The following is a 144,179-nucleotide window of genomic DNA, read 5'->3' on the forward strand; positions in this document are numbered from 1 at the left end:
TAAACACAAAGATGTAGAGGGCAATTTGACCGCATAGTCACTTAGTATCACTAAGTGATCCTTTGGGGCCCTGTGGCTTCTGGAACCATGGACTTTGGAAGTGTTTTCAGTACCAATAAAAAATTTGCTCATGTTAAGTAGGCTCACGATCCAGCCATGAGAATATTTGGTTATGCCCACAAACACTCCTGCCACGGCTGCAGCAATGGTCATATCTTATCCAATAGTTCAGTATTGTAGCATACAGGGTTAACCCTTGGCAGACAGTATGCCTGCCTTTCTACTTTTCGTTTTGCCTGTCCTGTCCTCTAACTTCAAAGTCTTGGATTTTTGTTCAGATTCTGGAAGGCTTTACTATACCTAATTGAGAGAACTAAATTTTAATGCGATATCATTTTGGGTTGCCTCTGTTTTTTTCTTTTATGGACATGTCATAATTTCACATGGTAAGTAACTTTTGTTGATTTGATTTTTCCTTTTTCGGGGGATATGTTTTATAAACTTACTATATTTTTATTTTACAGTATAGTTTTGAATAACTAATTGTGCAGAGATGTTAGAGAACATTATGAGAAAGATTAAGATTTTTCTGACTGGTTTAAAATTATAAAAACTTTCAGTCCTAATGCAAAATTCACAAAGTTACAGGTTCTTATACTGTTATCTTGTAACTGACTTTCCTCTAATTAATTTGTTTATTTATTTATTTTTTTTTCTCAACAAATACCTGGCACACTATCTTTGGTACTAAAATTGTAACAGTGAACTAGTCAGGCCCAGGCCTCACTCCTGCCAAATCTTAGATTTCGGTTAGGCAAAAAGACTATAATTCATAATGGATGTGACAGGGAATAAAGAGCCACAGTAAGAGCGGCAAAATGGCACAGACTGAAGCAGAGACCTCAGCACGCAATTCCTGAGGGCTGCTTCCTGCACTCCAACACTGAACACACAGCTCCAGACCTCCTGAGCAGTAGCAGAAGTTGAGATGTGGAGAGAGAGAGAACTAGAGAAAGAGGTGGGGGAAAGAAGAGGGAGAGGGAAAGGGAGAGAGACAGGAAGGGGGAGAGGGAGAGGGGAGGGGGAGGGGGAGGGAGGTGTTCTCTATCACAGGGAACAGTATAGTTAGGAGTAAATATAGCTGGAGATGAGGCTGGTGAAATATGGCTTTTTGCCAGCTTCAGGGCATGCAGAAGCTGAAGAGAGCCCTTAACCAGAGGAAATGATATATGAAGGAAAACAATCTAATTGACAGCTAAGAAAATAGGATTCGTATGCATTAAGCATTTACAGGAAAGGTTTGCTAAATACCTTACAGTTTTGTTTATCTAAAGCATTTTTAATTATAATTTAAAAATACCTTCTTTTTTTTTTTTTCTCCTGGGAGTCTGTATAATATGCCTAATAAGGTGACAGCTCAAATCCCTGAGGAGAAGGGGGAAGACAGGACAAATGCTCTTCATGTATGGTATTCCCGTGTCTCCATGGGTTTCTAAGCGACCTTACACTTGTGCCCACAATTTGCTTGTAGCTTAGGTTAGAAAGAAGTTTCAATTATTATCAGCAGCCAGCTGCTGATGCATCTGAAGTTAACAGACTTTCAGACCAGCTCCCAGAACAGGTGACCACATGGTGAAGCAGAGTCTTGAGTGCCACCAATAGGTTTCCCAAAATCAGTTCATTCTTCAGCAAAGTCTCTAAAAAGGCCAAAGATCATGCTGTTTAATCACATTAGTAAGAAATGGAGAGGGCTGCTTGTGTCACTCTTCCTCTTCCCCGGGGAACACAGAAAACCCACTTCCTGTCCTTTCTCCTTCAGTTTCTGTCATTCTGACTTAGAGTTAATTAAACAATATGAATTCTCTGCTTCCTTCACGAAATCTCTAAATAAAATAAAATAAAAAAACAACAACCCATATTTGTTGTTTCTGCAGTTATTCCCCTCTGTTTCCCTCATAAACATGTTGAGAAATCCCTGCCCTGATCTGTATTCCCAGAACTCACGCAGTAATCTGAGTTGTTCAGAGAACTCTGGAAGAAAGAATGGGATGGGAAACTGAATGTCTAACTACCTCAGTGGGTGGTCTGAATATGAGGATAAAAATTTTAAAATTTACCACAGGGGAAACGGTAATCACTATGGGCTATGCACACACAGCACTGTAACGGAGACTTAATGTGTATTTGATATAAAGTTAAACTGTAAACGACAAACAAAATGCACTATGATTGGAGAGGAAAATGGAGGCATGATCCGGAACTTTCCATTTGTTGCATATTTTGCAGGAAAATAGATTGTGCATAACTAACAAATAGATGCTTTTGACCATCATGTCTTAAAGTGTGATGGCTGGCCAGCAAGCTTGAAAGTGCTTATTACAAGTTTGGAGCTCAGAAAAAAGCACTTCTGTTGGAGAACACAGGTTCTTTCACTTATTTTTTAAATGTAATTTTCAAAGGTGTTCATGAGACCTTGTAGGATTTCTTATTTCAGATGGAAACTGACATTCGGGGCCATAGTAAGAAGTACACAGAGAGCTGGAATCCAGAGGTGTACTCTTTCAAATAATCCTTACTTTACTGTCAGTTTAGTTCCTCCTCTTAAAGTACGATTTTCGTTATGCAGGGAGAATGTAACAGAATGCTCTGAGCTAGGACAAAGAAGCCTTAGAGTGATGAGGACTGTGGCCAGGAGGGATAGATCCGCAATGTGTTTTAATAGTTTAGTATTTCACACATGGAAAAGCTGCTTGGGGCCATCTCACACCTGTTTCTCTAGAGCCTCATATATCTGGCTTATATAAACTGCTTTATTTTTCTTCTGATGTGAAGAATTTCACTGTTAAAAACTATGACCACCTATTAACAGATTGACTAATAACAGAAGTTTAAAAAAAAAAGAAAAAGAAGCCATGAGGTTTAATCCCCAATTTCCCGCTTCAAAGTTACTTGGGGAACTTTATCAGTAATTCCAAATCGATACTAGTGATAAATCTCCCAGAAGGGAGAGGAAAGTGAGAAAATTAAGATTCTTTTCCCCTGTCAAGAGAATCATGGTCAAGTTTTACTTCAAAGTGCTTAACTATTTCATCTCATTATTTATTTATTTTAATTGAAAAATTGAAATCATAGAAGCAGAGAGAAGTTCAGTTTCTAGGGCTCAGGGGATAATGTTGATCCAGGGCTGTAGGCCTACAGCTGAAGGGACAGTAAGTTTCAGAAACATATAGTGTAGTTACTGTAGTCAGTAATACATTCTACATTTGAAATCTTACAGAGATTGACTTTAGATCCTCTTACCATAGAAGAAAATAACTGTTCAAATGACAGATATATTCATTAGACTCTAATAGTTGGGGGGGAGGGATCTTGGTTATCCCTTTAGAACACATACTTTTCCAAACATCCTGTTGTACATCTGAATATGTACATTTTATAGTTGTTCACTACAGTTTTATAAGGTCAAAAATAAGGAATAAGTTTAAAATGTATTTTCCCTACAGGAAATGTTTATAGCCCCTGGTGTTTGTTCAGTTGTTAGAATAGGAAAGTTCAAAGTTTAACAATGGCAGAATATGGGAATTCTATCATATTCTTATTGTGGTTTTATTTCATCAGCATGGTCCTAATAAAATTGTCCTTCATAGGTGATTTGGTATAAAATGGTTTCATTATCTTTCATGTAGAGGGAAATAGCAGAAAAAAAACAGTCTTTCAATTAAGTAATAGAAGATCACCAAAGTCTAAAGGTAGCTAAAAAGGACAACAAAAGTAACGGTTATTGAAGTGGTTTGATTTTTTATGACTCTTGTATTTCTGGGAGCATTTCAACTTTCATTCATTATGGTAATCTTGAGACTTGCTTTCTAGACCATGCTAGCTTCAAACTCAGACATCGACCTGCCTCTGAGGTTTGAATGCTATTATTAAAGGTAGACTGGGGGAGGGAAATGGGCCAGGGGAAAAGAGAGATGGTGGGATGGGAAGGAGATGAGAGAGGGGGCTACAGCTGGAATATAAAGTAAATAAATAATAATTATAAAGAAAAAAATTAAGAAGGTGTGCACCACCATGTCTGGCTAATTATTTGTGGGTTTTTTTGTTTGTTTGTTTTTAATTTTTGTAGTTATAATGAGTGATTCTTTTTTTTTTTAATTCTGTAGTTCTAATTGGCACATTTAGTTCAGTACTCTAACACTAAGGTCCATCCTCAGATCTGTTTTTTTTCTGCCCTGTTTTGTTTTGTTCAAACAGGGTTTCACTACGTAGCCATGACTGGCCTGGACATGACAGAGGTCCTGCCTTCTTCTGTCACATGAGTACTGGGATTAACAATGTGTGCCACCATACATGACAGTTCACACGAGTTTTTAACAATGATAAATAGCAAGGATTCACACATTAAGGGAATATAAAGACATACTTTATTGCTTTGTGACAATTTCTTAAATAATTACTGTGAACCGAAGCAGTGTGCTAAATATTAGATCAAAATATTTGCTTTTTAAAAGAATTTGTTGAGTATTTACATCACTTATAAAATTACATCAAATTCCCACTGAATGTGGAAAGGAGAGGGATTCGCTTATGATGTAATATTGTGTCTCTTCATATAGTCTAATTCTGAGTTTAATTAAGAGATGAAATAATACCATAATTTGTATGGGAAAATTCAATATGAAGATACGTTAACTCTAGTAGGAGATTAGGGTAATAAAATATCTGCAAGTAAGCATGGGAGAAAATGCTAATGTACCTAAAGAATACACATGGAAGAGTTGTTATGACACGGCTGATAAAAGTATCCATGAACTAGTGCTGTTTTTCTGGGCTATGGGAGAAGACATCACTTTGACTCAATAAAAGCTAGAGAGCTGCTGTGAATTCTACCAATGCAACTTACAGAAAATTGGTCTATCAGAACTTTCCAGAAATTTACCTCTTGGTAGCTATGGAAAACTCATCACGGATAACACTATGAAACTACTCACAGAAACTCCTTGGGGAGGCTACTGGTCTTGCGTGCTACTGCAAGAGAAGCTGGTTGTGGTATGGAAGCCTTATGCCTCAAGTACAGTGTATACCAGGGGACAGTAAGTATTGTAAAGGTAGTTTACTATATACCAGATCCCAAAAGGTGGTGAGCATTGTGTCATAGAAAACCATGGAGGAAGAGAGGGTAAGATGGAATTACGGACAAAACATGCATTGTCATTCTCAAAGGAAGAAACTGGCAAGAGACTGGGTTAGCAGATTTGTGAGTAGCTAGTATGAATATTTTGAAGAGATAAGATTTAATAAGAATGTGGTGGGCTCTATTAAAACCTCTATAACCAACAACAGCAGGGTTCTTTTTATTATTATTAAAATTTATTTTTTAATTTATTCAGTTTATGTCTCTATCATAGCCTCCTCCAAAGTCTTGACTATAGTAGGACAATCAACACTTGAAATCCCACCAACATTTTCCTTCTGTTTTGTTTATTTTTGTCTTGTAGAGTTTCTGCTAAGGGTTATAACTAAGGATGCAGCCAAGGACATAAAGTGTCTTTATGTACAGATTCACAAGTGTACATATTTGTAACCCTCAAGTTTCCTCAAGTTCTTGTCACATTTTCCAGCCATTTCCAACCCTAAACATTGATTTCTCATGCTCTACCCAATAACACAACACATATTTCATCTCTAGAGTTTTTCCTGTGTTCTATCAACTAGGCGAAATACAAGAAAAAAATTATATAAACATAGCTCCCACAAGAGAGGTTCGTTTCCCTCAAATTCCTGCTTGATGTGTGTGAGTCTCTATGGTTTATTAAAGCATTAACTCCTCATGGTTGTTATAATATGCTTTGACCTTTTGTTTCTTGCAAGTGAGTTAGTTTGGTTTCAGCTACCAAGCACATTTCAGGAATTGGCAGGTGATCTTTTTAACCAGGATTCCTTGAGGATCTGTTGGGCCACAGATATAGTCCATAGTGAGCTACAAAGAGTGATAGATGAGTGACAGTGTGGAGGTGACCCTACAGCATTCTCACTGTTGCTTCAGAAAGACATGGTTTAATTGATTCTTCAGTGTTGTTTACTGTAAAACTTCATTGACAAAATAACTCGTAGTTAGAATAAATTGGAAAAAAAATCACTGCAGAAGACCATTTTTTTAATTTTTTATTTAACTTTTATTAATTACACTTTATTCATTTTGTATCCCCCCATAAGCCCTTCCCTCCTCCCCTCCCGGTCCCACCCTCGCCCCCTTTCTGCACGCATGCCCCTCCCTAAGTCCACTGATAGGGGAGGTCCTCCTCTCCCTCTTTCTGATCTTAGTCTATCGGTTCTCATCAGAAGTGGCTGCATTGTCAGGGTTCTAGGTTATCTCCATGAATAGTCCTTGGTTGGAGTATGAGTCTCTGGAAAGTTCCCTGTGTTCAAATTTTCTTGTTCTGTTGCTCTCCTTGTGGAGTATCCAACAGATTTTCAATAATACCATAACATATGCTACAGCAGACTTCGGGTTTAATTTCAGTCAATGAGTAATGCTAGGATTCAAGGTAAAAGTTTTAGTATTTTAGTATTTCTGTAAGTGTATGCTTCTTAATTTATCTTTCCATGATACTGAAATGGATGTTAAATAAATATTTTGTCATATATTACATACATATGTTTTATATATTTATATATATAACTGATGTTATATAATATAGAAATAAAAATTATTTAAATATTGTGGTTTTGATTATTTATTTGCTACTCTTTCCCAAATTTTTTACTGTCTAGTATAATGTTCAGTTTTGACATTTAATGTTCAAATATATTTTATCAGACTAGTATTTCTGTGAATTAATTTTATATTCAACTAAAAAAGATCCAAATTCTCCAGTTATTACAAAAATGCTGAAATGGATGATGCATTGCTACTTATAGGTGTGTGAATCTATTTATGAATTTTTTTACAACTATAAACACAAACAACTTTAGAAAAATAAAACTGGACATGTGGCTTAAAATAGAAATTTTGTAAAATTGAAGTTTTAGGTATAAGTTATGAAAAGAGTATTGTATAGCTAAAATGAAGATGAAAAGGGCACACAGCAGAAGACTGACAAAGAAAGACCATTGGAAACATAGAAAGCTAATGGGACAAAGAAGGTGACCTCATTATGACCTTAGTAGTAACGCTATGCTTATATCAAAATTTAAGGACATCTCTTCTCACTTGTAGATAATTGAAGCCAAAACACATAAATGGATTCCTCTAACTCATAATATTTGTAGTCAGTGGGAACAAAGATTAACTCAAAAAGAGAGCACTACTACTCTAACTATTTCTGTTTATGTTACTACGTAGGAAAAGAAAAAAGTGAACCAACTGGATTTTCTTAATTAAGACTTCAGCTTTGATAGACTGCTAGGTAGAGTCTTTCAGGGGCCCTCTCCGGTAGGCTCCTATCCTGTTACTTGTTTTCTTCTACTTCCAATGTTTATCCCATTTGTTTTTCTAAGTGAGGACTGATCATCTTACTCCGGGTCCTCTTTCTTGTTTATCTTCTTTAGGTGTACAGATTTCAGTATGTTTACCCTATCCTATAGGTCTAGTACCCACATATAAGTGAGTATATACCATGTGTGTCTTTCTGCTTCTGGGATACCTCACTCAGGATGATCTTTTCTAGATCCCAATATTTACCTGCAAATTTCATGATTTTCTTGTTTTTAATTGTTGAGTAGTATTCCATTGTGTAAAAGTACCACAATTTCTGTACCCATTCCTCTGTTGAGGGACATCTAGGTTGTTTCCAGATTCTGGCTATTCTGCATAAAGCTGCTATGAACATGGTTGTGCAAATGTCCTTGTTGTGTACCTAACAGTGTATCAAAGCAGATGCTGAGACTCATAACCAAACTTTATGCAGAGTGCAAGGAATCATATGAAAGAAGGGGGGTTAGTATGACCTGGAGAGGACAGGATCTCCACAAAGACTAAATACATCTGGGCACAGGGGTCGTTTATGAGACTGTTTCTCGAACCAAGGTCCATGCATGGATATAACATAAAACCCCGGCTTGGATGTAGTCCATGGCAGCTCAGTATCTAAGTGGGTAACCCTAGTAAGTGGAACAGAGAATGTCTCTGACATAAGCTCAGTGGCTGGCTCTTTGACCTCTCCTCTTCCCCCCAGGGAGGAGCAGCCTTGCTAGGCCACAGAGGAGGACATTGCAGACAGTCCTGAGGAGACCTGATAAGCTAGGGTCAGATGGAAGGGGAGGAGGACCTCTCCTATCAGTGGACTTAGAGAGGGGCAGGTAGGAGATGAAGGAGGAAGGGTGGAATTGGGTGGAACTGAGGGAGGAAACTACAGCTGGTATAAAAAGTAAATAAACTATAACTAATATAAAAACTAAAAATTTTAATTAAAAAAAGACTTCAGCTTTCTTAGAACTTGAGTTGTCTTGGCTCATCCCTTCTCTCCCCCACCCTCTTCTTTTCTCCTCCTTCTTCTTTTCCCTCTTCTTCCTCTTCTTTTTCTCCTTCTTCTTCTCTTCTTCTTCCTCTTCCCCCTCATTCCCTCCTCCCCCCTCCCCGTGCCTCCCCCACACTTTTAGTGCATTTAGTGTTGGGAAAGCTTGCACACGTGTGCTGAGGTACACATGCAGAGATCAGAAGATGACTTCAGGAGTCAGTTCTCTCCTTCCACTGTGTGTACTCTGGCAATATACTCAAGGCATTTGGCTTTGTGAAAGGTACCTTTACCCATGAACCATTTCACTGGCTCTCCATTTTTTCTATTAGTAATAATTAACATTTTGCCCTGTGACTGATGGTTAAACCCTCACACATGCCAGGTAAGAGTCTTACCATTGAGCCATAGTTCCAGTCATTTTTTTGCTTTACATTTCATTTTGAGACAGGGTTTCATTAAGTTATTCATTCTGGCTTGGGTCTCACTCTGTAACCTATCTAGCCTTGAAATTTGGTTCCTTCTCTCAGCCTTCCAAGTGTTAGGATTACAGGTCTAAGCCACCTGTTTAGTCAGTGTTTTCAAAACAGTCTTCTTTATTATGATATTCAGTAGATACTCAAATATTTTTGTAATGCATAGCCACACATAGGTGGTTTCAATCTTTTAATTCTTCTATTGTTTGCCTTCTGAGGATTCAAAGTGATGGTGCAGCATTACCCAAAGAACACGTCTAGCTTTAAAGATAAATCGTATTTCCATTAGACTCTAAGCAGAAGAACATCTCCTAGATAGAACTCCTGAATATTGCTTTAGACATTTCTGCCAGACGTCAGGTCTGGAACATGTTACATACACAAGCACAACAAGCAGGGAATAAAATAAAACAACAACAACAACAACAAAAAAACCAGAACTTATTTTTTTTTAACCAAGGAGAGGAAAACTGCTAACAAAGTCTCCAAGTGAATGTACTAAAGCGCCTCTCTGTCTAACTGCTATTTAGAGGAAGGCAGGCAGAGGTGGAGAAGGAACAAATGGGTCTTTGGGTTCGTCTCAAACATGAACTTTTGGACAGGTTAACTTTGGTGGTGATGTGACCAGGGAAAACAGAGTGACTCCAAGTTCTGTAAACACACAGTCTTTTCTTTTAGAACACAGTGCTTATTCTACAGGGCACTTCTTGGTTTATCTTTTATTTGAACCAATTTTTATTTTATAAACATCAGTGGGGAATAGTGATGTTTACATGGGAGCAGAGAAAAGCAGATTGTTAGTATAAGACTTCAAGGAAGAAGACTTCCCGGAATATAATGTCTGTGAGTCTTGCTTAATTAGGAAAAGACAGACTTTAGGCAGGCTACAATGTTAAAATATATGAAGACAGAATAATGAGAAATCCCTCTCCTCATTAGGCTAGGATTAGTTGAGTTGTTTCTTAAAGTTGTTCATAAAGGGAATGCCATTGGCTGAGGAAATGAAGCCAAAGAGGCAATGGGAACCCCATATACGGAGTAGGCACAGCACCACAATAGTGATGTTCTTACGTGAAGCTGCTCAAATCAAATTTAGAAAGCAAATACAGAGGATGTAAGGATAGTGTTGTCCTCTGAGCACCGGAAAGAAATTGCTTCACGCCACCATAGGCTTCTGTCTCTGATCCTGATGTTTCTTTTTGTAAAATGTTTCTATACAAATAAAGACAAAAAGTCAACAGTACTTGTTTACATTTAATAATTTGCTAAAAGGGTTGATCTCACGTTGTGACCTTACCACATATTCAAACATCTTTATGAAAATATGATTTGAGAAATATATTTAAAATATTATTTCATGATTGGATACACATAGCATTAAAAAATAGAGAAGACTTCTAAGACTATTTCAGGCAAAAGCAAGGTGTGAGGGCAAACCATGACTAGAAGTATGATAAAAAAAAAAAAACAATATGGATTTAGGACCACATTATTGGTAAGATATTTTGATTCTTTTCTTAAAATAAGTGATGGCAAACCAACTTTAAAAAATGAAAAGACCTCTTCTCCTTCTTTCTGATCTTAGTCTATCAGATCACATCAGGAATGGCTGCATTGTCCTCTTCTGTGGCCTGGTAAGGCTGTTCCCCCTCAGGGGGAGGTGATCAAAGAGCAGGCCAATCAGATTATGTCAGAGAGAGTCCCTCTTCCCATTACTATGGAACCCACTTGGACACTACACTGCCATGGACTACATCTGTGCAGGGGTTCTAGGTTATCTCCATGCATGGTACTTGGTTGGAGTATGAGTCTCTGGGAAGACCCCTGTGTTCAAATTTTCTGGTTCTGTTGCTCTCGTTGTGGGGTTCCTGTCCTCTCCAGATCTTACTATTTCCCACTTCTTACATAAGATTCCCTGCACTTTGCCCAACAGTTGGCCATAAGTCTCAGTGTCTGCTTTGATAGTCTGTAGGGCAGCGCCTTTCAGAGGCCCTCTGTGGCAGGTTCCTAGGTTGTTTCCTGTTTTCTTCTTCTTTGGGGAGTGGCAAGCGCGAAGAAGGGGGAGGGAGGGTGGGACCGGGACGAGAGGAGGGAGGGGTTTATGGAGGGATACAAAGTGAATAAACTGTAATTAATAAAAGAAAAAGACATCAGTTTAATGAATTAATAGGCAAGTGTTCATCAAAAAAAAAAAAAGTGAAAGGACTTAGAGGCAGTAAAAAAATTACATTTGTTCATACTTCTTTAAATATCATAATTTCTGTTAGAATATCGTTATCCTAAACTCCAAATGTAATGTTTGACTTAATGTCATATCCTTAAAACACCACAGACAGAATGCTAAATTCCAAGGAAGATTATGTACTTTTCAACACATGAAATATCATAACTAAACTTAGTGATTGTACAGTTGTTTTTCCCAATTGCTTTTTCCCTTGAAATTTCTTAGTAAGTCATAATTTAAGATTTCACCTCCAGCCTTGTTCCATATCTGTTTATAAGTGTGGGGTGCTCACATGAGAGACAACTTTATCCTTTGCCAAGGGGATCATTGATTCTGACATTTAGCATATATCAAGTTTTTTGTTTTTTGTTTTTTGTTTTTTTTTCTTTTTTCTCAACCCCCTGACTTCACGGTGTTTAGCATGGCCAGAATCAGTGCAATCAACTTGAGATGGTTTTCTGTACCCTGGAGAATCCTGACTTTCTTACTCCCTATCACTCAGTGTCCCTGGCTCTTCCGTATCACTCAGCTCACCAGGGGACCCACATGGTGGTTGGTGTGCTAGGGCTACCTTCCTTTCCCAACATTGTATTTCTGAGGTCCATTCACAGGAAGACCTCATATTCTATTTTTAAGTGCACTGATGCTTTGCTTGCATGTGTGTCTGTATGAGAGTGTCAGATTCCCTGGAACTAGAGTTACAGGAATTTGGAGCTGCTGTGTGGGTGCTGGGAATTGAACCAGGCTCCTCTGGAAAAGCAGCAAGTGCCCCTAAGCTCTGAGCCATCTCTCTAACCCTGAGCATAGATCAGTTTTAAAAATTTATATGTTAGTTCATATCACTTACTTTATAAATGGCATCATATATTTAGTTAGTTATGTTAAGCTATTTTAATGTGAACATGACTTTATTGCTTTATCTGTCTTATTCATTTTTTGAGAGAGGTGAAAATGAACTTCAACTTCTGACACCCTTCCTCTACTTCTCAAGTGAAGCTGTTGAACCCAGAGCAATTTACTCAAGTAGTCTACCAAGTAAGCCACATCCCAATCTCACGAACACATTAAAAACAAACAAACAAACAAACAACCTGGTCTAAAATCACAACATTTATTATCTACTTCTTACCAAAGAAGTATACAGAAATGCATTTGTCAGGGAAAGTTCTACAAGGAAGGGATAGCAACTATATATTTATGAAGAACTAGTGTAAAGGCTTTGCCTTTTTAGAGTGCTCTGGAAAATCACTTGTTCTTATCATCCAAATTTAATTCCAATGCTTCAGGTGATAAATATGCCATCTTTGTCTTTATAAAATGCACACGCACACACGTGCGTGTGGATTATAAATATATGTAAATATATTACATATATTTATTCTTACAATACTATGCTAACAAACCCTTTCTAAACATGTTCTTTATATAGCATTTAATTTGCATCTTCATTTTTCCCAATGAAAAAGGATTGTAAATTATACATTATAAAGGGCTTCAAAGAGTCAACCATTCATATTTTGAGAGAACTCATATAAATTGCATTGAGGTTGGTAGTTATTGGTTGTAAAGATCAAACTAGGGAGTTTCTTTGAAGTTATTTGGCCAGGAAAATTTTGCCAATCTGTATCCAACCCTCTTTTTGGAGAGTTATAGGCCTTGACTCAAAAAATAAAAAAAAAGAAAAGAAAATATGAGTCATAAGAAAAGTAAATGGGGCCAACATACCTTATTGTGATATATATTTTGGTGAAAATCCCAATATCTCATTTAGTATGACTTAGAAAAAATGCCATAGTAGTTGCTTTATTTAAAAATAGGTAACAAAAGGTTCCATTTATTGATTGTTGATCTTAGAGCCTGTGCTGTTGGTGTTCAGGTAGTAGTCTCTTGTGCCAATGAGTTCAAGGCTCTTCCTCAATTTTTCTTCTAACAGGTTAAGAGTTTCTGGTTTTATGTTGAGGTCTTTGATCCACTTGAGCTTTACTTTTGTGAAGGGTAATAAATATGGATCTATTTGTATTTTTCTACATGTAGACATCCAATTAGACCAGTACCATTTGTTGAAGATGCTGTCTTTTTTCCATTGTATTGTTTTGGCTTCTTTGTCAAAAATCAAGTATTATTTCTGGGTTTTCTATTCAATTTTATTGATCCACTATTCTGTTTCTTCGCCAGTACCATGCAATTTTTATTATTGTTGCTTTATAGTACAGCTTGAGATAGGGGTAGATACCTTCAGAAGATATGTTATTTATTGTTCAGGACTGTTTTAGCAATTTTGGGTTTTTTGTTTTTCCATATGAAATTGAGAATTGTTCTTTCAAGTTCTATGAAAAATTGTGTTGGTATTTTTTATGAGAATTGCATTAATCTGTAGATTGCTTTTGGCAGGATGGCCATTTTCACTATGTTAATCCTACCCGTCCATGAGCATGGGATATCTTTCCATCTTCTGATATCTTCAATTTCTTTCTTTATAGACATGATTTTTTTTTTTCATACAGGTCTTTCACTTGCTTGGGTAGATTTACACCAAGGGACTTTAAATTATTTGTGGCTATTGTTACAGGTGTTGTTTTCTTAATTTCTTTTTCGGCCCTTTTGTCTTTTGAACACAGTAGGGCTACTGATTTTTTGAGTTAATTTTGTATCCAGCCACTTTGCTGATGGTGTTTATAAGCTGAAGGAGTTCTCTTGTTGAATTTTTGGGGTCACTATATATACTACCATATCATTTGCGAATAATGATACTTTGACTTCTTCCTTTCAAATTTGTAGTCCCTTGATCTTCTTTAGTTGTCTTATTGCTCTGGCTAGGACTTCAAGTACTATGTTGAAGAGATATGGAGAGAGTGGGCAGCCTTGCCTTCTCCCTGATTTCAGTGGAATTGATTTAAGTTATTCTCCATTTAGTTCAATATTGGCCAAAGGTTTGCTGTATATTGTCTTTACTATGTTTAGGTATGTTCCTTGTATTCCTGATCTCTCCAAGACTTTAAACATGAATGAATGTTGGATTTTGTCAAATGCTTTTTTGGCATCCAAGGAGATGATCATGTGTTTTTTTTTTTTTTTTATTTCCTTCTGTTTGTTTATGTGGTGGATTACATTGATGATTCTCCATATATTGAACCACCCTTGCTTGAATAAATTGTAATAATAAAGATTGGTAAAAAAAAAATAGGTAAGTTTAAAAAAATTAGTTTATTCTTTAAAGTACACATTATTGTTTTATCAATACGTACAGACGATGTATATATACTGGCTACATTTGTTTTTGTTTTATGAAACCATTTGAGATACACCTGTCAGACTAATCTAGTACCCCTTCAAAAAGATACCTTCATATCAAATCTATTTACCCAAAAAACACTGAATTTCTTCTGAAGACATTCATTATGATTTTTTAAATTTTCTTTATTATTCTTATTTATTATAATTTATTCCCTTTTTATTCTTGCTGTAACCCCCTCCCTCATCACCTCTTTCCCACCCTCTCTCTCTCTCTTCCCTCTTTATGCCCCTCTCCTAGTCCACTGATAGGGGAGGTACTTCCCTACTATCTGACCATAGCCTATCAGGTCTCATCAGGACTGTGTGGATCCTCTTTCTCTGTAGTCTAGTTAGGCTACCTCACATGGGGAAGGTTATCAGAGAGCTTGCCACTGAGTTCATGCCAGAGATAGCCCTTGCTCCCCTTAGTAAGGAACTCACATGGAGACTGAGATGCCCTATGGGTTACATCTGAACACGGAATCTAGGTCCTGTCCAAGCATGGTCCTTAGTTGACTCATTGTCTCTGCAGGACCCCCTGAACCCAGACTTTTTGGCTCTGTTGGTCTTGTGTAGCTACAAATTCTGGAAACAACCTAGATGTCCCTCAATTGAAGAATGGATACATAAATTTACACAATAGAATATTACTCATCAATTAAAAACATGGAAATCATGAAATTTGCATGAAAATGGGTGAAACTAGAAAAGAGCATCCTGAGTGAGGTAACCCAGAAGCAGAGACACACATGGTACATACTCACTTATAAGTGGATATTAGTCGTGTAATACAGGATAAACATGCTACAATCTATCGTCCTAAAGAAGCTAAGCAACAAGGAGGACCCTAGGAAAAGGCTTAATCCTCATTTAGAAGGGCAAACAGGATAGACATTGGAAGTAGGAGAAGACAGGGAACAGGACAGGAGCCTTCCACAGGGGGTCTCTGAAAGGCTCTACCCAGCAAGGTATCGAAGCAGATGTTGAGACTCACAGCCAAAATTTGGGCAGAATACAGGGAATCTTAAGGAGAAGGAGGAGAAAGAAAGACCTGGAGGGTTCATTGTGATTCTAAACACATTTTTTCCTATTTCTGTTTGCTTAATGCATTGCTAACCATAGCTAAACTTGTAGGTTTGTAATGTATCACTGATGAAACCTGAATCAAAAACTTGGTTTTAATGTGTGTGTATGTGTGTGTGTGTGTGTGTGTGTGTGTGCACAAAACATTTCTGCTAAATCTTGCCAACTATTTAATAATTTTAATGTTATAAAAATAAATTTTAAAATACCACATATTAACAAGAAATGCATTCAAATAATTTAGCATAAAGTATGTATTTAGTTGTAGTTAGCTGTTTGCTTAAGTAGATAACAGAAATGCACGCCTAAAGTTAATTATAATTATATTTATTGGTAAGATGAATGTCTTTTGCTCTCAACATAATAGTGTTATTATGAGGCAGGCACTTAGCAGAAGTCAAAATTTAAAAAATCTCAGTTTTGAAAAACTAAATCGAAAAAGATAATTCGGTGACACTATTCTTGGGGAGAGATGAACAAAGATCAACTTACTTCAGATAGGGAATCAGTGTCAGACCAAAGAAAGGATACTACTACCTATCTTATGGTTTCTATTGCTTTGAGAAGACACTGTCATCCTGGCAACTCTCATAAGAAAAACATTTAATTGGGGCTGGCTTATAGTTTCAGAGATTCAGTCTGTTGTCATCATAGGGAAGAAAGCACGGCAGTATGTGGACAGATATGGTGCTGGAGAAGGAGCGGAGAGTTCTCCATCTTGATCTGAAGGTGCAGGAAATATACTGATTCAGTGTCTGAGACCCAAAGCCCACCCCCAAGTCATGCACCTTCTCCAACAAAGCCACGTCTATTCCAAGCTCCTCATACTTGTCACTCCTTATGGAGGAGGGACATTCTCCTTCAATCACCACAATACCAAAGTCCAGCCTGGTAAAACAATGAGTTTTATTAGGGTTACATACAGGACTATGTATGCGAGGTTACTTACAGAGGCAGAAATAACTCAATGACAACTGCATCATCAAAAGCTGACCTAGGAATGGTGAAAGCACATGGAAGTTGAAAACCTGGAGGTTACTGCACAACCTAACTCTAACCCTAACTTGAACCTGAACTTAAACCCTTACCCTAACACTAACTCTAATCCTAACCTGAACCCGAATCCTAACCTGAACCCAGTGTTAGGCATATCTTGAAGGCACAACTTTGAGGCACAATTTTGAACTCTGCAAGTTGGGAGGCATCATTTCTGGCAGCCAAGTTTGCCTAAGACTCTTCAAGGTAGCCAGAATTGTCTGAGCATGTCTCCCAAGAGTCCCTTACTATTCACATAAAATTGGAGATGAAAAAGCCCAGTCAAATTCCAAAGTTTCCAGGACTTCTGAAAGCTAACTGAGTTATTTACTTCCTGAGTTTTAATAAGCTTCTCACTAGGTTTGAATGATTCACCTGTCTTTCATCTTGAGTATTAAGAAGCTTCCCTCCAAGATAAAATCTTTTCCTTCAGAGAAAATTACTAAACAATGATAAAAAACAATTTTAAATGAACAACAGTGTTAATGATAAATAATAAAAAAAATAAAATGGAAGGTAAATGTCATTCTGTGAACGGGATAATTTTTTAGATTGAGTGGACAAAAATGCCTAATTGAGCATCTCACATTTAAATTGAGACAAATTATGACCATGAGATGCCAGATGAAGGTATAGAAAGGTAGATGTGGGGCAAGAGGGGAAAGTTCTAAGTAAGAAATCTGCAAATATGGCCAGAATAGAACGGGACTGGAAGACTGAGAATATAGAAGAGGAAGGAGAGAAATAGCTAGAATATGGAAGAGCATGGCTCTGTCACAGTGGGTTAGAATGTGGAAGAGGACATGTAGATAACTGTTAGTTATGATATCAAAAGAAGGGTAGATTATAGTGAATTAGATTATGGAAGAGGGTGGATATATTTTAATTTGTTAGAATATGAAAGAGTATGAATACATGACACCTGGCTGGAATATGAAAGAGGATGGCTGTATCTCAGCTGGTTACAATATGGAAGAGGATCTGGCTGGGTTGTATTCACCAGGTTAGAATATTTCACACACACACACACACACACACACACACACACACACACACACACATACACACCACACTTGGAGAAGGAACAAAAATCAAACCAAGTGGGGCTTTACTGAGCTAATCACCAGCTGTGGTCATGAAGCAGGTCTTATTTATACCCTCATGGTTGACAGAAGACAATTTGTCAGTCTTGGAATTCTGCTGCTTAGTGACCCAAGTTTGTCATAGAGTTTTCTCCCCCCCCCCCTTTTTTTTTGTTTTTCTGCTCTCTTTAGGTACCAGGGACTTTTTGTGCCAGGCTGTGTGATCAGTGCTAACGCTAGTAGCACTCACATGGTTGTAGATGATAGTGGATTCACAGTCATCGTGCCGCATTACAGTTTTATAGTTGTTTGTTTCAACTGTACTGTTTGAGAAAGATAAATCATAATTTTCTCAACAGAAACTCTTCATGACTTCTGGGTGAGTCATCAAAGAAAAGAGAGAACAGAACTGTGTCCTGAATGAATTATATACAAAACAGAAGGCTACAAAGTGAGGGCAAAGAAAAGGTGATACTATGTTACTAGGGGAGTATCTGAAGTTAGGTTTTTTCCAAGGCAGGAGTTGAGTCTTTACTGGACAGTTGTAAAATGTGTACTGAAAATGATCTAATTATGTTACATAAATTGATGAATTGAGGAAAGGTTCAGATGTTTGCAGAACAGCATTCCAGAGTAAGGTGAGGGCTGTCTTAGGACAGATAGGTTAAACTAAAGAACAATGAAGACCCTCTAATTTAATGTTTACAAGCTCATTGTTTGGCCAGTCCAGAGCTTTGGCCAAGATGGATCCACCATGTTGGACCTAGCCCCTCCTCTGAAATGCAAACTTATTGTTCTGCTCTTCTCAGATGTCTTTGAAACTCATTTCAGCAGAAGAGTTTGACAGTGGTCTTCTGCTCTCCTACCAGGCACAGACACCGCTCCTCCCACAAAATGTTGCTTACAGCAGTCCCCAAACCTGCAACAGTTTCCGTTTTCCTTATTGATCTCTCTCTGCTCTCCTTAAATCACCCTGTTAAAACAATTTCCTTTTGGTGGGGCTGTTCTCCTTTCTGTTGCATAGCCCAGCATTTCATACCATGAATAAAGATTTATCTTTTAGTCTCAATGTTGCTTTGATCTCATTATCTCATTAAGCCTCCCACTAATCATAAGTCATTTTTAAGCTACTAAGTATTTCCATATGACTATGAAAGAGAAGCAAAATTTTTAAGAGTTTCATATAAGAAATGATAACTATCTGGCATTTATTATAATTAAACATATAAAAATACTAGTGTATTATGTAAAAAAAAAGTGACTTAAGAAATGGACACATGTCTACAATGACAGCACAGCCTCACTGTCACTTAGCTATCATATGTTCTGTGATTTTGAAGGGACTTTAATAAAAACATGTATCCATTGGCCTTTAGTTTCCCTAAAGCCCCTGGATTCTTTTAGCTGAAGTACAGCTGAAAGTCTTGGCGTCAAACAAAAGACAAGCTTACAGATTCCATGTGGATTTCATCTGTGCCTTAATGAACTCATATCAATGAATCCAAACAAGAGTGATTTTTTCTATCGATGACTAAGGATTTTTCTTGAGTATTATATGTTTCTTGGTCACAGATAATGGGCACAAACCTTATGGCTTTCCCACCTCTCTGATTAAATTTCTTACAATGGGATTTCTACTTAAACTTAAAACAAAACAAAACAAAACTTCTGTAGTAACTCTGGAATCCTACCATGAAGATCAATAAAAGGAACAAGATTGGACCATCCCAGAAACTGTAGTCACTCAATAGACACCCAATCTCTTTTTCAAGTGATCATTAACATTTAAACATCAAGCATTCAGACCAATAAAAACAAACAAACAAATAAACAAAAAAATCCCAAATCAAGCAAAGAAATAGACACAGGGAGAAGTCCCTTCATGGTCAATTATATTCAGAGGTCACTGTTTCACATTTGAGGTTTTATTTAGAGGCCAAGTTAGTAGAAAATAGTGAAGCCATTTGTTTTACAGCTGACACAGTCAAAATGGAATATTCACTTATTTCCTGAATTATTTCTCTTTTGCTCTATTTAGTGTCTAATTTCTCCATCTATGAAGAAAGAAGTCTTCGTCTATAAAGTCTCCATCTATAAAGACATCAAAGCAATTGGATATTTTTATTGCATGCATGTAGTTATTTGAGTGCTAGTTTCTTTACAATGTATTTCACTTACCATCATTAAGAATTCATTTCAAGTAACCACACAGGATCTTATATGAATTGCAAAGTTTTGTTCTAGTGAGTTTTTGAAGATGAAGGAGAAAAGAGTAATTGATGCAGCAGACACATTTTTTAGTGGATGCTGGGCATCTATGTTTATTCATTATCCTTTATGGCTCCTTAAAGCTCTTCAGGAGAATAACATCTCAAGTATTACATGTCAGCAATACAAAGTGATGACAAAGGCAGGCACTAGGCATTTTCAAGCCCTCATATTAAAAATTCCTTTACTGGGTGAGGTGGAGGTCATGGGCCTGCTTTGCTTTCCAGATCCTCCAGAGCTCTAGAAGCCAATGTAAATGGAAAAATCCAGAAACCGAACTATCCAGGGTGTTTATTTTACTGTACTTATTTTCTAGTGTTAACATGAATATAGTTTACAGCCCAAGGAATCTTTTTCTACACATCATTGATTAGTTGGCAGTTTTTATAAATTAAATTTTATTTATTTTTATTATTAGTTACATTTCATTAACTCTGTATCCCAGCTGTATCCCACTCCCTCATTCCCTCCCAACCCTACCTTTTCTCCCTCATCTCCTCCCTGCCCCTTTCCAAGTGCACTGTTTGGGGAGGACCTCCTCCCCTTCCATCTGACCCAGTTTTATCAGTATTTGGCAGTTTTTAAACTTCCTTTTCACTGTTAGCTTCCTGGTTGGTTTAAGAAATGAGTGAAGATTAATTTTTTTCTATATAGAAACATTCTCTACTAACATACATTATTACTGATGACCTTTTAAAAAACACATTTTAAATGTGCAAGATTTAATGCCATAAAAATAATGAAAAGAAGAATCTTCCCAAGGACAATCAGTTCCTAGAAAATCTCGGGGTTGGTATAATAGCCAGTCATAATAGCCAGATATAATAACTTGTCTTGCACTGTGAGAACTTAGTTTTGGTCCTCAGCACTCTCTATAAAAAGGCACACAACAGTGTGTGTTTGCAATCTCAGAGGACGGGCCAGAAGTAGGAGTGTGTACGGATCAGACTACAGGTAGGTGCCCTAATTAAGTAGCTTCCAGGGTCAACTACAGACTTTGTCTCAACAGGAAAAGGAGATGATAAATGGAGACACCCGGAGCCATTTATAGCCTTCAAGTACATACATACATAAATACATACATACATACATACACACATACATAAACATGTACATGCACAAACATACAAACAAACATGTAGGCGTGCATACAACATACACATATACACAGAGAAAATGCCATCAAATGCTCCCTGGTCTATTACCAGGCATTACCATCTATTCTTTAAAGAAATATTGCCCTAAAAAAAAAAAAAAAAGTCTAAACTCTAGTCTGTGCTTTTGACTACATAATTTGCATATTCAGATGAATTGCATCATACTAATTTATAGTGTTAAGACATATTTTTAAGAGATGCTGTTATTTTGATATGTTCTGGGGGGAACAAGATTGGCAAGCCCCACACTGTTCTGTGCAAGGTGACAGGCCTCTGTGGCTGTTTTGGTGCTTCTCATCCCTGCTCTCAGAGGCACTGGCATAGGTAGCCTCTGCTCATGTGCCCAAGAAGCTACTGATGATGGCTAGTATTGATGACTGCTACACTGCCAGGGGCTGCCCTGCCACTCTGGACAGCTTTACCAAGGCCACCACTGTCTTGATGCCATCTCCAAAACCTATAGCTACCTGACCCCTGACCCCTGGAAAAAGACTGTGTTCATCAAGTCTCTTTATCAGGAATTCACTGATCAGCTTGTGAAAACTGACACCAGAGTCTCTGTTCAGAGGACTAGGCTCCAACTCAAGGTTTTTGTTTGTTTGTTTGTTTGTTTGTTTGTTTGTTTTTATACCAGAAAAATAAAGAGAATTAAATCTGCTTTAAAAAATAGGATACACGTACATTTTTTTGTTTGTTTTTTGAGACAAGGTTTCCTCTCTGTAGCCTTGGCTCTCCTGGACTCGCTTTGTAGACCAGGCTGGCCTCGAACTCACAGAAATCTGTTTACCTCTGCCTTTGCTAGTGCCAGGATTACAGGTGTGTACCACCACACCCAGCTGGCCACACATACTTTTAAGTGACTACAAATTATTAATTCAGAGATAAAATTATTATTTCAGTTTGAGGCAATTATGATAGTGAAGCATTTTATTTAAAATACATTTCAGGATGGTTGAGGAAATTAAATGCTGTTCTTATCAGTCTTTGTTAAACTGACATAAACTAGAGTCATCTGGAAACAAGGAACCTCAGTTGATGAATTGGCTTTATCAAATTGGACTGGGGACACATCTGTGGCACATTTTCTTTTTTTACTTCAATTGTTTAAAGTCTTATTTTTTAAAGATTATAGTTACATCATTTTCCCTTTCATTTCCTGCTCATATATTACTAAATATTGAAATAGAATCTGGTCAGCTCATATAATGCTACTTGTAGGTATTGTTTTTCAGGCTGACCAGTTGGCACTAGATTGGTGTGCCCTTTCCTGGAGAAGACCTGCTCTGTTCTTTCTCCTGCTTTTTTGTCTCAGCAACCTCAGTTATCTGAGGCCCCTTGTCTAGGTGTGAGACCTGGAGAGCTTCCCCACTAAAACATTAGTTTCTCCCTTAGTGTTGCCCTTGTTCAGGTCAGGTTTTGGGGGCCCTGTTGGTGAGACCTTGTGTGTGTAGCTCCTGACCTTTCTAGGAGAAGCAATCTCATAGCAAACTTCTCCTTTTACGGGTCTTCGAATCTTTCTGTCCCTTCTGGCTAGTATGAACAGCATCATTCTTACTTAGCCTAGGTGGGCCTGGGCCATATAAGAAAGGTTAGTGAATAATTCTGAGAGAACAAGCCGGCCATTCTCTATGCTTTCTGCTTCAGTTTCTTTCTCCAGGATTTGGTTTGAGTTCCAGCTGGACTACATAGCCTAAGGGGTACAAATAAATCCTTTCTTCCCCATGTTGCTTTTGGTCATGATATTTGTCCCTGTGACAGAATCACACTACTATCAATGCCTTTGCACAGTCAGGATTTGAAACTTTAGATAAGGCATCCACCTCTTCAAGTTCTTCCACAGTTCACAAGGAAAACTTTACCTCAGAATGTGATTTAGAGGAACTCAGCACCAAGAACAGGAATATTATGGATTCTTTATTATTATTATTATTATTATTATTATTATTAATTACAATTTATTCAATTTGTATCTTGCCTATGGCCCCCTCCCTTGTCTCCTTCCAATCCCACCCACCCTCCCTCCCTCTTCTTCCCCTATGCCCCTCCCCTAGTTCACTGATAGGAGAGGTCCTCCTCCCCTTCTATCTGACCCTAGCCTATCAGGTCTCATCAGGACTGGTTGCATTGTCTTCCTATGTGGCCTGGAAAGGCTGTCCTCTACTCAGGGGGAGGGTATCAGAGAGCCTGCCACTGAGTTCATGCCAGAGTCTCCCAATGAGTTCCCTAATATGAATTCTTCTTAAGCAAACTTCAATATGAATAAAGAGGTTATAAAGACCAAATATATCTGGGCACAGGGGTCTTTTTTGAGACTCTATATCCAACCAAGGACCATGTATGGATATAACCTAGAACGCTGCACAGATGTAGCCCATGGTAGCTCAGTATACAGGTGGGTACCCTAGTAAGGGGAACAGGGACTATTTCTGACATGAACTCAATGGCAAGCTCTTTGACCCCCCCTCCCAAGGGAAGAGCAGCCTTGCTAGGCCACAGAGGAGGACATTGTAGCCAGTCCTGAAGATACTTGATAATCAAGGGTCAGATGGAAGGGGAGGAGGTCCTCCCCTATCAGTGGACTTGGAAAGAGGTAAGGAGAGGATGAGGGAGGGAGGGTGGGGTTGGAAGGGAATGAGGGAGCTGGATACAGCTGAACTACAAAGTTAATAAACTGTAACTAATATTAAAAAAAAAGGTTATAAGCATTATATAGCTTATTGTAAGAGTAATACCTCTAACATTTGTGATTTTGTTCACTGAGGGACATTTGGGAAAACCCAAGGACATACTTTTTTATATTTATTTATTTTTAATATTAACCACAGGTCACTTCTTTGTATCCCAGCCATAGCCCCCCTCCCTCACTCCCTCCAAATCCCACCCTCCCTCCCTCATCTTCTCCCTGCCCCTTTCCAAGTCCACTGCTAAGGGAGGTCCTCCTCCCCTTCCATCTGACCCTAGCTTATCAGGTGTCTTCAGGACTGACTGCAAAATCCTCCTCTGTGGCCAAGCAAGGCTGTTCCTCCCGGGGGGAGGGCGGGAGGAGGTAAAGGAGCCAGTCATTGAATTCATGTCAGAAATAGTTCCTATTTCCCTTAATAGGGTACCCACTTGATACTCAGCTACCATGGGCTACATATGAGCAGGGGTTCTAGGTTATATCCATACATGGTCCTTGGTTCGAGAAACAGTCTCATATAGGACCCCTGTGCCCTGATATATTTTGTCCTTGTGGAGCTCCTGCAAGGACATACTTTGAATTGTGACAATGGAGACATGCTTCTGGCTTTACTGATGTTTGTGAGGAACCCATAGTCCTGATGTTATAAAGTAATGCAGTGGTGACTTCTGTGGTCATGTCTAAATATATTGTTAGTGTTTTGATTGTTCAATATCATATTTCATCTAAATAAGAGGAAAATTTACATATATGATATGTAAAATTTCTTTAAATTCCACATACAAAGTGGCTTTGAATATGGGGTTTAATTTTGTTTAGCCATTAGCCTTTATTATTTAGTCCTTCAACCATATTTATTCTTAACCATATGAAACATAAGTCCTTAACCATATTTATTAAAATTAAGATCAGGAACTCAGGGTTAGTTTGCTAATTCTGGTTTGACGTTTATTAATATAATGTATTACTGAGAAGTAAATAATTTTCACTGTAGAATGAAAGATGGTATATTTTATAATGCAAACAATTAAGAATTTATCAACTCCCTTTAGAATATATGTCCTTGTAGTACTTTACAACTTATATTGATTAATCTAAAATAATAGTCAATAGCCAAATTCACAAAAGGAAGATAAATTAGTAGGAGAAGATATGAATTTGGGGTGTGTGATCTAAGTTAAAGAAAAAAGTGATCTAAAACAAAAAATTAAAAATATTTTTCTTTCTATATATTCTTTTTGATTTTCTTGAGACAGAGTTTTCTCCCAATCCCGCCCTTCCTCCCTCATCTCCTCCCTGCCCCTCTACAAGTCCACTTATAGGGGAGGTCCTCCTGTTTCAGGGTTTCATTATACAGCTCTGGCTGTCCTCTGCCTCTGCCTCCCAAGTGCTGGGAGTTTTAATAACTATAGTTTTTATAACTATACCTGGTTGAAAATATTTTTAGTTTTCAAGAGATTTTAAAGCAAACATATATTCCATAAGAATATATGAATGAGTAGTAAACTCATTTGTGTTCCCTCCTATAGGAAAGGTAGAAAAAAATGTTAATAAACTCTGCCTGTGAATTTTCAGCAGCCAAAATTCTTCAGAAAACCTTAGGAAGTCAGTGACAACAGTGACTTTGGAATAGCAAGCATGGCATCATTTTTTTAAATAATTAACTACAGTTATATCACTTCTCTCCTTCAATTTCTTCCCTCCAATCCCTTCCATGAACTGACATCCTCAAACTGTTGACTGCTTTTACATTGATTATCATAGTTACATATAAATGTACAAACATCTAAAAACCCTGCTGAGTCTGTTGTATGTGTATGTGAATTCAGGGCTGACTGCTTGTATTGGAAAACCAGTTTAGGGGCTGATGCATGGGAAAGACCAATTATCCTTTCTCAGCAATTACTAATTGCCTATAAAGTTTATCTAGGGGTAGAGCTCTGTGAGATTTCCCCCTTCTGAGTTAGCATGTGTATTGGTATTTCTCATAATTCAGGTCTTGTAGAGGTGTCATGGATGTAGCTTCCCCTGTTGTTTCTAGGAAATACAATCTTACAGCAAACTTTCTGTTCCTCTGGCTCTTACAGATTTTCCTCCACTTCTTTCTCTGTCTTACCTTAACCATGGGTAGATGGGGCAGATGGGTTGTGTTGTAGATGTATACACTGGGAATAAGAAGCCTATGATCGGTTTATCTGTCTGTTATGACCAGTTGTGGTTTCCTGTCGTGGTCTCCTCTAGTATAGAGAAGCTCCTTTGATGTGGCGTAAGAGCTATACTTACTTGTGGCCACAAGGTTATGTTTTAGAATGCAGTTAGGAATTATGCTGGTCTAGTAAAGTTGTAGTGGTGTGTTCCACTCGAACATCAGTAACCTCACAAGTCAAGTCTAGTTGGCTAGGTTTCCAGTATCAGACATGTCCCTTTCCTGTTAAGTGGCTCTTAAGTCCACAAGATAGGAGTGACACCTTAAAATCTTCAGAGTATCGTTCAATGCTGGCCTTTAATGTGATTGGTAGACTCCTCAACTGGATAGAACTACGGATTTCTTCTTCCCTCGACAGTTGACAGAGCAGCACCTCGTCATGCTATGAAAGCTAGACCATAGGAAGGAGGCTTTTGGCTCCCATCTAGCCTGTGTTTTCCAAGATCTGTTCCAAAAGTGTGTGGTGCCTTAACCAACAGGCACGCACCTTCAACTGCTAAGAAGAAGCCAAGGGGATAGCAATATCCCATATTGTCTTGGGAGTCGCATGTACTACTATGACCAGCAACTCAAAAGGAGGTTTCTCATGTCTGGTACTAGATTAGTCTAGATAATCTAAGAGTCATGGGGGCATTTTCAGTGCAAGTGGCATAATTTTATTTAAGCTGTATATATATAAATTAATAATATACAATATGCTCATATGTATTACATATAACTTTGGTTGATATAAAGTAACATGATTCCTTAGGTTTTTTCAAACATTTTTTCTGTTATTTTTCTCTTTTCCCTCCCTTTTATTTTGTACTGAAACCTTTTCCTAAGTCCTCCCATTTTTTTTTCAGTTTCTCCCTTCATTTCTCCTGATTACACTGCTATTCGCTTCTATTCGCTCTTTTTCCACCATGGTCCCCCTTTACACTCCCGGTTTCTGAGGTTACTCCAGACTATATATCTGCATGTCAAGATTTGGAGCTGTGAAAGGAAGAATAGCGAGAGCTTGTATAGCTTTGCATATTCTCCTGGAAGTGACGCTGTTATGTATACCTAATGACGGACATGAGAGTGACACTGGCAGATGCAGACCCTCAGATTACACCGAGAGACTGATAAAAGAATCATCACAACTGTGATGAGATCAACATCATGGGAAAAGGTTGACACCTTAACAGAAAATGGCTTCCACTCAACACATAGAGTTGCAATCCACTGGTATTAAGCAGGCCATTCATTAGTTAAAGCGTGACAAATAGGAAAATATCAAAGAACTAAAGAATCATTTTTTTTTTTCAGCAGTTGAAAATGCTCATTATTCAACCTTCTGTTGGTCATCTCAGGTGAGTTTTTCTGAGCTTGAAATACAGTCTACACCCTGCATAGGTCTCATTTCTGTACGTGGGAAAGATGTGTACTAGCAGAAAAGGATGGAGGTTATCAAATCTGATGATTAAGATAAAGCAGAACTTTGTGGGGATTCATCAAAGGGAGGGAATTACTTTTTGACACTGTGGTACTGCCAAGGAATTCTATTTCATAAAATCAGCAAGATGACTGAAGGGAAGCACCAAGAAATTCTTTGCTTCTCCAGAGGAATAATCGTAGAAATATGTGAACAAGTACAAAAAATGCCTAGGAAGATCACAAGAGTTCAACCATAAATAAAATAGAAAATACAATCCAGAGACCAGGAATTGCAGAGCACTAAGCACCTGCTGTTTTGGGGCTCTAGCTCACTGGTGTGTGTGTGTGTGTGTGTGTGTGTGTGTGTGTGTGTGTGTGTGTGAGAGAGAGAGAGAGAGAGAGAGAGAGAGAGAGAAAGAGAAGAGAGAAAGGAAGGGAAATCCCAGAGTAAAGGTGACTTTGGATAAGGAGTTTATTTTGTCACTCAAAAAATTCCCCTGTGGTCCAGGAGCCAATTGAAGGGACCTGTTTGAGTTTGGAGTTCTTCAGAATAGTTCGTGTCTGTTCGTCATAATCTTACACTGCACTGGGCTGAAGGATAGCTCTACTCCAAGGTTCCCCTGGCTTGGAGTGGCTCTCCTATAAATGTACTGACAGTGCAGCACCGTAGGGAACGGGAAATGCGCCATGAGAAGGAGCAGGGGAAGCACACATGACCTGCACTACTATGAAGTCTGGCGTTTGAGAACGGTGTCTACCCGTCCCACGTGGTTTCACAGGACTTCAGGCAGCTAGCCCCTACCGCAGCCCTTGCTCACTCAGTGCTTCACACACCACTCATTAATAAAGTGGGAATGAACCCCAAAGCTCTGTCACAGCGCGCCGCTCAAGGAGTCTCCAGCAAAGCTACTGCGCCTTCACCCAGAGGGCACAGCCCCAAAAGGTCTGAACAGAAATCATTCCCGGTACCAGCCGCTGTGGAATCTTGCTTGCCCCTACAAGTACCTCAGCTGAAAGGAATTATACCTGGCTCCGGATGGCAACCACTCCCACTTGATGATCCCTGGCAAGCATCGAAATGGAAAGATTGGGAAACCTCAGACTTCATTCCTTCCCCAATTGCTAAAGCTGTCTGAGGCCCTGCCCATGGGTCAGCACCTCCACAGGAACAGAAACCCCCAAAGTAATAGATACACTATCAAGATGCCTAAGAAACCCACTATCACATGATCGAGGCCTCCCTCCCTTTCTTTGTAGAAGTGGCCTCTCTGGTTATACAGTTGGCACTCTTTTCTCTGTACTACACGTGGCTGAACTACTAACGTGTACCCACTCTTTCTGATCTGTAGGGAGGGTGGGGCTCTATGATTCTGACTTTACACACGATTATCTAAACACACTACACACAGCCATAATATATTTTCTGGAAAAAGTAACTTATTAAGGAGGCTAATAGATGAGAAATATGAAGAAATCTGCTTCACCAAGTTTGCAATCTCTATCCCGTAGATATCACGTGTACATAATGCCTGATAAAAAGCTGAAAAGAGGGCAGGCTACATGGTTCAGTAGGTAAAAGGGTTTGCTGATAAGCTTGGGGACCTAAGTTTAGTGATCCCTGGGACTGACAAAGTGGAAGAAGAAAACTGAGTCTCACAAGTTGTCCACTGATCTCCTCTTGCATGGGAAGCATATTCCCTCCCCCCCCCCTCAAATCAAACAAAAAAATGTAATAAAATCCAAAAGAATTAAAATCTAAAGGTTCAGTGAAACACATCATAATACAAAAAATAGTTTAATGGAATTTAAAAGACTATGAATTGGACATTCAGCAAAAAGGCAAATATTGAAAAGGGACTGCTCAGAAATTCTAGAAGTAAAGGGCTGAATGAGTCATATCTGAAACTTACTTAATGTCTCAACAACCAGTAAGAAGGAATGTAAGTAATGTAAAGCAGGTCTTTCAGTAGAGCAGAACAGAACAGAAAAAGACAACGGACTACTGACAAAGGCGCAAAGACATGGATGGGAGAAAGTACTAAAGAACTAGACATCACTAGGAAAATTACATCCACATATAGAAGACTGAATCTTGAGCCTTGTCTCTCACACTGTACAAAAATTAGATCAAAATGGAGCCAAGACCTTAAAGAAGACCTAAAACCCTGAAGTTCTAAAGCCTAACACACAGGGAACTCTCAAAGACATCATCAGCACAGCCAGTGACTGCCTGGATATGACACAAATAGATCAGGAAACAAATCTGAGAACTGAAAAAATAGGATGATTCAAATTGAAAAGTTTCTGCACAATCAATAAAATAAATAGAGAGAATGAATGGAATGAGAGGAAGATTTTATTTTTCAGTGTGTACTTCACTAGGTAATCCAGTCTGTCCTTAAATACAGGGTCCTTCTCTGTCAGTCTCCTGAGAACTGCAATTACACGTGTGTTCCAAAACAGCTGGCTTAAAAGACTTTATTTTTCTTTTGGAAGTACTAAGGCTTGAACCCAAAACCTGTATATAGTGGGAAACTTAGGTACATCTTGTGCTCTGCAGAAAATCCCTGCCAGCTATTCGTGTCATAAAATAAGCATTACTATCTAAAATATTTTTAAAATTTAAGACCCAAAGAATAATTCATTAGTAATCTAATCAAAACAGGCAAAAGATTTAATTAGACACTTATGCAAAGAAGAAACATAAAAGGCCAAAAAAAATTACATGAACAAAAGCTGAATAATGTCAGCTATGCTATAATACTACCAATACTGCAATGAATTTCCAATTATATCCAATTATAAATAAAAATAATGTTAAATATGTGGAGGAATGGAAGCTTTACTTACCAAATTGGGAATGGAAATTAGTGAAAGCACACGGAGTCAAAAATATTACAATTGTCACTCAAATGAAAAACAAAACTACCATACGATCCTGTTAATTTACTCCTGGCATATCCAAAAGAGTGATGCCAGATCTTATGTTTATTGTTCAACTTTTCACAATAGCTGAGATTTGGGGTCAGCTTTAAGGGAGTGAGGAGGTAGTTCGTGGGTGAGGTGCTGGCTGTACAAGCATAAAGAACTGAGTTTTAACACCAAAATGGAAGCCCAGATATGGCTCCAATAGTCTGTGAACCCAGTACAGGAGCTGTGGCACTGCACAGAGATAGCAGGATTCCCAGAGCTTGCTGGCCAAGCTCCAAAAAGAAAGTCTCAGGTTCAATGAAGAGACTGTCCTAACAAGGCCAGAATGAGGGTGACACTCTGATAACGGCACATACATGTATGGGAACACAGTACTGTACAAACAAGCACACACATGTGCACATAAAATTGCACACACACACACACACACACCGTACAAACACATACATGCATACACACATACACACACAAAATACAAAGACAATAAAAATTCTAAATATATAGAGGAAACAAACATACGTCACTAGATTCTACACCAAGCCAATCTATTGTAAAGGTTTGGTATTATAAAATCTAAGAATATGTATATATTTCTATGAAAAGGTAAAGTAGAGAGGTTCAAGAAAAACAAGCAATGGTTAGAATATAGGGGAAGGAGAAAAAAAAAAACATTGAACAGGGGCATTTTTAAGCCATACTGTATCTGGCTACAGTGTTCAACGTATATCACATACTTATTTACAAGCATAGAATATACAGCTCCAGTCATGAAGCATAAGCTTTGGGTATACATTGTTGAATTTTTAAGTACATTTAATTTGGGGTTGCTATGCATGCCTGGGTTGAAGCAATTCTATAGAGGGGATTTCTGTAAGATTTACTCAACTTTGTAGTGAACTTAAAACTATTTTAAAAGGAGACTTTAAAAAGAATCTCATTTCATGATGTCTCAATATTAAAGCAAGTTCTACTCTTGCAAAAGGCCAGAGTTCACTTCTTAGAACCCAGGCTAGGTCCCTCACAGATTCCTGTAACTCTAGCACCAGCAGATCCAGGGTCCTTTTCTGATTTATGGTGGGATCACTACGCATCCTGCTCATTTCTTTCTTTCTCATCTGCATATGTATATGTCATTTAAAAATAATTAAATATTCATCATTACAAGAATTCACATCATTTTATGTTATGTCTACGTTTCTGTATTATATGAAGCACACAATACTTCATAGGGTAGCCTTATAGTTGAAGCATATTTAGAACTCTAAGTACTAAATCCCTGTTGATCATTGACACCCAGGCTTAAGCCATGCAAGAAAATACAGTGGAGCACGGAACTGCAAGCAGCAGAAGGGATACCTAGGGACACGTTTCCCAAGGTGGCCATTTGCCTACCACTCACGAGCTCAGCAGATGGCTTAAAGGCAGAGATGGTGGGACTGGCTGGCACCTCACAGGCTGCCAAGCTCCGTCTGGGCTTCTGATAAATATTAATTAAATGAACTGAATCCATTGAAGAGTAGCAGCCAGGCTGCCAACAATGACAGCCAGTCCTTGTTTTATGTATTATTCTCAAATCAGCAGACAAAGAAGCTGATCTGTCATTATCAACACTGACTAAGACACAGACACGGCCAAGGTAGAACTCAAACATATAGAATCTATTTTATTAACATGTTATTGAAATCATATCTGAAGAATGTGATACTTAGTGAGTCATTTGGGAAAAAATGTTATAATACTTGAGCAAAAGCAATTTGTGTGCGATAGACAGAAAGCCTGGGTTATCATAGCTTTGCCTGGGGCCATAGTAGACAAGGAGGAAAAGCAGCAGTCCAGATTCATTCACAAACAAAGGCTTGTGTTTTGGGGGTTCCTGAAGTGTTGTGAAAGGGTTTCTTGATCTACTGAAATAAAACCATTCTGAGGGACTTACCTGTGTATCTTCAGGAATGTGAAGTCTGTAGCATGCAGCTTAGATAACTGTGATCAAGATGAGTGATAGCTTGAGGAATGTGTGTTGAAACTTATAATAAACCTAGATACTCCAAAGCACCTCTAAGTTAAGGTATACTACATGTATACTGTGATTGCGTGTCCTGAGTTAAACAGACATAGCAATACATCCTCTTTGTCACAGGAAGGCAGCAATGGTATCTGCCAGTCTCATCAGCTTGTGGGTTCAGATGAGGATTCATTAATATTAATGTGTAAATTCCACTGTCTCACTCCTAATGGCAGGGCTCTCTCCCTAATGTGCAGTGTCTGAAAATGTCAGCCAGTTATCTGGGAGTCCGCATGTGTTTCTCAGTTTCTTTCCCCTAGCTTTCTTGTTAATGGACACTGCCAGGCAGCCTCATAAGAGAAAGCACCTGGACACTGGCCATTTTCCAAGACTTTTTCCATGATCTTTGTAGGCACCAAATTACCCTGAGGGAATTATGTCTCTTCACCCAGCATGTGCTTCGTCACCATTGTTTTAGAGCAGTTCCGTCAGCAGGGACTCTATTTTAAGGAGCTGTTATGAGAGCTAGTGTGTCAGGCCTGTTCCTGGGCATACAGGCAGAAAACTCTGTCTCCTCTATATTCTTTCAGAAAGGAGAATAAACGTTGGTTTCATGGAGAAACATTTTCTTGCAGTTGGAGTGTTAGTATCACCTACTGCATGTTCTAACAGTTCTCTTTATTTTTACTAGATAATTGTATTCATTTTGGGTGGGTAAGATCTTTCATGCATTGTTTGAACTATACTATAGTATCTTGAAGTCCAAACAAGAATCCTCTACACTCTACTCACTTTCAAGGGTATACACCATAATAACATCCCTTTCATGTTGAGGAAACTGATGATGTAGCAAGTACTATTTCAAACTGGATAGGATCTCCATCAACCTAGTTTAATTACAAGATAAAAAGCATAAAACAGAGAAAATACAGGAGATGGGGTGAGGACATTGCCAAAAGACAAGGCTGTGCATTCATCAAATTACCCTTCTCTCACACCCATAAAAAAAGAGTTTTGTAAGGTTTTTTTTTCCCCCGTACTCAGAACATATTGATGGAGATGAAGGAAAAGACAATAAAATAGACAATAAATAATGAGGTTATTTTTCAGACAAAATATAAAAAAGTCATCACCTAAAACACAGAAAATGCACATGACTAACTAGTACATTGTGGTTAGGGACTTATCTCTTTAAAGAATCAGTCATGAAAAATAAAGTTGTTGGGCAAAGCATTGTAGGAATGGAAAGAGTCTGCTTCGACAAACCAGGTAATGCTATTGAAGTAAATACCGCGCTAGTTACTTTATAAAGTTGCCAGTGCCTACTTATTTCATACACACACGTCGATATCAAGAGACAGAGGATGACAGTGATGTGTGCAATCTACTAAGCACTTTACATTGAACCTTTTGCTTAATGTCCAATACACACTTATGTGAATGTAAAAATGAAATAAACAAAAAAGAGCCTATGATCTAAAGAAGCCCATATCTCCTAATCGCATACAACCAACAAATCCAAGTACTTTCATACAAATAAGAGAAATATCATTGAAAGATTTGTGATTTAATTTAATAGGGACTCTGGCAGGCACAATTTTAATATTATTTGGAGATACAACAATGCATGGGAATATAGATATCTTTATTTAAATTGTTCAAGCAACTACTGTTTTTATATTTAGAAGTAATTTGTTTTATTCCTCATGGAAAAAATATTACTATAAAATTTTCACTTTCATTTTACTGTATTTTATGAAACTGCAACAAGCATCTCAGAGAAAGACTCAAAGAACGTAGTCAATGGAATGGATTTTCACAGTTCCCAAGGCTGGAATGATTTCATATTACAAGTTTGTCAAGTTCTTTCGGCACTTAGTATCTACATTAGCACCTTAATAATTGGGTTGGCTTTACTTAGAATGAAGAAACATTAGTTTATGAGTATATTTCAGCTGTTTCGTGATATTAGTCTAGTCCTATAATGATCTTTGTGTGAGAGACGAAGGATTGTGACATTCTAGGCTTCATCCACCCAGTTACGCAATGTTGGCTTCTAAATACAGCGAAGAAAATATTTTTGAACTGTTAATCTTATAGTATTAGAGGAAACAAAAAAAGAATAATTAAAATAGAATTGGCATGCAGTGGAGTAGACAAAAGATGGTTCCTCATGCAGTTGTTCCGGGTACTTCTTGGAATGCTTCTCTTGAGCAATGTTAACAATGAAATAACAACATTGTTATTAATGAAGTACCCATGGTGATGAGCAAACACATAAACAGAATCTGACCACTTCCTGGAATATTTATATTTATTTTATTTATTGAAACCTTGGCTGTTGTGATTTCAGGGACACTCATACTTCACAGATAAACCAATGCAAACTTGTTCACAAATGGGTATTTTTTTTTGCTGTTTCTCTTTTTAAATGTTCTACCAAATTTGTTTATTTAAAATTTCCAGACACAATGGCCACCTCTGCATCTGCTGCTGCCATTTTTCCCACTAAGCTCACATCACTCTGCTCAAAATCTTTGTCAGGCAGAACCATGACAGTAGGAGTGATAGATTTAACAGTTACGCACTTACTAATTGGAAACACTCTGACTTGATCAGATCATAATGGGACGATAATTTTAATACTGAAAGGCACTCTGACTGTTCCAGCAGGTAGTGCCAAATAGAAATGAAAGAAATGACAGGTGGTCGATATATTCTGACCAACTGACAAGTGTAATTGCTATACTGGGATAGGTCCTAAGTCATACATTTCCCAGGACAAAAAGAAATGCAGTTTTTGACCGTGCTCAACAAATATCCATTATTTGATATTATTTAATATATAATGAGCAAATGTTTTGAGCAACAAGAGGGTGTTTTTATAAGTTTAATGAGAATACAATTCTTACAAATTTGAGGACACTGAAAAAACCCATTGTACTGTGCATATTGTGTCATATTATATTTGAATGCTTTCACATTTTGGAGAATTTCAGTTAATGTCTTCATTCTTCAAAAGAAATATTTTTGTGCAATCAGACTAAAACAGAAAGTAATTAAAATGGTTTGCAAAGTTATATGTCTTTATGGGAGTTTAAATTAGGTAAGCGATTAGAAATTTCTAGAACATAATTAGTGTTCCAAGCTTCTTCTGTATGTACGTGGTATCTCAGAAAAGAATTGATTTGTTTAGAAATATACAGGTTGGAATGGATTAAAAGGTTAAAGTGAATATTTTGTTTCATATTATTATTGCTTTGATGCACAAGAACAATTCTTTATTCTAACACCAGTAAAAAGCTTTACCCCTCACCAAGAAAAAAATGTGATCATTGGCTGGTCTTCAAATACTTAACAGATTAGAAATGTTGGCACCATTGACATTTTAATAAAAACAAAAACAAAACTTGTTTCTTGATTTCAAGTTAGGATTACGTGGAAGCCAGACTTTCTAAACTCTAACAATGCTTCTGAAGATGAGGACATCTACAAAGGAAGGTGCCCCACCCAATGCCCAGATTGGAGACTAACCTATTGACAATCATCTATTCCCCCACGCTGGCAGGATTTCCTAGGACTTTTTTTTTCTCTTGTTCACTATGAGAATAGGACAGAGAAGTCTTGCCAGATAAAATCTGGTTGAAACTTGGAAGCTAATAGTGTTCAGTTGCTAATTTACATTAAGCTCTTGCTCTGCCAGCTTCAAAAATAAACTGAAAGACAAAGCCAAGTGACCTCAAATAACTCCAGGATTGAACTGTCACCTGGGCACAAATAATTTGAAGCTTATTTGTCTCATGTAGTACTAAAGTAGACAGAGCAGATCACAATATAGCTGACTTCGTTAATGTGTCTACCCCTGTCATCTTTCTCATCAAATAGTTTCCACATTTCCATGTATTTGCTTTTCTGCCCTAATGCTATGGTAGTATTCAGAAAGGTTAATTACAATTTATTTATTTTTATTCTGTTAGTTTGGGGATTAGCACGCTGTCCTGAAATTTGATGGCTTGAAACATCATCTATTAAGTATTAGGATAGCAACTATTAAGCTAAGCTCGCAGTTCGACAGACTACAAAACAGACTGGAGTTAGCGCTTTACTTTTCTAACCACCTTTGCTCATCTCAATACAGTGTCCACAGCCCTGGCACTACCTGGAGATGACTGATCTGGAACAGTCCCACTTCCACCCTGCTGGATTTCTGGCTGTTGCCAATGCAGCCTTGATACCTGTGCCTTGGGTTCCTCTGCATAAAGTGCCTGCCCTTATTTATAAGATGCCTAAGAAGCTCCGCAAGCAGCACAGTGTCCCACCTAATCAGTGTGCAGAATCTTTGTTTCTTGCTCACCGGTTGTTGGCCCATTGACTAAGACAAATCATATTGCCAAGTCCAGGAAAATAAGCGAAAATCGCCCAGTATGACAGGGAAATGTAGCTGGATACAATAAGAGCATGATTTGTGCTTTGTCCTCTACCTAAATTATTCTCCATGGTCACTTTAACATACAACCGAGCACTGATTCATTTTATTGTTTTAGCAATGTTTATTAGCATGCAAAACAAAAGCTGTCTTTGTCTTTAGGGTTAAATAAGCCATTTAAAACTGAATTTCGTCATCTGAAAATTTGACATTGACAAACTGTATTAATTAGCACTTTTTTTTCATGGCTATAAACAATCACTGACCCTGGAGTCTCTATAAAGAAAAGTTGTTTAGATTAAAAACTTGGAATCCGGACATTATGACTAATTCAGCCACTGGAGAAGACCTCTGTAGATGTGATGACACATTTTGTATGGAAGAATGGTTGAAGAACATGCAAAAAGAAAAGATCAACTAGACACAGAGAGAGAACGCTGGAAGGAGTTCATCTTGCAAACTGTAGGTGAGATTCCTGCTGAGAATTGCAACATCAAAAGACTGAGCTTGGCGTAAGCTATTCCTCACAATGCTTCTATCTCAGCCTTGTCGCTTGAGGATCAAGGTTCCAACATATGACTATTGGAGGACATTCTCTGACTATATTCACACCATAACACTAACAATGATTAAACTTTTGCACATAGAACACACACTTTCATTTCTCTTGACTGCTAAGGCACCAATAAGGCAGCTTAGTTTTATATATCTATATAAGAATCAAGACACAGCCAGTCTTTGGCCCTAGGTGATCCTGAACACTCTTTTTTTCTTCTTCTTTATCAGGGGGTAGGATATTAACTTTTTACTTTAAGATAATCTTGTTTACTTCACAGAAACTGCTCTTTCTATCAAAAAAATTATGCAGGGACTAAAAGAAACTTAAGTGCAGAAATATAATAAATAAGAAGAGAGATTCAGAGAAGATATTATCTGTTGGGGATGTTCTTGTGCACTGTGTATTCAGATGCTGATTTCTGTGCCCTGAGATCTGGTTGCAGTCCAGACATGGGCACAGTCTTTTCTATGAAGAATCTTCTGTATCAATGTGTAAACATTGTTACCCAATTATCTGTGACTGGTTAATAAAGAAGCTGGACAGCCAATGATTGGGCAGAGAAAATAGGAAAGCTGGACTTTCGATCCCACAAGGAATGGAAAGAAAGAGGAGAGAGATAAAAAGTGTTCATGAGGAAAACAATGAAGAGTTCGCCATGAGGATGAAAAGTTACAGCAGAAGGCCAAGGCAACATTGAGATGACAGGTAAAAGGGCACGTGGCTGGGAGGTAGCCAGAGTCACATAAATGGGTTAGAATTGATGAATATCTACCCAATTATAGAGCTTGTTGAATATATCTAATATGTCTCTGTGTCAATTATTTGGGGGCTAGGACAAGTATTAGAAAAGGCCCCTACCAATACTGTAATTCAACAACTATCTCTTAAATAATGAGACCAGGAATCAAAAATATTTTGTTAAACTATATGTCTTGGTTCACTTTATCTTCGTAATAGTACATTTGTAGCTGATACTGTAAAATATTATCCTATGTGTCTGTGTGTTTCTTAATATACTTTTAATGACACAGATATGAATGTAACGCACCTTTATTATTCTTGGTTCCTGATTTCATCTAACACTAACATTGTTACTGTGTCCTTTAATATGTCGCCGCACCCGGCCTGATGCACTCTGCATGACGCAGTAAGGAGGCTCAACACCTTGTTGTAAGTGCCTCATCTCCATTTGTTTATACTGAGGATTGGCAGTGCCTTTACGTATCACCCAGGCTTCCATGGACTCGTTCTATTTCTGTGGAATTCATATTGCCTGAATCAAGAAAAGGGTTTCTAAGAGAAAACATCCACAAGAAAGGATCAGGCTGGTGGGCTAGGTGTAAAGCCAGGTACAACTGGTGCAGCCAAGTGTATGCCCACAAGATGTCTAATTCTAAACCAGTTGTCTTTCGATGCTAGAAAACAGAGGTTCTGGTCAGAATCTCAGTGATTTGCTCTGAACCAATTATCTATGGAATGCAAGCAACTTTGTTTTGAGAACCAGTTGAGTGGGATATGAGAATGTCACCTTCTCTTTGAAAATAAATAACTAAATACTGTGCATCAACTACAGAGTCCAAAGAGAGTGTTCCGGATCTACTTGGGAACAGCATATCTCCAACTCTCACAGAGCCTGATGAAAGCCAGTGACCTTGGGGAAAACCAGACATGCTGCAAATTTCTGAATTAGCCATCCAAGCCAGGCTCCGAAAAGCACTCAAGAATTCTTGTGATAATTTTTTTCCTCTTAAGCAATCGTTATTGGACAACCTAACGGGCACAATAAGAAAAAAAAAATACTGTTTTTATTTTGTAAAAGTAGAAAGAAGGCTAATGCTGTCTTTACTTACTAATCACCGATGCTCTTCTGAGGAATACTCAAGCTTACCCCTTTCTCTTTCCTTCTACCATATTTTGTTCAGGCTATCCAGCCCTCACTCCATGACCCCACAGGGCAAACTTAGACTGGAAAGTGACTCAGGGTCTTAGAACATAGAGGTTTTTTTTTTTATGTCAAAATCATATATCTGCAATGGCTGGACAGTGAAACCTGCACACACGTGCAAAGAAGAAACCAAAGGACCACATTACAACCTAAATTTAAAAGTGTGTTTATCCATAAAATGTTACAAAATAATGAAAAACTTTATGCACATATTACTACTCCAAATTAACAGACACTCTCGGGGAGCAAAAATAAACAGTGTAAATTGTTAACAGATTTTTCTTCTTTTTACCTGGAAGAAATAACATAAAATATGCTTTTTAAATGCATACAATATGGTTTAATAAATTTTGATTTTTTTGCTCCACTCTTCTCCTCCCTCTAGCTCTTGGCTGACCTAGCTGGGACAGGGGCCACTCCTTCCATCTTCCAGCAAAGAATGCATTTGCTCTTCTCACTTACAGTAGCCTGATGTTTCTAATCAAATGTTAGGCTTAGGGGTTTACTTCTAGTGGAGCATAACCCATTAAGTGCAGATAAGTTACTTGCAGTGTCACTTTGTCATTCCTGAACTGAATAAATAGCAGTTGAGGATATATTCTCCAGATTTGCTGTAATGGTTTTCACTAATTTCATCAAATACTTTTTTTTTTTTTTAGATTAAGGTTAATTTTTCTCTTTCCCATATTTTAAAAATTAACACTTAGCTAAAATTCCTGTCTGGCAGCACAAGTACAACCCAGTTAGTTGAATAAATGCAACTATTCTGGTGTCAAAAATGCAAAAATCTGGGCACAAGAAAAAAGGAACTGTGCTGGCCATCTCTGCACTCGATTTTCACTTTAAGAATCGGTGTTCCTTTGTCACTGAAGTGAGCTGAAGTGAGTTTTCTTATGCTTTCAAAGTCCAGAGACTAGTCTTGCAATTTATGTAGCTAGCAACAGTCCAAATTTCAGAGGAAGCCAAGTTCTGCAAGAAAAGTGAGATGGTTTCAGGATGTCCCTCCGCCGTCACACAGAAGAAGGCACATGTTAGACGAAGAAACAGCTGGGACGCATTGCAGTGGTCACAGACACAGGGATAAAGCAGTTAGCAGCATATATCTAGAATAGGTTTCAAAAGGCATTGCGTGCAGTGCCAACATGTTGATAGCCGTGTCAAAAAATAGACGAAAGGAAAAATACTGTAGTTTCTGTGGCATTGGAGGAGGCAGTTGAGCCTAATACGTAAACAACACCAGGGAGTATGAAGATAGAAAGAAGATGAAACTGTGAAATCTGGTCATGGCTGATTTACAGTCAAAAGCCAGGAATCATAACTCAGGGGAAACCCATCATTGTGCAAATCAAAGGAAAGGGAAAACAGTACTTGGAAATGATAAAATGTTGGAAGACAATGTGACCATCAGAAATATGCAGACCTAGAATTGTCATTCCATCTGTGGCTTTCAGCACATTAACTAATAGACTTAAAATAGTTTATCCCAAAAGTATAGATATTAAGAAGGTATGCAATATCCAGCACAGCACCTGCTGTACATTAGCGCCTTGGCAAACGTTACTATGTAGCCATTAGTCATCAACTGAAATTGGATGCATAATCTACGTTACTGTTCCACAGTGAATAGGGCTTAAGAAAAGATAGTCTCAAAGGCAGAGATGCAGGCAACCTTGGGATGCTATATACCGAGATGACGCTTGAGTTCTGAAAAGCTGGGACCATGCTCCTTCACTCCTGAGGGAGAGCCGCCCTCTTCCCAGTCTACTCAGAAACACATATCATCATCACAACAGCCCCAGCTAAACAGGTTCTTCTCATCACTTACAAATATACATGTGAAAATATATACTGTGGTTTTCATTTACCATTGACAAGAGTGGGTCTCAAATCTGTTTCCCAAGTGTATCTGAACGCAAGCATCCTTAAGGTCAGCATTTACATCCCAGTCACTCTCATTGTTTCCTGCACTACTCATAGTCCCTAACTGGGAGCCCAAATCCACGTTTTCCCAACCAGGCTTACACACTCTTTATCATCCAATTAATCAATCAATTGGATATCAATCAATTAATATCCAAAATTAATTTTAAAAGATTGTTCCTAATGTTTCCTAGTGTTCGTAAAGCAAAATTCAGTTAAAAAAAAATCTCTAACAATCATGTTCCCCGGGTCACTAAGTCTTGTCAACAAGCTCCTCCTTCAGTTTCACAGCCACAAAGGTGTTAATATCAGTCTTCTGCAATCCTTTATCAATTACACATTCACCATGTGTCTATTTTTAGCAAATATCTCTTACACTATAGAGTTCAAATATCAAAAAGTAGCTGTCTACCATCCAGTGGCAATTATGGGCCTAGCACATATTAGATTGTCAATACATATTTTAGAATGAGAAAACAAATAAAATGTCAAAATTGAATATGATTCTGAACACTAATATTAATAGTATATATAGTACTGTATATTAATATGAAATATATATATATATATATATATATATATATATATATATATATATATATCTGAGAACTTGGTTCAGTCCTCTTTTTCTTTTTAAGGGTTATTTGTAATTTTTGAAATTTGTATATAACTATTACTAAATGTCTCCCAGGATATTTAACTTTAGTTTGTTCATATGTTGTAATACTTTTCAGATTAAAAATCTGTTCTAAGATCAACACATGATAATTTTTGCAGACAAAGCATGTTGCTACATCCTGTGGTTCTAGTTTTACATGTGGAATACTAAGAGCTTTTATATTTTGTTTTCTGTTTAAAAAAATGACTATTATATACGTTTACCAATACTTAACTTTTTGCCTTGTCCTTGTTTAACTCAAATGGCCAAGACTTGTGTATATGCTTCCTAAATGAATAAAGAAGAGAGAATATTTAAGATCACAAATTCAAAATGTCACAAGGAAGTGTAATGCTTCCTACTGCTTTTCATAGGCCACTTTTTCCCAGCCCAGGCCAATTCTATTTTAGCCAGTTTTACTAGTTGCATCACTCAGTGTTGACTTTCCTCTTTTATTACCTCTTTTATTTTTTGAGATTATGATATAACTACATCCTTGACTTCTTGATGTCCTGTCATTTTCTACTGTATTCATGTGAGTATACCTGGATTGAGTTCCATAGTACTGTTACATCTGTGGCTTACTTTTGTCAATTATTATTATTATTATTTAGTTTTATAATTCTTTCATTTATTTATTTATCTATACATTTATTTGTTTACTTATTACAATTTATTCACCTTGTATCTTGGCTGTAGCCCTCTCCCTCACCTCTTCCCAATCTCACCCACCCTCCCTCTTCTCCCCCTATGCCCTTTCCCTCATCCCTTCATAGGGGAGGTCCTCCTCCCCTTCTATCTGACTCTAGCCTATCAGGTCTCATCAGGGCTGCCTGCATTGTCTTGTTCTGTGCCTGGCAAGGCTGCAGCCCCCCAGGGGGAGGTGATCAAAGAGCTGGCCACTGAGTTTATGTCAGAGACAGCCCATGCTCTCCTTACTAGGGAACCCACTTGGTAACTGAGCAGCTTATGGGTTTCCTCTAAACAGGAGTCTCGGTCATCTCCATGCATGCCTTGGTTGGAGTATCAGTCTTTGCAGGGCTCCCTGGGCCAAGGTTTTTTGTCTCTGTTGCTCTCCTTGTGGAACTCCTGTCCCCTCCAGGTCTTTCTATCTTCCCCCTCTTCCTTTAGGATCCCTGCACTCTGCCCAAAGTTTGGCTATGATTCTCAGCATTCCCTTTGATACCTTGATGGGTAGAGTCTTTCAGGGGCCCCCTGTGGAAGGCTCCTGTCCTGTTCCTTGTGGTCTCCTGAAATTAGGAATAGTGCTACCTCAAGATCCAGCTATTCCACTCCTGGACATATCCAAAAGATGCTAGACCACACAAGAACATTTGTTCAACCATGTTCATAGCAGCTTTATTCATAATAGCCAGAATCTGGAAACAAGCTAGATGTCTCTCAAAGGAGGAATGGATACAGAATTTGTGGTACATTTACACAATGGAATACTACTCAGCAATTAAAAACAAGGAAATCATGAAATTTGCAGGCAAATGTGGAAACTAGAGAAGATCATCCTGAGTGAGGTATCCCAGAAACAGAAAGACACATATGGTATGTACTCACTTAGAAGTGGTTATTAGCCATATAATATAAGATAAACATACTAAAATTCATAGTTTTGCCAGTTTTTAAGTTTACAGTTTCTTTTGAAATATGTTTCTGTGCCTCCTAGTGCTTCTTTTGCTTCTGCGATGTGAAATGTAATGACATGTCTGCACTTAATTTTGTAGTGTTTCATACGTCTCTTGGTTTTGTTTTGTCTTTTTTATTTCTTTGATTCACCTTTCATATTTTCTGAAAAATCAACATTTCAGTTTATAAATTCTGTTATATGTAATTTTAAAATAAATTTAACTATAATACCAGCACTAAAGAAGTTAAGGCAGAATTATTCCGAGTTTGAAGCCATTCTAGGCTACACAGTAAGACACTGTCTTTTGAAAAAAAATCAATTTAAATTTTGCAGATTTAATTATATTAATAATTGCTAAATGCTGTAGCATTTAAATATAGATTTTGAACTGGTGTTTTTAGAAAACTCAGTCTCTGTTAACATAGAACCCATGGCCACCAACATCAATAAACAAGTGATTTATGTGTGTATCTCAGTAAAGATAGAGACTTTCACAGAGGGCATTGTGGAGAATCTGGATGGCCTGATGTCTGTGAAGGTTTACTTTGTGTTCTGCTGAAGAAGATATGGGGAGAGGAGCAGATCAAATTGGTGTGCTGAACTGAAATTTTTTAGGCCTCATTTTGTGTGTCTCATACATTTTTCTGACCTTCTATTCAGGGGCACCATAGAAAGCCTAGGGCATTTACAGGGACTTTGTGCCAATTTTCTGATTAAAATTTCATTCACTTAGGACTAAGAAATGTCTAAATACTCAGCTTTTTATTGGCTTCTACATTTTTTTTAATACTCTTCTAGTGTAGACTTGAATTAACACTTTAAGGGAGAATGCTGGTCATCATCATTCCATCTTCCCTTGCCTTTGCTCCCTTTCCTTCCAACTGGTTTAATTTTGTATATATTATAAAAATATTTTTGTTTTGATAATACCCTATTTTTTTACACGTAACATGTATTTACTGAAATGGTGTGTATGTGTGTTTTACACACTGCTGGTGTCTCAGGCTGTTGTCAGCAAATGATCCACATTTGTAGGCTTCCCACAGGATTTCAGGTCACCTCAAGTCAGCAACTCCGCAATGACAAATCCTCTCCTTTGTAATTTTAGCTGTTTTCCCTGCTTGTTATGAGAAGTGGTAGTCATCTAGAGCTACATTAGCACAGCCACCTCAGATACTCCTGATGACTTGGTTTTGATGAGTCAAACATTTCCCTTGTTTTTAATGTCAAAATCTGACTAATTCAACAGTATTGCACAAGCTTTACACAAACAAAGCTTGCAAACTATGCTTGCAATGTTATGTGTGAAATCCTTTAATTACATAACCCGTAGGTATTTTGCCAAAGAGATGGTTCTCCTCATTACCGAAAGATAAATAATCTTCTTAGAATGACACCCCAGTGTTTTCTGAACCTGGGAACAGATACTATTAAAATACAGAGTGGTAAAACGGCCTACACATGAATAGTTCCTCAGTATTCGTAGTGGAGAGAATATTCTGATCACAAAGCTCAGGAATTTCCTAGCTATCCACGGGAGAGCTGCAATACTATTATTACTCACTGGTTTTCCAGCTAGGGCAGAGGTAGAAGCATGGATGCTTGAGTGGCCAGATGCACAGTGAAGGCTTTCAGAGCCATGAGATCTTTCCAGACAGGGAAATAGTACAGATTCCTGGGATCCAGAGCTGTTACCATTGGACACATTGTTTTATTTTTATTCTGCCAAACACATTAAAAAATAAAAACTGTGCTGCCAGAAAGGTTATGATCATAAAGAACATGTGCAAATGATTTTCAATCAAACCAATCACTTTAAGCTAATCTTACACCTTAGCTAATAATTAAAATATAGCAAGTCTGTATTTTTCTCTTTATGTCAAAGTAAATACAAACCATGTCCCTGACTTTTGCTTAGAGATAAATATTAAAACATGTTAGAAGGTAAAAGATGTCTCTGCTGTTCTACGTTTATGCATAGGGACTTAATTTCCCTAAGAGTAATGTATCTGAATTAAAAATGCATGATATATACTCACTTATAAGTGGATATTAGACATATAATAGAATAAGCATACTAAAATCTTTACACCTAAAGGAGCTAAGAAAGAAGGAGGACCCTGGGTAAGATGATCAATCTTCACTCAGAAAGGCAAATGGGATGGACATCGGAAGATGGAGAAAACAGGGAACAGGACAGGAGCCTACCTCAGAGGGCCTCTGAAAGACTCTACCCAGCAGTATATGTAAGCAGATGTTGAGCCTCAAGGCCAAACTTTGGGCAGAGTGCAAGGAATCTTATGAAAGAAGGGAGAGATACAAACACCTGGAGAGAACAGGAACTCCACAAGGAGAGCAACAGAACCAAAAACTCTGGGCACAGGAGTCTTTTCTGAGACTGATACTTCAACCAAGGACCATGCATAGAAATAACCTAGAACCCCTGCACAGATGAAGTTCAGGGCAGCTCAGTATCCAAGTGGGTTCCCTAATAATGGGAACAGGGACTGTCTCTGACATGAACTCAGTGGCTAGCTGTTTGATCACCTCCCCCTGAGTTGGGGGGGGCAACCTTACCAGGCCACAGAGGAAGATAATGCAGCCAGTCAGGATGAAACCTGATAGGCTGGTTCCATCCATCAGATGGAAGGGGAGAAGGACCTCCCCTCTCAGTGGACTTTGGGAAGTGGCAAGGGATGAGGTTACAGCTGAGATACAAAGTGAATAAATAGTAATAAAAATATAAATGAATTTTAAAAAATAAAAAAAAAATGTTTTCAATTGAATGAGAATTGAGCATCATACCCAGGCTCCTCCTTTTTGCTTTGTTTCTTTAGATACATATTTTAGTATGATTATCCTATATTATATCTCTAATATCCACTTATAAGTTAGAATATACCGTGCAGCCTTACCAGGCCACAGAGGAAAACAGTGCAGGCAGTTCTGATGAGACCTGACAGAGTCAGAGAGAAAGGGAGGAGGACCTCCCCTATCTGGGACTGGGGGAGGGGCGTGGGAGGAGAGGAGGGCATGTACAGCCGGGATACAAAGTGAATGAATTATAATAAAATAAATAAATAAAAGAAAAAAGGCTTTCAAATTGAAAATGTTGTTTGAAAATTATTTTATTTAAATTTTTAACTTTTTTTTTGATAACTTCATACATGCATTCTGTGATAAGGGAGAACTACATAGGCAAATGAAGGTCATAGCTTCTCTTTATGGTTTAATGACCTCGCCTGTCATAAGTACTTGTACAAGACATAAATTCTATCCTATGCAGTGATCCTTCATAAAAATTAGACAGTTGTTGCCTAACCCCTAGAAATAAGTATTGCTATTACATCATTGTGGCTATTTTTTTAACTTGTCAATTTTTCAGCTCATAGGTTTTATGGCTGCCTAGAACTACTGACTGATCTTTTTTTTTCTTTTAGTAGTGTGCATTGCACCTTCCAAAAGTATTACAGCAAGAAGAAGGTTTCCACTTTTTTTTTATAACAGTGAACTTTGTGTTTTTTTATTAATTACAGTTTATTTACTTTGTATCTCAGCTGTAGCCCCCTCCTCCCAGTCTCCCCTTCCTCCCTCTTCTTCTCTGATGCCCCTCCCCTAGTCCAATGATAGGGGAATTCCTCTTCCCCTTCCATCTGACCATAGTCTATCAGGTCTCATCAGGACTGGCTTCATTGTCTTCCTCTGTGGCCTGGTAAGGCTGCTCCCCGCTCAGGTGGAGGTGATCCAAGAGCCAGCCCATGAGTTCATGTCAGAGATGGTCCCTCGTCCTATTATTGGGGAACCCTCTTGGATGAAGGTTTCCACTGTTAGAGTAAACTTTTTTGTAACTTCAGAAACCTTTTATACTCAAATCTTCGTAATGCTATATATCACTATTCATGCTTAGGCAATTGACTGTTACCTACAACGCTTACAAGTTTAGAAATATTGCCTTAATAATATATATTATTAATAATAATAAATGTTGCATTAATAAAAGTTCTAAATAAGCCACCCTACCAAAAAAAAATCACTAATAAATAGCAACAATTGAGAAAGACCACGAGAAAGGCTCACGTTTCTATACTTAACAGCTTTTTCATCATAGTGTAATTTTATACACAAACAATATGTTTTATTTTTCTATTCATTTGAAATGTTTCAGTGTATGATACTGTCACTGGGATAGTCTTCTGTGAATAATTTGTTGTTGTTGCAGAAAGGATCTATGTATGAACTAGGAAATCCCAAATGAAAGCAATTAATTTCAAAAAAGAAAAGAGAAAATAGTTGAGGAAGAACCCAGGCCCATAATCTTAGCAGTTGTAATGTGTATAGGAAGACCATGATGCAGTCTGGCTACACAGAGAGAAATTAACTCAAAACAATATTAATTGCTGTATTTTTGATAATTGTTAGTTTTTGTTTAGTGGCAAAACGGTACTCATAGAATGATTTTCTTTGTTTTGTGTGTTTTAAATTTATATGATAGAGAGGGAATCAAATCATGCCAGTCTTGAAAATTAGTAATCACAAAGGCTGACAGCAAGACTAGAACAAAGAATATAGTAAACCAACAAGAAATCAATTAGGAAAAAAATCCTTACTTGTCAGTTGTCACCATGAGTATAAGTTGATTAAATTTCTCAATCAAAAGACCCTGGGAGAGGCATGGGAGGAGAAGAGGAAAGGAGGGTACAGCTGGGATACAAAGTGAATAAATTGTAATTAATAAAAAATAAATTAATTAAAAAGAGAAAAAAAAAGACACAGAGTGGCTAAGAGGAGTAGAGACTGAAGACCCAACTGAATGCTGTCTTTGATTTATTTCAGATTCAGGGAAATATGTAGAGATGAGCGACAGATGAATGGCAGTCCCAGCTCTCCCAAGCTCATATCCTGGGGGCCAGCTCATCTGCAACTCCCACAAATAGAGCCTGCTACTAGGCTTACTGGGTGATGTTACCAGGAAGAGAGACAAGGTTTGGAAGGGTTGGGGGTCCTCTCTACTACTGCAGCTGGCTAGAAGCAGGGTCAGCCCTCCTGCTGTTAAGGCCCCAGAAGCAGTTCTCCCATGATTCCTGTGTGAGGGGTGGGGCCAGTTCTGCAGTGCTCTCAGACATCAACATGTCCCCAGGCAGCAGCCTAGACCCGGAATGTATGCCTTTGAGGGCAACAAACACCTGCTGTTGCAGGGTCACAGACCTAGACGTGGTCCTCTTTTGACTCTCTTCATTGTGCCCACATCCTTCTGTTTCTTTTCTGTTTCTCCACCACTTATTTGCTCCTCTTATTGATTTCTTGAGGGCTCAGAGCATCTAGGTTCATCTTAGGAGTGATCTCAGGAGTTCTATCTTCTGTCCCTGCATTAGGGTACCAGGAAGGGAATCATCTTTCACATGGTCTGGCCACCCTTCTTCCCCCCAGGCCTGCTACTTGCTAGACTGGTGGTCATCTCTGACATGCCCCTGGACCAGGCTCAGCCTCATGGCCCCATACAGGGGTCATCTGTCTAGGGCTCACTCTTGCCTGAGGAGTGATGTGAAGAGATTGGACACATCTGTGTGAAAGACTGTCAAAAACTGAAAATTAATAAGTAAAACAGTAAAATTGCAAAAGATATAAAAAACTAAGAACAGTAAACTATGCAAAAGGAAACCAAGGAATTCTTTAATTTACAAATGTCATAAAATACATAGAAATAAACTTAGGAAGTAACAAAAAAAATCCATATTCTGAGACTACCAAACACCGTTTAAAGAAATTGACAGAGACAAAAATACATCAGGCGGAATTCCTCCCATTTGAGGAATTCATACTGTTAACATGTTTATGTGAACGTTTTCCTGATTCTTGGCTTTGATTTACATGGTTTCAGTTACTCATGACCAAGAATATTAAGTGAAAAAGTACTGGGATAAGCCATTTGTAACTTTAAGATGCTTAAATAATACAAAATAATACAATGTTTAAATTATTCTGTTTTCTATCACTGTTGATTTATTGTTGTTCTTAACTGTTTATTAGATGTACATTTAACTGTATAATAGGTGGGTATGAAAAATGATAAAAGGCATAATACCTACAATTTAAAGTGGCTCAGTTCTTGACAAATATTCTTTTTTGCATTAGTCACTTATTTTACCATCCAAAGTGCTCTACACATTTGGAGCAACTCTCACCACCTTTCTGTGATAGATTCCAGTGAAGTAGAGAAAATATCTTAAAGATTATATGGAATCACAAAAGTTCTTGAAATGAAAAAGCAATCTTGAGAGAAGAGAACAAAGCGAAGGGCTTTGCACTACCCAGTAAAAATAGTCTACTGGACTGTGCTGACATAGACAGAAGAGTTCTAGAATAAGCAAGATGAAATTCCATGAGACAAAGCCACAGTATAGTGTTTTAAGAATTTGTCAAGTTTCTATAAACAAAAAGAAATCAAAAACAAATGTTTTAAAAGCATGATTCATTAAATTATATTGTTGAAGTTGTCAATAACAGTCCAGTATTTTTCCAAGGTAATATGGGTAATCCATCTACTCTGAAATTTAGAAGATTGTTAAAAGAATAGAAAAGTTATTTCTACAATCAGGATTTAAATACTTACAGTGAATCTATGTTAGAAAATTTAATTTCTCTATTCAGTGTAATATGTATTGAGATTGACCAGTGTTTTCTTACTGTGACTTACTCTTTGTTTCTATAGATAGTTGGTACTGCTTTGTTCCCCATGTGCTAATCCTTATTCCCACTGAACTATAGAAATCCAACAAATGTTCCTTTAACAAATTAGCTATACATTATACAGAATGTCTCCTAGCTACTTCATCATCTCACAGTTTCATCTTAGCTTTCTAATAATGTGAATTTCCCATTGATTTTATATATGCTGTTGATTAATGTGTATTTTTTGTTTAGACTATTTCAAATAATACTTTAAGGTATTTGCGATACAACAACTTATTGTTTTAGCCCTAATGCATGAGAACTAATGATTAGTATTTATAAAATAATGTTCACATTCTTTTAAACATGATTCAGATACACATTTACTCACTCATTTTTTAAATTTCTTCATGGAATGCCTTTCTGTCTATGAGAAATTTTATTATTTAGTGACTTATAATTATCACTTACATTGCTTTCTTTCCTTTTTTTCTGTCTTAAGGAAGTCTAATCACCAACTATACCTTAATTGCTTTAAGTCAGAATAGTAAGACATTTTTCCAGCTCAGTTATTTGTTATTCATGATTATATTTGTTATTTGTTATTTGTTATTCATGATTAGAAATTGCCTTTCTTTTTCTCACAACATTAATAAACATCACGATATACTGTCCAATATTTTTCATGTTACATTGATGCATGCCTTGGAATTTTAGTAAATAAATTTCTTATTTTGCTTCTGAGAAAATGTATATGGTAGGGATTTAAAACATCAGACAATGTATGTGATTCTTTTCACTAGTAATTATACCTTATTTTGATAGTAAGAAGTAAAACTCATACTAAAATGTTATGTTCTTAAAATAAATTTCTAATTTATACCCTATGTTAATGATTTCTGTCATTCACATATCAGTTTAGATCTAATTCAGAATGCCATTGATTTTATGTGAAAAACTGTTGGACATAAGAAAAATTTCATTTTTTATTTCATTTTAACATTCAGGTTTCATTAATGTTAGATACTCAGGTTCTGATAAAGTTCATTTGTTCAGTTTTATGCTAGTTACAGGTTTTTGAATGCAACTATTCTGATTTGTTTTGAAATCTGTAAGTTGTAAACATATTCCTGCGAGGAGCTCAAGCACACATTGTCAACCTTTCTGTGGGTAGGGCTGATAGCCATCAACACCTTCGAAAAACCTTCCTTCTGACGTTTTCCAGTCACCCAGGTTCAGCCATCTGAAAAGTTTTGATTTGGATGCTATCAATGTATATTCAAACATACAAAATAGCAGGCATGTATTATCCTAATTAAAACCTCAATTTATGAGTACTCAGAAGGTCTGTCTCTATACAGTCAGGTAAATATAGGTATTTCCCAATTAAAATGTTAGTTTACTTTATTCAATGAAGATTTTTCTGGGGTCAATATAAATGACCATTAAGTAAAAGCAGATGTCATAAAATCACGACGTATTTGTGACTGTCCATGTCAGTGTACTTTCTTCACTCTTTCCGTTGAAAACAAAATAAATTATTTGTAAAGAAGATGAAAAACTGTAAGTCTGACTAAGATCCAATCTAACATTTTACTCTGTATTAACAGGGCAAAATTACACAATTCAGTCAAAGCAGTTTTAAAACAGAGAATTATTATTTTTTTCCATGAGATCACAGATACTATAAAACAGTGGACATTGAGTTGTGATCTCTGAATGCTGAGATATGAATGATTAAATGTCAATAATAACTTATGGCAATTTCTTTCTGTCCAAATCATCTTTGCACTACATTTGGAATTCATGACCAGGACTAATAGATTTTTCATGGTAGAAACTCATTAACTTTCCAGAGATCTGGTCATTATCTAAAAGGCTTGCTTGGCCTTTTTATTTATTGATGTAGCTTGACCTTTCAATTGACTTGCTCACGTTCTAATAGATGCTTTCCTCCTGACACATTTTACAGCTAAGGCTCCAGAACCATTTACAACTGATATATAACTTTTTTATTCGTTTTCTTTTCATACTTTTGGACTACACTTAGGAACCAAATTAATCTCTAATTTATATATTTATCCTTAAGATTTGTGTTTTTTGAATTCACCTTAAATAACTGGAAAAAATTTTAAAAGTAGTCAGGTGGGAAAACAAAGTAGTTAGGTGGGGTTACAGTTCTGATTTATATCCCCTAAAATGACTGTGCATAAAACTGTTACTATCTATGTGTAAATTAAAATTTGCAATTCCCCTTTCTTTGCAGTCACTGTTGAGCCATCATGGTTTTTGTTACTGACAAGAAGCCAAGTAGATTCCTTAACTTCAAAGAAAATTATAACATTTAAAATTTTTTATTTTACTTTTTAAATTATTTTTTATATTAAGTACAGTTTATTTACCTTGCATTTTGTTTTACTTTTTAATTGAAAATAAATTCTCTCATACAACACATCCTGACTAGTTTCTCTTCCTTCTAATCCTCCCAGCACTCTCCCATCTCCCCTCTCCTCTAGATCTAGGCCCGCTCCATCTCCCTTCTGAAAAGAGCAGAACACCAAGAGACAGCAGTAGTTTGCCATGTTAACCTCTGGATTGGTTAGAAATATTTATGAACCATATTTCCAAGAAAGGATTCATACATAAAATACTAAAATGAGTTAACAATTCAATAGAAAACCAATGTACAGTGAGTGTTAAATTGTACAGTGAGTGTTAGAGGAAGTAATACACAAAAGACTAATACTTGGAAAGAAAGTGAGTAATCAGTAGAAAATGAAAATAAAGCCTCCGTGAGATATCATCTCACACCTGTCAGAACGGATGCTCTAAAACTGACAAAATGAGGACAAATGTTGGTGAGGATATGGAGAAAAAAGATATGCCTAGTGGACATTTGATTTAGCACAGGTTTTATGAAAAACAGAGTGGATGCTCCTCAGAAATGAAAAACGAAGCTCTCCTGTGATCTCAAAATCCCACTCATCAGTGTAGATCCACAGGAAATAAGATCTGCACTAAGCAGTACTGTATGTATTTCTGTGTTCACAGAAGTGCTATCCAAGAGAATGGGCTGATGGATGCATAAAAGTGTACAAAATCAACACCTAGCCCTCCACTACAACTCTGCCCATGGAATGTCCCGACACATTTCATTTGTTTGTGTGTGTCTCTTTGCATGTATACTTCTTTCATGTACTGATTCAGCTATTGCTGCCCATATGGACATAGATGTGGAATTATCCACTGGGCATGGGCAAGCCACCAGTGCCCATCCCCACAGAGAAAACTAAGTCCCTCCACCAGCAGCCATCACCTGCCTCATTGATGGGTGTGACCTTGGTAGCCCCTACCTACTCCAGGCTAGAATTTTTATTGCCAGATCTTATCCAGGGCATGTGCAGGCAACCACAGCTGCAGTTCATTCATGCACGAATAGTTATGTCATGTCTAGAAGGCAGAATTTCACAGAACTCCTCCCAGACTTCCAGCTTTACATTCTTTCTCTTCCCTCTTCTGAGATGTTTGCCATGGGGGACAGGCTGATACAAATGTCCCACCCGTGGGCAACAGACAGACCTATTCAGTCTTGGCACCTAGAAGATTCATAAGTCTCTCCACCAACCACTACCCACTGGAAAGAGGAGCTTCCTTGCCCGAGTGTGATTGCAGCCCAAATCTATGGACACAAACAGTCTGAGAACAACCATTTGGCAAAACAACTGTGGGTTTTCTCCTAGAGTCCGTGACCTCCCTAACCACGATTTTCTCCACCGTGGTTTACAGGACCAGGTGTGAAATATGCCTTGTAGAGCAGATCTCCGACTTAATCAGAGAGCAGGAAACTACTTTGACTGCTGCACCAACAGGAACTTACCAACTGGTGGGTTGGTACTTAACTTGCATGGACCAGTGCTGGGTTAGACTGTCGATGACTTCTCACCTCCAGCAAACTACATAGCATCTTCCAGCACACTGAAAGCTAGACTGCAGACTGAGACAGAGTTCTTGGTCGGTTCAAGATCGATTTCTTTTTGTCCTGCAACCACACTGTGTACTGTCTTCAGTCATAGGGTCTTTCTCTCCAGTTATGTTGAGCAACCAACAGCCATAGCAACAGACTGAATTGTGCCTTGGCGGCCTCCCTAGCCAACCCTTGTAGGGAGATAGCCAGTGTCTGTCACTGAGACTTTCATTTAATAGACATGCCATTTGGTAATAGCATTGCTCACCTGTGGGAGGTTCCTCTGTACAAAGTCCTTCCTTAAAATGTCTGTGTGTGTGCGTGTGTGAGTGCATGTGTGTGTGTGTGTGTGTGTGTGTGTGTGTGTGTGTGTACTTTTGGCTTTCTCAGACTTGATAGTCTGAAGAGTCTTTTTAAGTGAATCCAGAACAGACCTTTGTAGTTAGGAGTTTCAATGCATGTTTCCAAATTTCTCTGAGCCTTTGTTTCCACATATGTCAAAGCATGCTAATTCCTTACAAAGTACATGAAAGTATTCACTAGAGCCAAATGGTACTAAATGTGTAAAAACGCAAAAAAAAAGTGTCTTAAGAATAATTGGTCTCAGAAATGGCATAAATGAATACCTCATAGTTGTATTGCAACTTAAATAAAGGTTTTCCCTCTTTAAATATTTTTGTTGTTGGTTAGCTTACAAAAGAATGGGTTTTTATAGGGATTCTTCATATATCATCAGTCTTGGTTGATCTGCCACTAGGCCTCTTTTTAAATCTCCTTCCTTCCCCAGTTACCACTTAAAATTTTAGCCTCCAATATTTGTCTTCCCATTTTTTAATATCACATGTATTCCATCATTCCCTTATATACTTTTTACTTGAATTGCAAGGTCATATGTTTTCATAATTTCTTAAATTTTGATTGTCTTTCCCTTGGCCCCCTTGTTACCCTATCCCCTTCACTCCCCTTCCTCCTTGAACCTCTCTGAGTCCAGTACTCCCTTCCTCTACTGTCTTTTAACTTTATATAACCAGATTCTACCAGGGTCCTTTGTGCCATACCTCATAATGTTTCATTTCTGCTTTCCTGACATCTGCACGTATTCGATCTTAATACACAAAACAAAGGATTTGATACTAGAAGCCACATACATAGAGAAAACACAGACTTTTCCTTGGGTACAGAGTGACCTTCCTAGCATATGTTCTTCCAATTTCTTCATCTGCAAATTTCATAATTTCATTTTTCTTTACAGTTGATAAACATGTTCAGTTGGCCCAGCGAGCAACTCAGTTGCTGCATTGGGTTCTAGCAGCATGAAAGAAGAATAAAATGAGTAGTTTTGTAACTGAATTGCACTCATTGAGAGTTAGCATTACCTTGGAAAAGAAGCCTTACTTCTGTTCTTCCCTGCCTACTTTTGATACCACACAGTGAAATGCAATGTCTTCTTTTCTTATCCCTGCCTTAGGAAGAAATAGATTTGATAATGTGGATAAAAAAATAGAGCTATTACACACCACATTTATATTTTAAATAAGACAGGAAATACGAAACATTGAGCTAAATTAGTCAGGATAAAATTTAGAAAGATAAACACAGATGTGTGTTTAATTCTCCAATAATAAATTACATTATTGAGGAAACACTGACAACAATCCAGAGAACTGAAACAATGGAATTCAGATCATGAGAAAGGATTGTCTCCTGAGCATCTTCACATGCTGGGACACTGTGTTCTATTTCTGAAACCACAGCTCAGGGGGAGACTGACAAGGGAGAGTAAAAAATAGAAGACACACTGGAAAATTAGGTGGAGAGGAGTAAGGAAGCAAGTTTACAAGCCATGTAACTCAGTATTTTGCTCTTGTCCTAATCTCGATTCTTTAATCGAATAAGCCAGGAAATGTTATTTTTCATGTCAAGACCCTACAGCCATCTCACACTGTCCTCACCATGGTCTGCAAAGCAGTGCACACACTTCCCACCATTTCTCACCTTACATTTGTTCCAGCTAATCACCGCCTCACTGGCGCCCTTGTCAGCTCCGATGCTTTACTCCCCTAGGCCGCCCATTGCTGCGGGAACACACTTCCCCAAGAACACACTTCTTCCTTCGCTCTTTCCTAGCTTTAATCAAAACCCTGTCAACGAAGTTTACTCTGGCCACTCAAAACCATGAGTGTTTCATTCCCATCTGTCTGATAGCTCCCATCTCTAAAATATATTAATATTTAAAACTAAAAGTTTTGCTTATTTCTTCAGTTTGTTTGTCCTTGGCAATCTCTCTCTGTTAAATGAAAGCCTCATGGGATTCAGAGTAAAACATGGAGCAGTAAACTGTTGATTTTTTTTCAAATTAAAGCGATTGATTACTTGATCTTAAGTTTATAAAAAACAAAGCTTTAGTTATATTAGAATGGCACTGACAAATATAGATTTGATGTTTTAATTTCGCTTTGATGAGCAGTACAACTTTCTGCGAAAGGTAAAGATGTCCTGAACAATATCCATGATGAAAGGCACCGTTGTATATGGTTACTGAGCGCTTGCTATGTTACTAAGATGTTTGAAGAAGTGAATTACTACTCTTTTCAATTTAATTAATTAAAATTCACTTTTATGTAATCACATGGGACAAATGTTTACTATGTAAGGTGGCATAGTCCTAGGGAACACAAACAAAAGCCAATAAATAAACTTTCATGGAGAAAACAGTGTGTAATAAGAAAGTCTCAGTCAGCCTTCGCCAATTAAAGAACAGCTGTCTTGGCAATAGATTATGTCCTGCTTCGATTTACTGATGTTTCAGCAGTGGCTGAGAGTCACATCAGAGTTGTTACAGAGACTATTGCCTAGATGGCCTAGCTATACTACAAAGTTAATGTCACTTCTTTACTCAATATCCAATACTATCTTATTAATACATAAAATGTATAGTCCTTCTTGCTTTATTGGCATTCCTACATACCCAGAGAGAACCAACATTCCAAAATAATATACGACATGATGAAAATAGAAAACATTGTTCTCCAAATCCTTTGTCAGTGAGAAACAATGAAAATGTAAGCACATTTCAACCTATGGAAGAATAAGGTGAATGCCTTATCCTCACTGTAGTATTTAAAACCAGGCTCCACATTGTCATTTTAGGAGCATGGATTAGGCATCTCTTAGGTGGCTGGAATTCTTTTCAGTGAGCAACCTGATGCAGAATGAAGGCTACTAGATGTCCTTCGATATCACTCTTTACTTCCATAGTTAAAGAATGTTGTTTGACTTACAGTCGCTCACCTACAGAGAATAGGCACCTAAGACTGTTTATTTCCCGACCCTGGACTGAACTCTTGCAAGCTAGTTGTAGAGTTGCAGGCACAAGTGACCCCTTTGATCCCTTGCAGATATAAGAGAGAGTTTCTTGCTCTAGTCATCTGCTGTGTTCTTTGTTGTTTGAAAACATCAGTCATCAACGTGACCTTGGGTTTTTGAAATTTTTATTATTCATTTATTAAATTGAGGACAGAGCTATGAAATTTCTAATCAATATCAAGATGTGAATAAGGCAGAAAACAGGTAATTCCCTTAAATGTCTGTTTTTCTGAATTAGATTTATTTCTGTTTGACATAGGATTATGATAATAGTCATAAACTGGTGAGCAATGATATAGAAAAACTATTACACCTGATACTAAGACTAGTAACTTCATTTGTTTTTTTTTTTTCAGTTAAAAAAAAGTTTCATAAGAAATAAAGGGGAAAACTATTTAGAGCAATTGCAAAGATGTGGTGGGCAGACACCTTTTTTTGTTTTTTTTATTTTTTATTTTTTTACTTTACTCGTGGTACTTAGTGTTTGATAACAAATATCCTTAGATTTAAGACTGTAATTTTAGATCACACGCAGAGGATGTGAATCAGTTTCCTGATACAAACATATAATTAAAATCAAACAATGAGGATAGTTAAACATAGTATTGCCCAACAGATTGTTTAATGACAGACTTCCTCCTGCCTCTTGTTGAAAGGTAAAGGTTCACTGCAACTCTTTAATAGTCTAGATATAATTTATGCCTAAAAATACTTTTTCAAAACTTATTGCAGTTTTTCTTATCTCATGGCCAATGATTTGAGATTAATATGTAATTTATTAAGCAAAATTGTTCTTACCCAAAAGAGTTTCCAAAAGCCAAAGTTTAACTGAAAAGAATCAGTTTTCCTCCTAGTTTTATTTCTCATATAAGAAATTACAATTAAGGTGCTTGAAACGTATTGCAACCAATGACACACACTGTCTAACATGCCAGCAATGGAAAAACCTATCCAACATTTCTAATAAAACCAGGCTAAGGCACAAAAAATTATTGTTTCATTTTCTATGGCTAGGCACATTCCCAAATCTGATGAAAACACATTCAATTCCAGTCTTCAACAGAAGTACAAGTTTGAGCAAGTTATTAAAATGATGTATAATCCAGTCTCTTTACTCAGGAGAGTGCTGAGAGCTGAAAGACTTTTTCATAGGCAAAAATAGTGTGTTACTTCAGAGAGACTTTTAAAACATTTGCCATGTGTAAAGTTATGAGATTGTAAGTGAATGCACATTATATGTTAGCACACCAAAAGCTATTTTCTAAACTAAATTATTTTAGGGATTACCACGTAAACCGGTGAAAAAAAAGCTCAGGAAGCAGGACAAAAAGGAAAGATTAATTAATGCCTAACATTTGTAGACGAACCAATGCATGTTATAAGCTGAACAATATTTTAAAAAAAGGGATCAAGTGCACTGTTTTACACTCAGAATCGCTTTTATCCATGCCTACTGCTTCCTTATAACCTAAATACCTTACAAAACCTTAATGATTTTCTCTTTATCAAGTGTTTTCTAATCTATTGGTCAAAAAAAAAGTCAAGAATGGAGGCAAACTGAAACATTTGTGATTGTAAATTAAAAATGAGAAGTAGATTCTTAATGATGGCCCATTCTGTTTGTTGTCCGTCACATGATTTTTTCTTGTAAGTCCAAATACAATTTTGTTAAAGATTTCTTTAATTAATCCAAGTCCAATATTCCCTGCACTTTTCATGTTTATCTTTTTTAAAAACACTGATATAGGTAAACATAGGGGAGTTGAATCTTTGTGGCAGATTCTGTGTCAAATTCAAGATGATAAAATAATCTGGCAAAGAAAGTACTTTTATATGTTTACTCTACAAAGTGTATTTAACTCATAAAAGAACAGGTGTTCACTCTGTGAAAGAGTTCTGTCTTCAAGTACAGAAGACACCACAATTATTTCTCTATGCTTCTCTGGGCTGGGCAGGGTAAAATCCTAGACATACCACAGAGCTAGAAAGAGTGAATTTTTGAAAGATGCAATAAGAGAAAAAGAAATGCCGGAGACCCTGAGCTTGAAGGACACATTAGAAGCAAGGTAGCTTATGACGCTTCGCCCTACAGAGAAATCCCACTGTGACCCTAACAGAAGGTGATTCACCTTTTGAATGAATCCCTTCACCATCAAACCGGCATCTCATAGAACAGAAGGTGCTCCCTGGACATGGCAAGGGTGTTAACACTCTCTGACAAGGATTTTAAGGTAACCGTGACAAAGCGCTTCAATAATCGATCATAGTTAAGAATAAATCACATAAAACACTAGAGTGTTTCAACCAAAATACAGAAGACATGAAAGAGAAAGCGTAGATGTTTTAGAAGTAAAAGAAAAAAAAAGGCAGAAAGAATAAGTTGTGAAAGTCATTTCATACAATAAAAGCTACTTCTAGCCAACGGAAACTTACATGGCTATTCTCAGAGTAGAACTAAAATGAATTAAAATCTTTATTGACAAAATATGGCTCAAAATGTAAATTCATATGGTTTCTAATATCTAACAGATTATCTCAAAGTATTGTTTAGTTAAAAATTTTTCATTTTAATGCCGATATTTAACAGCAAATGTTATATTTTTCTCTAAAATTTACAAGCCTTAAAACATGGCAGCCAGTCTCAGAAAAGACCCTGTGCCCAGATATATTTGGTCCTTGTAGAGCTCCTATCCTTTCCATATCATACTAACTTCCCTTCTTTCATATGATTCCCTGCACTCTGCCGAGGGTTTGGTTATGAGTCTTAGTGTCTGCTTTGAAACATAACCTAGAACTTCTGCTCGGATGTGGCCCATGGTATCTCAGTAACCAAGTAGTTTTCCAAAGTAAGGGGAACACGGACTATTTCTAACAGGATCTCAAGGGCAGGCTGTTTGACACGCCCCCCCCCCCCCCCCCGGGGAGGAGCAGTCTGTTAGACCACAGAGGAGGACTTTGCAGCCAGCCCTGAAGATACCTGATAAAACAGGGTCAGATGAAAGGGGAGGAGGTCCTCCCCTATCAGGGGACTTGGAAAGGGGCAGGGAGGAGACCAGGGAGGGAGTGTGGGGTTGGGGAGGGAATGAGGGAGCGGGATACAGCTGGGACACAGAGTTAACAAAATGTAACTAAAAAGAAAAATAAAATAAAAAAAAATTAAAAATAAAAAAAATAAAGTAAGTTTGTGCTTAATGATTTAAAAAAAAAACAAAAAAACATGGCAGCCAGTCCTGAAGATACCTGATAAGCTAGGGTCAGATGGAAGGGGAGGAGGACTTCCCCTAGCATTGGACTTGGAAAGGGGCAGATAGGAGATGAGGGGGGGGGTTGGGAGGGAATGATAGAGGGGGTTATGGCTGGCATACAAAGTAAATAACCTGTGATTAATATAAATAAAAAAATTAATATAAAAATGCATGGAAAATTTGTTCAGAATTCGGTTCAAACAATCTGTGCAGAAATATCAGGTTCTTGACAGTACAATGACATTACTAAAATTACTTAATGACAATTTGTCTTTCTTTACTGAATGAATGATAAGAAATATGACTTTGGAGGGAAAAAATCATGCTTTCAGAAGCCAAAGTACTTCTGACTGATGTCACGGTACATGACTTTAATTCTAGTACTTAGAAGGCAGAGACAGATAGATCACTGTGATTTTGAAAGCATCCTTGTCTACATTGTGAGTTTCAGGCCAGCCTGGGCTATATACTGACAGTCTGTCTCAAAATACAGGGAAAAAAAAAAAGGAATTTTCCTATAAACCAATGTTTGTTTGCCTGAATCCTTTAGGGCAAGAACCACAGTATGGAAATCATTTAGTTTTATGGCAACCAAACATTTGGGGTGGAAAAAATAATCTTGCTTTCTAAAGAAGTGTGTAATTTGAAGACAGAAAAAAAAAAACTAATTTTCAAAGTTTAATCTGAATGCATTACTATAGAATAAGAAATTTCCTACACATTTCTGGCATTCTTCAAAGAAAATCAGTTGCTGCTGCTTCTCCTCTTCCTTCTTTTTAATCAAACATCTTTAAATTGCAAAAACAAACAAAGCAAAAAATAATGAAACCAGAGAAATCTGTATTAAATATACTCAATTTGTTTTTTTTTCAAATGAATAAAAGAAGACAATTTTTAGACATGCTTCCATTAAGTGTCTATGGTGTACTAGACACTGTGTTACAGCATTTCTGTTGCATAGTCTCTCAACAGATCAACGATGTGGTTATCGTAATAACAATTGGAAAGATGAAGATCAAAATTATTATCTCAATCCTATACTTAAGGTGGGAACTGAGCCATAACTAGAACACACTTTCACTTTCATGAGAGCCATTCCTTGTCAACGTCATGCTGCCTCCAACTTTCATCAGGTGTCACTTGGTTTTACAAAGTTCAGATGGAGACAAGATAAGAAATATTATCCTGCCAGCTGAGTCCTCAGATTTAGAGCAGAGCTGCCTCCTAACTCATTGTGCATTCATTCAACATCAAAGAAGCAGTCTGAGAAGAAATGTTGACAGCCCATGGTCTAGAAACTATTTCTGAACAATGGCAGTCCTTGTCAAAAGGTGGTAGGTAAAGCAAGAAAGCACACCCAGACACTAAGACACTGTCCTCTGTTTTTTACATTTCAGCTGTTGAGGCTGTTCACTAAGCAGCAGAATTCTAGTGACAGCTGCTGTAAAGGATTATGAGACAAAGGGGAGAGGGAGGGAGGAAGGAAGAGGAGAATGGACTAAGAAAGTAGGAGAGAGATATCCACTTCTAATTATTCTCTGTATAGGATAATAGATTTTTTCTGTTACTGTTAGATTCAATCTAGTGCTGGTCATAAGAAATGTAGCTTTACTAGCATGTATCTAAACACTGAAAATGAGATTTGGGAAAAGAATCATATTGTTTCATGTGGTTTAAGTGATCACAAAGGCTAAAATCAAAACCTTTGGTCCATCTAATGAAACAATCAATTGAATAAGGAAGAAGCTCACAGAATGGAAAACATTCCTTGCCAGCTATACTCCTGAGAGATGGTTAATATCCAGAATATACAAAAATCTTTTAAAAATAGTCAAGGAAAAATAACCCAGTTGAACTCCTACAGCTGATAAACACCTTCAGCAAAGTGGCCGGATACAAAATTAACTCAAAAAAATCAGTAGTACTCCTGTATACAAAAGACAAAAGGGCTGAGAAAGAAATTAGAGAAACAACACCATTCACAATAGCCACAAATGACATAAAGTACCTTGGTGTAACCCTAACCAAGCAAGTCAAAGACTTGTATGAAAAAAATTTTAAGTCTCTGAAGAAAGAATTAGAGGAAGATATGAGAAGATGGAAAGATCTCCCATGCTCATGGCTTGGCAGGATTAACATAGTAAAAATGGTCATCTTACCAAAAGCAATCTACAGATTTAATGCAATTCCCATCAAATTGCCAACACAATTCTTTACAGACCTGGAAAGAAAAATTCTCAACTTCGTATGGAATAACAAGAAACCGAGAATTGCTAAAACAATCCTCTACAATAAAAGATCTTCTGGAGGTATCTCCATCCCTGATCTCAAGCTGTACTATAGAGCAACAGTTATAAAAACTGCATGGTACTGGCATAGAAACAGAATGGTGGATCAATGGAATCGAACAGAAGACCCAGAAATAAACCCACACACTTAACGGTCACCTGATTTTTGACAAAGATGCCAAAACCATACAATGGAAAAAGATAGCATCTTCAACAAATGGTGCTGGTCCAACTGGATGTCTACATGTAGAAAAATGAAAATAGATCCATACTTATCACACTGCACAAAACTGAAGTCCAAGTGGATCAAAGACCTCAACATAAAACCAGACACATTAAATCGGCTAGAAAAAAAAGTGGGGAATACCCTAGAACTCATTGGTACAGGAGAAAACTTCCTGAACAGAACACCAACAGCACAGGCTCTAAGAGCAACAATCAATAAATGGGACCTCATGAAATTGAAAAGCTTCTGTAAAGCAAAGGACACCATCATCAAAACAAAGCGACTGCCTACAGATTGGGAAAGAATCATCACCAACCCTTTATCTGACAGAGGACTCATATCCAATATATATAAAGAACTAAACAAACTGAAAAGCAACAAACCAAGTAATCCACTTAAAAAATGGGAAACAGAGCTAAAGAGAGAATTCTCTGTAGAGGAATATCGAATGGCAGAGAAGCACTTAAAGAAATGCTCAACCTCATTAGCCATTAGGGAAATGCAAATCAAAACAACCCTGAGATTTCACCTTACACCCATCAAAATGGCCAAGATGAAAAACTCAACACATGCTGGAGAGGTTGTGGAGAAAGGGGAACCCTTCTCCACTGCTGGTGGGAATGTAAACTTGTACAACCACTCTGGAAATCAATCTGGCGCTTTCTCAGACAACTAGGAATAGCGCTTCCTCAAGATCCAGCCATACCACTCCTAGGCATATACCCAAAAGAGGCACAAGTACACAAAAAGGACATTTGCTCAACCATGTTTGTAGCAGCTTTATTTGTAATAGCCAGAAGCTGGAAACAGCCCAGATGCCCCTCAACTGAAGAATGGATGCAGAAACAGTGGTACATCTATACAATGGAGTATTACTCAGCAATGAAAAATAAGAAAATCATGAAATTTGCAGGTAAATGGTGGGACCTGGAAAGGATCATCCTGAGTGAGTTGTCCCAGAAGCAAAAAGACATGCATGGTATATACTCACTCATATAAACATACAATATAAAATAAACCCACTAAAATCTGTACATCTAAACAAACTAAGCAAAAGAGAGGCCCTAACTAAAATGTTCAATCCCCATCCTGAAAGGCAAAGAGGATGGACATCAGAAGAAAAAGAAAACAGGAAACAACCTTGGAACCTGCTACAGAGGGCCTCTGAAAGCCAGAAGAAAACAGGAAACAACCTTGAAACCTGCCACAGAGGGCCTCTGAAAGCTTCTGCAGTATAGACTGTCAAAGCAGATGCTGAGCCTGATGGCCAACTGATGGGCAGAGTGAATGGAATTTTATGTAAGAAGTGGGAAATAGTAAGAGCTGGAGGGGACGGGAACTCTACAAGGAGAGCAACAGAACAAGATAATTTGAACACAGGGAACTTCCCAGAAAATCATACTCCAACCAAGGACTATTCATGGAGATGACCTGGAACCCCTGCACAGGTGTAGCCCATGGCAGTTCAGTGTCCAAGTGGTTTACATAGTAATGGGAAGAGGGACTGCCTCTGACATAATCTGATTGGCCTGCTTGTTGATCACTTCCCCCTGAAGGGGGAGCAGCCTTACCAGACCACAGTAGAGGACAATGCAGCCACTTTTGATGAGAACTGATAGACTAAGATCAGAAAGAAGAGGAGAACCTCCCCTATCAGTGGACTTGGGGAGTGACATGCATGCAGAAAGGGGAGGGAGGGTGGGATCAGGAGGGGAGGAGGGAGGGGCTTATGGGGGGATACAAAATGAATAAAGTGTAATTAATAAAAAATTTAAAAAAATGGGTTAGGAAGTTAACATAGAGTTCTAAATAGAAGAAATAAAAATGGCTAAGAAATAACTCAAAAAGTGTTCATTGCCCTCAACCGTTAGGGAGGTGCATATTAAAATAGTTATGAGATTTCTTATTACTCCAGTTAGAATAGATAAGATGAACAAAACGACTGACAACGAATGCTCGCAAAGTTCTGGAAAGAGAGAGGAACATTTACTCACTGGTGGTAGAAATACAAGCTAATGAAGCCACTATAGAAATCAGTGCTGAGAATCATAAGGAAAAAAATAAACACCAAATAGCTATACCAAGCTATGGTATATGCCTAGAAGATTCACCATCCTACTCTACAAACGCTTGCTGCCCTATTCACAATAGCAAGGAAATGGAAGCAAAATAACTGTCCTTAAATAGAAGAATGTTTAAGGAAAATGTGGTATATATACTTAATGAAATACTATTCAGCTGTAAAGAAAAATGAAATGAAAATATTCAGGTAAATGAATGGTCCAAGAAATGATTCTGAGAGAGGTATACCGTACCCCAAAAGACAAGCATCATATGTTTTTATTCATTTGTGCTTTTTTAGATGCAAATCCTCAGATGTGAGTGTATAACATGGAGAAATGGCAAGAAACAGGAAGTTTAAAGGGCATAATGGAGGGAGTTGGAGATATATTCAATGACATAAAATAAAAAGTGGAAAAATAGGGAGGAAGCTCCAACTGGGCAGGAAGAAGAGAGGTCAATACAGAAGGAGAGGAAGGAAGAAGGGACATACAGCAGCAAGGTTGTTCAATCAAACCTCAAAGAATCACATTATTTTATATCTACCTATAATTATAAATAATACACACACACACACACACACATATTGAATCATTACTCAGGGTAGTCCAGATGATTTGCAAGACAACAGAGATTATTAATATAGCCCTTGGTTAAGGATAGGCCCATATTACTGAAGACACTGCACATTTAGGACACAGAATTTGAGTGAGTGATTTAAACCTTTTTTCTGTGAGTGAGCTTCCATGATTCCAAAAGACACTTTGCAAGTTACCAAGGAAAGGAAGGAATTAAACAGTTCAAACCAGCTGTAAAACCTATTAACCATGACAATTACCAACATGGTGACATATCCATAAAGATGCAATAAGTGGCATTCACAAAAATCATTGGCAACCAACAGCTGTCTAATTGGACTCGAGACCCACTCAACAGGAAGGAAATCGTGCTTTTAAGTGGAAACTTATCTGTCTCCATCGGACTAGTGAAGCTATGGACTTTAGAAAAACAAATCTACCACCACTACTTTGCTAGACCAACATAATTTTTACTACATTTTAAATCTTATTCTTATACCCACAGATAAGTATCTCTTAGAAACTATCACAGAAAAACACAACTGGATACAATGCGGAGACCAACAGATTTTCAAGAATCCAGATCCAACAGATACACACACATTACAGCTCCTGATTCTATGGCTCAGGGAACATTGAAAGAGGGAGTAGAAAGATCTAAGAGCCAGAATTCCAGAAAGCCTGCTGTGAAATAGTTTCTCCTACAAATGGCTTCATAACAAGAACAGAACAATGTCGATATCAATGAACGTATTAATATGGAAAGGGGGAAATGTCATGGGACCTCCATCCTGAGACACATAACTACAGAAAAGTAATGATTGCTGAAAGAAGTTTTAGCATTTTATAAGGATGAGACCTCTTATTGAGTGTCCAATGCAGAGTGATCAGCTCTGCAGTACACACATGTAATTAGCAAAAATATACTCAGAAGGTTCTATGTGTAGTATTTGTACATATGTATATGCATACATACATACATATATGTTTATGGGAAAGGTAGAGTGAGGAAAAAAGAGGAGGCAGTGGTATAATTCTATTTCAGTTTAAGAAAACTAAAAATATAAAATAAAGACAGAAGAATGCTCTAAATGAGAAAGATTTCCTTTATAGAGAAGACTTCTTATTTGTCTTGGCTATCTAGGAACTCAAACATTTTGGTAACAAACCATCATTGGTGTATTGTCTCTGGAAGTTCAGAAGTTATCAAAAAAATATGAGCCATATGCGACAAGAGTATTATATTAAAAGTTTGTAACTCAAATGGAAGAGTGATGACTAAACCAAAAGGAATTCTGAGAGGAAAATGATATAATGATAAAGCTCTGCAGAAACTATAAGTGCTTCTCGGGAAAGCAGAGGCAGGCAGATAGCTACGAGTCTGAGACCAGCCTCATCTACAAAGCAAGTACAGCACAGTCAAAGCTACACAGCAAAACCTTGTCTCAAAAACCAAAGAACAAAGTGCTTAGAATTGTACATTATAACTTCTTTAGCTCTTTAGTGGATTTTTAACTGAAAATAATGACTCTTCTCTCCCACAAAATGTCAGTAGAGAATAGTTTATCAATAGGGATAGGGACCCTTGAGTATGTCCATGATCTGTGATGGAATGTTGGCAGGCCCAATCACATGCAGACCCAAAACAAGGAGCCTTAGCTGGGCAGGGAGATTGTGATTGCAAGGGCTGTGCTATGCCCAGAAGATGACATTTCACAGCCCTTCTCCTTGTCTTCAAAGAGTTACATTATTTCCTTTTTATTGATATTCCCTGAATCCGAGGGGAGATATTATATACACATGGCCCTGGTTAGACTCATTGAGTCATAAAACAAAAATATGAATGTGAGAAAATAATATGTATGGAGGGGGAGACGTATAAAGAAGTGGGAGGAATGTGAGAGAATGTCAGAGGTGAGACTATTCAAAGCACTTTATATAGTTATGAAATTTTCATTGTAATAAAAGATATTAAAATGAAACAAAAGGGATGAAAGAAAATTTCCAACTCAGTACCAGAGAGATTCTCTATATATTGAAACCAAGGTGTGTAGTACCCTCAGCAAGAGGAGCTAACCATTTATTTTGGTGGACAACTAAAAGAAAAGGCAAGCTTGTATTATTATGGGAGTCTCTGGGACTCCATAGACAATCAGACAATCATTCATAAAGAAGATAAGGGAGAGGGGAGGCCAGAGGGAGGGTGGGACTGGGAGGAGAAGAAAAAGAGTTCTATGACCCAGATACAAATCAAAATAATGAATAAAAAGAAAAGAAAAATGAAAGAAGGGAAGCATCATGCACCTGGTATTGAAATTTGTTCTTAATTGTGCAATAACTTATAGGAAGAGATTATCTGAACATTCAGAATATCTGCTTTGAAACTCTTCTTTCATTTTTTAAGATTACAATATAATTACATTATCTTTTCCTTCCCTTGACTCCCTCCAAACCCTAAAATATACACCTTCATACTCTCTTTCAAACTAATTGAACCATTATTCATTAAATGTTGTGACAAATGTATTTATATATATATATATATATATATATATGTAAATAGATATACATATATATTCCTAAATACAACTCTTATTTAAACAATTTTTTTAAAAAATAATCTTGCAAAATAGTTGTTTTGAATATGGATTGTTTTTCATATGCATTTTGCTCTGGTTAATATTGCCTCTACACACTTGTATGTCACCTATCTATCCCACTTAATACTTGATTTCTATCCCCTGCATTCATTCTCTCTATTTTCATGCAATGTGTGTTTTACTAGTCCCCCCACACACAACAGTTTAAAGTAGCTACTTCACAATGGTCTCTTTCTAGTTTCTTGTCTTCTACAGATATTCCAAGTTAAACAAATAAATCTAAATATTCAAAACTAGGAGCCACATATGAGAGACAACACACAATGTTTGTCTTTCTGGTTCTGTGAAATTTCAAAATTATGTGCTATGCAAGACTTTAGGAGAGGGAGAAAACTGTCTTATTCAGATGTCAATCCAGTCACATGAGGATGGTATCTGTTTTCCTCCCCTGTGGCTTGGTGTGGCAGCTCCATCAGGGGGAAGTGATCAAAAAGCAGGCAATAAGATTCCCGGCACTCTGCCCAAAGGGTGCCCATAAGTCTCAGCATCTGCATTGATGGTCTGCAGGGCAGAACCTTTCAGAGTTCCTCTGTGTCAGGCTCCTGACTTGTTCCCTCTTTTCTCCTTCTTCTGATGTCCATCCTCTTTGCCTTTCTGGATAGGAATTGAGCATTTTAGCAAGAGTCCTCCCTCTTGATTAGTTTCTGTAGGTGGACAAATTTTAGTAGGTTTATCCTATATTATATGTCTACATGAGTGAGCACAAGTGGGAAATAGTTAGATTTGGAGAGGACAGGAACTCCACAAGGAGAGCAACAAAACCAAAAAATCTGAGCACAGGGGTCTTTCCTGAGACTGATACTCCAAACAAGTACCATGCATGGAGATAACCTAAGACCCCTGCACAGATGTAGCCCATGGCAGTTCAGTATCCAAGTGGGTTCAATTGTAATAGGAACAAGGACTGTCTCTGACATGAACTGATTGGCCTGCTCTTTAATTACCTCCCCCTGAGGGGGAAGCAGCATTACAGGCCACAGAAGAAGACAATGCAGCCACTCCTGATGAGACCTAATTGACTAGGATCAGAAGGAAAGAAAAGAAGACCTCCGCTATCAGTGGACTTGGGGAGGGACATGCATGCAGAGGGTGGAGGAAGGGAGGGATTGGGACGGGAGGAGGGAAAGAACCACAGGAGGAATACAAAGTGAATAAACTGTAATTAATAAAGAAAAAATATCTAACCCTATTAAAAAAAAAACAAACTGGTCTGCGCTAAACTATAATCCTTTATATTAATAAAAACACTATGTAAAAACAAAAACAAAAGCAGGCAAAGTTTGGCTATGCACCTCAGCATATGTTTTGATACCCTGCTAGGTGATACCCTGCTAGCCTCTTTCAGAGGCTGACTGTGATATAATAAATAAATATTTTAAAAAAAAAGCAGTCACAGAGTCCGTGTCAGAAGCATTCTCCACTCCTCTTACTAGTGGCCGCCACAGGAAGCCTGAGCTGCCCATCAGACACTAGATGAGTGGGGTGGGGGAGGACTCCCTTTTTCTGAAGGATAGGGGAAAGAGGATGTGGAAGCGGGTTGGGACAGGGAGGAGAGGAGGGAGGGGCCTATGACCCAGATGTAAATAGAATAAATAATTTTAAAAAAGAGAGAGAAACAAACAAACCAACAAAAAAGGTGCCAATCCTATGAACCACAGTGGCAATCTTCCATGAAAGATATGCCCACCAGTGCAATAGTGGCCCAACTATTATGGGGTTAACCAACCACTCTCAGCTTGGATTTGAAGCCTACTACATAGGAACATGCTTGGGCAAAACAGTCAAAAACCCTCAGGTAGAAAATCACTATTGTTGTTTAGCTAAATTGACATGGAAACAAATATGCCTTGGAGGAGAGCATACATGTGTAAACATGTGTAAATTATGTATAGAAAAGTCTGCTCTCAGCTTTAATCGGGGAAGCTTCTCTGTGGTAAATTGTAACAAATGCACAGATTCATGTATACTCAATGTGCTGAGAACAAGTGATGAATGAGTTGTCAGCTCTGAACAGAATATGTGCATTACCTCCTTTAAGGCTCCCATGTCCAACTAGTATATGCACCATCTTTGGCATTTCAGACAATCAAGAGATGAGAGAAAGTACATAGAAGGATGGATGTGGCTTATTTGAAATTATGGCATTTTGTACAGGGGGCTTGAAAGTTGGGAGAATTTCTATTTGTGCATATACTGGAGTCAATTGATGGGGGAAATCAAAGGCCTCTGTAGCTTACTCAAAAATTTTTGACTGATGTTTTTTTAATACGGAAAAGTCAATGCATCTTATGCTTTTATTTTTTGTATTACTCTTTATTCATATCAGGGTTTCTAAAACAATGTATTTTAGACTCTAAGCAGCCTCCCACTCTTAGCCCATTACTCACTCTCATCAAGTACTGTGCCTCCAATTTTGCTGGAAATGGCTGTCCATTAATAAACTCCTTCACTCTATTACAACCAAGACATTTTTATAAGCTCACCCATGCCTTTATCATTGTTCATGGTTGCTTTGGGGCTTCCTTCTTTTTGATATACCTCTACCCTTTCATCTATTAATTCAAAAACTATTTATTCTACTTTTGTTTTGAGCTAAGAATTAAGAAAGGAACTAGAAACTCAAAGAAGAATTACATCCCCCTGAAGGCATTCCTGCCTTCTGGTCTACCATCAATCACTTCCTACCAGCTTCCCTGCTCAGCCTAATCCTCCCATTGACTCCCTTTCTTCTGAATATGAAAATATAGGGAAAAGAAAACAGAAAACTCCCTCTGTTCAGTTACGTATGAAACCATTATTATACGTCCTTCCTATCTATATTCTTTCATGGCCTTAGTCATGTTGCTAAGGCATTTTCAGTACTCAGTACTGGATGATGTTTTTCATCTCTTGCTTGTTTTGTGTCACCATTCTGTACTTTGTTAAAAATTACTGTGGCCTCCCAATGGACTCTCTTATAGTTCTTTTATATCCTTATGACTTGTTGTTAATGTATTTAATAATTTCTAGAAATAATTCCTTTATTTCTGAATTCATGATGAAAATTTTTAGCAATCATCCTTGCAAATTTCCTGCCTCTTCCTCCTATTTTGTTTAGTGGCAGGTGAACTTATATTAATACACAAATTTATGTATTTTCCAATGCATGTTATTATTACTTCTCAAATGATGGATTAATGTAATCTGTTACCAAAATCTTTATGCAAGTTATGGAGTGAATTTAGTAGATCTGACTGTGCTCCATAAGGAAAATCACTTCATTTATGTAGGACATGGGATGGGAGAATGCAAGAGATGCATACTCACGTGGAAAGCTAGTTTTTTAGTTGATGAAATGTGCATCAATATTAAGATCATGGTGCACATTTGATTTAGGAAGTACAGACAATTACAGGGAAAACCAATGATTCCCTTTCATTTATACTGAGGACAATATGCTTAAAACACCATTTTTATGGTTATTTCTTTTTCTTAATTGTTATTATTTATTACAATTTATTTACTTTGTATGCTGGCTATGGTCCCCTCCCTCATCTAGAAGACAATCTGAGTAGCTATTCAGGAAGAGTTTAAAATGATAGAAATAATAAGAATGGGGAGATGAATATTAGGAAGCTCTAGTTTGTTTGTTTTAGTGGTTTTCATTTTGATATGGACAGGAGTGATGATAGTTTTAATAGAGTAGATGGGTTGAATAATTGAGACTAAAGTAAGAGGGAGAGAGGACATACATGCATACAGCGACAGAGGAATACAGCAAACATATTCATTATGAAAGAAATAAAGCAGTCCTGAAGCAGAATTCTGGGGACAAGTGAAGATGAATGAAAACAGATATTCCTAGGGGAGGTATGAAGTCCAAGTAGGTGTAGGCATTACAGGTTTGTGTTCGAAATCAGAGCAAAGCTAAACACCCAGATGAGAATGGTTAGGGTCCATGTGAACATCCAGAGCAGAGATGAGATAGGAGATAGAAAGCTAAGATCCTTTTCTACCAAACTGACTCCTTGAGAATGAAGGTGAGGGAGACAAAAAGAACATAAAGCCACAAGTACAATGCATTAGGGATTTTGTGTTGAGGTGGTTGAGTTTAGGGACTCAGTCGGTAGCCTCTAGAGTTCTAAACTGTGTCCTTGGTTGATTTGGGAAAGAGATGGTGTGTGGCTGTCATGCTGCACCAGGACTGTAGTGACGCACGAAGGAATTGCTCACGTGTTGATCATTTCATTTTTTCCATAGCCAGCTTTATCTGTACAAGATTCTGCCTGCACCAGAACTGCCCATGCCAGCACTTTCACCATAACAGGCTGAGGAATGTAGAGCTCTCCTCCAAGGCCTGTGTTGGTAGAAAAGACTTTCATGGGATTTGAACTCAGTAGAGTGTGTGATCTCTCAAAGAAGCACTGCATTTAACTAGCTTTGGTTACTTTTGCTTGCAGTGAAGAACAACATAAAATCCAGCCACAGTAACACTCACAGCAGTGGGAATGGACCCATATAGTATTAACGTAATTTCTAGTGAATATTTGAGAAATATATAAAACAGATTCTTAACAGAACTAAAAAAAGAACTTCTTAGATTTCTGTGATAAAAGTAGGCAGCCACCTTTGCAACTAACAGAAAAATGTAATTAAGAAGAGAGAGAGTCTCATATGATAACTTCAGGCTGGGGACATAGCTCGCTGTTGGCATGCTTGCCTGGCATACATAATGCCACATCTTGAACCTCTGACACTACAAACAAACAAACAAAAACAGCAAAAATAAATTCTAACCACTTCTTCAAATAATTAAATAAATGTAATGCATGGATAAAATAGATGTGTAATACATAGCAAATTTTATAGATAAAAATAGTTCTCTCTGATTGTTAAAAGGTTTGGAAACAGTATATTTTGCAGAGAAAATTACACATACAAAATATTTTAAATTATTACAACAAAATATTTAAATTATATAGATTTTCTCAATTGTCTTACTTTTAGAAACACAAGACTGAAAAACTTAAAACATTAATGAATAAATAAATCAATTAAACATTTGGAAAAAGTTATCAAAAAGGATAAACAAATTTCAGGACATTCATTAATATGCAGTTACTTAAGATAGTAATAAAGATATATAGTATAAAATTTCACAATGGTTCTTTTTCTCAATGAAAAAGCTAGTTGTCTGTTGGGCATGGTCTCATGTACATATATTATACCTGTAATAGTGCATGATTTCACTTTGACTAAAATAAAAATGCTAAAATTTATTAATTCTGGCTCCTTACCTCCTTTACAGTGGCTTGAATGTGAAATTCCCCCCACATGCTCTTATATTTGCTCTTGTTCCATAACTGGTTGCTTTGTCTGGGGAGGTGAGAAGCATGATTAGAGGAGGTGAGTCCCTGGAAAGTAATCCTTGAGGTTGTCAGCCACCCCTTCCCCTGTCTGAGATCTTCTGTGCTTCCTGGCTGCCAAAATTCTGTAACCAAAACTACTAACTGCTTCAGTAGTCACTGAGTCACCTGCAACAGTGTCCTCTCCATGGTGATGTACTTACTGTGTGTCTGAAAATAAACTAAGGTCAATCCTTCCTCTCGTAGCTGACTTTATCAGGCATTTGTTCAAAAGGACAAAGGAACAGTAAGTAAAAAAAAAAAAAAAACAAACAAAAAAACAAAAAAACATCAAAACAAAATGGCCTTCTCCCTTCTGTAGTCTGCAGGTTTGCACTGAGACGTTCACAGGACACTTACCAGAAGGAAAATCCTGGAGAGACGACACAGTGAAAAGCTGAGTGGGCAGACAGTAGCAAGTAGACTAAGGAAAGAAATTGGAAGGCATGGAGCATTTGAAAAACTTGCAAAATAAACACTGGGGATTAAAGTGAATGGGCAAGTTAGAGACTTATGAGCAAATATCATATAGATTAAAGGCATTGTGGTGGCTTGACTAAGAATGGTCCTCATAGGCTCAGGACATATTGGTGCCACTTGATAGGAATTAGGAGGTGTGGCCTTGTTGGAGGAAGTATGTCAGTGGAGGTGGGCTTTGGGGTTTCTAATCTCAAGCCAGTCTCCATGTCAATCTCTCCTCTCTCTCTCTCTCTCTCTCTCTCTCTCTCTCTGTCTCTCTCTCTCTCTCTCTCCTACTGATCTAGATGTAGAATTCTTGGCTCCTCCTCCAGCACCATGTCTGCCCGTGTGCTACCGTGCTTCTCTCTATGGAAATAATGGACTAAACTTTCGAACCTGTAAATCAAACCCAGTTAAATGTTTTTCTTTCTAAGAGTTGCAGAAGTCATGGTGTCTCTACACAGCAATAGAAACCCAAACTATGACAGGCACTGAGAAGGAAAAGGGCCAAACAAGTTGTGCATTAAAAATATACTCACAGTGTCTGATTTTTTTTTCCTTAGCAGAATTTCAGAAATGAAATAAATCTTAAGGCCTTACAAAATAATTTGGCACTTTATAAAGTGTAATTAAACCTATACTGTAAATTAAAAAAAAATAACTGTTACCTAGTGAGATTAGCTAAATCCAAGGTCTGTGTCTCTCAATGAACTTCTGAACTTCCGTACAGTTAGCAAAACTATTCTATGGATCTTTACATTAGATGAAATCTAGGAAAACTTCTTGTTTCTGTTGCTATTCAGCTGTATTTGAGGCAGGACTTCATGTACTATGGCTGACCTTAAGATCGCTATTTAGTAAAGGCTTGTCTTGAACTGAACTATTCATCTTTTTGCCTCTGCCATCCAAGCTCTGGGCTTACATTCATAATCTATCATGCCCCTGAGGGATGGAGATTATCTTACCCATGGATTTGCTTTTCAGTTTACTGATCTGCTTTGCAGGTATTTTTCGCACATTAGTAAAAATAATCTTTAAAAACCACTATTAAAATACTTCCTTTTTAATTGCTTGTATGACTATGAGATATACGTGTTTACAATGAGGTGTCCTCTATGATCACTTTCTATTTATTTACACCCTCGATTATTTAGGGTGCTTCACTGAACCTGGAGTTTTACCATTTCCTCAAATTCTTATCTAACCAGCTCACTTTAGAGGCTACATATCTCTGCCTCCAGAATGTTGGGATTATGAGCAGTTATCATGCTTGCCAGGTTTCTATGTGGGTTCTGGGATCCAAACTCTGGAAAGGAGTATGCTCATCCACAGCAATTGCGATATTTCTGATTTCTTCCACACATAATGGGACAATTAGGTATGGTTTCATTCTTTTAAAATTAATAATTAACTGTAATTCGTTTGCATGCTTATTATTTCTGCACATCTGTACCTGTCAACACATAAAAACATCCCTGTAAATTTTAAAATTGCAAATATTATTCTATTAATGGTAATGAGTAAGCACAAATACTGGATACCCAACAGATCTTCATAAAGGATATTCTTGTAGAATATGATGGCTAAGACCATTAATCATTTCTTTTCTATGCTTTTAGTTATATGTAATTCATGTTTTAATCATTGCCTATTTGTCAAATTAACCTAGCTGTTGTTGTTTGGTTTTATTGGTAGTTAGATTCCAGAAATTTTTATATGTTCTAAACATTAATTCTTTGTTATATACACTGCTAATAATGATTTTCCCTCATTATGTAGGTTGTTTCTTCACTCAACTAATTTGCTTTCCTTTACTGAACATATAAGCTTGTAATCTTTAATTAAACTAATTTTATAATATGTGTGTGTAGAAGGAATATCTTGTGTATTGTGTGGATGCAGCACCTATCAATAATATAACTGATGTCCTGTAGGTTAGGCAGGAAGTAGGAAATGAAACATCCAGCTGTCAGAAAGACTCTTGGGAGAGAGCTAGGCAAAATTCAGCCAGCAAGATGTGAGGATGATAGATGCATGGTACCTGAGCCCAGGTAACCAGCCACATGGAAGAATGTAGATTAGAATAAATGAGTCATTTAAATTATGAGCTAGTCAGAGAAGAACCTAGCTCAATGGCCTAGGTATTTGTAAATAATTATCTTGAGTCTCATGAGTCATTATTATGAGAGTTTGGGGCCAGGAGAAAAAAAATTATTAAATGTGTGCATACAGTAATTGTTTATTCCAGAGAGCTTCCCAACTTACATTTTATTAATTTGTCTTGCTGTCAATGAGTTGTTGTTTTTTTTTTTTTGGGGGGGGGGGATTAGGGAAGAATTTCTTTTTTTATTTTTATTTTTATTTTTTGTATTTTATTTTTTTCTTATCAGTTACATTTTATTAACTCTGTACCCCAGCCGTGTCCGATCCCTCATTCCCTCCCAGTCCCTCCCTCCCTCCCTCCTCTCCACCGTGCCCCTTGCCAAGTCCACTGATAGGGGGGACCTCCTCCCCATTCATCTGATCCTGTTTTATCAGGTATCTTCAGGACTGGCTGCAAAGCTCTCCTCTGTGGCCTAACAGGACTGCTCCTCCCTTGGGGGGTGGGGAGGCCAAAGAGCCAGTCATTGAGTTCCTGTTAGAAATAGTCCTTGTTCCCCTCACTATGGGAAACCAATTGGTTACTGAGCTACCACAGGCTACATCTGAGCAGAGGTTCTAGGTTACATTCATACATGGTCCTTGGTTGCATGTCAGTCTCAGAAAAGACCCTGTGCCCAGATATATTTGGTCCTTGTGGAGCTCCTATCCTTTCCTCATCAGACTAACTCCCCTTCTTTCTTATGATTCCCTGTACTCTGCCAAAGGTTTGGTCATGAGTCTTTGCTTTGAAAACACTGCTAGTTAGAGTCTTTCCAATGCGCTCAGTAGACTCCTGTCATACATTCAATGCACATCCCATCTGTCATTCTAAACGAGGATTGATCATCTTACCCCATGTCTACTCTCTTGATTATCTTTTTTAGGTGTACAGATTTCATTATGTTTATTATATCTTATAGGTCTATATAAGTGAGTATATACCGTGTTTGTCTTTCTCCTTCTGGGATATTTCACTCAGGATGATCTTTTCTAGGTCCCACCATTTGCCTGCAAATTTCATGATTTCCTCCTTTTTGATTGCTGAGTAGTATTCCATTGTGTAAAAATACCACAATTTCTGTATCCATTCCTCCATTGATGGACATCTGGGTTGTTTCCAGGTTCTGGCTATTACAAATAAAGCTGCTATAAACATGGTTGAGCAAATATCCCTTTTGTGTACTTGAGCAAACTTTGGGTATATACCTAGCAGTGGTATAGCTGGATCTTGAGGAAGCACTATTCCTAATTGTCTTAGAAAGCGCCAGATAGATTTCCAGAATGGTTGTACCAGTTTACATTCCCACCAGCAGTGGAGGAGGGTTCCCCTTTCTCCACAACCTCTCCAGCATGTGTTGTCCCTTGAGTTTTTCATTTTGGCCATGCTGATGGGTGTAAGGTGATATCTCAGGGTCGTTTTGATTTGCATTTCCCTGATGGTGTCAATGAGTTGTAATCACTCAGAGAAGTAGACCCTCAGCATTTACCTATCATCTGCTTTAGTTCCTAATTCTAGTAGCCTTTTCCTTTGCTTCAACAATCTGTGATTATGCCTTTCTCTCTAGATCATGAGTCCTGTGGCAGGACCAGCTACCATGAGCCTACCTACATGGGTATATCATTTATTTTACCTACAGAAGGTTTTGGATGGATCATAACAAAATATGTTGTTTTGGTTTTAGCAGATATGGTCTAAGTATTTATGTGCTGAAGAAAGTAATACAATACATTAAAAACTTGTCAGATTCTTTTCTATGGATAACAATAAATTCATATGTGCTACGTCTCAAAGTCATAATCACTAATCTTGTAAGAACATAGTATATCGACTTATACTCACTGAATAATTTCTTCTCCATGTGCTCTATATTATTCTGGGTTAATTTTTAATCCCAAAGATTATATGAAGACTAATCATTTGTGCTTCATCTATGTACTTAGATATAGAACTTGCAGAGTTTTCAATGGTCTTTTAATTTTTCCAGACATTTGATCACAGGGGACAAATTTACATGATCTGCCTTTCAAGCTCATTCAAAACAGAGTACAGCACTTGGTTTACTATATCCATATCTACAATGATAGTTGAATATTTTTCATTAACTATTTTAACTCCCAAAGTTCCTATATGGAGATGAATGGATGAAAATTGATTGGCACATAAGGACACTTTAAAGATTTCACTCTCAGTCTAAAATAGTGCACTAAGGTTTTGAGTGTTTTATGATTACACAGAAAAGAGCTTAAACAAGAAATTTACTGAAGAAATTTGACCTGTTTAAAGATTTAAAAGAACAAACAAACAATTATTAAACCTATATTTTTATGTAGGTTATCCCTGTTAGGTATGAATATTAACATGTTGAAATTAGAAAAAAGACTGAGAATGGGAGAAAATAGGGGCTTTTTTTTTCTAACTCTGCTGTCTACCTTACTATGTTTAAGCAAGAAATTATTATTGAGTTACATATATATATATATATATATATATATATATATATATATATATATATATGGAAAGAATGATGGTGTGAGAGAAGAAATCTCCCCACTGTAAACATTTCTAGCTTCTGTAGTTGCAGGCAAACAATGATCTCTAAAGGATACTTTAGAAAGAATATAGACCAAGGTGTATTCTCCTAGTCTTCTTGAGAGTATTTGTTGATCCAGTGGTTGTATTCATTTTGATAGAGTCACAGGAACAAAAGTTGCATATTATATTTAATTTCATACTAATATAACATGTTTAATGTTATGCTATTAATACTACATGAAAGTTATGATTGCATGGAATTTTCTCTATTCCATTTTTACTTTTGTGTATCTCACCCACAACTCACTATCACTCACTGAAGCGTTTACTCATTAATTTTTCCTTTATTTTATTGAAACTATAGTCTTAATGTGTAGCTCAGAAAGTACCATGTAGTCTAGGCTAGATATGGACTCATGGGAAGGTATGTGCCTCAACCTTTTGAGTGCTGCAGTTTCAATTTTGAATCGCCATGATGCCACTTCATCACAAATCTGCAGCCTCCTAACATATGAGGAAAGAAATACCTCTTCTTGAAGCCACCTAGTGAATATGTTACCATGGCAACGGAAACAAGACATTTAGTTATTTAAATTACACCAAAAGCATTTCTAGATTCTTAGTAGGACTAGAGTGTTCTTAAATTTCAGAAATGCAGTCTACTAACTGGATTTTATATATACTAAAGCAATGTATTTTTTACCTGAAGTTCACAAAAAAACTGTATATTTTTGAAATCACAGTAAGACAATTTTGAAAATTCGTTTGAAGAAACACAGTTGAATACTTAGTGCTGGTAGATCAAAAGACTTTTGAAAGCAAAGTAAGTGTTCAGATCATGCATACCATGGTGAAATCTGTTCCCTCCTTGTAAGCAGCTGCTTTTTCACCGTATCCTCCCATAGCTGATAGAATGTGAGTAAACTGTGTGATGTTTGTTTTTATTAAAGGGTGAAACACATCATTAAGACCCTATCTACATGATCTCATCTAAGCTTACTTCTCAAAGGTCCTGTCACCAAATGTCTGCAAACAGGGAGTTGGGTTTTAACACAAAAATTAAGATGCAGCATAATTTTCCTTACACATTTACTGAATTTTAATAATTTTCAATCTGCTCTTGTCAACTTTAGAAAAGAGTAATTTACATGTGTACACAAGCATCGATTTATAGCTGACTGTCAATAAAATAAGATGTTGAGTACAAATTAGTATTTAAATATCTTTTCCAAAAAGCTGCAAATTGAGAATACCATCTATCTTTAAAAATGTATTATAATTTCATAGATTCTTATGCATTAGCAATCCCTCACTTATATATTTAACTTTTTTTCACAAATGCATATGGGTGAGAATGAGGAGAACATTATCAACTTAAAAAAAATAAATAAATCTGGGTCGGACATTCTTATTTGGATTTGGATGGGAGGAGTCTGTTTGTAATCTCCCTAATTGAACTAAGCCAACACATTCATAGATTAATGACCTACACAGATGTAAAATCTCTTAACAGGGTCACGGTTGCTTCGGTGAGGTTACATCATGTATGTCACATGAAAAACAAGAGTATCCTGAGTATGATGGCACAAAAGGAATCTCTAGAAGGCTGAGACATGTCTTCCTAGAAACCCAAACAGCTTCACAGAAGAAATCATTTCTCAGCCTAAGTAGCAGAGTAAGAATCTCACCTTCTCCCTGTTTGTGAAACCCTGAGTTTGATGTCAGCACTGCAGCAAAGGAGCTTCTTGTCTCCTCCTTGTCCGTCGTGGAAGCATTACATATAGTTCTGAAACACATACTTGGTTCAGTTTGCCTTAAAATTGAATGAATGCTGGTCTCCTTTTGGAGCTCCTGTCCTCTCCAGGTCGTTCTGTCTCCCTCTTCTTTCATAAAATTCCATTCGCTCTGCCCAAAGTTTGGCTACGAGTCTTAGCCTCTGCTTCCATACCTTGATCAGTAGAGTCTTTCAGAAACCCTCTGTGGTAGGCTCCTGTCCTGTTTCCTGTCCTTTCCTGCTTCCGATGTCTGTCGAGTTTGCCCTTCTGAATGAAGATTGAGAGTCTTTAGTTAGGGAAGCAGGGGTTGTCTCTGGCATGAACTCAATGGCAGGCTCTCTAATCACCTCTCCCTGGGGGGTGCAGCTTTGCCAGTCCACAGAGGAAGACAATGCAGCCAGTCCTGATGACACCTAATAGGCTAGGGTCAGATAGAAGTGGGGACAGACCTCCATATCAGTGGACCAGGGGAGGGGCATAAGGTGAGAAGCAGGAGGGAGAGTGGGTTTGGGAGGAAATGAGGGAGGGGGCCACAGCTGGCATACAAAGTGAATAAATTGTAAAAAGTTTAAAAAAAAATTGAGTGAATGTCTGACACCCTATCTACCTTCCAACTATGAAGCTAATAATTGTGGGAGGAGACTTGCTTGCTTGTTTTCTTCATCATGTACATAATTGGGTGGCAGATAAAATGATTTGAAGTATAAAGCAATATATAACTTGAATATATTTTGGTTAATTATATAAAATTGCCTACTCTTTCATTATAATCAAAGAATAAAGGACCAATTCCTAATAGTCTTACATTGTACAATTAGCAAGGAGAGGATCAATTAACAGGAAAAAGAAGACATAATAAAAGATGGATTAGAATTTTAGGAGAAAGTTTTTGCATTTGGTAAAATAAACTGGTAATTCACTTTGAGTAATAAAAATAATGAGGCTATTAAAATATCCAGAAAGTATTCTGCCTTGAAGTGAAATAGCGATGTCGTAAGGGCATCACAAGGAAGCAGGCAGAGAGTTGGAAAGAGAACAACAGCCTCACATAATGAAAGTGCAGCAGAGGCAGACACTTCTGAGAGTTATAAACTAAGTACAAAACAGCTACAGGAGATACTAAGTACAAAACAGCTACAAGAGATAAAAATGAGCACATTAACCTTAGCAGCAGTAAAACTGGATTGGAGAATGTGACTTTAATGTGGAACTTTCTGTTCTTCTCTCCTGTAACGAATCCTGCACAAACAAACTAAGAAACTTATAAAGACAACTTAGTAAGACAAGAATGCAACTTTTGTGAAATACGCTGTCTCAAGGTAGAGATAAAGCTGTGCTTCAGTGTTGGCCCTAAATCAAGATTGAAGAGAAGATCCTGGATAGCCAAAACAATCCTGATTAAACAGTATGATGGTGGATGGACTACCATTCCAAACCTTAAGATACATTACAGATCATAGTTTAAAGAGATTAAAAAAAAATATTGGTTGGAAAACAGACATATAGAGCAATGGAATAAGGGTGAAGATTCAAACACATGTACATGTAACTCTAGCCACTTAATACTTAAAGATGCCAAAAAAAGTAAGCTTAAAAAAAAAGAAAAAAGAAACTCACCCTTTATTAAAAGGGTACAAAATATATGTTTAGTTAGAGGAAGCCCTTTCCAGTCTTTATGATCTCTTCTACTAGGAGTCTGCTTGAGTCAACAGTGCAACAAATAAAAACCATAACACACAGCTGTATTTCCCTTCTAAGGATCTGCAGGTATTGGGAGATCAATAGAATAAAACCTGGACAAGTTCATTATGATTTCAGGGAGTAGCAATCACTGTAAGGGTGACACGGAGGCTGGGGTCTACAGATGGAAGAATAGGATATACAGTGAGGAGGCCTGGATGGTGGTGGTAGTGAGGTCCATTTATGTAGGGAAAAACTTAACAAAATTTGCAGACGATGGTTCTTCAGCCTCGATTAATTCCTTATGGCTCCTATGAGTGGGCTATCACTTAAATTTCTATACTTACTTTCTTGGTTTTAGTCCTGAAACTCATCCCTTTTCCTTGGTGGCTACAGGGCTGTGATATTTTATGACCATCTTTCATTTTACTCTTGAAAGCGAAAATAGCAAAAGGTCCAGTGAAGGGAAAATTAATAAGACTTAGAGGAAAGGAAGAGCTGTCTTTGCAGCCTGGAGACCCCCAAGAACAGGGAATACTTCATTCACTTCTGCTTTAGGCCAGTGTAGTGTAAGCTAAAAAATAAAGGCTTTAAAACTTATTTTTTAATTTTTATGGTTCTGAGGATCAAACAAAGATACTGAGCAAGCGCTCTACCATTGTGTTTCATTCCCAGGTTCTAAAATAAGGTTTTAGTGATGAGCTCCCTAAGGTATGTCAATGCTTTAATTTCTCTCACATACCATATGATTGAAGAAATCATCTGGGGTGCTATATACAAGGACCTTGGGGTGGGATGCTGTATACTAGGATCTATGAGTCTAATAACCTTCAAGTCTTTCTCACTAGGTAGCACAGGCCAATAAATCCTCTGGCAACCATTCCCTTATGTAGCTACTTATCAAAAGTAGGGAGATAGGAAGGAGGGTCTTTCACATTTTTCTTTTATAATGCCAGTTGTCATTCAATATAGTCCCGAGAATACCAATAAATTAAACTGTCTTGAAGTTTTGCTCAATTCAAATTTTATAAAGGATTATCTTATTTAAAATTGAAGTACTCTTCCATCCCTCACCCCCAAATAGTATTGCTCAAGTAGCAAACCCATTTATAACTTGTAATGTCTCAGGACAATTTGCTAAAAACACCTCTGTTCAATCAAAAAAAAATTTTTTTTTGTGACACCACATCCCTTTGCTTAGAAATAAAGTTAATTGTTCTCTTGACATTAAAGTGATCATGGAAAATACAAAACACATCAATGAAAGTTACATGTGTCTGTATGAAAGCATTACGTGACATGTTTTTCAACCATACCAATATAATACGGGCTGAATAGATGTCACATACTAGAAGGTAAGATTAAACTACTATTGAATTTATGCCAAGACGCAGGAGGGGATAGTGTTGTTTCACACTTGGCAGGAGCTCCAGAGGAAAAGAAGTCCCGATGAATAAAGTAATAGAAAAAGTGGCCAGTAACATTGGTTGACATAAAAAGTTGTATGAAATTTCACACTTGTGCAGCCATCTCAGAAAAGAAACATACAGAAAACAAAATGAAAACACAGTGCTACAATTTTCCTTCTTTGATGTGACAGAAAAACTTATGCTATGCGTTACTGTTGTTGTTTGTTTTGCTTAGCTTAGTGACTGGATTTTAAGCACAAAATTCAGACATAATGAGACCTTGTTGTTATAGTACAAAGTTAAATTATGTGATGAAAATCCTCTTTATAACTGAGAAAGCTGATCTAGGAACATGCAAGTTACACTGTAATAAATATGAAACATCAAAATTTATATTCATTTATGGCAGGAAGTCATCAAATGTGTGTTTAGAACCATCAAGGCAAAAATGACACTGTAAAGAAAGGCCATTAGAACTGAATTGTATAGTATTATAACTAAACATTCAAATGAGGCTGAATGAAACTATTCTGGCTAAGCTCAGTCTTAATTAATAGAATTCATAGCTGTATAGCCTGCCCAAGTTTTTTTTTTCTAAGAGTTATTGTATTATGTTTAATTTGTGTGTGTGTGTGTGTATGTGTATACATACATGCAAGAAATGCGGGTACTAATGGAAGTCAATACCTCTAGAGCTAGAGTTACAGTTGGTTGTGAGCAGCCTGCCATGGGTATTGGAATAGTTTCTCTGGTCCTACAGAAGTACAGTGTAAATTCTCATTTTTGAGGCATCACTTAGCCCTGAGGATTTTCTGTTGTATTTTTTTTATATTGTTGTTGTTGTATTTTAATTATTTTTATTATTTTTACATCTCACCTATAGTTTTCCCTCCTTTCTTTCCTCACAGTCTGTTCCCCATGTCTCTCCCCTGCCAAACCCCTCAGCCACTCCTTCTCCATTTCTGTTCAGAAGTTGGAAGGCCTTCCATGGATATCAACCAAATATGGCATATCAAGTTGCAGTAAGACTAGACACCTCCTCTTCTCCTCATATTAAGGCTGGAAGAAGCAATCCAGTATGAGAACAAAGGCCCCAAAAGCAGGCAACAGAGTCAGAGACAGCTGCTGTTCCGATTGTTAGGAGTCACACAAGAAGACCAAACTACACAACTGTAACACATGTGCAGAGGACCTGGGTCAGTCCAATGCAGGCTCCCTAGTTGTCAGTTCAGTCTCCGTGAGCCCAGGCTAGTTGATTCTGAGTTTTCTTGTTATGTCCTTGTCCCTACTGACTCCTATAATCCTTCCTCTCCCACTTCCAAGGAATTCCACAAGCTCTGCCTAATGTTTGATTGTGTATCTCTGCATTTGTTTCCATATGTTGCTGGATGAAGCTTTGCTGATGACAATTGGGCCAATGTTTGGCCAATCCCACAGTTTCTGCTCCACCTTTACCCCAGCTCATCCTATAGACAGGAAACATTGTGTAGTTAGGTTGGTGTCCCAATCCCTCCACTGGAAGTCTTGCCTGGTTACAGGAGATGGCTGGCTCAGGCTGCATCTCCCCCACTGCTAGGAGTCTTAGCTCGGGTCACACTTGTAGATTCCTGGGCTGGGTGTTTCTATTGCCCTGGATTTCTATCTCATCCCACAGATGTACCCCAACCCATTCCAGTATTCTCTCCCAGTACTTTCTCTGTCCACCCTCCCTTCTTCCTGGGGAGATTCATGTGTCCTGTCCCCTTGATCCCTCCTTCTTACTTAGCTTCTGTGGGACTGTGAATTTTAGCATGCTTATCCTTTACTTTGTAGCTAATATCTACTTATAAGTGGATACAAACCATGTTTGTGTTTCTGGGTCTGTAGACCCAAGGTTGTTTTTGTTTGTTTGTTTGTTTGTTAATAGAAATGAAAACTTAAATACTGCAAACCAATATTTAGAAAAATTTTACTCTCACCAGAAAAAATCCTGATGTGTGACTCCCCAAGCTTTGACTGGTTTCTAATTATGTTCCTACAATAATATTTTCCATCATAACTTAATAAAATGATAAAATTTCATGGATTCTTTTATGACTACGATTTTTCTGAATACAGATAGCTGGATTTTAAAGGGACAGAGTCACTAGAACACAAATCTTAGAGAGTAATCTTGGAGAGTTTAGGTAATGCTCCACCTATTACTACTAGTTGACAGAAGCTCAGGCACTAAACACCATTCTTGCTGCATGTGTCTTGTTTTGCATGTGCTGTTTATGGTGACTACAAAATTTTGGCACACTAACTGACCACTAAGTTTATGAAACAGCAATTTGAGTCCCATAACCTGCTCCCACAATTACACCTTCAAATAAAACCTATAGCATTTTACTGCCATTCTTTCATTTAGTTAACATGTACTGAGTTCCTCTGGTGTTTAGAGGTAATGTTCAACTGTGGCATTACTCCAGAGCCTACATATAGAGTAAATTATGTGTCAAAGCTAAGATCAAGGGGATTTTTAAAAGATTGTTTGGGGAGAACACAGGAGCATGATAGAGGGCTTTCATTTATTTTGATATCAAGTGCTTCACAATGTAGTAAACATATCAGAGCCCTGTTTTTAGAGATCCTCCTACTTTTGAGGGAGGAAGACAGAACCAAACAGCAATCCTACCAATAAGTGACTTCCCATGGCAAAATAGTGAGAAGTAGAAAGGGTGGTGGCTGTGCTTTCTGTGGATTTCTCTTAACAGTTACTTGCTCTATTTCACCCTACGTTATTTACCTAGAGTTTATTTTATGAGGATACTGATATCTTCCTGCACGTCCTGTCCTTCCCCAATTGCATGAAAAGTAATTTGATCTCTTTATAAACCTTTTACTCACTAATTTAAACTTAAAGAAAGCCAGGGAATTTAGCCTGGGGCATTGCTTAGGAATTAACAGTAATGTAACATTACACAGTTCAACACTAGAGGAAGACCCTCCCAACTCTGCAGAAACTTGCCTCGCCCTTAAAAATTAGCCTCTTCCTTTTTTTCAGACTGTGACATTTCTAACACTACATTCCCTTGTGTTTGAGAGTATCTGAGGAGCATGGCTCTCAATAAGCCCTGCCCACTTCTCTGTGCTTCTGGGCATCTCAGGACTGTATCAATTATCACATGCATGTAAATTAATATCACTCTGAATCTTTGTTACTCAGGTAAAAACAAAGTAAAAAAACTTAGGCATGGTAGAAAAGTGCATTTGAGAGAAAAGGAGACAGGTGGATTCTGGGAATCTTGATCTTCCATGGGTGTCTTTGTAAAGAGATGGTCTTCTACCGAGGTAAGAACTCAATCCTGTAGGCGCAGCAAATATGCTATTCCAGGAGGCAGAAGCAACAGCTCAGTAGTCATAGTTTAGACCAAGACTGGGAGGTTCTGTGGTTCACCAGAACAATGTCATAATAATTAAAAACAATCCAACTTGTGAGTTATACAGAGAGGTTCAGGATTATTTATAAGACATTAAAGTGTTTAAAATTTGTGGATGACAAATTATTGTATTTTCTTGTAAAGAATTTTAAATCTGATGTTTTCAACTGCAATTGAAATGTGCAATTTTCAAAGAAGTTTTTTGTTTTGTTTTGCTTTTTAAGGAGTGTATGGCTTATTAACACAGGAGCTCATGTATCACATCTGTAACACACACACACACACACACACACACACACACACACACACGAACTCATAAGAGCTCTTGCCTACGCAACACCTGCACAGGATCAAAGCAGATGGCAAACTTTTTGTCATTGGCCTCCACCTCTAGTTCAGTAGCTCTTGGCAGTTGACAGCTTCTGTGGAAGGGAGAGTCAGTTTTTCTCAATGCTGTGGGCCCTGGTGGTCTGTCCATGCGCTATAGCCATGGCAATGCTAATCCGACTAGTGAGTGCAAAGACTTGCTTCTCCTTCAGTGGGAATCCTGGGACCCTGAACTGACTTGTGCCCGGTATGCTTGTCAGGCAACTCACAAGTCTGTGGAACTCAAGCTCTGGGAGGGAGGATTGCTCTGGCCTCTGCAGGGGCCTGCACTCACCACTCACCTGAACACAGCCACACATGGAAACTCACCTGCTTATAATTTAAAATGATAAAAATAAATCGTTCTCCAAAAAAAGAGAAATGATTGTTCTGACTAAGCGGGAACAGCTTTCAAATAGTGTTAACAAAACAGTGAAAGCAAAGAAAGTGACAACTTGACAGATTCCAGGTGATGTTTGTCTCTAGAATTTGCAGACTATTTTTTATTATCATAAAATATGAAATCATATTCAGCAAAGTTATATACTGCATGATTTTTCACGTTTAAATATTGTTTCTAAGGAAATCTTTCTAACAGTATGAAATAACAAAACCTTGATATTTTCGATTTTTCTTTTATTTGCAGAACATTTCTGTTGCTACTGCTCTCATTTTTGTTCCTATTATCATTGCTATCACTGTTAGTAGTAGTGGTGCTAGATGGTAAAAACTGAAGATTCCTGCATGTAGACATTACCATTGGCATGGAACTCAACCACAATCCAGCTCACCTGTAATTAAGTTTATACAGTAGATACTTTGTAAAAACCAAAAATCAGTTGTTAGTAAATGATGCAATTATACCTTTTTTTTTTTCAGCAAGGAAAAGAAATCATTGTGATTTTCAAAAAAGACCTTTAGGTGCTCTTTGGTCATCTCCCCTTCTCAGCAATTTTAAAGGTTGTTTGATTAAAAAAAAAAAAGTGTTATGCTGTTAATAATAAACTCATGATGTAGCAATTAAAACCTCTTCTGGTCCAAGGATTAACTTTATGATAACCTGAGCTACAAGATAAAACAATTAGGTTTTATGTTTGACACAACATCTTTTTCTTTTTCCCTATCTTTAAACTTCTAGCAATTGGTTGAGCTGCCTTTTGGGGGGGAGGGGGCGGGTCTTTTGAATAGACAAGTGTGAAAGGACTGGGAAAGCTGTTTCCTGAGAAGGTAGTTGGATGTGAGTGAGGGTCTGTAATGAAGTCTATTTTTCCTGCAAGTGTTTACATTCTGTAATCTGAGGTGTAAATCAGTCACTCTGATAAGGCAATCTGTGTTGAATAATCTGAGTAATTGCTGTGATGTTTATACAATAACCAAACATTTTAGAAACTGTGACGAATTGCAAACTTAAATGTGAATTTCCCTTAAGAGGTAAAAATAAAAACATAGCAACATTAAGAAGGAAAACCATTAAGAATGCAGTTTTAGATAATCACCTGACTAAAAACCTTGAATTCCATTCCTAGGTCTTGTTTAGCTGCCTTGTTGTTGGTTTTTTGTTTGCTTGTTTTATGGAAAAATACTTTTATTTCTCCATATGTAGGAGGCAGATTTTCCTCAAAAGACAGTTTTGTGATGTAATTTATTCTCGGTGAGGGTGCATGTCAATTTACGAGCTAGAGTATGCTTTGGTTTGGGTCAAATTCTCAAGCACACGTTTATGGGGGAATTCTTCCTGTCTGCTCTCAGCTGCTAGGCCAGTTGCTTGGAGTTCTCTGCCAGACAGTCATAGGTCCGAGACTTGCTGACATCACTTTGCTTTGCACAGCGAAAGCTCTGTAACAAAGGAATAGATGATGCCTCCTCCTTGCTGGGGCCTGCTGAGTGTGGCTATTCCCTAAGGAAAGAGTGGACTCTCTGAAGGCTGCTTTCCTCCCCAGTGAACAGCACAAAGTCTCTTGATTATCAAGTATTTTCTGTTATCTGTAAAGACAACCAATCTTTTTCTGTAAAGGGAACTGGGATCTGATATTTAGCAATTCCTGGACAAATAATCATTAAATCAACCTTAGAAAATGTGATCAATCTTTGTTTTTAATCCAATTGCATCTTTTTAAGTAGTGTTTCAAAAAAAAATGCTTGATTAGTTGTTTTCAGGAGGAGTAGAATATTTCTGCCCTATGGTATTAAAATAAGTATGCGAAGCAGAAACATCAGTAGTTTTTGGAGACTATTTTCCAATTGTATTCATATGTGAATTTAAGAAATGTGTGACTTATTTATACCATAAAGTGGAAATGCCTTTATCCATTACCAATTTTGAAATTATTTCCCTTAAGTAAATAAGCATTTGTCATTTCTGCATAGAGACATTTTGTTTTTAAGTTTTCATTATATGTTTTCAATGTGAATCTCTATAAAATACTAGGAATAGGATGATACTTAAATGAGTTGTGACTCATACACTCTGACTTCTAATTACAACTGAGGCCTCAGCCATCTTCAGCATCTCTGGACTTGGCACACATAACATAGCTAAGATCAGTGTCCATCAATACCTCACCTCAACTATAGATTATGCCCCATGTGTATTCTTTCATCAAAAGGCAAAGTAATATTTCTAGAATGATCTCCCTAGAACATAATATTACCATATGATTAGAAAGCTTTTCTATACGACATATCCAACTCTTGATGATTCATGGCCAGCCACACATTGTACATCTCCGTCACTCAGTTATATTGGGTCAATTAAAGTTCTCAAACTATGATCACAAACTTGTATTTCCACTGACAAACTATCTGTAACCTGTCTACCCACATTTGCTTCTATGTCACTTTGCCTTAATAAACAAAACTCATTATTTGGCTCCTTCCATGAAACACTAATGGGCTCCCACTGCTCACACAAACATTAGCTTAAATTTATGCCCATCACAGGTTCTTATTTCTTGCACCAGCTTGAGCAGCATTCCAAACATTGTTTGATATATTTTGAGAAGATATCATACTCTAAAAACAAGTTTAAGGGGCAAAATCTAGCTCTGAGACTAGCAAAGCAGAATGAAAAAAAAATGTTATTTGAATGATCAACTCTGAATGGTAAACTCTGTACTCTCCAGTCTTCTTGTATGAAAAATGTCATGGTGTTTAATCCACATTGAAACAAGGCTTTTGTTCTCTACAGACAAAAGCAAAATTGATAAAAATTAGTAAGTCTTTACAAATGCAGACAAGATTTGCTATACATGGAGGAGCTCTGATGGCTTCTTTAACTCTCCAAACTGTACAATTCCTCTGAGGTACCACATGAAGCCACTTGCAGCCTCAAGCACTTAGCACAGCACCCTGGCTAACAACTCTGAAGAACTTTTGTGTGTTTGCCACATACTCTAATTGTAGCACTAGTTTTTAAACTCTGCTTTATTTGGGGTTCCTTAAAACTTCTCCCTTCCAATCCCCAACCCTAGGTAGTACCGAGAAGGTTAGTGGGGAGAGGGTACAAACCCCTTTGCTTCTTCCAGCTGTTTAGAGTTGATAGGTTCTTTTCAGGGTTCTATCAATCTCCATCAACAGCAAAAGCAGCAAGCAGTCTACTCCAGGCTGCTGTTTTGAAATGTTTCTCTCCGTCTGTCTCCAAGCTACCACACAGCCCACTGCTGGCCTCTCCAAACTGGCACTCACCACACACCACCACCGCATACCATGTTCTCTCTTTCTGGGCACTCATATTTATATCCTCAGAGACCTAGACCACATTCCTCTCCTTGCCACGTGAGGCAGGCCCTTACCAGCTGGCGAGAACCATGCCCAGCATGAAACATTTATCAGCTGTGGACAAACTGAAGCCCAAACTCAAATCTCACACTTGGGATTAAAACAAAAACATATTTACATAACATAACTGAGTTTTTAAAGAAAGCAAAACTTCCATTACATCTAATCTTGCAGTTTTTAATGGATAAATCATGAAAACCTGAATAACTATTTCAATTGATTCATTTATTTAAGATGAGAGAGTTTAAAGTTATATGAGCTTCATATAAATGATAACTTACTTTTGTTGATGAAGATAAGTGATGGGTTAATATGCATACAATTGTTATTTAACATTATCAGTCCAAATGTCCACAGATGACACATTTAAAATAGTACACATTTTAACACATACCATTTTGAATACTATTATAACTCTTACATTGGTTTAAAAAGCCATTTTTTCTTTTTTTATGTTTAACTACATTTTGATCTTCCAAATGCCTTTGGTATGGGATACAGTATATGTTTACTTTTTCGTTTTCCATTCTTATTAAACATAAATTCTTTTCTCATGCAATATTATATGAATGCATTTTTCCATCCCTATACTTCTCCCAGATCCTCCCCACCTCCTCTCCTATGTGGATCCACTCCCTTTCTGTTTCTCATTAGAAAAGAACACGCTTGTAAAATATAACAAAATAAATAACAAAATAAAATATCATAAGATAAAATAAAAGTTATTACTTTTATGTAGGACAAGCCAAGCGAACAGAAAAATAAAAATCCTCCCCGTAAAGACACAAGAAGTAACCATTTACACATTCAGGAGTTCCGTAAAATTAAAACTACAGTTTATATTAAGAGAACCCTGTATAGATCCATGTAGACCCTGTGCTTGCAGCAGCTTCAGTTTTTATGAATTCATCTGAGCTTTGCTCCGTTGATTTGTGGGGATCTGTTCTCCATCCCCATGCCCCAACCACCAGCATCAGTTCCTTTTCCCTTCTCCTCCGCAGAATTCCCTGAGCTCCAGGGGAAAAAAAAAAAAAATTGGTGGAGGCATCCCATTTAGATCTGTGTGTGTTCCGAGGTGTGTCTCCCTGTCTTTCTGTGTCTCTGTCTTGATCAACATGTGGATGTATAATGTCTGGGTGTGGATCTCTGTATTTGTTCCTGTCTGCTGCAGGAGGAAGCGTTTCTATGAATGGCTGAGCTCAAGCGAAATCTATGAGTATATAGGAGAATGTCGTAGGAGCGGTTTGTCTCTGTTTTTGTTTGTTTGGTTTGGTTGTTTGGTTTTATTTATTTGTTTCTCTTAGATCAGTAGTATTTGGTTTTACTCTCGCCCTCTGCATTATCTAGTTTCTGGTTTTTAGTAATTCAAGCACTGTCAGGTGTGGTTGCCATCTCATGGAGTGGGCCTTAAGTCAAATTAGGCATTTGTTTGTTAGTCCCACAAAGTTTGTGCCACTATTGGCCTAGCATATTTTGAGGTAGAACAAGTTGCAGATCAAAGGTTTTGTGGATGGATTGGTGTTTAGGTTTCTCTTTGGGTGGCCTTCTCAATACCTTTCCATGTCAAAGATGATAGAACATGGGGCTAAAGGTTCTATGCAGGCACAAGCTCAACCTCTGCAGGTTCAATGAGTTGTATGGGTGCTGTATTCAGCAATGGGGCTTTGATGTCAGTTTGCAGAAAGCAACCTATAGTGTTGGCAACAGTTTGAGTGGTTTGGAGGATTTCCATGGAAGCCTTTCAGCCAACAACTCAATTAAATGAAACCCAGTCCCTGTTCTTAAAGCTTTCTTTGTTAACAAGAGACAAACATTTGGAGTTCTGTCTGAGTCATTATTTGGCGACTTCATTAGTATCACCTTCAGATACTATAAGACATTTCTACTTCACTGGGTTTCCATACCGGCCTTCAAATGCCCTTCAATTTTAGCTGTCTCTCCCCCTCATTCATCTCTCAATCCTTTCTTTCCTTCTTCTTGTCCCTCTCCCACCATCTAGTCAACACATAAAATCTATTCTATTTGCCCCTCCCAGGGAGAACTATGTGTCCAACCCTCCAAATCTATGTGTACATTCCTTTATGCCCCAGTGGTTCTTTTACAAACGTGGGTGTGCTTGTCTTTGGGGTGTAGATGTTAAGAATTGAAATTGTCAAGAAGGACGACTCTGGCTAAAATGCTCAATCCCCATTCAGAAAGACAAAGAGGATGGTCATCAGAAGAAGAAGAAAACAGGGAACAGGATAGGAGCCTTCCACAGAGGGCTTCTGAAAGGTTCTACCCTGCAAGGTATCAAAGCAGATGCTGAGACTTATGGCCAACCTTTGGCCAGGGAATCTTATGAAAGAAGTGGGAAATAGTAAGACCTGGAGAGGACAGAAGCTCCACAAGGAGAGCAAAAAAAAACCCAAAAACTCTGTGCACAGGGGTCTTTTCTAAGACTGATAGTCCAACCAAGGACCATTCATGAAGATAACCTAGAACCCTTGCACAGATGTAGCCCATGACAGTTCAGTCTCCTAGTGGGTTCTATAGTAATGGGAACAGGGACTGTCTCTGACATGAACTGATTGGCCTGCTCTTTGATCACCTCCCCCTGAGGGGGACAGCCTTACCAGGCCACAGAGGAAGACAACACAGCCACTCCTGATGAGACCTGATAGACTAGGATCAGAAGGAAGGAGAGGAAGACCTCCCCTATCAGTAGACTTGGGGAGAGCCATACGTGGAGAAGGGGGAGAAAGGGAGGGATTGGGATGGGAGGAGGGAGGGAGCTACGGGGGGGGGTGATACAAAGTGAATAAAATGTAATTAATAAAAATTAAAATAAAAAAAATTTAAAAGAAAAAAAGGATTGAAATTGTCATCTTGATATATTTTAGCTTAGATGAGTATGTAATGTCCTTCTCTATCTCTTCTGATTAGTTTTGGTTTGAATTTATTTTTTTAGATATTAAAATGGCTACACTAGATTGTTTATGTTGAGTGCAAGTGAGATATCTTTTCCCAATTCTTTACCTTGAGGTAATGTCTAACCTTGATGTTAAGATATGTTTCTTGGGGGTAGCAAAAAATGGGTCCTATTTTAGCATTCATTCTTTTAGTTTGGATCTTTTTATTGGTGATTAAGACCATTTATTTTGACAGATATCAATGACAAATGATTGTTAATTCCTAGTACTGGTGTTGATGTGTGTGTGTGTGTGTGTGTGTGTGTGTGTGTGTGTGTGTGTGTGATTCTCTTCCTTTGATATTGCTGCTCCCAGATTAGTTAATCCTTGTTTTTTCAGTGGTTACAGTTAACCTCCTTTGCTTGGAGTTTTCCTATTAGCAACTTTTGTAGGTTTGGATCTGTAGATAGATTTTGCTTAAATTTGGTTTTAATTTCTGTATTGTACCTGAAAGTTTTTACGGTACAGTACTCTGTGTTGACATCTGTTCTTTGGGTTTGAAGAACATACTTTCAGGCCCTTTTGGCTTTTAGAGTCTTCACTGAGAAGTCATGTGTTATTCCAACTGGTCTGCCTTTATATCTTACTTTGTCTCTTTCCTTTTGAACACTTGATAATTTTTTCTTTTTTAAGTACATTTAGTGTTTTGATAATTGTGTGCTGCGGGGGGGGGGAATCTTCTTTTCCAGTCTATTTGCTATTTTTTATGTATCTTCTTCCTTAATAGACATGTCTTTATTGAGGAAATTTTCTTCTAAGATTTTGTTGAAAATGTTTTCTGTGTCTTTGATGTGAGCTTCTTCTTCCTATATTCCTAGTATTCATAGATTTGTTCTTTTCATAATATCTTAGACTTTCTGGATTTTTTTTGGGGGGTCAAGAGATTTTTAGATTTTATATTCTCTTTGATCAATATCTCTGTTTTTATTATTATATTTCCAATGACTGAGATTATTTCTTCCATCTTTTATTTTATTTTATTTTATTTTATTTTATTTTTATTTTTTGGTAAGTTTTGTCACTGTAGTTTTCCTTCAAATTCCCCATTTTTTTCATTTGCAGAATTTCCCCAGTTTGGGTTTTCATTTCTCCTTCCATCCTCAGATCTTGAACAGTTTTATTCATTTCCTTGCACTGTTTGTGCTTCCTGGATTTCTTTAAGGTTCCTTATCATCTTCATAAGGTTCTTTTAAGATCTTTTGAGTATGTAAGTGTTAGGGTGGGTGTTAGGCTACATTAGAATATTCAGTGCCTGCTCTGGTAGAGTTGCTGGGATCAGGTGGAGACATTTTGTCCTGGCTGTTATTAGTTTTGTGTTTATGTGACTTCTAGGCATCCAGAATTGGGACAATTATAGATCTGAGTGATGATAACTGGTTTCATCTCTGTTAGGTGACTGTTTTGACCCCAAGTTTCTCCTTTCTCCCTGAACTTTATAAGGATATGGCAGCTTTGAGCAGCCTGGGAGAAAATTTTCTGGAAACTTTCTTTTCCTGGCCTGCTTGGCTGGTGTGTTAGCAAGGTTGAGTTTGCTGTTGTAGGATAGGATAGTGGGATGATTTCTTGTTAGGAAATTTGGAGCAAAATATCTTCCAGATCCATTTTGTATGGGGCAAGAGGAGGAATAAAGAGACTGCAGAGGTTTTCTACTATAGAACTGTGGATGAGACTGGTGGGATTGGATCAGGTGTAGCTGAAGAGCTATAGGTCTACCAAAACCAACTTGTTATTCTGTCAGAAGTGGCCACTGAGTTTGTCAGGTTGCCTGGTGACTTTGGGGGCTGGCACAAAGCAATGAATCTGAGGAGAAAAGTTGGAAGTGGATCATGTGTGGGACCCACAGGAGACAGGAACAAGCAGGTAGAGAAGGCTGCCTCAGCTAGTATTCTCTAGAGCTGGGGATGAGACTGAGAAATTGGATATGGGGGGAATCAAAGGTTATGTTTATCTTACACACATACGCATGCGCACACACACACACACACAGATTTCATATGGGATTTTTTTAGACACCAAAAAATTAATTGATTAAATTTCTAATAAATTAAACTCCTTTTCAAAGTGTTGTAGGATTATATTAGTTTTTTGGTCAATTCTCTATCATGCTACAAAAACATTGGTACATCTTATAGTACATGCGTCACCATCACCCAAAAGAGATACTTAGAGACACACACATTTTGGTACAACCTAATTTTGTCAGAACCAGGCCAGACTGGGTATCTCTGTACTGACAGATTTCCAATAATGACCCTGGAATGAGAGTACTATTCTTACAGGATGCTGTATAATTTTGGAGCCTATAAACATTCTTTTATCTCCATTCATCAAAATAAAATAATAGTGATGTTTAAACTGCTGGTTTTCAGTAGACTTTATCTAACTTGCAGACCTATTGGGAACCAAGTAAACTACGCTTTTGAAAGTTTATCAGATGACGAGTATGTACCTTTATAGCTACTATTCTGTCGTCTTAAATCTATACTTTATTTTTTAGAGTTGCCATTATTAACAATGATTCTTTTTATTTTCTTGGGCCATGACCTATAGAGTAAGCCTGACACCTGTCCTTCTTGTTCCTGTCCACCAAGGCAGATCACTTTCAAAGGAAAGAATATGCTGTTTCAATAACCATCAGACTAGATAAATATGAGTGTTTTTCAGGGGTTAGTGCCATTTTCCTTTGTTGAAATATACAGGGCAAGATTGGCTCCTCTTGGCCCCATAGACTTTTTAGATACTTTCACTGATACTGTTGTAGTTTCTTTATTCCCAGAAAAAAAGGAGTTGCCTCAGGAGAACAGAGTTTATGCAATTCAATTCTCACTGCTTTTCAACTACATGTACACTTCCTTACCATCTTGTAATTAAACCTCTCTGCTTGTATGGTTTTCTTTACTTGCTTTTAGGGTAACATAGATCTTACAATTAAAGACAACAACAATTTATTTTCTTAAGGTTCTCATGGGTCAAGAATTTAGGCATAGCTTGAGTGTACGTTCCTCTAAAAGCCTCCCAACAGCACAGTCAGAGTCAGCCAAAAATCAAATAAGACTTACCCCTAAATCCCTGCTACACATACCCCTCTCACAATATGGACTTTATCAAGGGAATAGGAAAATCTTCCTGACTCCTAGGTCGTTTTTAAAGGGCTCCCTTGAGTAGGTCAGACCCACACAGGAAATATCACTTTTGATTAAGTTAAAGACAAGTGATTAGTGGTTTTGATTACAGCTGGAAAAAAATCTCTTCACCTTTATCTTATAATGTAATGTAATCAAGGGCATGTTGTGGGGAGTCTCGCTTGTTTCAGTGTCATCCTGTCATGCTGGAAGCCATATCATGGTTGGGAGCATCTTCAATCCTTGTCTACTAGTACCAGTAAGTGATGGTTTACTACGGAATATTTTAGTATTATCTACTTGTTTCCTAAATGCATTCATATGCAAAATGAAAAGAAAGAGATAAAGGAGGAAATAGATTTTTCTCACCACTGACTTTTAGTGTCTTTCCTTCTTCATAGGCATATTTACAAAGATTATTAATCATGCATATGGAGTGTCCCAGCATGCACGGATTTGAGCAATTCTTTGTCTTTTCGCTTAAAGATCTCTAAGATCATTTGCTGCACATATACGCATCACACGTATAAATGAAAAACTTCTATGTTTTATTATACTCATGTACCATATTATATCAGTCACACAGTTCTGGAAATAGAACTACGTAAGTGTGGATGTTTCCTCCTGAACCCCAGTTCCCAAAATAATGACTCTTAGACCTCATATTTACTAATATATGTCTGGGCCATGAGGTTTGGTTCATTCCCTGAAGAACTAATAACTGAATTATCCTTTCATAGTACATGTGCCACATGGCTGGTAACCTCGCCTCCTATTTTATTGTGTCCATCTTTCTCAGAGTCTGGGGTGAATCTCTCTGCCTCTCCCTCTATCCCAGAGTCCCCCCTCCAGAACTCCTATCTCTTTACTTCCTACCTCAGCTAATAGGCCATTAGCTTTTTACTGCTAGGTGATGCTTCCACACAGAGACAAGAGAGTCCTTCTACAGAACTCTATGCTCATTTTTATCTCCTGTTATTGAAATGCTGACAGTCCCACATACTTTGGACATAGGAGTCACAGAAATTCATTTAGATCTGAATTGAGCCTCCTGCTTGAGGACTAACTTTCATAGTAATGGAAGGTGCCTCTGTGTATTGCCAGGGGACAAAAGGAGTCGGTAGTCTTACCCAACTGAGATGCTATGAACCAAATAACCACAATAACTGGTGTGGCACGATATCCCCCCAAGTCCATCAGTGACATGTATCTTGGTGGTAACCAATTATCTGTTTAATTGGACTCAAGGCCAACTTGATAGGAAAATAATCATGCCTGTCATTGTAAACTCAGCTCACTACATGTGACTAGTGTGGTCATGGGTCTTAACAGGAGAACCTACTGCTGCCACTTTACTAAGCCAGTATAACTCCTAACTGAATGCTAAATAGTTACCTTAATATACACAGCTAAGTGTAGCTCTCAGCTCTTACCAAAGAAACTTCTCTTTGCAGCAGACAGAAATTATTATAGAGAGCAAATACTGCTCAAAGTGCATAGAATTTTTGAGTAAATGTGGTGTACCCAGCCCAATTGATATATCTACAATATAATTCCCACACAGCAAGTGTGACAGGGAATGCTATTAAAGAAGGTTTTAAAAGACTTTAAAAGGTAGAAGGCTGGGAAGTTGGTTGTGCGATTGTGCCTTTTAGAAATAACAGAGATGTTATCCCCATAAAACCTCAACAATACAGATGTTGAAATGAGATCTGAGTAGTGACAACTCCGATTGGAATGTGAAATCTGAAATGGCCCTACCTCTAGATGAAGATTTATAGGCAATTAATGACTGCCAAAAGAGGGAGAATCAGTCATTCCAGAAAGAGTTCACCTACTTGGTTATCTGATACAAAGCAGTCAATCCTGAAAACATATGCATACAAGCAATACTAAACCGAATCACTGGTAGTATTTATATACTAGTGTCTTTCTATATGTGTAACAAGAGTAATTAAAGAAAAAGAGGTAATAAATTGGAGAGGGAACAAAGTAGGGGAAGAGATAGGAAAAAAGAGTGAGGGAAGCTGGATAACTAGGATAGTCCAGAATCTGAAGGTATTTTTTAACATATATTTTTAATTTTTATATTCTGGATATTGGTGTTTTACCTGCATGTATGCTGTATAAAAGTGTCAGATTCCCTGGAATTGCAATTACTAACAGTTGTGAGCTGCCATGTGGGTGCTTGGAACCAGGGTCTTCTGGAAGAGCAGCCAGTGCTGAGTCATCACTTCAATCAGCAGCATAGTCCAGAGACCCAAGATAGAACCAAACATGACTGGCAAAAACAAACAAACAAACAAACTTCTCTGTGGCCTGGCAAGGCTGCTACCCCCTCAGGGGGAGGTGGTCAAACAGCCCACCACTGAGTTCATGTCAGAGACAGTCCCTGTTCCCCTAACTAGAGTAACCACTTGGAGCCTGGGCTGCCATAGGCTACATCTGTGCAGGGATCTTAGGTTATCTCCATGAATGATCCTTAGTTGGAGTATCTGTCTCAGAAAAGACCCCTGTGCCCAGATATTTCGGTTCTGTTGCTCTCCTTGTGGAGTTCTAGCCAGTCCTGATAAGACCTGATAAGCTAGGGTCAGATGGAAAAGGAAGGGGACCTCCCTTATGAGTGGACTTGGAGAGGGACATGGGAGGAGATGAGATACTGAGGGTACGATTGGAAGGGAATGAGGGAGAGGGCTACAGCTGGGACACAAAGTGAAAAAAACTGTAATTAATATTAGACAAATTACAAAAAAGAAAACTGTCAATGAAATGGTTCCTTTGGGCAGAGTGCAGGGAATCTTTTGAAAGAAGGGGAAGATGAAAGATCTGGAGGGGACTAGAGCCCACAAGGAGAGCAACAGAACCAAAAACTCTGGGCACAGGGGTCTTTTCTGAGTCTGATACTCCAACCAAGGACCATTCATGGATATAACCTAGAACCCCTGCACAGATGTAGCCCATGGAAGCTCAGTGTCCAAGTGGGTTCCCTAATAATTGGAATAAGGACTGTCTATGACATAAACTCAATGGCTGACTTCAGGGACATAAACTCTCCCTGAAGGGGAACAACCTTACCAGGCCACAGAAGAAAACAATGCAGCCAGTCCTGGTGAGACCTGATAGGACAGGGTCAGATGGAAGGGGAGGAGGACCTCCCCTATCAGTGGACAGAGGGCAGGGCATTGGTAGGATTGGGAGGAAACCAGAGAGAGGAATACAGCTAGGATACAAAATGAATTAACTGTAATTAATAAAAATAAATTAATTAACAACATCAACAAAAAAAGAAATGGTTCTTGCTGTACTCATAGATCTGTGCCTGGGCCCATTTTCATCAGAGGGGCCTCAGACAGCAACTGATGGGAACAGATGCAGAGAACCACAGCCAAACATTAGGCTGAGGGACACTTACCCTTCTTCACTCTAACCAGAGATTCTGTTGCCCTATGTTGGGACAATCCAAACACTGTTGGCATCGATTCAGGGGTGCATACAACATCAGAGTCTCAGATTTTGCTTCTCAGGAGCAGCTAGAGCACTTAGAGAGAGGTCCATGTGCAAGATTACCAGATCTCACTGGGGCTGTGGAAAAGAGTTTTTTACAGAGTGTTACAGTTACACCTTCATCTTTTAATGAAATGGCAGTGGAAACTTGAGCTTTTCAAAGCCTGTAATGACACCACAGTGTTACAGCCCTTCGATGAAGCTGCCATGCTAAAGGAAGAGGAAGAAGGTGAAGGCCAGAGCCTTGTAAGTTCAGAGCAGGAATGCCTCCTCCTCAGTGGGTGACCAATGCAGCTATGGCTGCCTGGTGATTAGCCAAATCTGAGGTGTCCAGAAATTAATTCTTCATTGTTGAAGGCAGACTGTCCTTTCTGAGAATAACTGACAAGTCTCAGATGTTCACGATGAAAAGATGATGGCAGCCCATTTATTTTGTGTGCAACAGGGACTTATTTATAAACCTTGGGCAGAGGGAGGGGTTTTGGGGGGTGAATGTGTTTGATTTGATGGGCTAAGGGTGCTAAGGACACAGTCTTATCATAAGAAGAGGAGCACTGCAATCCCCATCCCGAAAGGCAAAGAGGATGGACACCAGAAGAAGAAGAAAACAGGAAACAAGCTAGGAACCTGCCACGGAGGGCCTCTGAAAGGCTCTGCCCTGAAGACTATCAAAGCAGATGCTGAGACTTATGGACAACTGTTGGGCAGTGTGCATGGAATCTTATGTAAGAAATGGGAAACAGTAAGATCTGGAGAGGACAGGAACCCCACAAGGAGAGCAACAGAACCAGAAAATTTGAACACAGGGGTCTTCCCAGAGACTCATACACCAACCAAGTACCATGCATGGAGATAACTTAGAACCCCTGCACAGATGTAACCCATGGCAGTTTAGTGTCCAAGTGGGTTCCATAGTAATGGGAAGAGGGACTGCTTCTGACATAATCTGATTGGCCTGCTCTTTGATCACCTCTCCCTGAGGGGGTAGCAGCCTTACCAGGCCACAGAAGACGACAATGCAGCCACTCCTGATGAGATTTGATAGACTAAGATCAGAAGGAAGGAGAGGAGGACCTCCCCTATCAGTGGACTTGGGGAGGGGCATTCTTGAAGAAGGGGGAGGAAGGGTGGGATCAGGAGGGGAGGAGGGAGGGTCTTATGGGGGAATACAAAGTGAATAAAATGTAATTAATAAAAATAATAAAAAAAGAAAGGGAACACTGTACTTAATTATCCTATGCTTGGAAGAAGGACTCCAGGTGCAGTGAAAGGTCATTTAATGAAAGTTAAGGTCTCATTACCATAGGGTGGAGTATTTCCAGTAATTCCCTGGTGCACAATGAATGGGTTTCTTATCATGAATGTGTCTGGCCTGTACTCTTCCCTGAGGGTTACACGACTGACTCTCCTCAAATGTTCTGGGTTTTCTCCATATCAGGAGGAGAAGAGAGAACCCAGCTGGGGTAGGAAGTCAGTCATTTTTGCACCAAGCTCAGGGGCTATCTGGTAATGCTGGTCTTTGACCTTACCAGCAGAGTCCAACAGTAGGATCCAGAGGGGTTGAGGACACCAAGAGAACACAGCCCACAAAGTCAACCAAGCAGGGCCCTTGGCTGCTCACAGAAATGGAAGTGACAAATTTGGACCCTGCATGAGTTTAAGCTAGGTCCTCCTCATATGTATATATACACACCTATGGTTGAGTAGTTTGTGTACTTGAAGGATGCCCAATACTGGGAGTAGAGGCTGCCTCTGACTCTTTTTCCTGTGCTTTGGACCATTTTCCTCCTACTGGATTGCCAAGTCCAGCCATAATTTGAGGGTTTGTGCTCAGTCTTATTGCATCTTGTTAGGTCATGTTTGTTGGAAAACTCTGGAAAGCCTGCTTTTGTTGCTGTCTTTGTTTGTTTAAGGGAAACAGAGAAGGAGTTGATCTGGGGGAGAGGAGAGGCATGGGGGAGGGGATTGGGGGAAGTGGGGGAGGAGAAATTGTAGTTGGGACATAATGTATGAGAGAAGACTAAAAGGGTTTTTTTTTTTAAGATGCTACTTCAGTATATACATACATATACATTACAACTTGACAATTTGAAAACATTATATTCTTTTATTCCTATATTTCCTTTTTATACATTTTACTGTTTCCATTAACAACATTTCATATTCTCAAGCACACAGGGGACACTCCAAGAGTATGCAGTCCAGTGTGTGAATCAGAAGGTGATACATTCAAAGCAAAAGTCATGTGACACAGACGGGTTGAAAGAAGATTCCTGCTCATCACAATTTTCTCCTTTTGCAGCATCCTACTTTGTCTGAGCACACATATGATTTATTGACATGAGTTAGGAGGCTTTAAGAATGATTTTGCTGCATATGTGGCCGGTGTATATGTAGACGCTCAGTCTTTAAGTTTCAATTATTATATTTCTTCATTACTAGTTTTTGTACAAATCATTTAAACTAAGCAAAGCCAAATTGTTTAACCCACAGCTGTTGTAAAGTAAGTAAAACAAATGAATTAAATACTTAAATAAAATGAATATAAAGTAGGGAGGGGGACACATGTGTTAAATATGAGTGCTTGGGCCAAAAGATCTCAAGTGTGAAACTAGCTTGAGTGAAACTAGCTTATTAACAGTGACTTAGTATATGGAGCAAATACCTGTAAAATTTCCACACTCAACAAATGCAACAAATGGCGTAGCATAATCAATGTAGCATAAATAAATTTATATCTGATTCATGTCCAAAGGCAAAATGCAAGATATGTTAAATAATAATGTTTGGTGATTTTGAAATCTTTAGTGTAGTTAAAGCATAAACTTTCAAAAAAAATTTTTTTTTGAAGTTACACATAACATCCAGTATACTCACCAAGAAAGATTTAAAACCACTTATGTTTTTTTTAAGGTTCATAAATAAAGAGCTTAAAAAAGAAAAAAAGAAAAATCAATGTCTTGTATATGAGAATCTGGCAAATCAAAGTGAATGTCCACCTGAGAGACCATGTCCTGAACAGGCAGGTGTGTGCGGCGGAGTGAGTGGAGGAGGCATCGCTTGCAGAGTGTGGATAAACTCACACTGTCACCATTACATGTGCTTGGGGGCAGCTTAGCACCTTGAAAATTTCCTATGTATTTCTTTCCATAAAACACTTTATTTGCGTTTTCTATTTCTTAGAAGCACAGCACAAATTTAGATAATCTTTCCATACAGGAATTTGAAAGGATATCCATAGCAATTAAGATTTTTTACACTGGAAAAATCTATTTTTTAGATCATAAACCTCATGGCCAGCCTGGCTGCATGCCCCTTCAAGCCTCCGGCCCTCGCATCTGGGGACACTTTGTTCCACCCATAGGTTCAATTCTACCTCAGGCTATGGAGCCATTTTAAGAATGAACAAAAGGTAAGAGTCATGCCTTAGTAGCAGGACAGATTTCTTTTTCTATTCTGATGAGCCCTCCCTTAGAGAAAGAAAGTGTTCTTGGGTTATTTTGTAAAGTGGAGATGGGGTACAGTGGACTGGAAAGGTTCATCTCATACATGTGTATGAGACTGGAAAAAGCCTTTTATTTATTTATTTTTTATTTATTTACTTTTATTAATTACATTTTATTCAGTTTGTATCCCCCATAAGCCCCTCCATCCTCCCCTCCCAATCTCACCCTTCCACTCCCTTCTTCACCCATGCCCCTCCCCAAGTCCACTGATAGGGGAGGTCCTCCTCTCCTTCCTTCTGATCTCAGTCTATCAGATCTCATCAGGAGTGGCTGCATTTTCATCTTTTGTGGCCTGGTAAGGCTGCTCCCCCCTCAGGGGGAGGTGATCAAAGAGCAGGCTAATCAGATTATGTCAGAGGCAGTCCCTCTCCCCATTACTATATAACCCACTTGGACACTAAACTGCCATGGGTTACATCTGTGCAGGGGTTCTAAGTTATCTCCATGCATGGTACTTGGTTGGTGTATGAGTCTCTGGGAAGACCCCTGTGTTCAAATTTCTGGTTCTGTTGCTCTCCTTGTGGAGTTCCTGTCCTCTCCTATTTCCCACTTCTTACATAAGATTTCATGCACACTGCCCACCAGCTGGCCATAAGTCTCAGCATCTGCTTTGATAGTCTGCAGGGAAGAGCCTTTCAGAGACCCTCTGTGGTGGGTTTCTAGCTTGTTTCCTGTTTTCTTTTTCTTCTGATGTCCTTCCTCTTTGCCTTTTGGGATGGGGATTGAGCATTTTAGTCAGGGTCCTCTCTCTTGATTAGTTTCTTTAGATGTACAGATTTTAGTAGGTTTATCTTATATTACATGTCTATATGAGTGAGTATATGTTGTGTGTGTCTTTCTGCTTCTGGGACAGCTCACTCAGGATGATCCTTTCCAGGTCCCACCATTTACCTGCAAATTTCATGATTTCCTTATTTTCATTGCTGAGTAATATTCCATTGTGTAGATGTAACACAGTTTCTGCATCCATTCTTCAGTTGAGAGGCATCTGGGCTGTTTCCAGCTTCTGGCTATTACAAATAAAGCTGCTACAAACATGGTTGAGTAAATGTCATTATTGTGTACTTGAGTCTCTTTTGGATAAATGCCTAGGAGTGGTATGGCTGGATCTTAAGGAAGCACTAGTAAAAAGCCTACCTTAGAAACAGACCGGCATCACTGTGTGGTTCCTGAATTCAGGCTGTGTCCCTGAATGGTTGTTTTTTTGTTCAGTGTTCAATAAAATTCCATCAGTCCGCGTCTGGTGTTTGAGTGACCAGTGAGCGGCTATTCCTGAACCCATAGCAGCAGGACTTGTGATCATAAATTTTCATTTTTCATCAGAAAAAGCAAATGTCAGTCAGCTGAAGCTTGCACTTCTGTGTCGTGCAGTTCTGGACTGTGCTGCCTCAGATGATGACATTTTGTAGTAGTAGTTATTGTTGTTATTGTTGTTGGGTCATGTGTTCTCCACAGCCAGCCTTCCACAGACTCCAGCTTGGAAAAAGTGATGCTCTTAGGGACAAGTAGGTAGAGCACACCTGCAGGAGTTGAAAGGAACTTGACTTTAAAGAAGGAGGAACTGACTGTGAGCAAACTCAGCTGTCCTTGTGAAGGAACTGTAGTTACCTGGGATATCTCAAGAGAATCTGAGCCGACTAGGTTCTAAGAACTTTGGCCATGAGAATTGCAACAAGGGTCTTTGGGGTTAACTTTGTGGTCAATAGGGAGGGAGAGACAGAGAAGGGGAGTTTATAGACAGAGCAACAGTGGTTAATAGTAAGAAGAAAAAAAGTAATAGTGCAGATGTTCAAATAAAAAAAAAATCCCAAATAGTTCAATTTTACCAGTGAAGATTCAGAAGCCAGATGCTGGGGTGAAAACCTGCTAGTTCAGAGCAGAGAGGCAGAGAAACCACCCAGCTGACCTTCCTACTTAGCTCACATCCTGAAAGAAAAAGCCAAGAAAAAACAACAACAACAACAACAACAACAACAAAAAAGCTCTCAGGATGATCTTTTCTAGTTCCCAGCATTTTGCCTGCAAATTTCATGATTTCCTTGTTTTTAATTGCTGAGTAGTATTCCATTGTGTAAATGTATCACAATTTCTGCATCCCTTCCTCAGTTAAGGGACATCTGGGTTGTTTCCAGATTCTGGCTATTACAAATAAAGCTGCTATGAATATGTTTGAGCAAATGTCTTTGTTGTATACTTGAAAATATTTTGGATATATGCCTAAGAGTGGTATAGCTGGATCTTGAGGTAGCACTATTCTTTTTTTTTTTCGTATTTTATTTTTTTCTTATCAGTTACATTTTATTAACTATGTACCCTAGCCGTGTCCCGATCCCTCATTCCCTCCCAGTTCCTCCCTCCGTCCCTCCTCTCCACCGTGCCCCTTGCCAAGTCCACTGATAGGGGGGACCTCCTCCCCATTCATCTGATCCTGTTTTATCAGGTTTCCTCACTATTCTTAATTGTCTGAGAAAGCACCAGACTGATTTCCAAAGTGGTTGTACAAGTTTGCAGTCCTACCAGCAATGAAGGAGGGTCTCCTTTCTCCACATCCTTTCCAGCATGTGCTGTCACTTGAGATCTAGATGGGACTAGAGTGCCAGAAGGAGAGCAACAGAACCAAAAATCTGGGCCCAGGGGTCTTTTCTGAGACTGATACTCCAACCAAGGACCATGCATGGAGATAACCGAGGACCCCTGCACAAATGTAGCCCATGGAAGCTTAGTTTGCAAGTATGTCCTTAGTAAGGGGAACAGGGACTGACATGAACTCAGTAACTTGCTTTTTGATCACCTTCCTCTGAGGGGGCAGGGGCAGCCTTACTAGGCCACAGAGGAAGACAATGTAGACAGTCCTAATGAAATCTGAGAGGGTCAGATGAGAGGGGAGAAGGACCTCTCCTATCAGTGGATTGGTGAAGGGGCTTGAGAGAAGTGGGAGAGAGGGTGGGAATGGGAAGGGGCGAGGGAGGGGACTACAGCTAGGATACAAAATGAATAAATTGTAATAAATTAAAATATTTTGAAAAAAAAAAAAAAAAGCTCAAAGCAAAAAGCCCCAAAAGCCAAAAGGTCAAAAGGCAAAAGCCAAAGGCCAAGGCCAAAAGCCTGCTAGCTTAGCTGACATTCCAAGAGGAAAAGGCCTACTGGCTCACTGGACAGCACAGGAGGATAAACTCAAAATCTCTTTCTTCTCCACAGTATCTTAAAAACCCTTCAACCCAAAGTCCTTCCTTTCTGTTTAATTCCTGTCATCCATCTAGTTACTTCCTCCACGTCTGGGCCTAGGGTTAACTTTATTAAATACTGCGTACAGAAAGTTCTTAGATTAAAGGTATGTGCTAGGCCACACCAAACAAGAAATGGGTTTTTGCAGTTCACAACTGCAGGGTTCACAATGGGATCAAATATCCTGCAGTATGAAGATGATGAGAAACATGGAGGAACCTATGTATTATGAAATATAATGCAGTAAGGTGGTACCATGTCAGGCTCGTGCCAAGGTGTGCCCCTGAGAAATTATGCCATGCAACAGACCTGGTATAAGGCAGTGAACTGTGGGAAGGGAGAGCAGTGAGGGCCTGAGAAGGGGTAGAAACAGACAAGTAAACATGAAGACACACAGACAGTCGGGAGCAGAGACGTGAGGACAGAGAAGAGTGGGGTGCAGAAAAGGAGGGAAAGGGGGAGAGACCTCGGGAATAGGGAGAGAGAACTGGAGTGGCCGGCAGTCCTTTTATCCAGTCTTACACACCTGGCACACCTGTGGTGTCAGGTAATGACATAAGCAAAAGCTACATCCTTGAGGACTGATGAGCGGGATCACCTTGAGGCTAACACTATGAATTTTTAAATGATATGGTCATGTTCCTCCTACCCATCAGAAAGTAGTCCCTATGCCATAATGTACTCCCGTTCATTGGCTTGATCTTGTGCCAATCTCATGCAAGCAACCACAGCCGCTGTGAGTTCATGAATACAGCAGCCTTGTCATGGCTAGAGGATGACTGTTTCACACCTATTCTTTGGACCTCTGGCTCTTATAATCTCTTTGCCCCCTCTTCTAAGTTATTTCCTGATCCTTCTGAGGAGGAAATGATTAAGTTGTCTTGTCTGAATGGGGCAATCTCACAGTCACTTATTCTCAGCACTCTGATTAGTTGTATGACCTAATCAGCCACACATGTTTTGGCCTGATTTAGAGTGCCAGGCATGAGTTCCATCCTGTGGACTATTCCTTAAACCCTACCAGAAAGCTGTGAGTTATGGTACCAATAGGAATATTTAACCAGGTCTGGCATTACTGTAGTTTTCAGGGATCATAAATGAAAATGGCTGCAGATTTTTCTTTTTCAGAAGTCTCAGAGAGTCTTCTGTGATGAAAAACTAGCCAGCATGTAGAAGGTTATTTAACCAGGCCTGTCATTACTGTAGCTTTCAGGGATCATAAATGAAAATGGTTGCAGATTTTTCTTTTTCAGAAGTCTCAGAGTCTTCTGTGATGAAAAACTAGCCAGCATGTAGAAGGTTGTATACCAAGCTTGATTTTTTTCACATACCATGGCCAAACTCTATGGTGTTTTCAAGAATAGATTCTTTTCATTATGTTCTGGTGGGTCTCTAAGAGCTATGGCACTAGCCTGGATGGTTTTGAGGGTTTCTATCACTCTGCTCAACACCATTAAGGGAAATATCCCATACCTTAGCACTGGCTTTTTTAGGACACATAGGTTATCAAAACCTGTAATTTCTTATTCACATTCCATGGGGACTTCAAGATAGCTTCAGTTCCACTGGATGAATGTAATCGTGACTTATTCACCATGGCTGGCCTTGACTACACTTCTCTGAGTTTGAATGTGTGTCTCTCATTGCTCTAAGGCCAGAAGAGGAGTCTTTATCTGTGACATGTTCTAAAGAACCAGAATAAAGCCCCAAAATCTTAAGCACAGACTCTCCCTAGACCTTTATCTTTAGTTCACCATCAATAGGACCCACCCTTAGTTGAGATGTCAGTTGTATTTTTATGGCCTTTTGACATCTATGCTAGACAACATACATTCTAGGTCAACACTACATTCTAGGTCTTTTAGCTATAAAACCCAACTCCAAGGTCACTTGTACATTTAATCAAACCTTAAGCTTTATTGCGCACCTGGAATTAGAATGGTTGTTGCCTGGAAACTTCTCAAATTCTGCTGTGTTTAAATATGCTGACAATAAACTGCTTAGCATCAGACTCTGCAAAGTTTGATCCAGCCTAAGTTGGGCTGAATTGAGTTTTCATTCTCACTTCCTTTCAGTTTATTTCCCTGCCTATCACGATATCCTCTTATATGACCATGTATAAAATCAATGAGACTGAAAAATATAATTTACATATTGGTTTTCTATGGCCACTGTAATGAACTGCACAGTCAGATGGTTTAATTCATCTGATTTCTATTCTCCTACAGTTCTGGAAGACAGATATCCAAAATCAGTATGCAGCAAAGCTATTAACCAGGCAGCACTTTTTGTTATGGAAATAGGGGAGAATTGATTCTTTGCTTCTTTCAGCTTCCAGAGGATGCCAACATTCCTTGGCCTGTGACCATATCGTTTCAATCTCTACATTTCTATGCTCATTGCCTTCTTCAAAGGTGTGTGCTCAATCTCTCCCTAGCTTTTTATCTTCATATTATAAGATTATATGGCATTAAGAGCCTACACAGAATTATCTATGATAATCTGCTGTAATAAAAACTTTTAATTTAATCACTTCTTTAAAGTTAAGAGTCTTCCAACAATGTAATGTTATTCTGAAAAATATGAACTGATATCTTTGAATAGCATTGTTCAAAAAGCTTATTCATATAGAAACATGGCAAGGCATATGGAAATGGTAAACTTTAACCAAAAAAAACCCAATGTACTATATATACTTTATGTGTTAGGAAAACAAACAAACAAACAAACAAAAAAAACCTTTTGTTTTTAAGTTGAGTCAACACCAGAGTAGACAACTATTTTATAATGTGCAGTATGCTTTACCCTGTCATGTTTTGACATAGTCTGATTCTTGGACTTAAGAATGCTGTGATCCGAGACACTAGAAAGCTATTCCCCACCACATAATTTAAGCTCCTTATTTAGAGGTTGTTCTGATTTGTTTCCGAATTTTACATGTAGCTCCAACAGTTACCAGGATTCAAATCTTTAAAATGATGTGTGCCAAATTTCTAAATGGTACCAAGGCTCGGAGATGAAACTGCTCAGAAAGGTAACAGAAAATGACTAGAAGCTTGGAGATCAAGTCATCTACTACTCCAAAAGCTTTTAAATGGGTGTGTGAAAGTAAACAGAGGAAAACAGTTTTTACTGTCTAGTAAGTGCATTTGTTATTATGGATAGAAGTCTTTTCCTTTTGTTGATTCTACCAGCACTCTCTAAGGTCATGAATGAGAAAAATGAGAAGAGAGAGACACAAGGACATGAACTGACCTCAATATCATATTGCAAAATGTATAGTGTGGACATTTTTAATTACTTGGAATTATTGTGTGGAGCATGGAGAACAGAAAAGGAAAGGTGGTGTCATTTGAGTTTTTGATCTTAGCCCCTCTGATGGGTGTAAGGTGAAACCTCAGGTTTGTTTTGATTTGCATCTCCCTGATGACTAAGGACACTGGGAATCTCTTTAAGTGTTTCTCTGCCATTCTATATTCCTCTACAGAGAATTCTCTGTTTAGCTCTGTACCCCACTTTTTAATTGTATTACTTGATTTGTTTTTTTTTTTTAACTTCTTTAGTTCTTTATATATTCTGGATATTAGCCCGCTGTCAGATGTGGGGTTGGTGAAGAATGTTTCCCAGTCTGTAGGCTGATATTGTTCTGAAGACAATATCTTTTGCTTTACAGAAGCTTTTCAGTTTCATGAGGTCCCATTTATTTTTTTCAACATTTTTTAAATTCTTTATTAATTACACTTTATTTACTTTGTATCCCTCCTGTGCTTCCTTCCCTCCTCCCATCCCAATCCCTCCCTTCCTCCACCCTCTGCATGCATGCCCCTCCCCAAGTCCACTGATAGGGGAGGTCTTCTTTTCCTTCCTTCTGATCCTAGTCAAATAGATCTCATCAGGAGTGGCTGCAGTGTCTTCTTCTGTGGCCTGGTAATGCTGCTTCCCCCTCAGGGGGAGGTAATTAAAGAGCAGGCCAAATCAGTTCATGTCAAAGACAGTCCTTGTTCCTATCACAATGGAACCCACTTGGATACTGAACTGCCAAGGGTTATATCTGTGCAGGGGTCTTAAGTTATCTCCATGCATAGTCCTTGGTTGGAGAATCAGTCTCAGAAAAGACCCTGTGCTCAGATCTTTTGGTTCTGTTGCTCTCCTTGTGGAGTTCCTGTCCTCTCCAGATCTTACTGTTTCCCACTTCTTTCATAAGATTCGCTGCACTCTGCCCAAAGGTTGCCCATAAATCTCAGCATCTGCTTTGATAGTCTGCAGGGCAGAGCCTTTCAGAGGTCCTCTGTGTCAGGCTCCTGACTTGTTCCCTCTTTTCTCCTTCTTCTGATGTCCATCCTCTTTGCCTTTCTGGATAGTAATTGAGCATTTTAGCAAGAGTCCTCCCTCTTGATTAGTTTCTTTAGGTGTACAGATTTTAGTAGGTTTATCCTATGTTATATATCTATATGAATGAGTATATACCATGTGCATCTTTCTGCTTCTGGGATAGCTCATTCAGGATGATCTTTTCCAGATCCCACTATTTACCTGGAAATTTCATGATTTCCTTGTTTTTAATTGCTGAGTAATATTCCATTGTGTGGATATACCACAATTTGTGCATCCATTCCTCCACTGAGGGGTATCTTAACAGTGGCGCACTTTTTTTTTTTTTCCAGAGCTGAGGACCGAACCCAGGGCTTTGTGCTTGCTAGGCAAGCGCTCTACCACTGAGCTAAATCCCTGAGGTCCCATTTATTGATTATTGATCTTAGAGCTTGTGCTGTTGGTTGTGGAGAAAGGGAAACCCTCCTCCAATGCTGGTGGGAATGTAAACTGGTACAACCACTTTGGAAATCAATCTGGTGCTTTCTCAGACAATTAGGATTAGCTATTTGTCTAATTAGCTATTCCACTCCTAGGCATATATCCAAAAGATGCTCACGTATACAGGACATTTATTCAACCAAGTTCGTAGCAGCTTTATTCATAATAGCCAGAACCTGGAAACAACCCAGATGTCTATCAGTGGAGGAATGGATAGAGCAATTGTTATACATTTACACAATGGAATACTACTCAGCAATTAAAAACAAGGAAATCATGAAATTTGCATGCAAATGGTGGGATCTATAAGATCATCCTGAGTGAGGTATCCCAGGTATATACTCACTTATAAGTGGATAAAAGACTTATAAGTTAGGATAAACATACTAAAATCTGTACACCTAAAGAAGCTAAGCGAAGGAGGACCTGGGGTAAAAGGATCAATCCTCACTTAGAAAGTCAAAGGGGAAGGACATTGGAAGAAGGAGAAAACAAGAAACTGGACAGGAGCCTACCACAGAGGGCCTTTGAAAGACTCTACCTAGCAGTATATCAAAGCAGATGCTGAGACTCACAACTATACTTTGGGCAGAGTGCAGGGAATCATATGAAAGAAGAGGTAGTAAGTAAGACCTGGAGAGGACAGGAACGCCACAAGGAAAGCAACAGAACCAAAATTTTTGGTCTCAGGAGTATTTTCTCAGATTGATACTCCAACCAAGTACCATTCATGGATATAACCTAGAACCCCTGCTCAGATATACCCCATGGCAGCTCAGTATCCACATGGGTTCCCTAGTAAGGGGAAGAGGGATGGGATCTTCTTTGAAATGAACTCAGTGGCTGGTTCTTTGACCACTCCCACCCCCTGAAGGAAGGAGCAGCCTTGCCTGGATGCACAGGAGGACAATGCAGCCAGTCCTGATGAGACCTGATAAGCTGGGGTCAGATGGAAGGGGAGGAGGACCTTCCCTATCAGTGGACTTGTAGAGGGTCATGGGAGGGTGGGATTGGGAGGGAATGAGGGAGGAGGCTACAGCTGGGATGCAAAGCAAAGAAAATGTAATTAATGAAAAAAAAAATAAAAATTTAATTAAAAAATAAATTGTAAAAAAAAAAGAAAAAGAAAGAAAGAAAGAAAGAAAGAAAGAAAGAAAGAAAGAAAGAAAGAAAGAAAAAAGGTGGGACAGAAGTGGGTATCCCAGCATCCTTCCCAGGAGGAATGCTTTCAAAATACAGAGCTTAGCAAATAAAAGACAGGAAGTCTGTTCAAAACAGAATATGAAGTTTAACTAAGGGTTAAGTTAAAATACTTTCAATCAAAAGCCAAACTAGTCACTTTGTGAGTCTTTCCAGGTGTTAGGATGGGTTTCTAAAAAGGCATTGTCTTAATTGGCTTATCCTGGTAACTAATGCTGCTTATGTTACATCAACTCTGAGGTTTTTCTCCTCAGAAAACAGTGGAAAGATTAACGTTGTTAACATAATACATACCAACATTTTCTATATTGGCTCTTGCTGTAGAGATGGATTACAGTGTCTCTGGAGGCTGTGTTTCTACCTCTGAGTTTAATTCCTATGAGGCTGGAGAAGGATGTTGCTACTTGGCAGTCAGCTCCACATAACTTATAAATCTGCATATTCCATCTTCGTCTCCATGTGAGCTCAACAGAAAAATATGCACATATAACAAGTTCCATTTTACCTCCACACCCTTGTTCTATAAAAATAGAAGTTGCTATCTATAATACTTGTGGAGCATGCAAAATATAGGTAAAACAGAAGAGTATAAACTCAAGGAAAAGATCAATTAGACCCAATACTTCTGAGCACATCCAGTGTTAGGACCACAACAGAGAAATGAACTATTTTACAAACTAATGTTGTTTTTTTTTTTTTTAAGTATTTTTTACTAATTTATTTAATTTTATGTGCATTAGTGTGAAGGTGTCAGATCCCTTGTAGTTGGGGGCATAGACAGTTGTGAACTGCCATGTGGGTGCTGGGAATTGAACCCGGGTCCTTTGGAAGAGCAGACAGTGCTCTTAACCACTGAGCCATCTCTTCAGCCCCCAAACTAATGTTTTTGCTACCACTGAATTCCTCAAAGACAAGAAAATGAATTATGGTTATATTGACTTTTGCTTATGATGATATGAAAGAACAAAATGCATAAATTTTGTACTTACATTAGATACTGATTAATTTCAGTTCCAAGGATAAATCTAATATGCTTTACATACTGTTTATAGCTAAACGGTAAAGATTGATTTTTCAAATGGTTTTGGTTTAAGAGTTCTAATATTAACTTTAAAGTTTGCTGTGTTTCTGATTTTGAATTCTAAATTGTACCATTGTAGTGATAATGTAATTTTGGCAACAATTTTTGATGAATCAAATTTATCTTTATTTCATTGCAAATAAAATTTGGTGGTCATTTTTCTCAACTGTGGCTTTGGAATGTGTTCTCCAATTAAATGGTACCTCTGTAAAGCAGCCTGTTATCACATATCACATTCGATTTCAGAGTTGTCTGGAAACAGAAGGCAACTAGCATATGGGGGTAATCTCCACACTAGATTATGAAAGTCTTCATGGCTAAGGGAAGAAATGGTGCTTCAAGCCAAAAAACTCCCCAGTAAATCCACAGTGACTTTTGCCTGAATGACTCAGACATTTATTACATGATACTATCTGTTTTACACATCTGTTCCTGGACAGTAAAATCTTAAAAGATTAGTTTTTTTCAGAAACCATAGAGCGATTATTTTAAAAATAGTTTGCATAAGAGTAGATCTTTCTAATTCTTCACTGTGATTTTATAAATTAAATGATTTTATAAATTAAAGAGTACAGTCTGCTCTGAAGATGAATGTATATTTAGGTCAAACATTTCATATGGAAGGAAGAATCTGAAGCCGTCAGAACTGGAATACCACTTTAAATGCTGTAAAATGGTTTATGGATAAATTTAGAAACCATTTTACATATTCATTCATTTGAAACGCTGTTGATAACTGTTAATAGTAAATATTGATTTATCTTTTAGTTAAACAGCAGTATTCCTAAACCAGCTCTATACCCAAATCACCACACAGAGACTAAGGTTTATTTAATTAAACTAGAGCCAATGCTGGGCAATAATTACTCCATCTTAAACCTCCAAGCCAGCATTGCTTCCTTCCATTCAGATTTTCCACATTATACTTGCTTTTGAGTTATATCTTAGGTCCAGATCATTTCTTCGGATGTGTCCCGGTCCTCTTTTCTGGGTTCTCTCTTCTCACTCCTTTCTCCTTTCCTCTGGACCAGGATATCCCACCCTATTCTCTACATTCCTCAACATTGGCTGATTGTTTTTGTTGCCAATACAGAGAAAAAAATGGTAGCATATTTACACTGTTAGGGGAGGTCCTCCTCCCCTTCCATCTGACCCTAGCTTATCAGGTCTCATCAGGAATGACTGCAATGTCCTCCTCTATGGCCTGGCAAGGCTGCTCCTCCCTCGGAGGAGAGGGGGAAGGGTGTCAAAGAGCCAGTATTTTAATTCATTATTTTTGATTAATTATAGTTTATTCACTTCATGTCCTAGCTGTAGCCCCCTCCCTCATCTCCTCCTGTTCCCCTTCCCAAATCCACTGATAGGGGTGGTCCTTCTCCCCTTCCATCTGACCCTATCAGCTCTCATCAGGACTGGCTGTATTGTCTTTCTCTGTGGCCTGGTAAGGCTGCTCCACACTCAGGTGGAGGTGATCAAAGAGCCAGCCACTGAGGTCATGTCAGAGACAGTCCCTGTTCCCATCACTAGGGAACCTACTTGTACACTGAGCTGCCATGGGCTATATCTGTGCAGGGGTTCTAGGTTATCTCCATGCATGATCCTTGGTTGGAGTATCAGTATCACAAAAGACCCCTGTGCCCAGAGTTTTTGGTTCTGTTGCTCTCCTTGTGGAGCTCCAGTCCCCTCCAGATCTTTCTACCTCCCCCTTCTTTCCTAAGATTCCCTGCACTCTACCCAAAGCTTGGCTATGAGTCTCAACATCTGCTTTGATACCCTGCTGGGTTGAGTCTTTCAGAGGCCCTCTGTGGTAGGCTCCTTTCCTGTTCCCTGTTTTCTCCCTCTGTTGATATCCATCCTGTTTGCCTTTCTGTGTGAGGATTGATCGTCTTACCCCGGGTCCTCCTTTTTGCATAGTTTCTTTAGGTGTACAGATTTTAGTATGTTTATCCTAAATTACATGTCTAGTATCCACTTATAAGTGAGTATATACCATGTGTGTCTTTGTGCTTCTGGGATACCTCACTCGGGATGATCTTTTCTAGATCCCACCATTTGCATGCAAATTTCATGATTTCCTTGTTTTTAATTGCTGAATAGTATTCCATTGTGTAACTGTATAACAATTTCTGTATCCATTCCTCAGTTGAGGGACATCTGGGTTATTTCCAGATTCTGGCTATTATGAATAAGTCTGCTACGAACATGGCTGAGCAAATGTCCTTGCTGTAAAACTGAGTATCTTTTGGATATATGCCTAGGGGTATAGCTGGATCTTGAGGTAGCACTATTACTAATTTTCTGAGAAAGCCCCAGAAAGTGGTTGTACAAGTTTACATTCCCACCAGCAATGAAGGAGGTTTCCCCTTTCTCCAAATCCTCTCCAGCATGCATTGTCACTTGAGTTTTTGATCTTAGCCATTCTGATGGGTGCAAGATGAAATCTCTGGGTCATTTTGATTTGCGTTTCCCTGATGGGTAGGGACCTTGAGCATTTCTTTAAGTGTTTCTCTGCCATTTGATAATTCTTCTATTGAGAAGTCTCTGTTTAGCTCTGTACCTCACTTTTTACTTGGAATACTTGATTTGTTGCTTTTTAACTTCTTTAGTTCTTTATATATTCCGGATATTAGCCTTCTGTCAGATATAGGATTGGTGAAGATCCTTTCCCAGTCTGTAGGCTGTCATTTTGTTCTGAGGACAGTATCCTTTGCTTTACAGAAGCTTTTCAGTTTCATGAGGTCCCATTTATTTGATTGTTGATCTTAGAGCCTGCGTTGCTGGTGTTTTGTTCAGGAAGTTGTCTCCTGTGCCAATGAGATAAAAGCTCTTCCTCACTTTTTCTTCTAACACATTTAGTGTGTTTGGTTTTTTTTTTTTTTTTTTTTTTTTTTTTTTTGAGGGTTTGATCCACTTGGATTTGAGTTTAATGCAGGGTGATAAATATGGATCTATTTGCATTTTTCTACATACAGATATTCAGTTAGACCAGCACTATTCATTGAAGATGCTGTCTTTTTTTCCATTGTATGGTTTTTGGCTTCTTTGTCAAAAATCAGGTGTCCATAGGTGTGTGTGTTTATTTCTGGGTCTTCTATTCGAGTCCAGTGATTCATTATTCTGTTTCTATGCCAGTACCATGCAGTTTTTATTACTGTTGTTCTGTAGTGCAGCTTGAGAAGAAGACATCATCCTTCCCAGAAGGTTCCATTTTATACTCATCAAAAATGAGTCATAAAATTCTGGTGAACTCAATGTAAATATAAAATAAAAAACCTTGGTTTTAGTGCTATCAGTATTTATATTCAAACCACTTAGACTCACTAGCTTAAACCACCATATTTATTTGAAATAAAGAGGAAAAAGCAAGATGCATCCCCCTGTAGATTCTTTTATTTGCTAGAGTCTGACATTGTATAACTAGCAGTGAAGGGCAGACTTGACAACAACAAAACAACTTACAGCATTGAAGAATTCTAGTACATGAAAGACAAAGAAACAAGCAAAATCTAGTTGACTATAAACAATAATTGGACTTCACTTTTTAAAAAGTTTCAACATAAATGACCCTAATAGAGTATAAAATCCCTATAATAACTGCAAACAAAATAACTTCTCCAGTAAAAAAAAAAAAAAAAATTGTTTCAATATTAATTGATGGCTAGGTTTTAGACAAGTAGCTGTCTGTTGACATATTAACATGTCTGTATTGCTGGCAATAGAAGCATACAGCTAAACCAAGGAAGGTGAGCTCCCGAATTGTCTTGGTCCCACAGCAGTCAAAAGAAAACAGACAGAAGCAGTCTTGTGTGTGAAAATAAAAATAAAAACAACAACAACAACAACAAAAAAAAACAAACAAACAATAACCCTCAGTAATGACACCAGATATTTCTTAAGAACCTTTATGATACATGAGTATCATAAAGCTGGGAAGCTCTTCTCTAGTTCCCTACTAATACTCTTTCTTTTGTACTAGGACATGGATTAACTCCAAAGACTTCTTGGGCATTTTATTCAGGCATAACATCATTCAATTTAAATATTTTCTATCATCTGTTTGATTTCTCTTTTCTTTTCTTATTTTTTCTAACTTGAAAGCACCTTAAGAGCAAAAGTTTTATTTTATTTTATTTTATTTTTTTACATTTTCTAATTTTTTTACTTCAATTTCATTTATCTCACAGGTAAGCCACATAAATTAACAAACTATATACTAGCATCTAATGTCAGGGATCTATTTTCTTTCATGTCAAGAGGCACCTTTATGAAATTAGTCTTGTGGGAAGGTGTGGTTATAATTTCAGGCTGTCAGGAGTTTTCATAATTTGAATTGTTACTTGTACTCTGATGTATCTGTCATTTATTTTCTGTTTTCTGAGAAAGGTCGTATAAAGTAAAATTTGTAACATGGAAGGATTTTTCTCTCAAAACATACAAATGAGTGTAAAGTGAATTGTTAAAGGTTATTAAATTAATGGTATGAATTATCATTATAAAGGCTGCGTCCCAATCTATCAAAGAGCCTTGTGATGTCAACCCAGACTCCTTTATGGGCATGGAATGTGAGAGGTCAAGTAGAACATATTATTTGTTATGGCATTAAGTCATCCAAGCAGATGGTGAATAAAGTTTATGAAACAGTGACAACTCATGTATAAGGAAAATTTATTCCTTCATAAAATTTGTGAGAGTTTCAGCATGTTAAATGAAGAATTTTGAAATGCTGGCTAACGTGTCAGATGGTCACCTGCTGTGTGATACAGAGTTTTCAAAGAGAAAAAAAAATGAATAAACTCAAGTTGAAGCTGCCTATTCTGAAAGAGTTTGCTGACTTCTTTACTTGCAGACATAAAATAGGAAGATAATTTTCTTCTCTTAGTTAGGATTAGCTGTTAACAAATGGTAATATATTATGAAATGTTTCTCTACATTATGATCTGAAAAATGAAAGACAGCATGAGAAGAAGCAAGCCACCGTGTATCTTTCCTCTCTGTGGCCACATGATCCAAGCAGCAGGGACTGGAGTTGCCTGTTACTGGATTAAGTGGACTGCTATGATTTCTATAATGGCAAACACACTTTACATGTATGAAAGCATGATGATATTCATATGTTTTAAGAGTTATTAATATTGCCTAGTGGTGGGATCTAGAAAAGATCATTCTGAGTGAAGTATCCCAGAAGGAGAAAGACAAACTTGGTATATACTCGCTTATATAGACCTACAAGATATGATAAACATAATGAAATCTACACACCTAAAGAAGATAATCAAGAAAGTGGACACAGGTGAAGGTGATTAATCCTCATTTAGAAAGACAAATGGGATGTGCATTGAACTTATGACAGGAGTCTACCACAGAAGGTATCTGAAAGACTCTACCTAGCAGTGTTTCAAAGCAGACACTAAGACTCATAACCAAACCCTCGGCAGAGTGCAGGGAATCATATGAAAGAAGGGAAGTTAGTATGATATGGAAAGGATAGGAGCTCTACAAGGACCAAACATATCTGGGCACAGGGTCTTTTCTGAGACTGACACTCAACCAAGGACCATCTATGGATATAACCTAGAACTTCTGCTCGGATGTGGCCCATGGTAGCTCAGTAACCAAGTAGTTTTCCAAAGTAAGGGGAACACGGACTATTTCTAACAGGATTTCAAGGGCAGGCTGTTTGACCCCCCCCCCCCCCCGGGGGGGAGCCGTCTGTTAGGCCACAGAGGAGGACTTTGCAGCCAGCCCTGAAGATACCTGATAAAACAGGGTCAGATGAAAGGGGAGGAGGTCCTCCCCTATCAGTGGACTTGGAAAGGGGCAGGGAGGAGACCAGGGAGGGAGTGTGGGGTTGGGGAGGGAATGAGGGAGGGGGATACAGCTGGGACACAGAGTTAACAAAATGTAACTAAAAAGAAAAAAATAATAATAAAAAAAAGAAAAAAAAGAGTTATTAATATTGCCTAAAAGATAATTTCCATAAAAAAAAATCTAGTCTGTGTGTGTGTGTGTGTGTGTGTGTGTGTGTGTGTGTGTGTGTGTGTAGATATGTTGTGTGCTGGAGTGCAGGTATCTGTGGAGTTAGGAGGAGGCCTCAGATTCCTTGGAGCTAGAGTTACAGGCAATTGTGGAAAATAAGTGGAAATACCTGCTGGTAGCCAGACTTAAGCCCATGCACAAACACACTCTTAACAGATTTGTAAAGAAGGTGAAATGGAGGGGGCAGCTACAGAGGGTAGTTCAAAGATAAACATGGTCAAAGTATATTACATACATATGCTCATATAGTATGATAAAAACCGTGATTTTGAACAATTAACAGTTACTGTTAAAAAGAAAAAAAAATACGTGGTAGACAACTACAGTGCCTTGGTGGTTAGAAGTTCCCATGATGAGAATCGAATCTTTGCATCAAATACATACAATGATTAGGCTATAAATATTTTAAGTCACATATAACTAGAATGAAGCTTTCTCAAAGGGATTTCTTTCTGTGAATTTGGAAGGAGATTGGTATCTTGTGCATTAAAGATTCTGATAGTTTGATAAAGGGAACTTAATCTCTGTTCCTTTCACCCTGTTTTGATTTCTACAGTTTCCAGACTGGGCTGGGCAGGTCTGTGTTCACTGATCTGTAAGAATTCCTGAACGTCACTGCTTCCCAGCAAGCTTGTGGAGAAGCAGGTTGCTGCTCTGTGGGATTACCCACAGCGCTCTTTGAGGGGAGTTTAGTCAGAAAGAAGAACCATGGGTACAAGACAAGCAAGTGTACATTTAATTTTGTGTCTCATTTATCAATTCCTAACAAGGATTTAGGCATACTTTCAGTTTCTAAAATATTTTTGTTACTTAGACACAGTGCATTCACAGCCATTTTTCTCTATCAATTCAGTGGCTGCACCACTTTCTTATGTTGGTATTTATATGACAAAACCTAGTGCAATCTCTGTTTTCTTTCCTTCTCTCCTTCTTGCTCCTTTCTCTTCCTTCTTTCCTTGTTCCCTCTCTTCTTTCCTTTTTTCTTCCCTTGCTCTCTCCCTTCCTTTTTTCTCCTTCCCCCTTCCTTCCTTTTTTGTCTTCCCCATCTCCCCTCTCTCTTTTTTCTGTTTCATTTCTTCCTTTTTCCCTATATCTCTTACTTATGCCCCTTCTTTCTTTCTCTTGTTCCATTCTATTAATTTCATAAACCTATTCACTGAAGCATCTGACTTCTGGAAAGTCAGCATGGGTAACCTCCTGATTCACAGGGCTATGGGAGATATCTTGCTCTCTGTGTATTAACTAAATCATCTTTGGTACTATATTTTGGGTCTTAAGTTTATTTTCTTTGAATAGTAAAAACAGCATCATAATTTCATTGAGATAATGAAAACTGGAATAGGCAAAATACATATAAAATTGGTTAAATATTAACTTAAAAGTTACCCCATTTTTTAAATTGTTTGAACTTTAATTTTATTTTTTTCTTCACAGTTTATTCATTATATGTCCTGATTGAAGCTCCCTCCCTCAACTCTCCTCAGTCCCACAGTCCCTTCCTCTCCCCCCACTATATCCCTTTACCCTAGTCCACTGAAAGGGGGAGTTCTCTACTATTGCCATCTGCCTATAGCATCTTATGTCTCATCAGAACTGCCTGGATCCTCTTCCTCCATGCCCTGCTGAGGCCGCATCATCAGAGGTGAGTGATCAGAGAGCAGTCAACTAAGTTCCTGACAGAGGCAGCCCCTGATCTCTGCTCACTCAGGCATCCACATGGAGACTGAGCTGCCAATCAACCACATCTGAGCAGAGGGGCTAGGTCTTCTCCATGCATGATCCTCCTTTGGTGCATCAGTCTCTGCAGAACCCCATGGGCTCAGATCTTTTAGCTTTGTTGGTTTCCTTTTGGGGCTCCTGTCCCCTCCATGTCCTTCAATTCCCACCCCTCTCTTCTTCCTTAACACTCCCTGAACTCTGCCCAAAGTTTGGCCGTGAGGTTCAGCATCTGCTTTGATTCCCCAGTTGGGTGGATCCTTTCAGAGGACCCTCTATAGTAGACTCCTATTCTGTTTCCTCTCTTCCACAGCTTCTACGGTCTATCCTGTTTGCCATTCTGAATGAGATTTAAGCATCCTCCCTAAGGTCTTCTTTAGTATTTAGCTTCCTTGGCTCTGTAGATGTCTGTCCTATATTGTACAGCTAATACCCACTTATAAGTGAGCATATACCATGCCCATCTTTCTGTTTCTGGGTTACCTCACAGGATAACAACTCAAGAGATCAACTCAAGGATGATCTCTTAAAGTTTTTTCTATTTGCCTAAAAATTTCACGATTTCCTAGTTTTTAAAAGCTGAGTTGTATTCCAGTGTGTAAATGTACCGTAATTTCTGTATCTATTCCTCCGTTGAGAAACATCCGGGTTGTTTCTAGATTCTGGCTATTACAAATAAAGCTTCTATGAGCATAGTTGGGCAAATGTACTTATTGAATGGTCGGGCATCTTTGGGGTATATGTTCAGGAGTAGTATATCTGGATCTTAAGGTAGTGCTATTTCCAATTTTCTGAGAAAGTGCCAGATTGATTTCTAAAGTGGTTGTACAAGTTTACATAACCACCAGCAATGGAGGAGGGTTCCCCTTTCTCCACAACCTCTCCAGCATGTGTTCTCACCTGAGTTGTTTTTTTTTTTTTTTTTTTTTGAAAAGTTAAAATGTAATCCTAAGAGAGTCTCTTCTTCTAAGGAAAAACAATATTTAAGTATAAAATATGTAACTGTGCATTCTTTGTTTTTTAACTTGGAGAAAAATTAGTAAAAATCATTGGATCCAGACTGCATTTCTTTGTAACTCATTGTAGCACCAAGGTTAATCTTTCTCTATGATGATTTTTGTCACAGGGTGTCAAATTCTGCATCCCTAAGACTGCTCTGACATCAAGTGTCACTTGTCCTTGCTTACTGTACTTAACTTGAAGGGTGAATATATTTTCAAATTCTGCTTTTTTTTTAACAAAAACTTATTCATACTTATTTTATTCATACCTATTTTTCTAAGCTGTAGAGAATTCTTGACCTCTTGAAATATATGTACCTGGGGTTTATGGTATTGATTATTTTTTTGTAGATGAAAAGGAGAACAATGCTTTTGAGTTAGCATAGTACATCAAAGTTAAGTTCAGTCAAATAGCCTCTAGGCATTTCCAACCAAAAAGAATTATTGAAGACTTTGATCTCCAACTTTGTTGAACTGTGGATCAAATTCTAATTGTCATTATTTCTTTCTAGTCACAACTTCATTTTTCTCCTCTCTTTTTTAATTTTAAATACTAAGGGATATATAAGACCTCTGCTCAAAGTTAGTGTGAAGGCATCAGGTGGCTAAGATAAATCAATATTTAACAATCTGTTAAAAAAAAAAAAACATTGTCTTTTTCTTTGATCATAATAGAAATCATAGTATAGAGGTGTACAGGTATAGTCTTCTTTTTTAGGTAGTTTCTGGATATAATAATTTTCCTAGTCAAAATGGCAATTTGCTTCCTAGTAAAAGCCAGAACAAGAAGAAAATAAAAATCAATCAAGCAGAAAATAACAGTAAAGATATAAGCAAATGACATATCTAGATTCTTCCCCTATTAATTTATCAGTCCTCCTTACATACTAACTTTATGCTGTGTGTGCTATGCATATGGAAAAGGTAGGTGACTATGGCCACAGAATGAATTTTTGGCAGCCAGAACACCTCTTTCATCAACCCCACCCCAGACTGAATTGGCATCACAAGGAACCTTGTGTCTTGGGGGAAACTGGAGACATTTGTAACATTTAGCTGTCAACAATTCATTGGGTACTATTTATTTTCTATTTTATGTCATCAAAAGGGCATCCTTCATCCCGGAAGGAATGAATATGCCTTTTTTTTTCTTATTATCTAGATGGGTGAGGTCAGGGCCTGAAAAAGGGTGGAAGCAAGAGCTGTGAAGGAGGGATGAATCAGACACGGGGATCAGGGTGAGGTTTATGTCCTGACTGACTAGCAATCTGTGTGATTCTTTATTTATACAGAATTTACTAGGCAGGCATAAATGCATGTTATTCCAAAACGTAAATCATATCACTTTTTGTTCTGAGACATGTGTTTTAACTTCCACTTGGTCAGAAGTTCAGTCTTTGTTGATAAACCATCTCAGAAAAGGATTATCTTCTTTTAAATTCTTTATTAATTACAATTTATTCACTTTGTATCCCCCCTGTGGTTCACTTCCTCCTCCTGTCCCAATCTCTCCCTTCCTCCACCCTCTGCATGCATGTCTCTCCCCAAGTCCACTGATAGGGGAGGTCTTCTTTTCCTTCCTTCTGATCCTAGTCAATTAGGTCTTATCAGGAGTGGCTGCATTGTCTTCTTCTTCTGTGGCTTGGTAATACTGCTTCCCTCTCAGGCGGGGGGATTAAAGAGCAGGTCAATCAGTTCATGTCAGAGACAGCCCCTGCTCCTACTACAGTGGAACCCACTTGGATACTGAACTGCCATGGGTTACATCTTTTCAGGGATCTTCAGTTATCTCCATGCATGGTCCTTGGTTGGAGTATCAGTCTCAGAAAAGACCCTGTGCTCAGATCTTTTGGTTCTGTTGCTTTGCTCTCCTTGTGGAGTTCCTGTCCTCTCCAGATCTTACTGTTTCCCACTTCTTTCATAAGATTCGCTGCACTCTGCCCAAAGGTTGCCCATAAGTCTCAGCATCTGCTTTGATAGTCTGCAGGGCAGAGCCTTTCAGAGGTCCTCTGTGTCAGGCTCCTGACTTGTTCCCTCTTTTCTCCTTCTTCTGATGTCCATCCTCTTTGACTTTCTGGATAGGAATTGAGCATTTTAGCAAGAGTCCTCCCTCTTGATTAGTTTCTTTAGGTGTACAGATTTTAGTAGGTTTATCCTATATTATATGTCTATATGAGCGAGTATATACCATGTACGTCTTTCTGCTTATGGGATAGCTCACTCAGGATCATCTTTTCCAGATCCCACCATTTACCTGCAAATTTCATGATTTCTTTGTATTTAATTGCTGAGTAATATTCCATTGTGTAGATGTACCACAATTTCTGTATCCATTCCTCTACTGAGGGCATCTGGCCTCAAAAAGTTAAACAGCAACAAATCAAGTAACCCAATTAAAAAATGGAGTACAGAGCTAAACAGAGAATTCTCAAGAGAAGAATATCGAATGGCAGTGAAACACTTAAAGAAATGCTCAACGTCCTTAGTCATAAGAGAAATGCAAATCAAAATGATACTGAGATTTCACCTTACACCCATCAGAATGGCTAAGATCAAAAACTCAAGTGACACCACATGCTGGAGAGATTGTAGAGAAAGGGAACCCTCCTTCATTGCTGGTGGGAATGCAAACTTGTACAACCACTTTGGAAAGCAATCTGGCACTTTCTCAGACAACTAGGAATAGCGCTTCCTCAAGATCCAGCTATACCACTCCTAGGCATATATCCAAAAGAGGCTCAAGTACACAATAAGGACATTTGCTAAACCATGTTTGTAACAGCCTTATTTGCAATAGCCAGAAGCTGGAAAGAATTATCTTTTATGATCATTTTTCCTCATCAATCTCACAACACAACTATTAACAATATTGTAGTTTCATGGGCTTAGTTTACCAAAGCATGATAGCCTGTTCTCAGGCTAGTAGCTCTGGTGGTTTCAAGGACACTAGACAGAAATAAAACACTCAAGCTAGCCTGGACAGATTGTCATATTCCAAGAACTGTATTATCAACTTTTAATAGTCATTGTGATAATTGTAGTTAGACCCAGGAAAAGTCCTTTGGCTGAAGCTTCTGTAGTTATTATTTAATTTCTGCCATAACACAATGTTTATATTTTACATATTTGTAGAATTTATTTTATACCTTATCATGGTATTTTGTTGTTGTTGTTCCTTGGTCATATGACACCACAGTGGCCATGTATGAGTTATCCTTTTTCTAAGAAAGGGAGGTCTTCATACTTTATTCTTTCATCATTTATCCACACTATTTTTTTGTGCATTTGTAGGAGGAAGAGGCTTTTAATTTGATCTGCTGCCAACTTCTCTAGCCTACCAAATATTATTTACCTTTCTAAGTTTACTTTGTCCTGATTATTTTGTTCCTGAGAAGTGCAGGGCAGATGTGCCAAGAGTATCTTTGAGTCAGAGCCTCATAAGGAGGTTTGGCACAATTATTTGACTCATAAAACTCCAGGGCATAAGGAAGACTTTCAAGTGGTCTCAGATAAGGATATCTTCCTAAAAGTGGGAAAGGAAGTATGGTTAGACCATTATTGGGAAGGCTTAGAAGCAGTACTCCCAGAAGATGATGATTCGTAAGAAAATGATTCATAAATGACTCATAAGAAAATTTCCATCAATCCATTATCCACAAGTTGTATTATTATCCCCAAATAATAAAAGCCAACAAACTTGTGACACATAGAGATCAACCCCAAAAAGTGGGAGACTGCACACAGCAATTGTAACCCTGGGCTCAGCGTTGCTAGATCTCTGTCAAGCAGTTGTTATGGCTTTATGACTTTGGCTGTTCCCATTAGATATGGCTTTGACAGGAAAGTTGAAATATTTAAAATTTAATTCTCAAAGTGGCTTATCAGATTCCTTTTTTGTGTCATATCCACATCAGCTGTCCTTTCCCGTACTGCTGCTACGGAGAAAAAAAAAACATTAATCACAAGCTTAAAGCAGATCTACACACTGGCTTTTAGGAAGGAAGATTGTACTGTAAAGGAAAGAAAAAAATTGGAATGGTGGCCAACCAAATCTGTTTTTATTAAAAGAACAAATATATGTCAAATTTTATTTCCTGTTTTTTGTTTGTTTTTTGGTTTTTCAAGACAGGGTTTCTTTGAGTATACTTGGCTGTCCTGGACTTACTTTGTAGACCAGGCTGGCCTCACAGAGATCTGCCTGCCTCTGCCTCTCTGAGTGCTGTACCTCGTTTATTCCCTATTTTTTTTAAAAGCTGAGAATTACTTTTTGTTGTTGTTCTCTTGAAAGACATTTCTGTTCTTAACTGTTCTAAATTTCTGAATTAAATTTATGTAGGGGAAAAAATCTGACTGATGAAAAAAAATTAATCCAATGTACAAAATGCATAATGTTAGCAAGAATCAAGGAAGATCTAATATTTTTATGGTAGGCAGAGTGGTACAATTTCAATGAATACCTTTATTTGCATTTTTATATACTTACAAAATGATCATCTGATTAATGGCTTTTTAAATTATTTATAGTAAAATTCAGTTACTATGATCTTAAAAAAATATTATATAGTAGGCTCCTGCTGCTGAACATAGCACATGATTTAGCTGCAGGATATCAATAGAAAATTAATCAGGAAATGTCTTTCCTGTTCACTGGATTTCACAGTGCTGAATAGACTTCAGGGGAGAAAAAACGTTAACCGTTATACCCCATAATGAGCCCTGCATGCCACAGTACTGACTTTTCAGACAAGAAGCACCAATTAATGTAACAGAGGCATCACTGACCACGTTCCGATTGAATTTGAAACCTGCCACAATGGGAGATAGTGCTCATGACTAGTTTTATAGCTCTGTTCAACCTATAGCTGAGGACATCATAAGTCCATCCGCCTAGGATAGACCCTGATACTGCACTTTTGGTAAATGATATGCTATCAATTTTCCTGTTAAACTTTTTTGTTTATATCTATAGGCTTCAGCTGTCCTCAACCTTGGTCAGAGGAGCTTTTCTGCAGCAGATCATCATCAGTGGATAAATGTAAAACTGCAAAGTGCTGAGAAAAAGAGTGTGGGTGCTCAATATTAGATGAGACACTTATCACCTGCCAAGGCTGGGTGTGCATTGTAGAAGAGAATGAAAGACAGACAGAGCCAAAGGATTGGTAGGAATCCTGTGAGTGTGTCTTTTGGATATGGCATGACTGTTGTACTGAGAAACTAACAGCAACTGTGGTTTCCCACCCAAGATCAAGCCATCTTAATTCTGACAAAAATTAATTTTAATTAGATGATTTCTGGGTCCCACAATTTACTGAGGAAATTGTTGACAGTGGATAGTTTCTGGAAAAGGAAGAGTTATTCTTTAGGTAGATGTGACCACTGTGGGAGAAAAGTAAATAAAATACAATAAAGTATTTTATTAACCTATCTCCCGCCTTTTTACTTTTCTTTTCTTTTTGCTTTTTTCTTTTCTTTTTACTTTCTTTTCTTTCTTAAATACAACATTTTATTGTATTTTATTTGTATGAAATTGTTGTATTTTATTATGAATTGTGTAAGAAATTGTTTTTTTTTTTCTTAAAAAACAGCCACTGTCTCTGAAAAATACTGTTTTCTTGGTGTTATTCATTCCCTTCTTGCTGTTACAAATTTTCTCCCTCCCATACCTCATTGTTCCTTGAACCCTGAAGGGTGGTATTTGATGAAGATAATCCATCTCTTACTCCTCTCATCCACTGTCTGCACATTGTCCAGGTCTGAGTCTCCTTTTTAATTTCCATGTTATGCAGGAAGAAGCTTCTGCGATGCTGCCCAAGGAAGGCCCTGCTCTTCTGTGTAAGCAGAATGCTGTTGGGAGCAGCTTTTTCTTTTTTCTTTTCTTTTTGCTATGTCCTTTAGCAAAACAACAGTATGTGGTTTCATCCTAGGCCCACGGTTTATCTAGTCTCAAGCTCTTAGCTACCTGAGTATTGTCAGACGTGGGCTCCATCCTGTGGAACCCATTAATCAGAGAATGGTCAGATACCCCTCACAAGATTTATGCTAAGACTGGACCAGTCTGACATGCTGGCATGTCATCACCGCTATAGGCCTCAGGGCTTATTGCTGGGTTGGTGCCTACCTTTCTCCTCTAGTAGCCTGCAGAGTAATTTCCAGTGCTTCCACAGAAGAGGCAATGGCTCTATAGTTAGGTGCCAGCTCAGTTCTTCCACATGATATGTAATTGTTATCTTCAGCAATAAGGAAAACAATAGCCTTGTTGTTTGGGGTTTCCATGGAGCCCCCTTAACCAATGACTCAGCTTGTTATGATCTATTCCTGGCAAGTGAGGTTTCACTTGGTGGCAAGAGATGTCTTGTTGGGGCATCATCTCTTCTATCATTAGTGAGTCCATTTATATATCTTTCACACATGTATGTATTTTTAAAAGTTTCGATAGTAGAAAGTTTCTGTATGACCTTTCAGATGGTCCTTAGTGTTAGTTGTACCTATCAGTTTTCTCCCTTAAAACATTTATCTTTTCCCCTCTTTTTTTATTCCTCCCTCTAGATTCCCCCTATTCTCTATATAACTATATAGTTTATTAGTTAATAAATATATACATTAGAAAAAGTATTTTGAAAAGTAATAATTTTTAAGTTACTTATTAAATACATATTTTTTCTCATATAATATAAACTGAATGCAATTTTCCCTCCCAATATACCTCTAAGTTCCTCCCCACCTCCTCTGCCATCCAGATTTACTCTCCTTTATTTCTCATTAGAAAAGAGCAGGCTTCTGAAAGCTACAAAACATAACAAAATAAAACATCATAAGCTAATACAAATTGCATCATATCAAAGTTGGACAAGCCAACTCAAAGGGAATATATAAGAGCCCCAAGAGAAGGCACAAGAATCAGAGACCCCCTCATTCACCCATTTAGGAGTCCCATAAACATACTAAATTTAAAACTATAGTTTACATGTAGAGGGCCTGGTACAGACCTGTGTAGTCCATGTAATTACTGCTTCAGTCATATGAGTTTATAGGAGCTTTGCTCAGTTTTTATAGAGGGTGTTTTCTCCTGGTGTCATCTTGCTCTCTCTGGATCCCCCATTCCTTCTGCCTCCTTTTCTGTAGAGTTCCGTTAGCTCTGATGGGAGGGATGAAGGGATGAAGGGGTGGGAGACATAGAGAGAAAAGAAACCATGAGTGAGGAATCTCAGTGACAAGTTGGAGACCTATAACAAGGTAGGCTCCTGATAGGATATGGTGTTGACTAGCTGCCTTTTTTTCTTACTTGTCTTTTTCCCTTTAACTTTCAGTATTTTTTTTCTTTATATATTCCATCTTCAGACCTTAAACAATTTTATTTTTTCTTTGCACTGCTTGTTGTGCTTTCTTGGATTTCTTTAAGCACACTAAAATAACCTGAAATATCCTACGGTTTAATATTCATGTAATACATTAAACTTTACAATTAGGAGCTCAACTGAGCATGTTAGTACTCAGGTATGGCTTTTGAAAGTTTAATATTTATCTGCCAAAATGCAAATTTCAAATAACAGGAGAATTCTTTTTTTGGTTGTTTTATTATTTTATATATATATATTAATTACAGTTTATTCACTTTGTATACCAGCTGTAACTTTCATTCCCTCCCAATCCTACCCTCCTTCCCTCATCTTCTCCCATTCCTCTCTCCAAGTCCACTGTTAGGGGAGGTCCTCCTCCCCTTCCATCTGACCCTAACTTATCAGGTATCTTCAGGACTGGCTGCAATGTCCTCCTCTGTGGCCTAGCAAGGCTACTCCTCCCTCATTGGGGGAGGGTCAAAGAGCCAGCCAGTGAGTTCATGTCAGAAATAATCCCTGTTCCCCTTACTAGGGTACCCATTTGGATACTGAGAACCATGGGCTACATCCGAGCAGGGGTTCTGGGTTATATCCATCCATGGTCCTTGGTTGGAGAAAACCGTCTCATAAAAGACCCCTGATGCTTTATTTTCTATTACAATGTATTTTATTGTCAAAGTTGATCATGAAAATCTTCCAAAACATAATGGACCCATTTCACAGTCTAAAAACAGAAAGTGTTATATCATGCTTCCTAATAATATTTTATCTGATTCAGTAAGTCTAATAAAAATCAGCTTCCATGAACATTAATGATTTTCAGACTTGCATCATGTTTGATTTCATGTGGTTTCATTTAGTTCCAAGTGCAAAAATATGGGGAGAATAATATAAAAACAGTTATAATTGCTTTACCTGTCAACTCAAAAAAAAAAAAAACTAGGTTATATGATAATAAAGCAGAACACAATGTGTGTATTTTATTTAAAACAAAATTGTACACTTACAATTATTTATAAACTAACAGAAGATGGCTTGCAAAACTAAAGTTTCAGTTTTATCATATTTGTATTATTTTTCATCATCAAAATTAGTATAACATTTTTGACATTTTGACTAAATAAAATGTAGTCAGAAATATAATTTCAACAATATATTCTAGTAGTTCCAATTTATTTTATATTTCATCATATCCATGATTTAAAATCATTTTGAAATATTTTAGAGTAACTGTGCCTCTTTTACATTCCAAATCATGTCATCACATTTTAATGTGATGTAATTTTCAAATAACATAGACTGTACAAAATAATGTCTCCCACTTACAGACTTCATTTATTTGAAAGAATCTTGAAGATAAGGCAAGAATTCTCAAATAAATATTTATATTTCTCTTCTTTCATTCATTCAGTTTAAAAATTCATTCATCAAACCTATAACAAATATTTATTAAGTAAACTGTGGCTAAGTTATGTTTCCAAAAGCACCTTGATTAAAGCTTGCTTCGTATTTTCTTTAACATTTTTTGTTTCTTTATTATTTTAGTCACCAATGTCTGACTATGTAAACTCTCAAGCTAACTTTTTTACTTAGCCATGATGAATCATGGACGGTGTTAGGAAGTGACTGTCACATTTCTATTTAAAGATATGATTTGATCTTTCTTTTAAATAGCTCTTGCTATTTTGGGGACTTTGAAAATTGAGAGTAGTTTTAATTCAGTCTTCAAACACTTGCTATGTGATCCCTCTTCTTTATATGTTGTAGTAAATTCAGTAGTTTTGTATCAAGTTTTGCTTATGGATCTGAATGCATGCTAATAAAATATATTAGAATATCGTTTTAAACTTTGAATTCCTGTCTTAAACAGTAAGTTCTGTTGTTGTTCATTTATTTATTCATTTTTTTCTTTGATTGACTTTTCAAAGTAAATTTCACTACGTCCCTAGATTGTGCTTGTATTCCTGCAGCTCCTCCTTTAACCTCATGAATGATGAAAGGGAAGGCATGTATTACCACTCCCTGTTCTAAAACAAGGTTTCGTTGAAATCTTTTGTTTAGCAGCAGCAGGACAGAATGTAAACGGAGCTCCTTTTCAAGATATAATGTTTACTGTCAAAATGCATGTAAACTTTATCATTGTGAAAAATTCAACAATTCAGGAAGTCACTTACATTTTCATTTACTTTCATTCTATGACATCACAGACAATTAGAAGAGTTTTATTCTAGAATATACTTTGTGGTAATTTCTGAGAATAAAATTCTGTATCCCAGCTGTCCTGTCATATGAGGAAGCAGGCTGGGTGAGGTAATGCTTAGGAGATAATGTACAGTGTGGAGGGTGAGTCCATTGAGGCTGGACTGAAGTAAATGACACCCTTTCACTTCCTCCTTATTCTTTCTTCTGATCGTCATCCAAGACAAAGCCAGAGAGGAGTGTACCATGAAGAATGTGGCAGTTCAGTACCTGCTAAAGTTGTTGGCATGCATCTAACCTCACCACAATTCCTTGTGTGGCTCTTAGACTGTTTGCATTCTCTGTCTCAGGTATTTACACTAGGAAGAAAGTCTGTTTACTCAAAACATTAGGATAAATTTATTCAGGCCTTTACAAAACTCCCTTAGATTTTGCTATTATTCTAAGGTCAGCAGAGATAGTCACTTATTACCATTACTAACTCACCATAATGAAAAACAAGCAAAAAAATTCATTAAACTGTATATGAATATCTGTACTCTGAATTAATATATTATAAGCTTTATTCTATTAAATAGTTATTAGTAAGATTCCTATGGATATGCTAGACATCATCATTATCACCATTATCATCATCATTAATATTTTACCTACTCTCTCCTGTACTTACTTCACCATCCCTCCCTAAATATCTCCCTTTTTCCTTCTCCATATTTCTCTCTCTCCCCATTCCTAGGGTGTTCCCCCTTTTTCATTTCCCTAATTAGATCACTTTTCTCATCTGCTCTGCGAGTACTTCCTCCCAAAATCCAAATATTAACATGGGAATTCCTCTTTCTTGGCCAGAGCTGTACAAGGGATTCCTAAAACAGCCTATTGCTGTTGATCTTTGTGTCCTCCCAAAAGTGGAAGAAAACATGCCGTTCAGCAGAAGGGCCCAGGGATCCCCGGGATGGTACTTATTTGAAATCTCCTCCACCCTGTAGACTTGGATGCCTATGAACCACGTCAAGGGTAAACATGGCATGATACTGCTAAGGCTGCAGTAGTGGCATGCATACACTGGTGGCAAGCAACAGGTAGCTCGTTAGACTTAAAACCCACCCAACAGAAAGGGAGCCATGCCTAGTACTGGAAACCTATCTAACCATTTAGTGCTGGTCAAATCATGGTTATTAGATTAGACTCTAAACCCACTAATTTATTAAACTATCAATAAATACTAACAACAATTTAGAACCTTTTGTCGCTATACACAAAGATAGGTGTAGTTCTCACCCCTCATTAAGGAACCATCTCTTTGCAACAGAGGCCATCATAGAAAAACATAGTCAATCAAAATGCAAAGTTGTAGAGCCCTGGTCCAGTCAATACATCTAGAAAATACTTTGGCACTCTGAGGCTCAGGGAACATAGAAGAGAGGGAGGAAAGATTATAAGAGCCATGGAATCGAGAAGTTTACCACAAGATTGTGTCTCCTAGTACTCTCAGAAGCTATATCTAAAACATTTCACCAATATGACTGCCGAAACATGAGGTGAACAAAGACAACATTGAATATACAAAGCTGGATGGGGAAAAGCCTGTGAGACCTCAACCTTACACAAAGAACTATAGGAAAATGACAAAAGCTGGTAACAGGAGAGGTGTATTTCTCCAGGGAAGAATACACCAATTGGTTGTCTAGTGCGAAATATTCAGACCTGAAATTTTACATATAGGTTGTATGATATAGACTAAACAGGTTAAATTTAGGAATAAATATATATGTATTAATTTCATATCTTTAGCTATATAGCTATATTTACCTATCATATGTATGCAATAACAGTAATAAGACAACTAATTTAAAGAGAGCATGGAAGTATATGTGGGAGGGTTTAGAACGAGAAAAAGGAAATGAGGAATGTTGTAACTAAACCATATAATCTCAAAAATAAGAAAAAAGAGAAAGACACAAAAAGCAAAGAAAGGAAAGACAAGAAGGAGAGGAAAGTAAGATGCCCAAATCTTAAATTATGTTACTTAAATGACTTTTTGAAAGTAATGTCAAATAGGATTTACAAGGGGCCCGAAGGTTCAGCAGTTAAAAACAGCTACTTGAGTTCTGTTCTGAGCACCGTCATGGGGCACATCTCCAGTACCCGTAGCTCCACATTCAGAAGATTCATCACCCTACTCTGCCCCACACAGACTCCTGCTCTCCTAAGCATATGCACCCACACAGATATACAGGTATTCAAGTAATTTAGAAAATAAAATAAATCTTTTAAAATACTTATTTGACAGCAAATGCCTAGTTAGTTATTTAAAAATGTCAACTATTAAAAAGAAATACTTGAACGATGAATAGGGCTCAGTAGGAAACATGTAAGAGAAGCCAATGATCATAATCACAATGGTAAAGAAAAAGTGTCTCCTCATGAAAGCAACTCATAAATGACAAAGCGGGACTGACTTAAATCCCTCAGAATTAATAAGTTTCTTTCTTTTTAAAGAGCAATATAACATAACTTTTCTGTGTCTAATGGAACTCTAAACATCATTCAGTTTTAAAGTTTCATTACTACAGTGGTGGAATGTAGGGAAGACAAATAGTTACCTCCATGTCTATTAGCCATTAAGTTGTCTTGTTTTGTTTCTCTCTTCATTTATTTTGTCTTTGTGGTTACACATTCACTTTCTACATCTCCTGTTTGAAAAAGTTGGCCTCTTTATCACAGTATGTGCCCACGTCTTTTGTGCTTGTTTTATTTTCTTTTATTTTTCTGTATTTTTCACTTTGTAGACTTAACACTTCTGAAGATTGTGGCTTCAGATGTTACTGATTGGGCACTACTTAAGTAGCATCCCCTCTCAGAGGATGCTGTGGGCTGGATGTGCTTCCTTCCTCAAGGATTCCTGGGCAGGAAGCATGGTTCCTAGTGTAGTGAGGGTGCGGAACCTTTAAGAGATGGAACTTAGTATGATGTAGTTAGAAAGGATTACACTAATTTCTTAGACTCACTTAGTCCTCAGGTCTGACCCATATTAATCTCTGGATCATTCTTACTTCCCCATCTCACCTTCACTCTTATTCCTGCCACTGTATGCCATCATTCAAGGTTCTTTGATGCCACAAACTCTGGTCTTGAGGCCTTCAAAAGGTGAGAGCTACATGCAGTTGTTTTCTTCATAAAGTCTTCAGCTTCAGTCATTTTGTTATAAAAATAGAGAACAGTAACTAAAACCAGAAAATCAATATATACAACCATGGCTGAATTGATTTTAATAATGTTTCAACAAATACACTTCACTTATAATAGTGCCTTCAAAATAAATGTCTCAGTAAATCTATTTCAAATACTTTAAAAGGCTTCTTCTTAAATACTGGTGTGCATATGTTACAATGTAAATTTTATTTTGGAGCTGAGCTTGTGCGATTCTGACAAGTTTTCAGTTGTTAGTGGGTGTCAGGAGGCTATGCTCCTATGGCAGAGTAAAAGCCATTGTAATTAAAGCATTTTTACTTCAAGCAATCAGCTACACTTACGTCAAAGAGTTTCTACATACTGTATTGCTAGTAATCATTTTAAAGAAGAATAAACAAGAGAGGGAGTCTGCGTCGTGATGATGGCAACACGAAGCGAGGTGAAATCCAAGGTTCATGGATGTGCATCTCTTAAATGTATTTAGCAGCAACAAAATAATTTATGTCATTTCAAAGCAGTAGCTGGCATCTTAGAAGAGGGTAACTCTTCTCTTTCCTGCCAGTTTTCCAAGAAACTGCACTGTTTACATAACCTGCTAGATACCCACACATGAGTTCCTCAGTTCCAGCGACAGAGTACTTTTTAATACTCTCACTCCTTAGATATTTGGTTAATCAGGAAATATTTTACACCAACTCCATCCAGACACATTTATATGATTGCAAACTCTCAAAGATAAATTGTGTACTCCTAGAATTTATCATTTAATGAAGGAGCAACCATTTAGTTCTTGAGTTCGCTATTTCCCGTCTAGACAACTACAGCATGATATTGTTTGGATAACTGCCTTTTTCCAAACTCTCAAAAGGATACAATTGCTTTTTACCTCTATAAACTTTGTCCACTAAAACTTCCCTCAAATAATTACACATGTTCTTATAGGGGGTCTTATTCTTTCCGAGTATCCGATGGCTATCTAAATCAGATGCTTTACACATGTTTTACTAAGTTTTTGGCAATATTTATACAGAGTACATAATAACATTAGAGCTCTGACTCTAAAACTGTGTTTAGCATTCTCTGTACTATAAAAATGCTCTATTCTTTCATTATATTAATAAATTTTCTAAACTTTACGACTTTTTAAGTTTTCTTTTAGGAAAATAAATCAAGGGTACCGATATACATATGTAGTTATCACTCATTTAGTTTGTAGCAATTTAAATAAAATAGGTTACTGCAACCTAAATCTAGGAAGATACTGGTGCCATCAACAGAATCCAAGGGCTAGAACCTGGAAGAGCAATTTCCTAGAGTTAGAGGGTATCAGGTCATAACCATGTGCATGTCACTTATTTACTCATACAATAAACACTTTCATAAGTGTGCAAGTTAAAATGTTGTAGCAAAGCTAACAGCGCTTTATTACATGGACCCTTTAGGATCTGTGAACACTTTTCTTTAGCATTGTATCTGCCGTGCCCCTATGGAGAGATTTGAAAGTTTGCTCTATTCAGTAACTCTTTGACTACGTGGCAGTGAAGGAGATGTGTTTACTATATGATGTGCGATTGTTAGTAAGCATTGTTTCATAACAAACTTCGATTATATTTTTTAAATTATAAAATTCACTTATTGTTAGACCTGTTACTAGTACACCAGTTCTATCTCAACTTTACATTATGAAAGAATATCAAATAGAAACTATGGACTCTAACAAAATGTTAAGACATTGATCAACCCAACATAAAGCTATTCATGAGAAAAGAATACCATTCCCCCATTTTAGCATTTTGGAAAGACTGAAAATGAGATAGTGTGAACTGAAAAGAACTTTCAATGTTTTTAAAGGTAATGATTCTATGAGGTAATGTTCCTGAAGTCTGAGTCTGCAATACTTGATAAGTAAGCTTCTGGTTGGTATTAATCATGTTGTCTTTGGAATTCTAATTATGTTTTAAAGAGGAAATCAATTCATTGTACTCACACATAACACTATCACTTCGTGTTATTAGAATTGGTCTTTACATGACCTTTCCTTTATTTTTTTAATAAAAGCAAACATACTTTATAATCATTAAACTAATTTTAAATTCAAATAAAATAAAAATGTGTGATTTCAATTTCTAAAACACTTATTGCTGTGGTTAAATTAAATTAGAAAAACTTTAAATATCTACATTTGTTTATACATTTAAGTGAGAAACTTTATTTTTTAAAAAACAGAAAAAAACATTAAAATTTGTGCACTTAGGTTTCTATGGGACAATTTTGAACATTTCCAATTTTATCAATATAGAATTTTTAAATTAATAATTTTCTTATCTCTTTGAAAGCTGTATTAATATTTTCATGTTTAACAAAAAACATAGTATCTGTTGTTCATTTTCTATAGCTATGAAAACCTGTTTAATATTTAAAATGGCCTGAAATTTCATCAATCAAAATTAAAAATAGTGTATTTATTACAAGATTCTAGAATGGATGAATTATTAGGACATTATTATATTCTTTGAAATGGAAATCATAATTTTAGAATGTCATGGCCTCTCCTTAGAGGTGATAACAATAAAAGCAATATCTAAACTAATAACTATTCATCTTCATACCTGTAATCCAAGTGTGTGTATGTTCATCAATCATTGTCATCCTTGTTTTTAGAAAGGTGACAGAACTTACTAGAACTGTCTCAGACTTTTAATGCATACCTTGAGATATTTACAGTATTGTGATGTGCTTGAAAGTTGGTACATATATAGATAAATCTCACAATGAATTCTCTTTGCTTAGTAACACATTATTGATGAGCTCCACATAAATTTTGATTTTGCATAACAAATTCTAAAACATATTTAAATTTAACTTCTGGTGCCTTCATCTAATATATATTTTACACACACTAGAAGAGGCTTCCAGTTGAAAAAAATGCTTACTAAGGTATTATTATGAGTTGCGAAAGATGATTTAATATAGTGTAGACAGTATTACATATAATATTTAAACAAATGGAACTTTATATCCATCTCATATTAGCACATTACTGTATCTTCAGAACAACTTTATAATATTATTCTGAGTTCAATGAAGTTAACATTGTTTGTCAAACTTCTGTTACTTATGGATGAACTAAGGAACGAACAGCATAAGGGGTTAAAAGAAACTTAATTGGATGTGGTAGCCAATAATTAAAATTAGGAGAAGAAGCAGTCAGATATAACCTGTGAAATAATTAGCATTTGGAATCTGCATCATAAAATACTAAAATAAATAATAAAAAGCCAATCACAAAATTTATTTCTCCGTTTCTTCTTACAATTACTAGAAGAAGTAATTGGACCGAGAAACATGGGTGAGAATAGAAAAACAAGAAAAAGTGGAGATTATATTAACATTCTAGTTACCAATAAGCAGGTTGCCAGGTGGAAATAAGCTTTTCTTGAAGGATGTAAATTTCATTTTTATTTATTTATTTATTTATTTATTTATTTATTTATTTATTTATTTATTTATTTATTTATTTTAACTATTGAGTATGCATGTGTATCTGTGCATATGAGTACAAGTACCTGGAAACTTGCAGTATCTGTCCCTTGCAGTTAAGTTAGAGGTGGCTGTGAGCTCTCAGATATGCACCCTGGGAAATGAACTTTTGTTCTCAAGAAGAGCATCAAGAACTCTTGAACTGCTGAGACAGATATCTCTGTAGCTCTGAGAGATGTAAATGTTAAATTAAGCTAGTTGCTTAGGTGTTAGAGCTATTTTTATAATACTATGTTTGTTACTCAGTTTCTTTCTTAACCACATGAATAATATTACTTTAATAATAAGCTTCTCAACACAATAACTGAACAGTTTTTACTCTATTCTTAACCCTCTAAACTAACCTGGTTTCCTCCCAGCATGCACCCCAGATATACTTATACTTTGTAGCTTTCCTTGCTGAGCGCTCTCTCCTGATCCCTCCTGGACATTTCCTCTAACTCAGTCTCCTTCTTCTTCTTCTTCTTCTTCTTCTTCTTCTTCTTCTTCTTCTTCTTTTTCTTCCTCTTCTTCTTCTTTTTCTTCTTCTCCTCCTCTTCCTCCTTCTTCTTCCTCCTCCTCTTTCTCTTCCTCCTCTTCCTCTTCCTCCTCTTCCTCCTCTTGATGGCAAGAAGCCCAGCCCTGTTCTCTCCACTGCACAGTGATTGTAAACTGCTTTATTGGCATACTAGGGGACAATTGAGGAGCAGTGTTTATACAACATTGAGAAAGATTCTCAGAACAAGGATTGCAACCGGATATGGGAGGTACAGAAATCAGCATTAGAATTACACAATAACCTTATACCTACAGCTTAGGTATAAGCTTGTTAAGAAGGTTGAAGTAGGAGGATTGTGTTTGATGCAAGTTTGCAGTACATAGTGAGTTCAAAGCCAGATTAAACTTAGTGAGTTCAAAGAAAACCTGAACTACATTGTGAGACCTAGTCTCTATTAGTAATTTAGCTCCATGGTAGAGTGTTTACCTAGCATATTAATGTTGAAACTGATGTCTTAATTGTATCTACTATCCAGGCAAACTATGATAAAGATAGAGTGATGGGTTATAAATGCTGTTCTAGATGGCGGTAACTTGGCCAATGTTGAAAAAAAAAACAACAACAACAACAACAAACATGACATTCTTAATGAATTCATCCCAAATAAATAGGTTCCCTGGATCAACATGGAACCTCAAAATGTCCTGTGGTGGAATGTGTGCAAAACCACTATTGTATGAACACTTTCTTGGGGAGATATGAACCACCACTTACTCAACTCAGATACGTAACCTACTACAGATGAAAGCATTGGTACAACCAGATTTCAGCTTGGTGAATCAGTGAGCCTTACTGGTGTTATTTACAGGAATATGGGCAGAAATGATTCAATGACAGCTGTGTCACCAAAGCCCACTCTAGTGTGGGTGACAGGTCACAAAAGCTGGTAACCTAGAGCACATTGCACAGCCTTTTGTTAACTCAACAGGTTGGTGAGAATCCTTTCTGAGTAGCTTTGTTCATCTGTGGCTCTTGTTCTGCTGCTTGGCTGTCTTTTATTTATTCTAGGCAGTTTGACCTACCTCTGCTTCTCAGACAAACCTCTTTGCATCATGCCTTGTCTCAGCAATAACTCTTTACTGTGGATATACTTTTGGGGAGGGAGGAGCCTAGTGAATGATCAGTTTCAGAGACCTTTCAAAACTAGTTTGAGTTGTTTATTTTCTATATTAATGAGTTTCCCTGCAGTATTTCATCTACTCTTGGAAGATCATATTGCTTCATGGCCCTGTAAACATCCTGTGTTAAGGAGGCGTGTAGTGGTACAGGCCTTTAATCTAAGCACTGGGGTCAGAGACAGGCAGATCCAAGATTTCGCTGAGCTCGAAGACAGCCTGTTCTACAGAGCAAGTTCTAGGACAGCCAAGGATACACAAAAAACAGGCTCAAAAATTGTTTCCCTTCAAGATAGACTGTTTGTCAGCCCACCCCCTGTCTAGTGGAAATAGGTAACACACACACACACACACACACACACACACACACACACACACACACACTCTGTACAAATTGTCATAGAACTTATTTCTGTGCCTAGTTCAAAATTTGGGCTTAAACATTTATTTTTTTTAAAGAAAATTATATTCCAACTCCTGTAGTTATGTTTAGCCTTTTCACCCATATCAAAGAAAAAATGGTAAACGTTATTAAAACATGTTATTAATTATTTGAGAATTTCATATATTTTGATAATATTCATCCCACCCCCTCCTCTTAACATACCAAACTTCTACCTCCAAGTTCTGGTTCCCTTTTTATATATTTAATAACTAATGACTCTAATGTATACTGTCTACATACTTTACTGTGTGGGGCATCCAGTGGAATGTGACTGACCTGCCTAGAAGCACACCCTTAAAGAAAACTAATTCTCCCAGAGAAACTAAAACTCTCCACAGCCCCTCTGTTAGGGGTCAAGGTTAAAGAAGCACTTTTATATCCATGTTCAAATGTTGAATAACTTGATATTGTTATGCAGATCTTGCACTGGCAATTTCAGCTGCTTTGAGTTCATGAATGCAACAGCCACATATTATGCCATTAATATTTTTATAAGTAGGGCAAAGAAATTTCTCACAATTTTTCCATCACAATACATACAGCACCTACTGCTTTGTGACTTCCTATACTGCGGGGGATGAATGCCAACTATAGTAGGAACAGATGGGAATATAAAATCCAGGAACAGAGAATAGGTCTGTGGATTCAGAATGGAGGTCAATGGATTCAGAATGGAGGTCAGTGGATTCAGAATGGAGGTCAGTGGATTCAGAATGGAGGTCAGTGGTAATAGAGTGAAGATCAGTGGACCCAAAGTTAAAGGTAACAACAGGAGCTGGGGAGAATTTTGGGTAAAACAGTCTAACAAAACTTTGAAGACAGGTCAGGGTGATCAGACACTACCTGGAGGATGGTAGAGGGAGAATTACCCCATTGGACATTCAGCATGATCAGATATTGAGGTTGGGTTATTTATGGTAAGGTGACTGAAAAGTCTAGAGCAATGTGATTGATTTTACAAGTCAACCCATAAATAGTTATAGAAGGTTGAGAAACCTGTGTAAAGGACTCTGTCACACCCCTTGTCGTAAAATGTGGTATTCATGTCATTCTCATAAAACATTTAAACAGTAAAACTTCACGTCCTTCCCAGCCAGAGAGTTGTGCCTAAGCTTGTCTCATAGTTAGACTCTGGAGCCAATACGTAAATATTAGAAACCTTCAAACTGTGTATGTATATATATTTATAGTACACTAATACAACCTACATTTCACTGGGTCACAATGTTTCTACATTTTAGGAAGAGCGTTTTGTAGCTTCCTGTTTTAACCCAAATAAAAATACAGTAAAAACAATTTGATGAATGTGTGTATGTGTGTGTGTGGGGGGGGGGGAGTTGGGGAATTTAAATGAATAACAGCCTCTGATGTTTACTGAGCAACCGAAGCAGCAGATGCTTACCCTGCCTGTTCACAGCCTCTTCCGACTTTGCACATGAATTAAAAGCAGTGTTTTAGTTTGGTTTAGCATAGAGAACATGGACTTGATCCTTCTCTGGGGATCAACTTATTTGACTCGCATTTATGCAAATTTTAAAAACACTCAAGATTTGTATTGTGTGGCTACCTATGTGCTTAGCTTAAGCAAGAGCTCATATGACTTGTGTTAGTAGAATCATTTAATATGATTTTGCAAAAAGAACCTTCCCTGGTAGCACCTGGGGACACTGGAAGTGGTTGATGTCTGCTGCACTGTAGTTCTGTTTTCTCAGTGTATTCAAAGTTAAAACTCAGCCATGTAAGGGTTAGTGGCATCACTAATTGGGGTACAGTTATCCTTCTTTTCTTGGCAGGATCACTGACTAAGAGAGGATCGGATCATTCATTTGTTGCTGTACGTAAGAAGATGGGACTTGTGAATACAAAAAAATATATTTAGAACATTTATGAATTCCTCAGCGGGGAAAAAATTGTATATTTACATTCCCATTTCCATGTAAAAAGAGAATCTAGATTTCTTCATGGAGTATGAATGTCTTATCACTTCATGTTTTAAAAATACGTGTAATTTTTAAAATACTAATGTCAGTTGGGTAATTATGTAATAACGAAGCTGAGTTTTAAAAACTCTAATTGCATCATCTTTGAGGATGACAATATGCGTAGTCAAAAGTCGCTACATAAGAAATGAATAAAGAGAGAAATATTTCTACTTTAGAAGGTGTTAACTGGTTTGCTGATTTCTTTAAAAAGTTTGGTTTGCTGATTTTTTTAATATAAATATTATTTTGCTAATGCTGATTAGAATCAGGAAG

Source organism: Psammomys obesus, unplaced genomic scaffold, assembly GCF_907164565.1.
Source record: "Psammomys obesus unplaced genomic scaffold, mPsaObe1.curated_primary_1811, whole genome shotgun sequence".
In the NCBI taxonomy this organism is placed as follows: Eukaryota; Metazoa; Chordata; class Mammalia; order Rodentia; family Muridae; genus Psammomys; species Psammomys obesus.